Source organism: Erinaceus europaeus, chromosome 9 (assembly GCF_950295315.1).
Source record: "Erinaceus europaeus chromosome 9, mEriEur2.1, whole genome shotgun sequence".
Lineage (NCBI taxonomy): Eukaryota > Metazoa > Chordata > Mammalia > Eulipotyphla > Erinaceidae > Erinaceus > Erinaceus europaeus.
The window spans coordinates 76303640-76425535 of NC_080170.1; the positions used below are offsets into that span (position 1 = coordinate 76303640).

The 121896-nt window shown below is 41.2% G+C and overlaps 1 protein-coding gene and 1 pseudogene across 6 annotated transcripts; one reads left to right on the forward strand and one right to left on the reverse strand.

Moving 5' to 3' along the window:
* Positions 1-35877: 35877 nt before the first annotated feature.
* On the reverse strand, positions 35878-36646 carry LOC103127887 (dnaJ homolog subfamily C member 15-like; annotated as a pseudogene).
* Positions 36647-45786: 9140 nt separating this feature from the next.
* Positions 45787-115106, forward strand: TMCO1 (transmembrane and coiled-coil domains 1). 6 transcript variants are annotated; one of them, XM_060198215.1, is made up of 8 exons: positions 45787-46000; positions 46286-46363; positions 56581-56640; positions 62758-62804; positions 63309-63376; positions 80046-80077; positions 84412-84556; positions 114601-115106. In XM_060198215.1, exons 1-8 carry the CDS (start codon positions 45931-45933, stop codon positions 114764-114766), a joined length of 666 nt encoding a protein of 221 aa, XP_060054198.1. In that variant the 5' UTR covers positions 45787-45930; the 3' UTR covers positions 114767-115106. The 6 variants fall into 6 exon arrangements, with proteins under 6 accessions (XP_060054198.1, XP_007538838.1, XP_016050580.1 ...); XM_007538776.3 differs by lacking the exon at positions 80046-80077; XM_016195094.2 differs by lacking the exon at positions 56581-56640.
* Positions 115107-121896: the final 6790 nt, after the last annotated feature.

Genomic DNA, 121896 nt, shown 5'->3' on the forward strand with positions numbered 1-121896 from the left:
CTGTCTGTCTTTCTCTCCCTCTCTTTGTTTCCCCCTCCTCTCTCGATTTCTCTCTGTCCTATCCAACAACAATGACATCAATAACAATAATAATCACCACAACAGTGATAAAACAAGGGCAACAAAAAGCGGGGGGAGAAAGAGAATGATAAGGCACCTGTAGACCTGCTTCACCACTTGTGAAGCATCCCCTCTGCAGCTGGGGAGCGGGAGCTCGAATCTGGGTCTTTGCTCATAGTAATATGTGAACTTAACTAGGTACACCACTGTTTCGTACTGCCTTCTCTTCCTTTCCAAGTCACAGCACACATACATTACTTCTGAATGTCCCTTTTTTCCCCCTCTTGTCTCTCCAGGTTTTGATGGAATTGGGGTTCAGAACTCTATGGTCATATTCCCCTAACATTTCTCCCACTCTGGGGATATGGACCAAAATTCTTTTTTGGGATACGAAGGAAGGAGTTCTGTCTTCTATAATTGCTCCTCTGCTGGACATGGACATTAGCAGGTTGATCCATACCTCCAGCTTGTTTCTCTCTTTCCCTAGTGGGATAGGGCTCTGGAGAGATGAGGTTCCTGAACACATTGGTGAGGTCATCTGCCTAGGGAAGTCAGGATGGACACATAGTAGCATCTGGAACTTGGTAGCTGTAACAGTAATATGGAAAGCGAGACAAAATATTTAATAAACAGGAGCAAAAAACTAGAAATAGAGTGGATGAGAATAGGAATCTCAGGGTGAAAAGGAGCTAGGAAGTGTATTTTAGGTAGGGGCGTAGACTTTAATAATTTTTTTTCATTTTATTCGATAGGCAGAGAAAAATTGATAGAGGAAAGAGAGAGAGAGAGAAAGGGAAACAGACACTTGCAGCCCTGCTTTACTGCTAGTGAATTGTCTCCACTGCAGGTGGGGTGCAGGGGCTCAAACCCAGATCCTTTGCATAATACTATGTGCATCTAACTGGGTATAACACTCCTGGCCCCACTTTAGTAATTATTTTTTAAGCATGATAGCTAACATGCAGGTGTACTAAAAATATTGTCTGGGAAGATGGTGTCAGAGTTAAGAGTAGAACTAGGAATGGGAGTCCAGCGGTAGCCCAGCGGGTTAAGTGCAGGTGGCGTAAAGTACAAGGACCGGTGTAAGGATCCCAGTTTGAGCCCCAGCTCCCCACCTGCAGGGGAGTCACTTCACAAGCAGGTCTGCAGGTGTCTATCTTTCTCTCCCCATCTCTGTCTTTCCCTTCTCTCTCCATTTCTCCCTGTCCTATCCAACAATGATGACATCATCAACAACAACAATAACTACAACAATAATTAAGAAAAAAAACAAGGGCAACAATAGGGAATAAATAAATAAATATAAAAAAAGAACTAGGAAGTAGGATTAGGCAGAGTTGCTCACAAACTTGAAGGAAGTATATAAATGCAATTAACTGTTTAACCACAATGATCTGACCCAGAGCCCATATATATTCACATTTAGCACAGAAGCATGTGTAACTTCTGAGTCCCTGTCAGTCTGAGCTCACAGCTCATGGTCACAGCTGGGAACATTTTAGGCTGCACTCATTTCAGTATCAGTCTTCCTTGAGTGGTAGAGTGGTATGACCCAGCATCCCTTCAGAGAGTTGAGCAGTCCCCACCATTGATACTTTATAGTGAGGGCAAGGTCTTGAAGAGAACCTCAGGTGGTGGCGCACCTGAGGTTAAACGTGCAAACATTACAGTGCACAAGGACCCAGGTTCAAGCCCCTGGTACTCACCTGCAGGGCAAAAACTTCATGAGTGGTGAAGCAGGGCTGCAGGTCTCTCTCTGTCTCTCTATCTCCCTTTCCTTCTCAATTTCTCTATCTAATAAAGAAAAAAATAATATGAAAAAAATTAGAGGCCCTCAAAAGGGCTTATGATAACATTCCCAATGGGTGTGTCCAGTGATGGTGGAGAGAGAGATATATTAGAAGCCTAGAACCACATTATTATTATTATATTTATTTTACCACAGCACTGCTCAGCTCTGATTTATGGTGGTGTGGACAATTGAACCTGGGACTTCAGAGCTTCAGTCTTGATAATCTCTTTGCATAACCATTATGCTATCTACCCCCACCCTAGGCCCATATTATCTATGGGGGAATCCAAGGATTTCCTGACTAGAGTCCCAGGTGATGGGGTGGCCTACTAGTGACCAAAAAAGCCACTATCGAGTCAGCCAGTCTCTTGTTCTTATCCAGCATTTGTAGTCCCTTCTTTATCTCATCAGTTTACACTTTCTCCCAGTAGTTAAAGTGTTGAATGTCATTCAATATAAACCTTTAAATCACTAATATAAATAAACAAAAACAAAATATTTACTTACTTAATGAGGGAGATACCAGAGCACTACTCAGATCTGGCTTATGGTGGTGCTAGGACTTGAACTTGGGACATTTGGTGCCTCTGGAATGAAAGACTCTTTCCATGACAATTGTGCTATTTCCCTAGCCCACCCTATTTTTTTTTGTTAAAGATTTATTTATTTTTATCTTTATTTACTTATTGGATAGTAGAGATGGCCAAAAATTGAGAGGGAAGGGGGAGGTAGAAAGAGAGAGAGAGAGACACCTACAGCCCTTCTTTACCACTTTCAAAGCTTTCCCCCTGCAGGTAGGGACCAAGGGCTTGAACCTGGGTCCTTGCACACTGTAACATGTGTACTCAACCAGGTGCACCACCATCTGGCCCCCTAAAGATTTATTTATTATTGCATGAAAGTAAAGGCTCTGGAATGGGGAAGATTGTTCAGGTCCTGGAACATGATGGCGGAGAAGGATCTAGGTGGGGGGTTAGAGTGTTATGTAGAAAACTGAGAAATGAGGAGTTGGGCGGTATTGCAGCAGTGTGAGGATCCTGGTTCCAGCCCCCGGCTCCCTACCTGCAGGGGAGTTGTTTCACAGGCGTTGACGCAGGTCTGCATGTGTCTTTCCTCCACTCTGTCTTCCCCTCTTCTCTCCATTTCTCTCTTTCTTATCTAACAACAACGACATCAATAACAACTATAATAACTGCAACAGCAATAAAAAACAACAACAAGGGCAACAAAAGGAAAGTAAATAAATACATATAAAAATTTTAAAAAGGGCAACAAAAGGGAAAATAAATATCAAAAAAATTAATAAATAAAAATAAATAAATCTGGAGAAGCTAGGCGGTGGCGCAGCGGGTTAAGCACACATGGTATGAAGTGCAAAGACCCAGTGTTAAGGATCCGGGTTCAAGCTCCGGCTCCCCACCAGCAGGGGAGTTGTTTCACAGGCAGTGAAGCAGGTCTGCAGGTGTCTGTCTTTCTCTCCCCCTCTCTGTCTTCCCCTCCTCTCTTCATTTCTCTCTGTCCTATCCAACAACGATGACATTGATAACAACAACGACGATGATAAATAACAAGTACAACAAAGGGGGAAAATTTTTTAAAAATTAAAAATAAAACAGGGCGTTGGGCGGTAGCGCAGTGGGTTAAGCGTACCTGGTGCTAAACACAAGGACAGGCAAAAGGATCCTGGTTCAAGTGCAGGCCTCCCCACCTGCAGGGGAGTCGCTTCACAAGTGGTGAAGCAGGTCTCCATGTGTCTATCTTTTTCTCCCCCTCTGTCTTCCCCTCTTCTCTCCATTTCTCTCTGTCCTATCTAACAATGATGACATCAACAACAACAACAATAATAATAAAAATATAAGGGGGCCAGGTGGTGGCGCACCTGGTTGAGCGCATGTATTACAATGCTCAAGGACCCAGGTTTGAGTCCCCAGTCCCCACCTGAAGGGGGAAAGCTTTACAAGTAGTGAAAGAAGGGCTGCAGGTGTCTGTCTCTATCACCTCCTTCCCTCTTGATTTCTGGCTGTCACTATCCATTAAATAAAGATAAAAAATAATAAAAAAACAAGGGCAACAAAAGGGAAAGTAAATAAATATAAAAAATAAAAAATAATAAATAAATAAATAAATAAATTTGGGAGGCTGGCAGTAGACCAGCAGGTTAAGTGCACATGGCGCTAAGCACAAGACTGGCATAAGGATCCTGGTTCCAGGCCCCAGTTCTCCACCTGCAGGGGGGATCATTTCACAAGTGGTGAAGCAGGTCTTCAGGTGTCTATCTTTCTCTTGCCCTCTCTGTCTTTCCCTCCTCTCTCCATTTCTCTCTGTCTTATCCAACAACAGCAGTAACAACAATAATGATAACAACAACAGTGATAAACAAGGGCAACAGAAGGGGGAAAAAATAGCCTCCAGGAGCAGTGGATTCCTAATGCAGTCACCGAGCCCCAGAGATAAGTTTAAAGGCAAATTAAATAAATAAATAAATAAATAAATAAATTTAAAAGTTTCTATATGTGAGGTGACACATGGGGTCCCAGGAGCTCTAAAAGTTAAATAAGGAGCCACCTTCAGCAGTGGCAGGCTGTTTATTGGGAAATAGAGTCACATAAACAATTAAGCAATTGTCAAGCCGCTTGTGGTGATTTTATGATATTCAGCCCTACACAAAGGATGAAGTAATAAGCTCTGCTGGCACTAGGAACAAAGACTATTGCCTTCTGCAAGACCAGCAGCTGCCCTGTTCAAAGCCTGCAGGGGTTTTATTTCAGCTGAGGGACTGTACTAAGAAACAAAATTTAGGGACCAGGAAATTCGAACCTGGTTGACAGCATACATCATCATGTGCAAGGGTTTTTTTTTTTTTTTTTTTTTTGGTGCCAGCACTAGAAATCTACCACTACTGGTAGCCATCTTTTCGTTTTTTTTCCTAGTTGACAGGACAGAGAGAAATTGAGAGGGAGAGAGAGAGAGAGAGACACCTGCAGACCTGCTTCATGGATTGTGAAGCATCCTCTCTACAAGTGGGGAGCACAGGCTTGAACCCAGGTCCTTTAACTTGTGCACTTAATCCGGTGTGCCAATGTCCAAATCCCTAAGGGGAAAAAGTTTCATGAGTAGTGGAGCAGTGCTACAGGTTTCTCTCCTTTTTTCTCTTTCTCTACCTCTTCTCTTCCTCTCAATTTCTCTGTCATATCAAATAAAATAAACCAATAAAGAAACAAATAAGGGAGTCTGGTGCTAGCGCAGCAGGTTAAGCGCACGTGGCGGGAAGCTCAAGGACCAACATAAGGATCCTGGTTGAGCCCTGGGCTCCCCACCTGCAGGGGAGTCACTGCACAGGCAGTGAAACAGGTCTGCAGGTGTCTATCTTTCTCTCCCCTTTTCTGTCTTCCCCTTCTCCATTTCTCTCTGTCCTGTCTAACAACGACATCAATAACAACAGTAACTACAACAATAAAACAAAGGCAACAAAAGGGGAAATAAATAAATAAACATTAAAAAAAGAAACAAATAAGAAGCAAAACTTTCCCTCCCTTAGACTCAACCAGGAATCTAATCCCTTAAAAAAAAAGTATCTAGGTGTGGGAGAGACAGCATAATGATCATGCAAAAAGACTTGCAGGGTGGTTTGGGAGGTTGTGCAGTAGATAAAGCACTGGACTCTCAAGCATGAGGTCCCAAGCCGCACACACACCAGAATAATGTCTGGGTTTCTCTCTCTCTCTTTCCCATTAATAAATAAATAAAATCTTAAAAAAAAAAAAAAAAAAAGAAAGAAAAAAGACTTCCAGAGCCAAGCAGTGATTTACTCAGTTGAGTGCACGAGCCCCTAGTCTCCACCTGCAGAACGTAAGCCTCATGAGCCATGAAATAGTGCACCAAGTGCCTCTTCTTCTTCTTCTAGCCTTTGCCCTTCTTCCGTAGCCAGTTAACAGCGTCAGGTTGAGCCTGATGTAAAGTTTCGAGACCTCCTTTGAATCTGGAGAGGTGGCAGTCGTTGACTATGTGGGTCATAGTCTGTCTGTAGCCGCAGGGGCAGTTCGGGTCGTCTCTGGCTCCCCAGTGCCTCTTTCTCTCTTTATCTCTCTCTCTCTCTTTTTTTCCTCCAGTGTTATCACTGGGACTTGGTGCTAGAACTATGAATCCACTGCTTCTGACAGCCATTTTCTCCATTTTATTGGATAGGACAGAGAGAAATTGAGAGAGGAGGAAAAGATAGAGGAGAGAGAAAGAGAGACACCTGCAGACCTGCTTTGCCTCTTGCGAAGCATTCCCTCTGCAAGTGAGGAGTTGGGGGGTGGTTCAAACCCAGTTCCTTGTGTGGGCCCTTGTATACTATGTGCGCTTAACCTCCCAGTCCCCCCTCTTCATCTCTATCTCTACTTTCTATCTCAATTTCTCTGTCTCTATCCAATAAAATTAGTAATAATAATAAAAATTCAGTCTCAGTTTCAATTGCTCACATCACCAAAAATCAAAGTTAAGCAGCACTTTTCTGATCTTGTTTTTTCAAATTCTGTCTATGAATGAGATCATCCCATATTCATCCTTCTGTTTATTTTTTCTTTTTTTTAAATATTTATTTATTCCCTTTTGTTGCCTTTGTTTTATTGTTGTAGTTATTATTGTTGTTGTTATTGATGTCATTGTTGTTGGATAGGACAGAGAGAAATGGAGAGAGGAGGGGAAGACAGAGAGGGGGAGAGAAAGATAGACACCTACAGACCTGCTTTGCTGCTTGTGAAGCGACTCCTCTACAGGTGGGGAGCCCAGGGCTTGAACCAGGATGCTTACGCCAGTCCTTGTGCTTTGCAGCTCCTGTGCCTAACCTGCTGTGCTTCCTCCCAACTCTCCATCCTTCTGTTTCTGACTTATTTCACTTAACATGATTTCTTCAAGCTCAATCCAAAATGGGCTGAAAATGGTGAAATCACCATTTTTACTCTGAAAATGTCCAGTAGTTCACTAAGCAGAACTTCAACTGGAGTTGGTATATTGCACCAAAGTAAAAGACTCTGGGGTGGGTGAGTGGGTGGTGGGGGAAGTTCAGGTCCTGGAACAGGATGGTAGAGAACCTAGTGGGGGTTGTATTGTTGTGTGGAAAAATGAGAAATGCTATGCATGTACAAACTATTGTATTTACTGTCGACTGGAAAACATTAATCACCCAATAAAGAAATTAAAAAAAAATTGAGCAGTGCTCTGGTAAGAGAAAGAGAGACTAGGAAATTCCCTCAAAAAGGAGAGAACTTTCACAAAGAAAGTAATAGTGGAGGACTGCTCCAGTGATAAGCACAGCTACTGATAAAGCTGAGGATGGTGTGGAAGGAGCTTAGTTAATAATTAAAGGAGAGAAGCTAAAAGGGTAGTGATAAAGAAACTGGCAGACACCTCATAAGAAAACTATTTTTTAATATTTTTTTCCTTTTTGTTGCCCTTGTTTTATTGTTGTAGTTATTATTGGTGTTGTTACTAATGTCGTTCTTGTTGTATAGGACAGAGAGAAATGGAGAGAGAAGGGGAAGACAGAGAGGGGAAGAGAAAGACACATGCAGACCTACTTCACTGCTTGTGAAGCCACTCCCCTGCAGGTAGGGAGCCGGGAACAAGAACCGGGTCCACGAAGTGGATCCTTGTGCTTTGCACCACCTGCGCTTAACCCGCTGTGTTGCCAAGAAAATAATTTGAGGGTAAGTGACGATAGTGCACTGCTTTGCTGTAGGCACAAGCCAGGTTTGAGCACAGCCTTCACCACATTGAAGGAAGTTTCAGTACTGTGTTGTCTCTTTCTCTCTCTCTCTCTCTCTCTCTCTGCCTTTTTTTCTTTTTTTTAATTTTTTTAAAAAATATGTATTTATTTATTCCCTTTTGTTGCCCTTGTTTTATTGTTGTAGTTATTGATGTTGTCATTGTTCGATAGGACAGAGAGAAATGGAGAGAGGAGGGGGAGGCAGAGAGGGGGAGAGAAAGACAGACACCTGCAGACCTGCTTTACCACCTGTGAAGTGACTCCCCTGCAGGTGGGGAGCCACGGGCTTGAACCAGGATCCTTACACTGGTCCTTGTGCTTTGCACCACAAACGCTTAACCTGCTGAGCTACAGCCTGACTCCCCACTGCCTCTCTTTTATGAGCAGCAGAGCCCTGGGGGTTGCAGGGAGAGAAAGAGGAGGAGAAGAAGAGAAAAAAAATAGAATGGAAAGGGATTTTAGGGACTGGGTGGTGGTGTACCTGGTTGAGTCCATATGCTACAATGTGCAAGGACCCAGATTCAAGCCCCTAGTCCCATCTGCAGGGGGAAAGTTTCACAAGTGGTGAAGCAGTACTGGCTGCAGGTGTCTGTCTCTATTCTCTCTATAACCCCTTTTGCTCAATTTTTGGCTGTCTCTATCCAATAAAGATGATAAAAAAAAATAGAAAAGAAAGAATTATATAGTAAAACATCTTTCTTGACAAAAGCACAAAAATAATAGCAAAGACTTTTTTTTTTAGCAAAGACTTTTTTAAAGATTTTTTTTTTAATTTTATTTTTGAGAGAGATGCAGACACACACACACACACACACACACACACACAAAGAGAGAAACACCAGAGCACTGCTCAGCTTTGGCTTATGGTGGTGCGGGGGATTGAACCTGGGACTTAGGAGCCTCAGGCATGAGGTCTGTTTGCATAACCATTATGCTGTCTCCCCGCCCCAGCAAAGGCTTTTTTTTTCTTTCAGCAGAGCACTGCTTTTGGTTTCTGCTTCTGGCTTCTGGTGGTGTTGGGGACTGAACTTGAGATCTTTAGGGCCTCAGGCATGAAAGTCTTTTTTGTGTAAGCATTATGCTATCTCCCCAGCCCATAACAAAAGTATCTAAACATATCACACAGATCATAAAATTACAAATGTAGGGTCAGTTGGTGGTGTATCTGGTAGAATGCACACATTACCAAGGATTTGAGCAAGGATTTCGGTTCTAAGCCTTGGTTCCCACCTTTAGGGGGAAGCTTCATGAGCAGTGGAATAGTGCTGTAGCTGTATCACTTTCTTCTCCTCTATCTACTGTTCTATTTATTTATATATTTGTCCTATTTAGATTTAATTTTTTAAATTTATTTACTGGGGGATTAATGGTTTGCAGTCAACAGTAAAATACGATAGTTTGTACATGTATAACATTTCTCAGTTTTCCACATTTCCATTCAACCTTCACTAGGTCCTTCTCTGCCATTGTGTTCCAGGACTGAACCCTCCCCCTTACTCCAGGGTCTTTTAGTTTGGTACAGTATTCCAACTCCAGTCCTGTTTCTATCTATTCTATCAAAAGCAAAATATATATATATATATATATTTGCCTCCAGGATTATCACTGGGACTTGGTGCCAGCACTATGATTTCACTTCTGTTGGTGGACACTTTTTTCATTTTACTAATAGAACACAGAAAAATTGAAAGAGGAGGGGGAGCTAGAAAGGGAGAATGCTTCAAGGATCATAAAACATTCCCCCCCTGCAGGTGAGGAGCAGGGCCTCAAACCTGGATCTTTATGCTTCACACTATGTACTTTTTTTTTTTTTTATTTTCCCTTTTGTTGCCCTTGTTGTTTAACATTGCTGTTGGATAGGACAGAGAGAAATGGAGAAAGGAGGGGAAGACAGAGAGGGGGAGAGAAAGACAGACACCTGCAGACCTGCTTCACTGCTTGTGAAGCGACTCCCCTGCAGGTGGGGAGCCAGGGCTTGAACCGGGATCCTTACACTGGTCCTTTCGCTTTGCGCCACATGCACTTAACCCACGGTGTCTTTCTCTTGCCTTCTCTGTCTTCTCTGCCTCTTTCCATTTCTCTCTGTCCTAACAATGATGACATCAATAACAACAACAATAACAATAAAAAACCAACAAGGGCAACAAAAGGGAAAATAAGTAAATCCAAAAAAAATTATTATTATAATTCTAAATGCAAATGAGCTAAATTCTCCAACCAAATGACATAAAGCAGCTGAATGGATTAAAAAAAACTCAACAAACAACAACAAACACCAAATCTATTTATGTTCCTTGCTTTTGACCCATTTCAAGAATACTCTTTAGGATATACACAGACCAAAAGTAAAAGGATGAAAAAATAAATAAATAAAAATACTTCATGCCAATGGAAATCAAAAGAAAGGAAGGATAAATACAAAAATAATTAGCTAATCAGGGATCAGGTGGGGATACACCTGGTTAAGTGCACTATTACCGTGCACAAGGACCCAGGTTTAAGCCCCTGATCCCCACCTGCAGAGAGGAAGCTTCCCAAGTGGTGAAGTATAGCTGCAGGTGCCTTTCTGTCTCTTTCTTTCTCTAGCTCTCCTCCCATCTCAGTTTCTCTCTGTCTCTATCCAATAATAAATAAATAAATAAAAAAGAGAAGTCCTGTAGCTTACAACGGAGAGAATGAGGATACAGAACTCTGGTGGTTAGAATGGTATGAAATTATACCCCTGTTATAATTTTGTAAATCAATATTAAGTCACTAATAAAATGGAAATTTGAAAAATAAAAATAAAAAAATAAATAAATAAAAATATTTTCAAAATATTAGCTAGTCAAATTGATGGGGTTTACAGTTAACAAAGTTTATATACTTTTCCCATACATGGGAGCTACTCTCTTCCAAGTTACAGCTTTCTAGTCCTTTTTACAACTATGACACTATCTCCCCAGACAGTAACTTGGGTCCACTTTCATATTACCTGTCAGGCTCAGGCAAAAACTAGTATTAAAGTCATGGGCCCCTTGGAATATACCTAAAATAGGGAGTTGGGCGATAGCGCAGTGGGTTAAGCACATGTGGCGCAAACACAAGGACCAGCCTAAGGAATATACCTAAAATAGACCTACTAGCTTTTTCTAGAGGCCCCAAATCTTCATCTGCAATATTCTTTTTTTAAATTTTCTTATTATCTGTAATTATTTATTGGGTAGAGACAGCCAGAAATTCAGAGGGTAAGGGTAACAGAGAAGGAGAGGGGTAGACACATGCAACACTGCTTCACCACTTGCAAAGCTTTCCCCCTGTAGGTAGGGACTGGGGGCTTGAACCCAGGTCTTTGTGCATTGTAACATGTGTTCTCAACCAGGTGCACCAACACCCAGCCCCATCTGCAATATTCTTGCCTTTAGGTTCATGATTAGTCAACAATTTGTTTGGCTTTATATGTTAATTCTTTTCCAGCCACCAGGTTCCAGATGATACCATGATGCCAACCGGACTTCCCTTGGCAGATGACCCCAACCATGTGTCCTGGAGCCCTGCCTCCCCAGACCACTGCCCCACTAGGGAAATAGAGAGACAGGCTGGGTGTATGGATCCACCTGCCAATGCCCATGTTCAGCAGGGAAGCAATTACAGAAGCCAGACCTTCCACCTTCTGCATCCCATAATGACCCTGGGTCCATACTCTCAGAGGGATAAAGAATAAGGAAGCTATCAAGGGAGGGAATTGGATATAGAGTTCTGGTGGTGGGAATTGTGTGGAATTGTACCTCTTCTATTCTATAGTCTTGTCAATATTTCCATTTTATAAATAAAAAATTTAAAAAGTTAGCTAAAATGGTCTGGGAGGTGGCATAGTGGATAAAGCACTAGACTCTCAAGCATGAGGTACTGGGTTCAATCCTCAACAGCACATATACCAGAGTGAGGTCTAGTTCTTTCTCTCTCCTCATGTCTTTCTCATTAGCAAATAAATAAAATCTTTAAAAATGGGAGTCTGGCGGTAGCACAGCGGGTTAAGCGCAGGTGGTGCAAAGCACAAGGACTGGTTAGGATCCTGCTTGGAGCCCCCGGCTCCCCACCTGCAGGGAAGTCACTTCACAGGCAGTGAAGCAGGTCTGCAGGCGTCTCTCTGTCTCTCTTCCTCTCTATGCCCCCTTTCTCTCTCAATTTCTCTCTGTCTCTATCCAATAACAAAAAAAATTTTTTTTAAATAAAAAAATCTTTAAAAAATATATTAATTAAGGAGGTTGGGCGATAGCACAGCAGGTTAAGTGCATGTGGCGAAGCACGAGGACAGGCATAAGGATCCCGGTTTGAGGCCCTGGCTCCCCACCTGCATGGGAGTCACTTCACAAGCGGTAAAGTAGGTCTGCAGGTGTCTATCTTTCTCTCCCCCTCTCCGTCTTCCCCTCCTCTCTCCATTTCTCTCTGACCTAATCCAACAACGATGACATCAATAACAACAATAATAACTGCAACAATAAAACAACAAGGGCAACAAAAGGGAATAAATAAATAATTTTTTAAAAAAGAAATAGAGATAATCATCATATAATGATAAAGATTCAATCTAAGAAGAGGAAATAACATTTGTATTTGTGGACCTAAGATAGGAATATATGTATATACATGTAAAAATTATTTTGTTATTGTTGCTACTAGGGTTATTACTGGGGTTCTTTGCCTGCACATGGAATCCACCACTCCCAGTGGCTTATGGCAGCATGGAGGATTGAACCTGAGACTTTGGAGCTTCAGACATTAGAGTCTGTTTGCATACTCGTTGTGCTATCTCCTCCATTTTTCTTTCTGTTTGATAGAGGAATCAAAAGGGAAGAGGGCATAGAGAGAAAAGGACAGAGGACAGGGGTAGATAGCATAATGGTTACACTCTCAAGTCCCAGGTTCAATTCCCCATACCACCAAACCAGAGCTGATCAGTACTCTGGTTAAAAAATAAATAAAATAGGAGAGGGGGATGGCCTCCAGGAGCAGTGGATTTATGGTGCAGGCAGCGAGCTGCAGCAATAACCCTGGAAGCAAAAAAAAAAAAAAAAAAGAATAGGAAAGCTATCAGGGGAGGGGATGGGATACGGAGTTCTGGTGGTGGGGATTATGTGGAGTTGTAGCCCTCTTATCCTATGGTTTTGTCAATGTTTCCTTTTTATAAATAAATAAATAAATAAATAAGAACCCAGGTTCAAGCCCCCTGGACCCATCTGCAGGGGAGAAGCTTCATGAATAATGAAGCAGGGCTGCAAGTGTCTCTCTTTTTCTCTCTCACTCTCTATCCCCTCCCCACTTCCTCTCACTATCTGGCTGTCTCTATCCAATAAATAAATGAAGATAATAAAAAAATTTAAAAAGAAAATAAAAAAATAAAATAATCAAAAAATAAAATAAAGAGAGAGAGAATGAGAGACACCTGCAGCACTGTTCTATGGCTCATGAAGCTTCCTCTCAGCAGGTGGGGACTAGAGTCTTAAACCTGGGTCCTCACACATGTAACATGTGCTCTGTACCAGATTGTGTGTGTGTTTGTGTAACCAGAGTCTCATGTATAATGTGATTTAATTGTTTCAAACTAAAGTTTGTCATTGGGCGAAGGGTAGATAGCATAATGGTTATGCAGACATACTCTCATGCCTGAGGCTCCAAAGTCCCAGCTTCAATCCCCTGCACCACCATCAGCCAGAGCTGAGCAGTGCTCTGGTTAAAAGAAAGATCTTTAAAAAGTGGAGGGTAGATAGCATAATGGTTATGTAAACAGATTCTCATGCCTGAGGCTCCAAAGTCCCAGGTTCAATCCCCCACACCACCATAAGCCAGAGCTGAATAGTGCTCTGGTAACAAAACAAAACAAAACAAAAAACTCCTTTAAAATGGGAGTCGCGTGGTAGTTTAGCGGGTTAAGCACACGTGGACGGGCTAACGATCCCGGTTCAAGCCCCCGGCTCCCCATCTGCAGGGGAGTCACTGCACAGGCAGTGAAGCAGGTCTACAGGTGTCTGTCTTTCTCTCCTCCTCTTTGTCTTCCCCTCCTCTCTCCATTTCTCTCTGTACTATCAAAATAATAATAATAATAATAAAATTTGTCATTCAGATAGAGAGCAGAAGATACATCACAATATAGGAGCTACCATATTGTTGGTCATCATTTCTCCTTTGGCTAGTTCTGCTTCTGTTCCCCTGCACTGCTTAACACTGTGGTCTATTTACATAATCATTGTTTTGTTTGAAACCCACCCTGGTTTAATCCCCTTTGGTTTAATCCCCACTGGTTCACACTCTTTTTCCACTCTGCCCCCTTATCCTACGTACTTCCTTTTTCCACCCAACCACTTCCTTCCTGGAAAGTATAAATGCAGATGAATAAATCCAGCAGGATATATTGCGTTCCTGCTCAGCCACGAGAGTTCCTGGTTCCTCTCCCACATTGCTGAGTAGGCAGCAGCCTAGGCTGGCTCCAGCAGAGTTCTCTCCAACCCAGAGAGCACGTGCCCGGGAAGAAACACCCTCAGGCTAGCCCGACACCATATCACCTCCTGTGTTGGAGTCACTCTGGCATATGTGGTACCAGGGATTGAACTCAGGACCTCATCCTTGAGAATGCAACATTTTATTCACTGTATCTCTTGCTAGGCTATGGATTGATCACATGTTAAACTACAATACAATTCTTAATAAATTTAGGAGGATTAAAATGACATCAATTATCTTTCCTGACCAGCAGGGTATGAAATTAGAAGTCAATTAAAAGAAAAATAGAGGAATCTGGGGGTAGTTTTTCCAGTATAGTGCATGGTTTGCCATGCACTCGAACCCAGGTTTGAGCCCCTGACAATACATGGGAACACTATGCATGGCTCCAGGGAGAGCTTCCTGAGAAGGAGAGTGATGCTGTGAGAGTTTCCTTTCCCTGGCTTTGCATATGGAGCATGACATGGAATCAGGTCAGGGAGAAGAAAGAGCAAGGAATCTTGGAGCTGCAAAGAGTGAAGAAAAAAGGCTATTGGTGCAATCCCTGGCATTGAATTACCTAAGTGATTCTCTGCTTCTCTCTCCTGTAATATATAAATATATATGCCAGAGTGATTTCAACACAGCATAGGAGGTGATATGGTAACAGAGGAAGCTCCTATGCTGTGAATTCTCCCTTGCTTTCTATCTGAACGACAAACTTTTGTTTGGAACAATTAAATCACCAAATATATATATATATATATGTCCAGTGGGTGACACAGTGGATAAAACACTGGATTCTCAACCATGAGGTCCCGAGTTCAATCCCTGGCAGCACATGTACCAGAGTGATGTCTGGTTCTTTCTCTCTCTCCTATGTTTATCATGAATAAAACAAATAAATTCTTTAAAAAATAAATTGGGAGGATTCGACTTCCGGAGGCGGAGCTACGAGCAGCAGATAGCTTTCTCTCCTCTCCTCTCCTCTCCCGGATCAACTAGGAATACCAAAGGAGACCACCCGGACCGAAACAAGACAGGACTAGAATGACCACAGAAACCCAGTAAATCACCCGTGAGTACAAACACGCGTGGCTGGTGACAGAGAGGAGAGAGGGGCCTAAGGAGAGATTAAGTGAGTGCTAACAGTTCAACAGTTTTTCAGTGGAGACACCACCTCCAGTCTGCTCCACCAACAAGGGGACAGCTAAAGGGAGGAAAGGACTCCCCAGAGACTCACCAAGTGCAACTCTGAGTCTCCATTGCTACTACCCTCAGAATCTGGAGCAGCAACAGGGAGGGACACCAGGGTACATCTAACCGGGAAACTCAGGAGAAGACCTATACCTCGGTGGCATAGCTGAGGGGCTGTGAAAGTCTCTTTGCATAACCACTGGATTATCTCTGCCACACCCTGCTTTATCTCTTGATCAGGAGTCAGTGATTAAGCTAAGAAGCCTATTGATAGTTTAAAAGCCCTCAGGCTCCCATAGCCTACAGGGGAAAAAAAAAAAGTCTTTTACACCACTGAACTCCAACTCAGGGATTGAAAAAACTGTTAACTTATATAAAATGGTTAAAACAACAAGAAGAAATATTGGAGACTCGAACCAGGACAAGAGTCCAGCTAAAAGTCCTCCAGAGGGTGAAGCACAAAACAACGAGTTCAACATCCAAACATTAGCTAAGGAAATAATAACAGGAGTGAGTAAAGAATTTGAAAAAATTGTAATCAGAACTGCAGGAACAACAAATGAGAATATGGAAGAAAATTCTAATTATCTCATGGTTATTAGAGAGCTGAAAGCTGAAATTGCTGAGCTAAGAAGGCAACTAGCTGAACAAGCTAAAACAGTATCAGAGCAAGGCAACAAAATAGATGAACTCCAGAAAGCAGTAGAGGGCAGAGAGAATAGAATCTATGAGGCTGAAAACAGAAATAGCAAGATTGAGGATGACTTAGAGACAACTAAAAAAGAAGTAAGAGATCTCAAAAAGAGATTAAGAGATGCTGAAAACAACAACAGAGTCCTATGGGATGACTTCAAAAGAAACAATATACGCATTATTGGCTTACCAGAGGAAGAAAGAGAAGGGGAGGAAGAAAGCATTCTCCAGGCCATAATAGCTGAAAATTTCTCTAGTCTAGACAACACCAAAAACATAAAGATTCAAGAAGCCCAGAGGGTCCCAAACAGAATTAACCCAGACCTAAAGACACCAAGACATGTCATACTTAGATTGGAAAGGAATAAGGATAAAGAAAGGATCCTGAAGGCTGCAAGAGAAAAACAAAGAGTCACCTATAAAGGAAAACCCATAAGATTAGCAGCAGACTTCTCTATACAAACACTACAGGCCAGAAGAGAATGGCAAGATACCTATCAATGAGAAAGGCTTTCAGCCAAGAATACTATATCCTGCTAGACTGTCATTCAGACTAGATGGAAGCATGAAAACCTTCTCAGACAAGCAACAGTTGAAGGAAGCAACCATCACCAAGCCTGCCCTGAAAGAAGTTCTGAAAGGTCTCCTATAAACAACCAGACCACCACAAATAGGACATATATCAAAACACTCTAAAACTCTACAAGAATGGTGTTAAAATATCTTTAATCTTTGATATCAATAAATGTGAATGGCCTGAATTCACCTATTAAAAGACACAGAGTAGGAAGATGGATCAGAAAACACAACCCAACAATATGTTGTCTACAGGAAGCTCACCTAACGCAACAAGACAAACACAGACTTAAGTGAAAGGATGAAAAACTATCATTCAAGCCAATGGCCCACAAAAAAGGGCAGGAACAGCTATTCTCATATCTGACATGATAGACTTTAAAATAGATAAGATTAAAAAAGATAGGAATGGACACTACTTAATGCTCAGAGGATCAGTCAATCAAGAGGACTTAACAATTATTAATATCTATGCACCCAATGAGAAGCCATCTAAATACATCAAACTTCTACTGAAAGAACTACAGCAATATATTAACAGTAACACAATCATAGTAGGGGACTTCAACACCCCACTATCTCAACTTGACAGATCATCCAGGCAGAATCAGTAAAGACATAAGGGAGCTAAATGAAGAGATAGATAAACTAGAACTACTGGACATTTTCAGAGTCATTCATCCCAAGAAACTGGAATACACATTTTACTCAAATCCACATGGATCATTCTCAAGGATAGACCATATGTTAGGCCACAAAGACAGCATCAGCCTATTCAAGAGCACTGAAATCATCCCAAGCATCTTCTCAGACCACAGTGGAATTAAACTAACACTTAACAATCAACAAAAGATTAGTAACCGTGCCAAAATGTGGAAGCTCAACAGTACACTTCTTAACAACTTCTGGGTCAAAGAGGAAATCAAGGAAGAAATCAAAATGTTTCGAGAGTTCAATGAAAATGAAGACACAAGCTATCAAAATATTTGGGACACAGCTAAAGCAGTCCTAAGAGGGAAGTTCATAGCTATACAAGCACACATTAGGAAACAAGAAAAGGCACAAATAAACAGCCTGATTGCACATCTTAAAGACCTAGAAGAAGAACAACAAAGGAACCCTAAAGCAACCAGAAGGACAGAAATTACTAAAGTTAGGGCAGAAATAAATAACATTGAGAATAGGAAAACCATACAAAAGATCAATGAAAGTAAATGTTGGTTCTTTGAAAGAGTAAACAAAATCGACAAACCTTTAGCCAGACTCACAAAACAAAAAAGGGAGAAGACCCAAATAAATCGGATAGTAAATGAAAGATGAGAAATCACAACAGACACTGCAGAAATTCAACATATCATGCAAGGCTTCTATGAACAACTATATGCCACCAAGCTAGAGAACCTGGAAGAAATGAATGATTTCCTAGATACCTACCAACTTCCAAAACTAAGTAAAGAGGAAGTGGATAACATGAACAGGCCCATCACAGCTAATGAAATTCAAACAGTTATCAAAAATCTTCCCAAAAATAAAAGTCCTGGACCAGATGGTTTTACAAATGAATTCTACAAAACTTTCAAAGAAGAACTAATACCTCTACTTTTAAAAGTCTTCCAGAAGATTGAACACACTGGAATACTCCTTGCCAGCTTCTATGAAGCCAACATCACCCTGATACCAAAAGCAGACAGGGACACAACCAAAAAAGAAAACTACAGACCAATATCTCTGATGAACATAGATGCGAAAATATTGAACAAAATACTAGCCAACCGGATACAGCAGTATATCAAAAAAACTGTTCATCATTACCAAGTGGGGTTCATCCCAGGCATGCAAGGTTGGTTTAATATACGTAAATCAATCAATGTGATACACCACATCAACAAAAGCAAGACCAAAAACCACATGGTCATATCAATAGATGCAGAGAAAGCCTTTGACAAAATACAACATCCCTTTATGATCAAAATACAACAAAAAATAGGAATAGATGGAAAATTCCTGAAGATAGTGGTGTCTATATATAGCAAACCTACAGCCAACATCATACTCAATGGTGAAAAAATAAATTGGGGGAGTTGGGCGGTAGCACAGTGGATTAAGCACAGGTGGCACAAAGCGCAAGGACTGGCATAAGGATCCCGGTTTGAGCTCCCGGCTCCCCACCTGCAGGGGAGTCACTTCACAGGTGGTGAAGCAGGTCTGCAGGTGTCTGTCTTTCTCTCCTCTGTCTTCCCCTCCTCTCTCCATTTCTTTCTGTCCTATCTAACAATAACAACATCATTAACAATAATAACTACATCAACAATGAAAAACAACAAGGACAACAGAAGTGAAAATAAATAAATAAATAAATAAATATATTTAAAAAAAGGATCCCAGTTCAAACCCCTGGCTTCCCACCTGTGGGGAAATCGCTTCACAGGTGGTGAAGCAGGTCTGCAGGTGTCTATCTTTCTCTCCCCCTCTCTATATTTCCTCCTCTCTCCATTTCTCTCTGTCCTATCCAACAATGACAACATCAATAACTACAACAGCAATAAAAAAAAAACAAGGGCAAGAAAAGGGAAAATAAATAAATATTTTAAAAAAAGAAAGAAATTGTATAGCGGTCTAGGAGGTGGCACAGTGGTAAAGCTTTGGACTCTCAAGCATGAGATCCTAAGTTCGATCCCCTGCAGCACATGTGCCAGAATGATGTCTGGTTCTTTCTCCTCCTATCTCTCTCATAAATAAATGAAAATCTTAAAAAAGAAAGAAAGAAAGAAAGAAAGAAAGAAAGAAAGAAAGAAAGAAAGAAATTGGATAGAGACAGAAATTGAGAAGGGGGAATACAGCGAGGTAAAGAGACAGAGACACCTGTAGCTCTCTTTCACCACTTGTAAAGCCCAAACTGTTCCTGCAGGTGGAGAACAGGGGTTAAAATGTGGGTTCTTGTGCACTATAATGTGTGTGCTTAACCAGGTGTGGCACTGCCTGGCTCCACTAAATAAATGCATCTTTATCTTTAAAATAAAGAAGGGGGAAGACAGGGATAGATAGCATAATGGTTATGCAAAGAGATTCTCATACCTGAGGCTCCAAAGTCTCAGGTTCTTCAGCCACCAGGTTCCAGATGATACCAGGATGCCTGCCAGACTTCCCTGGGCAGATGATCCCACCAATGTGTCCTGGAGCCCTGCTTCCCCAGAGTTCTGCCCCACTAGGGAAAGAGAGAGACATGCTGGGAGTATGGATCAACCTGTCAATGCCCATGTTCAGCAAGGAAGCAATTACAGAAGCCAGACCTTCCATCTTCTACATCCCATAATGACCCTGGGTCCTACTCCCAGAGAGATAAAGCATAGGAAAGCTATCAGAGGAGGGGATGGGATACAGAGTTCTGGTGGTGGGAATTATGTGGAATTGTGCTCCTCTTATCATATGGTCTTGTCACTGTTTCCATTTTATAAATAAATTAAAAAAAAAGTCTCAGGTTCAGTCCCCTGTACCACCATAAACCAGAGATAAGCAGTACTCTGGTGTGTGTGTATAAGTAAATAAATAAATAAAATATTTAAAATAAGTAATTAGAGAAGGAGGCCAACCAGTGAAACCCTCTGTTGAGCATACATGTTACTATACAGAAGGACACAGGTTCAAGTCCCAGACTCCTCCCTGTAGGGAGGGATGCTTCATGAGTCATTAAACTGTGGTGCAGGTGTTTATCTCTCTCTGTCTTTTAAAAAATAGTTTATTTACCTTATTTTAATGAGATAGAGAGATACAATGAGAGAGAAAACTCAAGAGGAAGAGAGTAGAGCACTGCTCAGGTCTGGCTTATGTTGGTACTTCAGAGTATCAGGCATGAAAGTCTCTTATATAACCATTAAGTTACCTCCCCCATTCTCTCTCCCTCATTATCTTTCTCTTCCCTCTGAATTTTTCTATGTTCTATAATAAATAAATAAATATTACATATATATTTTTAAAAATGAAGATGAGGGGCTGGGTGGTAGTGTAACGGGTTTAGGGAACATGGCTTAAAGCTCAAGGACCGGAGCAAGGATCCCAGTTGGAGCCCCCCCACACTGTTCACTTCACAAGTGGTGAAGCAGGTCTGCAGGTATCTATCTTTCTCTCTAGCTCTCTGTCTTCCCCAACTCCCTTGATTTATCTCTGTCCTGTCCAACAACAACAACAGCAATAACAACAACAATAAACAATAGGAAAAAACTGTTAACTTCCACCATGGTAAAACCTTTAATTAAATTACTTAGACACAAGTCAATCCAGGCAATAGTGATCAATAATTTGAAAAGCACTGATAAAGGGAACTCATAACATAATATATAAAATGGTTAAAACAACAAGAAAAAATATTGGAGACTCGAACCAGGACAAGAGTCCAGCTAAAAGTCCTCCAGAGGGTGAAGCACAAAACAACGAGTTCAACATCCAAACATTAGCTAAGGAAATAATAACAAGAGTGAGTAAAGAATTTGAAAAAATTGTAATCAGAAATGCAGGAACAACAAATGAGAAAATGGAAGAAAATTCTAATTATCTCATGGTTATTAGAGAGCTGAAAGCTGAAATTGCTGAGCTAAGAAGGCAACTAGCTGAACAAGCTAAAACAGTATCAGAGCAAGGCAACAAAATAGATGAACTCCAGAAAGCAGTAGAGGGCAGAGAGAATAGAATCTATGAGGCTGAAAACAGAAATAGCAAGATTGAGGATGACTTAGAGACAACTAAAAAAGAAGTAAGAGATCTCAAAAAGAGATTAAGAGATGCTGAAAACAACAACAGAGTCCTATGGGATGACTTCAAAAGAAACAATATACGCATTATTGGCTTACCAGAGGAAGAAAGAGAAGGAGAGGAAGAAAGCATTCTCCAGGCCATAATAGCTGAAAATTTCTCTAGTCTAGACAACACTAAAGACATAAAGATTCAAGAAGCCCAGAGGGTCCCAAACAGAATTAACCCAGACCTAAAGACACCAAGAAATGTCATACTTAGATTGGAAAGGAATAAGGATAAAGAAAGGATCCTGAAGGCTGCAAGAGAAAAACAAAGAGTCACCTATAAAGGAAAACCCATAAGATTAGCAGCAGACTTCTCCATACAAACACTACAGGCCAGAAGAGAATGGCAAGATACCTATCAATGAGAAAGGCTTTCAGCCAAGAATACTATATCCTGCTAGACTGTCATTCAGACTAGATGGAAGCATGAAAACCTTCTCAGACAAGCAACAGTTGAAGGAAGCAACCATCACCAAGCCTGCCCTGAAAGAAGTTCTGAAAGGTCTCCTATAAACAACCAGACCACCACAAATAGGACATATATCAAAACACTCTAAAACTCTACAAGAATGGTGTTAAAATATCTTCAATCTTTGATATCAATAAATGTGAATGGCCTGAATTCACCTATTAAAAGACACAGAGTAGGAAGATGGATCAGAAAACACAACCCAACAATATGTTGTCTACAGGAAGCTCACCTAACGCAACAAGACAAACACAGACTTAAGTGAAAGGATGAAAAACTATCATTCAAGCCAATGGCCCACAAAAAAGGGCAGGAACAGCTATTCTCATATCTGACATGATAGACTTTAAAATAGATAAGATTAAAAAAGATAGGAATGGACACTACTTAATGCTCAGAGGATCAGTCAATCAAGAGGACTTAACAATTATTAATATCTATGCACCCAATGAGAAGCCATCTAAATACATCAAACTTCTACTGAAAGAGCTACAGCAATATATCAACAGTAACACAATCATAGTAGGGGACTTCAACACCCCACTATCTCAACTTGACAGATCATCCAGGCAGAATCAGTAAAGACATAAGGGAGCTAAATGAAGAGATAGATAAACTAGAACTATTGGACATTTTCAGAGTCATTCATCCCAAGAAACTGGAATACACATTTTACTCAAATCCACATGGATCATTCTCAAGGATAGACCATATGTTAGGCCACAAAGACAGCATCAGCCTATTCAAAAGCACTGAAATCATCCCAAGCATCTTCTCAGACCACAGTGGAATTAAACTAACACTTAACAATCAACAAAAGATTAGTAACCGTGCCAAAATGTGGAAGCTCAACAGTACACTTCTTAACAACTTCTGGGTCAAAGAGGAAATCAAGGAAGAAATCAAAATGTTTCGAGAGTTCAATGAAAATGAAGACACAAGCTATCAAAATATTTGGGACACAGCTAAAGCAGTCCTAAGAGGGAAGTTCATAGCTATACAAGCACACATTAGGAAACAAGAAAAGGCACAAATAAACAGCCTGATTGCACATCTTAAAGACCTAGAAGAAGAACAACAAAGGAACCCTAAAGCAACCAGAAGGACAGAAATTACTAAAGTTAGGGCAGAAATAAATAACATTGAGAATAGGAAAACCATACAAAAGATCAATGAAAGTAAATGTTGGTTCTTCGAAAGAGTAAACAAAATCGACAAACCTTTAGCCAGACTCACAAAACAAAAAAGGGAGAAGACCCAAATAAATCGGATAGTAAATGAAAGAGGAGATATCACAACAGACACTGCAGAAATTCAACATATCATGCGAGGCTTCTATGAACAACTATATGCCACCAAGTTAGAGAACCTGGAAGAAATGAATGATTTCCTAGATACCTACCAACTTCCAAAACTAAGTAAAGAGGAAGTGGATAACATGAACAGGCCCATCACAGCTAATGAAATTCAAACAGTTATCAAAAATCTTCCCAAAAATAAAAGTCCTGGACCAGATGGTTTTACAAATGAATTCTACAAAACTTTCAAAGAAGAACTAATACCTCTACTTTTAAAAGTCTTCCAGAAGATTGAAGACACTGGAATACTCCCTGCCAGCTTCTATGAAGCCAACATCACCCTGATACCAAAAGCAGACAGGGACACAACCAAAAAAGAAAACTACAGACCAATATCTCTGATGAACATAGATGCGAAAATATTGAACAAAATTCTAGCCAACCGGATACAGCAGTATATCAAAAAGATTGTTCATCATGACCAAGTGGGGTTTATCCCAGGCATGCAAGGTTGGTTTAATATACGTAAATCAATCAATGTGATCCACCACATCAACAAAAGCAAGACCAAAAACCACATGGTCATATCAATAGATGCAGAGAAAGCCTTTGACAAAATACAACATCCCTTTATGATCAAAACACTACAAAAAATAGGAATAGATGGAAAATTCCTGAAGATAGTGGAGTCTATATATAGCAAACCTACAGCCAACATCATACTCAATGGTGAAAAACTGGAAGCATTTCCCCTCAGATCAGGTACTAGACAGGGCTGCCCACTATCACCATTACTATTCAACATAGTGTTGGAAGTTCTTGCCATAGCAATCAGGCAGGAGCAAGGAATTAAAGGAATACAGATTGGAAGAGAAGAAGTCAAACTCTCCTTATTTGCAGATGACATGATAGTATACATGGAAAAACCTAAGGAATCTAGCAAGAAGCTTTTGGAAATCATCAGGCAATACAGTAATGTGTCAGGCTATAAAATTAACATTCAAAAGTCAGTGGCATTCCTCTATGCAAACACTAAGTTAGAAGAAATTGAAATCCAGAAATCAGTTCCTTTTTCTATAGCAACAAAAACTATAAAATATCTAGGAATAAACCTAACCAAAGAAGTGAAAGACTTGTATACTGAAAATTATGAGTCACTACTCAAAGAAATTGAAAAAGACACAAAGAAGTGGAAAGATATTCCATGCTCATGGGTTGGAAGAATTAACATCATCAAAATGAATATATTACCCAGAGCCATCTACAAATTTAATGTTATCCCCATCAAGATCCCAAGCACATTTTTTAGGAGAATAGAACAAATGCTACAAATGTTTATCTGGAACCAGAAAAGACCTAGAATTGCCAAAACAATCTTGAGAAAAAAGAACAGAACCGGAGGCATCACACTGCCAGATCTCAAACTATATTATAGGGCCATTGTCATCAAAACTGCTTGGTACTGGAACATGAACAGACACACTGACCAGTGGAATAGAATTGAGAGCCCAGAAATGAGGCCCCACACCTATGGACATCTAATCTTTGACAAAGGGGCCCAGACTATTACATGGGGAAAGCAGAGTCTCTTCAACAAATGGTGTTGGAAACAATGGGTTGAAACATGCAGAAGAATGAAGCTGAATCACTGTATTTCACCAAATACAAAAGTAAATTCCAAGTGGATCAAGGACTTGGATGTTAGACCAGAAACTATCAGATACTTAGAGGAAAATATTGGAAGAACTTTTTTCCGCATAAATTTTAAAGACATTTTCAATGAAACGAATCCAATTACAAGGAAGACTAAGGCAAGTATAAACCTATGGGACTACATCAAATTAAAAGGCTTCTTCACAGCAAAAGAAACCACTACCCAAATCAAGAGACCCCTCACATAATGGGAGAAGATCTTTACATGCCATACATCAGATAAGAGTTTAATAACCAACATATATAAAGAGCTTACCAGACTCAACAACAAGACAACAAATAACCCCATCCAAGAATGGGGGGAGGAATTGGACAGAATATTCACCACAGAAGAGATCCAAAAGGCCGAGAAACACATGAAAAAATGCTCCAAGTCTCTGATTGTCAGAGAAATGCAAATCAAGACAACAATGAGATATCACTTCACTCCTGTGAGAATGTCACACATCAGAAAAGGTAACAGCAGCAAATGCTGGAGAGGGTGTGGGGTCAAAGGAACCCTCCTGCACTGCTGGTGGGAATGTCAATTGGTCCAACCTCTGTGGAGAACAGTCTGGAGAACTCTCAGAAGGCTAGAAATGGACCTACCCTATGACCCTGCAATTCCTCTCCTGGGGATATATCCTAAGGAACCCGACACATCCATCCAAAAAGATCTGTGTACACATATGTTCTTGGCAGCACAATTTGTAATAGCCAAAACCTGGAAGCAACCCAGGTGTCCAACAACAGATGAGTGGCTGAGCAAGTTGTGGTATATATACACAATGGAATACTACTCAGCTGTAAAAAATGGTGACTTCACCGTTTTCATCCGATCTTGGATGGACCTTGAAAAAATCATGTTGAGTGAAATAAGTCAGAAACAGAAGGATGAATATGGGATGATCTCACTCTCAGGCCGAAGTTGAAAAACAAGATTAGAAAAAAAAGACACAGAGTAGGAAGATGGATCAGAAAACACAATCCAACAATATGTTGTCTACAGGAAACTCACCTAACTCAACAAGACAAACACAGACTTAAAGTGAAAGGATGGAAAACTATCATACAAGCCAATGGCCCACAAAAAAGGGCAGGAACAGCTTTTCTCATATCTGACATGATAGACTTTAAAATAGATAAGATTAAAAAAGATAGGAATGGACACTACTTAATGCTCAGAGGATCAGTCAATCAAGAGGACTTAACAATTATTAATATCTATGCACCCAATGAGAAGCCATCTAAATACATCAAACTGTTACTGAAAGAGCTACAGCAATATATTAAATGGACCTACCCTATAACCCTGCAATTCCCCTCCTGGGGATATATCCTAAGGAACCCAACACATCCATCCAAAAAGATCTGTATACACATATGTTCTTGGCAGCACAATTTGTAATAGCCAAAACTTGGAAGCAACCCAGGTGTCCAACAACAGATGAGTGGCTGAGCAAGTTGTGGTATATATACACAATGGAATACTACTCAGCTGTAAAAAATGGTGACTTCACCGTTTTCATCCGATCTTGGATGGACCTTGAAAAAATCATGTTGAGTGAAATAAGTCAGAAAGTGAAGGATGAATATGGGATGATCTCACTCTCAGGCCGAAGTTGAAAAACAAGATTAGAAAAGAAAACACAAGTCGAACCTGAAATGGAATTGGAGTATTACACCAAAGTAAAAGACTCTGGGGTGGGTGGGTGGGTGGGTGGGGAGAATACAGGTCCATGAAAAATGATGTATGAAATAGTGGGGGTTGTATTGTTAAATGGGAATCTGGGGAATGTTATGCATATACAAACTATTGTATTTACTGTTGAATGTAAAGCATTAATTCCCCAATAAAGAAATAAATTATTTAAAAAAAAAGGAAAAAAAAACAATAAACAACAATGGCAACAAAAGGGAAAAATTGGGTGTTGGGCGGTAGTGCAGTGGGTTAAGAGCACATGGCACAAGGGCTAGGACGGGCACAAGGATCCCAGTTCGAGCCCCCAGCTCCCCACCTGCAGGGGGTTGCTTTGCAAGTAGTGAAGCAGGTCTTCAGGTTTCTATCTTTCTCTCCCCCTGTCTTTCCCTCCTCTCTCCATTTCTCTCTGTCCTATCCAGCAGCAACAACAGCTATAACAACAATAACTAGGGCAACAAAATGGGAAAAATGTTCTCCAGGAGCAGTGGATTCATAGTGCAGCCACTGAGCCCCAGAGATAACCCTGGAGGAAAAAAAAAAAGAAGAAGAAGAGAGAGTGGGAGGAGGAGGTGGTAGCTCATGGCAAAGCAAAAACAAAAGCTTCCAAGTGTGGGACTATGTGAAAGCTTGGTAGAGCTTAGGGGAGCTCTCCCATCCTTGGATTGAGGTCTGGAAAGACACCTGCTTGTTAGCCTCTCTCATCATAGAGATGAGCCAAGAGGGAAAAAGTCCCAGACTAAGCTTACCTTGTTAGCCTCCCAGGCTCACAGAAAACCTGCAGACCTCTTGCACTTAGTTTCTCCATGCTGGCAAGCCACATGGCTGCCTGTTTTAAGGTTCATTCACAAAGGAGAAACACACTCCATCTTACACCCCAACACCAGACAGTGAAGCCTCAAAACTTCTATTTCCTTATGTGCTTTGATATCTATGATTTACATCAAGCCTTGTTTATCTTCTCGCTATCTCACCCTACTGGTTTAACCCCTATGCTTCTCTCAAATGCCTTTAGATAATTAACCTGTTTGCATCATGGAGAATAATTGTCTTGACCTTTATGTATCGCAGCAATTCTTGTCATACCAGCCCCCTACCATAGGGGCAAGCTGACCTTTAAGAAACTTGTAATTTCTGACATATTTGAAAAATGTTCTTTGTTTAAATCTCTATATATACCCAAGGCCACTGAATAAATTGAGTGTTCGTATCAGAATCCTCCCCAAGTCTTTTTCTTTATCATGTAGTCTCTTGAGCTAGTGATGGAGTCTCAGTAAGCTTACCTTCCTGGCTGGAGTCACCCCACGTAAGCCCCAACATCCAAGGATGGAAATAAAACCACTAGATGGCTATTTTTATTTTTATTTTATTTTATTAATAATTATTATTTTTGAACCAGAGCACTAATCATGTCTGGCTTATGGTGGTGTGGGGGATTGAACCTGGTACCTCAGGACCTCAAGCATGAAAGTCATGTGCATAGTTATTATGCTATATATCTAGCCTCGTTTGTTTATACAAGAGAGGAGTGGAGAGAGAAAACCAGACCTGTTGTTAAAGTTCGGGGCTCTAGTAGGCAGGGCTAGCCTCACTGCAGTAGACAGAGACTCGAGGACACACGGCTGGGCAGAAAAGCTGTATTTCTTTATTCACGAACAATGATTCAAAAACTAACCCAAACCAATCACCATAGAGATCTGTCCTGCATCCTTCTCCTCCGGTGGCTGCGGCAGGGACTCTGGAAGTCCGTAGGGGGCAGGGGGTGGGGAGAAGGGGGCGCAAAACTAGCAGGGGCCAAACCACAATCTCCGGGGTTGAGACCAAAACCAATGTGAAGCATACAACACAGACCAACACTCTGGCACATGTGATGCCAGGAATTAAAATGGTACCTCGGGAGTCAGGTAGTAGCGCAGTGGGCTAAGCTCATGTGGCACAAAGTGCAAAGGCCGGATCCAGGTTCGAGCCCCCGGCTCCCCACCTGCAGGGGTGTCGCTTCTCAGGTGGTGAAGCAGGTCTGCAGGTCTCTCCCCTTCTCTGTCTTCTCCTCCTCTCCCCATTTCTCTCTGTCCTATAAAACAATGATGACATCAATAACGACAATAATAACTACAACAATAATAAAAAAGGGCAGCAAAAGGGAAAATAAATTTTTAAAAAATTAGGGAGTCAAGCGGTAGCACAGCGGGTTAAGCACAGGTGGCACAAAGCTCAAGTACTGGCATAAATTCGAGCCCGGGTTCCCCACCTTCAGGGGAGTTGCTTCACAATCTTTCTCTCCCCACCTCTGTCTCCCCTCCTTTCTCCATTTCTCTCTGTTCTATGCAACAACAATGACATCAAGAACAATAATAATAACTACAACAATAAAACAACAAGGGCAACAAAAGGGAAAATAAATAAATATTTTTAAAAAAGAGTTACCACTGTTTTTGTTATTGTTGTCATTGTTGCTGGATAGGACAGAGAAAAGTCGAGAGAGGAGGGAAAGATAGAGAGGAGGAGAGTAAGATAGACACCTGCAGACCTGCTTCACCGCTTGTGAATGACCCCTCTGCAGGTGGGGAGCAGGGGGCTTGAACTGGGAGCCTTGTACTGGTGCTTGCATTTTGCGCCATGGTCGATCAACCCACTGCATCATTGCCCAGCCCCCTGATTCTTTCTTTTAATTTGAATCATATGAGCAGCATCCTGGGTGATGGTGCAGTGGTTAAACTGCTGAACTCTCAAGCATAAGGTGCAACTTCAATTTCCTGAATCAAATGTGCCAGATTGGTACGTTGGTTTGTTTCTTCTCTCCTATAATTAATAAATAATTTTTAAAAACCATTTTGTTTATTTTAATGAGAGAGCTACAGAAAAAGTATTCAGAGTGATATAGAGAGAAACCAGAGCACTGTTCAGCTCTGGCATATGGTGGTACAGGGGATTCAACCTAGGACTTTGGAGTCTCACACATGAGAGTCTCTTTGAATAACAATTATGCTATTTATTCTTACCCTAATAAAAATATTTTATAAAAAAATTCTGAGGGGGGCAGGTGGTGGTGCACCTGGTTGAGCACACATGTTACAATGGGCAAGGACCCAGGTTCAAGGCCCTGGTCACACCTACAGGGGAAAGCTTCATGAGTGGTGAAGCAGGACTGCAGGTGTCTCTCTCTTTCTCTCTCTCTTTCTCTTTCTTTACCTCTTCATTCCTATCAATTCTTGGATAACTCCACCAATAAATAAATAAAGATAAGGGGGTCGGGTTGTAGTGTAGCAGATTAAGCGCACATGGCATGAAGTGCAAGGACCAGAGTAAGGATTCCAGTTCGAGCCCCTGGCTCCCCACCTGCAGAGGGGTCGACTCACAATCAGTAAAGCAGTTCTGCAATTGTCTGTCTTTCTCTTCCCCTCTCTGTCTTCCCCTCCTCTCTCCATTTCTTTCTGTCCTATTCAACAACAATGACATAAGTAACAACAACAATAATAATAATATAAATAATAATAGAATAATAATAATAGAAAATTCCCGGGCAGGGGTAGATAGCACAATAGTTATTCAAGGAGACTCCTAAACCTATGGCTTCAAAAGTCCCAGCTTTAATCCTCCACCCCACAATAAGCCAGAGTTAGGCAGTGCTCTGGTAAAAATAATAATAATGATAAATTAAATTAAATAAAGAAACATTCCTGGGTCACATATGGAAGAAAACTCATAATACTATCTGCAAACTCCTCAACAAAAACTATAAAGGCCGTAAGTAAATGGCAAGACATTTATAGAGTTCCAAATAAGAAAGGCTTTCAACCTATAATTCTCCTTCCCTCCATCTCTCTCTCTCTCTCTCTCTCTTTTACCAGAGTTGAACAGGGGCTCAGTGGTGGCACTACAGATCCACTGCTCCCTGTGGCCATTTTTTTTTCTTTCTATTTTATTGGGCATGACTGAAAGAAATTGAGAAGTGAGGGGGAGTTAGAGGGAGAGAGACAGACACTTGCATACATGCTTCACTGCTCATGAAGAATCCCTCCTGCAGGTGGGGAGCAGGGCGTCAAGCCTAGGTCCTTGCACATGTTATGTGCACTTATCTGGGTGTGCCACTGCCTGGCCCCCTCAACCTATAATTCTCTATCTTGACAGACTCCTATTCAGAATGGATGAAGCCATAAAAGACCTTTTTATTTTATTTTATTTTATTTTATTTTATTTTATTTTATTTTATTTTATTATTTCTATTTCTTTGCTAGAGACAGCCAGAAATCAAGAGGAAGAGGATATAGAGAGGGAGAGAGAGATCTGCAGCACTTCTTCACCACTCATAAAGCTTTCCTCCTACAGGTGGGGACTGGGGGCCTGAACCAGGGTCTTTGTGCATTACAACATGTGTATTCAACCAGGTGTGCCACCACTCATCCCCTAAAGACCTTTTCAAACAAGGAACAGCTGGAAGAAACTATCATTACCAAGCCTGCCTGTAAGAAAGTTCTAAAGAGACTCTTACAACTAGGAAAAAAACAAAAAAAAAACCCCAATAATTAGACTTGTAAAAACATGCACATGTGAACACACAAACACACAACAAACAAGATCAGCATAAAATAACTCTGAAATATCTTAAATTGGTAATTTCACTTAATGTCAATGATCTAAATTCACACATTAAAAGACAGAGTAGGTGCATAGGTCAGGAAACAAAACACAACCATATGAAGTCTGCAAGAAACCCATCTGAGGAGGGGTCGGGCAGTAGTGCAGTGGGTTGGGCGCAGGTAGCACGAAGTGTAGGGACTGGCATAAGGATCCCGGTTCAAGTCCCCAGCTTCCCACCTGCAGGGGGATTGCTTCACAGGCAGTGAAGCAGGTCTGCAGATATCTGTCTTTCTCTCCCCCTCTCTGTCTTCCCCTCCTCTCTCCATTTCTCTCTGTCCTATCCAACAACAACAATAGTAACTACAATAACAATAAAAAACAATAAGGGCAACAAAAGGGAAAATAAAGAATAATAAAGAAAAAAGAAAAAAAACCCCATCTGACTAGTCAGGAAAGTAATAGGCTCAAAGTGAAAGGATGGAAAACCATTATACATTCCAGTGGGTCATTAGAAAGGTAAGGAATAGCTATATTCACTGCAGATATGATAGATTTCAAAACAACCAAGGTAAAAAATAAAGGAGTGGACATGTTGGGATATGAGCATAATTAGCATACAGCTGACATCAGCCTAATGTGCATACTACAAATTTACACAAACCCACAAGGGATTGTGGGTGGATAGGAAGTTTTTTAAGTGTGTGTCTACCAGAAATAGATCTCTGTTCTGGTTCGTCTGTTCCTGTGAACTAAGTTCCAGTTTGATTCCTATGCACACTCAGTTCCTGAGCTTGGTTCCTATGTGCTCTCTTTCTCTCCTAACCTGCCATACTGCTCCCCCTAGGATCTGAATAGTGTAGCTAAGTGATGGTAAATAGCTTGGAAGAATCAGACTCTCTGGCCATCATGACTAGCTGATCTTTGCCCCATTGCCTATTTTTGCTGTACCTAAACAATGCATAATGTAATAAACTTACCATTTGTTGTAAACCACAGTCAAAGCCACATGAAAGTTTTTATTTAAAAAATTAAAATGTATGGCACCGAAACATGTCACATTTTTACCCCATCCTTTTTGCCTGATGTGGTTCAACTGTAAATCATCCACATGTGTCACATCTTCCTGACCCATAGTTTTTGCCCACTGTGATCTTGGTTCAAGTTTACATGTAGCAAATGTGTAGAATTTATTTTTACCTCCAAACTTTTTGCTGCTTTTTTCTGCTTGACATTAAACCTACACTTCTAAACTCAATAAAGCTGATCAGGGACCCAACCAGCCTATGCTAATTCCTAGTAAGTGACCTATGTTTAATTTTAAGCTTTCTTTTCTTTTTTTTTAATATTTATTTTCCCGTTTGTTGCTCTTATTGTTTTAACATTGTTGTGGTTATTATTATTGTTGTTATTGTTATCATCATTGTTGGATAGGACAGAGAGAAATGGAGAGAGGAGGGGAAGACAGAGAGGGGGAGAAAAAGACAGACACCTGCATACCTGCTTCACCACCTGTGAAGCAACTCCCCTGTAGATGGGGAGTCAGGGGCTCAAACTGGGATCCTTATGCTGGTCCTTGTGCTTTGTGCCACCTGTACTTAACCTGCTGCACTACCACCCGACTCTTAACCTGCTGCACTACCACCCGAGCTTTCTTCTACTTTCCCCTTTTCTGAAATTCTCACTATGGGAATATTATATTCTAAGGAAGAGAATTTTCACCTTGAACAATTTAAAGAGACTTTAAAGATATATAAAATTCAGTGTTCCAGCCAAGAATTACATAAGTTGTTACATGTAATTAAAGTTGTCTCTATGGTGTATGCACCAAAGTAAAAAACTCTGGGGTGGGGTGGGGGAAGAGTACAAATTCTTGAAAAGGGTGACAGAGGACCTAGTGGGGTTGTATTTTTACGTGGAAAACTGAGAAATGTTATGCATGTACAAACTATTGTATTTACTGTCGACTGTAAAACATTAATCCTTCAATAAAGAAATAAAAAATAAAAATAAAATAAAAAGAAAGAAAGAAAATAGTCTCTGCAAGTCTTCCCAAACATGGAACTATATTGGTTGAGATATGGAAAGAAATTGGCAATGATTTATATAAAAATATCAGTTTGGTCACAGCAAAATAGCTTCAGACCTATAATCTGCCTATTTGTTCTGAAACAACTGCAGACTTCTTTACAACAAAACTCTCTTTCTCTTCCATATTTGAATCCACATCTTCCTTCTCACAGGCACAGTTTCAGGCATGGTTAAAATCCAAATGTTCTTGCATTTTTCTGCTGAGCCAAAGCAACCCACTTTGCCTGTATTTCTCTTGCAAACTTGTCTTTGCCTAGCCACAAATTTAGCAGAGAATGGGGCCAACATGGCCTGTAATTATATTATTTAACTGTCCCATATGTCATGCCATTTTCTCCTGCTGCCCCAAGTCAGAAACTTCTAGTCTATGGACATCCTTTCTCTAGCCCTTCCTCCTCTCCTTCCTCTCTGACCCCTACTGTTCTGCCTTTTCCTGTGACATCATCAGACTCCTCCTTTCCAGGACAACTTCAACTTACTATACTGTGAGACTCAGATCTGTCTTCTGCTAGTGATAAAGACGTTAAAATTCCTTTCAAAAATAATTTTGAGCAATGCTTTGAGGAAGGAGTTAAGCAAATTGGTTTGTCTGAACTACATACTTTTCTTGTGCTCTGTATAGGGCAAGGGACTGAGGTGAAATATGAAGCTCTATCAGGTTATTAGAGATATTTCACCCAGTCAATTAGTGGGAGAGGGGTGCTTTTGCCTCTCCCAGTGGACAAATGAACATTGGAAAAAAGAAATTCATCTCACTGTACAAGCTGCAGTCAGGGCATGGAATAAGATACCAGATTCTAGAATACCTGCTGGGTCTTTTTGCTCTATCTTTTAAGAAAGCCACATGAATTTTGCCTTCAGCAATAGATAGACATAGATAATAAAGAGGCAGCCAAAATTCTGATTAAGTGTTTAGCCTATGATAGTGCAAACCAAGATTATAAAGGAATTCTTGGGCCACTTGAAGATCTAGATTTAAATTCTGTTCAGATGATCAAAGTATGAACTAAGGTAGAGACTCAAACCCATAAAGCACAAGTTATGACTGCTGAAAGCTTGTGAGGCAGGCTCAGTATAGCCCAAACAAAACAAGGTTTGTTTTAAATGCAACAAAAAAGGTCATATGTGATGAATTGTTAATGAGAATAAAGTACCTAGAGGTAAGAGATATTCAAAACCTCCCTTTACCAAATGCCCACTCTGTAAAAGAGGTTCTCACTGGGCAATCCATTGTCCATCCAGAACTTAAGAAGGAGATAATTCTCTTCCAGGAAAAAAAAAACTGGGCCCTGGCCCTCCATCCAGCAAAGCAATAAGGGTTATTGAATGTCTCACAACAGCCAGCCATACAAACATGAACTATAACAGACCTGCCTCCTGTGTTCTAGCCTAGCTCCCAAATATGGGGAAAATATATAGATACCATTAACTGATAACCCCATCAATCTGGCCTAGGACCCATGTCTATCCTTACTTAGCACAAGAGCCTGTGCAACTTCTGCACCCCCGCTGATCTGAATTTGCATTCCATGGTCATAGCTAGGAACATGCTAGGTTACTCTCATATTAGGACCAGTCTTTCTTGAGTGACAGAGTATGTTGACCCAGCCTCCCTGTTGTTCTACATTGAGGGCAGTGACCTGTAGAGGGTTTATGATGTTCCCGATGGAGATGACCAGTGATGGTGTAGAGAGGGATCTGCTGGAGGTATAGTCCCATCTTGTTTGTGTGGGAATCCCAGAATTCCCTGACTAGGGTCCTGGATGGTGGGGTGGCCTGGTAGTGACCGAAAGGGCTATCATTAAAGTGATCCAGTTTCTTGACCTTATGCAGTTTTTGTAGTCCTTATTTTATCTGACAGGGTTAGGTTTAGAGTGATTGAGGGAAGTGAAATAGGAAGTAGGTGAGGAGGATATCTAGGTATAAGTAGAAAATATTTGATTAAGTACTTTATGGTGTCTTTTTTAGGTCTACTTTTTTGCTGCATTTATTGAGTCACTGTAGATACTTAGTCACTGCACACTTTTACTTTAAGGTTTACTCATCATTGCTAAGGTACTCTAGTTTAACCTCTTAAAGTGTTCAAGTGCATCCTGTAGTTATTGATACTGACAATGTAGGACAAATTAAATTTTGTCATTTGCCCGAAGGCATCTAAGCTGCACAGTTAATACTTATTTACAAAGATCATCAAATAATCCCCCTATGGCTGTCAGTGCATATAAACTAGCCGTGTGTGCTATTTTGAATTTGGCTACTAATTCCCTCTCCTTTTTTCACCATGGTGCTAAGCCCTAGTTAAATGATTTGATATTTCTTTGGTATAGGCACAAGCCATTGTTCTTTGATGCCTAGACTGGCAAGCTATCATTTCCCCTCTATGGATGTTTATATATATCAGAGGATTTTCTTTCTTTCTTTATAAGATTTTAATTTATTTATACATGCTGCCAGGGATTGAACTCGGGACCTCATGCTTGAGAGTCCACTGCGCCGCCTCCTGGACCACTCAGAGGACTTTCTAGCAATGAATTGTGTTAAATGGATGTCTCACACATCCCTCAGTTTGGTAAACTGAAATCTATTCCTGTCTCTGTGGATACTGTTACAGGTTTTTAAAAAAAAATACAATAAAAAGACAGATCATTAATCTTTTATTATTATATAGCTTTTGATTGTGATCAGTGCATGTATGGCAATTGTGAATGCTGTAGTTTAGATTCATTTGCAGGACTTTGATTTTTCAAGTTATCATTTTCCTTTTTCCCTTCAGAGTGATAGTTAAATATCAATCAGTGCTTAGTGGTTGCTTCTAGCAAGTCTTTTGCTTCATTTATTTTGCTAAGTAAGGAGACCCACCTTTATCTGGGTGGTTCAAAATCATAATTCTCCTGTGAGCTGTTCTAATCTTGGCTTTACCAGCAGATGGGCTTATACTTAAAATAACACTAGCTTCTCACCTACTCATTTTCTGTTCAAATCATCCTTTGTAGTAGGACAAAAGGCTAGGAGTTGAAATCTTCTTTGCAGTTTCTGTGATTACTTGTTCTAGAGGGTTCCAAATATGAAATGCATAGGGACCTGCAAATGCAAGTGTTGCAACACCCAGTCCAACAGCTATCAGACTTTGTGCCAGGTGCCGGTAGTTGTCCAAGTTCACCCTTCCGTTAGCCAGCGGTGACTACTCAGCATAACGAAGCCCCTCCCCCAAGGGAGCAGCCATGACAGGGCAGCTGGCGAGATATGGTGCGTGTAGGCACTGCCTATGAAGCAGCAGCTGTTACAGGTTTTATACATTCTATTTGTCACAGAGAGAAGGCAACCCATGTTCATGAACATTTCTCTGCCTTTGCTGCTAAAGGCATTCCTCATAATATTAGACTGACTATGACCCTATGTTTGTTTCTAGATTATGGCTTATTTTTTCTTAGTGGAATATTAAGCATGTAACTGGCATACCTTACTACCCCACTGATGAGTAGTTGTGGAATCCTGTAATTCATCCCTTGAGGGTAAATTCTCAAATAGTAACAGGAGAATACAGAGAGTTTTATATATTTTCTCCACAGAGCTTCTGTTCTTTCTCTATTTGGTGCACTATTAGCCGTGAGATGACCAAAGAAAAACTCTAAAAATGCGTTATCTGGATTTAACTCTATATGTTTTTCTCTTAAAGGTTCTCCTTGGGGAGTCGGGCTGTAGCACAGCGGGTTAAGCGCAGGTGGCGCAAAGCACAAGGACCGGCATAAGGATCCCGGTTCGAGCCCTGGCTCCCCACCTGCAGGGGAGTCGCTTCACAGGCGGTGAAGCAGGTCTGCAGGTGTCTATCTTTCTCTCCTCCTCTCTGTCTTCCCCTCCTCTCTCCATTTCTCTCTGTCCTATCCAACAATGACAACTTACAACAATAAAACAACAAGGGCAACAAAGGGAATAAATAAACAAAATAAATATTTAAAAAAAAGTTTTAAAAAAAAAGGTTCTCCTTGATTTGCCTATCTAATTTTGTGACTGAAGTCAATAAAATTACTAACTTAGGTCTAGAGTATGTTTGTTTAGTTTATCATTCATAGGCCTTATTTGGACGCATGCCAGAGTAGTTAAACCTTTTATTTGCAAACTCCTCACAAGAACATGATGAACTGAAGCCATTACAGTACTCCAACATCCTGGATATGCCATGATAGCTACCCAGGAACCATCTGAACTTGGGGATACCTCTGCTAGTCTCTGTTATGAGCTTCCATAGGTGGTGGACCATCTCTGGTTTAGACACAGATAAACAGACTACAGGTCTCTAAGCTAACAAAGCCTTTATCTGATACCCAGTTATTGTGACTGTGCTTGTAGAGGCAAAGTCAGGGCTTGCAGAGGTAACACTAGCAACACAAAATGTCGTTAAAATTTCGGAGGCTCTTGCCGGCTGGGTTAGCTTCACGGGTGGGTAACAGAGACGACCAGACACACGGCTGGGCAGGGAAGCTGTATTTCTTTATTCAGGAACAACGATTCATAAACTAAGACAAACTAATCACCAAACAAAACTCTGCTGTCTCTTTGCGGTGGCACAAGCACTCTCTCTTACTCTGGAACTCAGGAACCCAGGAACTCTGAAACTCTGGCACTCAGGAACCCTGGAACTCTGGCGGGGTTCCTAGGGGTGGGGCCAAGCAGGCCTGTGAAAATTAACTGGACTGATCCAATTCTCTTGGTGGGGGAGGGCTAGAACAAACCAATGTAAAGCATACGACAACAAAAGATTTGCTTATTCTCCTATATTAATGTAGACTCCAAGCATTTTGTCTATGTTTATACTGAAAGTGGGGAATTATTGGGTCATGAGCATAATTAGCAGACAGCTGATATCATCCTGAAGAACGTACTTATGCAAACACACAAAGGATTGTGGGTGAATAGGGAGTTTATTTTTATTTTTTTATTTTACTATATTTATTTATTTTCCCTTTTTATTGCCTTTGTTGTTTTTTATTGTTATTGTAGTTATTGTTATTGATGTCGTCGTTGGATAGGACAGAGAGAAATGGAGAGAGGAGGGGAAGACAGAGAGGGGGAGAGAAAGACACCTGCAGAACTGCTTCACCGCCTGTGAAGCGACCCCCCCCCCACAGGTGGGAAGCCAGGGGCTCGAATAGGGATCCTTACACCAGTCCTTGGGCTTTGCACCGCCTGCGCTTAACCGGCTGCGCTACCGCCCCCGACTCCCTATGCATAACATTTTCACATAACAATACAACTTCCACACAATATAATTTTTAAATTTTTAAAATTTTTCCCTTTTGTTGCCCTTGTTTATTGTCATTGTTGTGTTATTATTATTGTTGTTATTGCTGTCGTTGTTGGATAGGACAGAGAAATCGAGAGAGGAGGGGAAGATAGAGAGGGGGAGAGAAAATAGACACCTGCAAACCTGCTTTCACCTCTTGTGAAGCGAACCCCCTGCAGGTAGGGAGCCAGGGACTTGAACCGGGATTCTAATGCTGATCCGTGGGCTTTCTGCCATGTGCACTTAATCTGCTGCCAAACTGCCTGGCTCCCGGAAGTTTTTTTTAAGCGAGTGTCTGCTGGAAAGAGCTCTCTGTTCCTGCTCTCAGTTCCTGTACCCGGTTCCTGTGCACACAGTTCCTGCACACTCTCCTTCTCCCTAGACTTGCCATGCTGCTCAACTTCCCCCCAACCCAAATATGTGTAGCCAAGTGATGGCAACTACCTTTAAAGAGTCATGACCGTCCAGCCATCATGACTTGCCGATCTTTGCTCCACTGTCTTTTTTTTTTTTTTTTTTTTTTTTTTTTACCTCCAGGGTTATCACTGGGGCTCCTTGCCTGCACTACAAGTCTACTGCTCCTGGAGACCATTTTTTCCCCTATTATTGTCAGTCTACTGCTCCTGGAGACCATTTTTTCTTGTCCCTATTATTGTCATTGTTGTTGGACAAGACAGAGAGAAATGGAGAGAGGAGGGAAAGACAGAGAGGGGAGAGAAAGACAGACATCTGCTTTACCGCTTCCAAAGCAACCTAATGCAGGTGGGGAGCTGAGGGCTTGAACTGGGATCCTTACACCAGTCTTTGCACTTTGCCATGTGCACTTATCCCACTGTGCTACTGCCCAGCCACCCCCCCCCCACTGTCTATTGTCTTTGGCTGCTGCTTCTTCTCCAAGGTCAGAAGCATCTCAGCAGAGGTGCTCCAGGTATCTTTCATGGCTACTTCTCCTGGGAACTGAACACGTGTGACTCTGTTAGCTAGTAAACTTTTAGATGCCTCTACAGCCATGAGCAAACTTTACCAGAGCTGGTAATTGTTTATCTTATGGGACTAAACTTTTGATAACTATACTCAGACTTTATGGACCTAGCATACTCTTTTATTTATTTTTTAAATTATTTATTTTCCCTTTTGTTGCCCTTGTTGTTGTAGTTATTATTGTTGTTGTTGTTGATAGAGAGAGGAGGGGAAGACAGAGAGGGGGAGAGAAAGACACCTGCAGACCTGCCTCACCGCCTGTGAAGTGACTCCCCTGCAGGGAGCCAGGGGCTCGAACCGGGATCCTTACACCAGTCCTTGCACTTTGTGCCACCTGCGCTTAACCCACTGCACTACTGCCCGACTCCCTAATATTGTATTGTTTAAACCCATTCCCAGCTCCCTGCAGTGAATCCTTTTACAGCCCCAAAACCCCTTGTTAAGTTAAAGAACAACAGAGATAGATAGGCTAGACCTACAGAACATCTTTAGAATTCTTCAACCCAAGGAAGTAGAATACATATTTTTCTCAAATCCACATAGAACATTCTCATACATTGACCATACAAGGATAGTATCAATAAATTTGAAAATGCTGGGGCTGGGTGGTGGAACACCTGGTTAAGTGTACATGTCACATCGCACAAGGATCCAGGTTCAAGTCCCTGGTCCCTACCTAGAGGAGGGGAAGCTTCCCTCTTACTTTCTCCCTCTCCTATCAAATTAAGAATAAATATTAAAAAAATAATTTAAATATGTTGAAATCATTCCACAGAAAAGCTAAACTAACATTCAACACTAAACTGAAAACTAGAGAAAATCCCAAGATATGGAGATTTAATACCACTCTAGCTAAGAACTACTGAGTAAAAGAGGAAATCAAAGAGGAAATGAAAATGCTCCTAGAAATATTTGAAAATGAAGATATGAACAGCCAGAATACTGGAGACAATGCTAAAGCAGTACTAAGAGGGAAACTTACAGCTATATAGGCACACATTAAGAAACAAGAAAAACCTCAAATAATTTAACTGAAAGTTTTATGGAATTATAAAAAGAAGAGGAAAGAAAATCCAAAGCCAATAGAATGAGTGAAAGAATAAAAAAATCAGAGCAGAAATAAATGATATTGAAGACAAAAATAATACACAAGATTAATGAATCTAGGAGTTTGTCCTCTGAAAGGTTAAACAAAATTGAAAACCTTTGGCCAGACTGAGGTTTAAAAAAAAAAAAAAAGGAAGAGGACTCTTATTAATCAAGTAACACATAAAAGGGAAGAGATCACAGTAGACATTACAGAAACCCAGAACATCATTTTTTTTCTTTTATATGCCACCTGAGAGAAATGGGTAAGTTCCTTGCAGCATATAACTTCCCAATATTGAGCCAGGGAAACCTAGAAAACATGAAATAGACCAATCACAACCAAAGAAATTAAAGCAGTCATCAAGTCTCACCAGCAATAAGAATTCAGGCCCAAAAGTTCATAAATGAATTCTACAAAACCTTCATGGTAGATTTAATACTTCTACATTACAAGCTCTTCCAAAATATTAAAGACACAGCAACATCATTCTGTTTTCTGTCTTTCTATCTCTCTCACTGTCTATTGTCTTTCACTCTAAATTTCTCTTTGTATATCAAATAAAATAAAATACCCTATTTTAAAAAAATACCCTATTTTAGTCAGTGGGTAATTTCTCACTGAAAAAAAGAATAAACAACAGTGAGGGAAAAATAAAAGGTGAAACTTGGACTGTGTTTGGTGTATTGTATACCAAAACAAAGGACTCTGGGGAAGGCGAGAAAGAGGTAGAATGAAGAAATACTGGGGTCCTGTTGTGTATCTCAGACACCAACCAAGGGGAGATGAGAGGTGTTAAAGATTATACTATAAATCACCAACCCCAAAATAAAATAAAATAACATTTCTGAGTGTTTAAAATAAAAATAATTAGTCATATGCCGTGAGAGATAAACTAGAGCAGCACTCTGGTATAGGGGACACTCTGGTGACAGTGGGATCCAACTAGGAACCTCAGGCACGCAAATCTTGTGCTTTACCAACTGAGGTATCTTCCACATACTGAAGTTTCTGAACTTTCAAAGTTTCAGACTTCAGGCAGAAGTAAAAAAAAAAAAAAAAAAAGAAAGAAAAAATCAGGCAGAGGGTAGATAGCACAATGGTTGTGCAAACAGGCTCTCATGCCTGAGGCTCCAAAGTCCCAGGTTCAATCCCCTGTACCATCATAAACCAGAGCTGAACAATGCTCCGGTAAAAAAAATCACAATTACAGTCTGGGGATGGCATAGTAGCTAGAGTTTTGGACTAGCAAGCATACACTCTTGGGTTTGACCATCAGTATCATTATTTGCCTGAGTTACACACACACACACACACACAAACACACACACACACACACACACACACACACACACACACACACACACACACATTTTATGCCAGATTATAACTCATCTGTGGCTTCTGGTGATGCTAGGGATTGAACCTGGAATCTCAGAGCCACCAACAGGAGTCTTTTTGCATAACCATTACGCTGTTTTGCTGGCCACATAAATAAATATATTCTTAGAAAGTACTACAGTATAGTCACTTACAAAATTATTTATTCCGAAGTGAAGCATGCCGAGGTGGTACTCATTGCATTGAATAGGTTGGGATCAGCAGATGCAGTATCAGTTGGTATGAGTTGAGAGAAACATGCAGGAAAGCGAGCCCCACCCTAGAGGTTCCTGGACTGGGGGAAATTTGGGCTTTATAGAGGAAGCGGGAGGTTCCTGCTGTCTTAGGTTTTTGTTTTTTAAATATTTATTTATTCCCTTTTGTAGTCCTTGTTGTTTTTTATTGTTGCAGTTACTATTGTTGTTGTTATTGATGTCATAATTGGATAGGACAGAGAGAAATGGAAAGAGGAGGAGAAGACAGAGAGGGGGAGAGAAAGATAGACACCTGCAGACGGGCTTCACTACCTGTGAAGCAACTCCCCTTCAGGTGGGGAGCCGGGGGCTGGTCCTTGCGCTTCAATCCTTACGCTGGTCCTTGTGCTGGTCCTTGTACTTTGAGCCACGTGCACTTAAACCACTGCGCTACCACCCGACTCCTGCTGTCTTCGGTTTTAAGAAGGCAATAGATAGTTATTGCTATAATCAAATCATTTGGCAATTGGGTTGACTTTGAAAATCCTATTGTTAGGATTTGCTACCTCACCATAATTTGTCCTTTGATCCTTTGATGTCATATATACATACATATGTGTGTGTGTGTGTGTGTGTGTATTTGTATTCTGTAAACTAACACTACTGGTTGCTTCTACTTTCCTGGTCTAAGCAGTTGCTTCTACTTTCCTGGTCTAAGCTTTTAGGAGAGTCAACATTTCAAAGACTCAGCCTATGGTCTGTGCATTCAAACCTTTGAGACAATGGAATAAGTAACATCTTGGCATGCTTTACTTCGGAATGTGTCCAGAGACGTCATGCATAGAATGTCAATCCTTCAGCATCATTACTCGGGTAAGACCATTCCTTTCTCATAGGACTCCTTAATTCCATTTCAGGTGGTGCACTTCCTAACAAAGCCTCAATACCTAGATAAAGACTAGGTCCCATGAGATAGGGCATATGTACACATGTACCCATAAATTAGGACAAAATATATACCTTAAAGCAAAAGTGTACAATAGTTTGCAATGAGTCAATAAATGTAGCAATCAAGTAGAAAGACCTAAAAAGACACCTTAAAGTACCTAATGAAATCGTTTCTACTTAGACCTAGATACCCTCCTCACTTACTTCCTGTTACACTTCCTTCCCTCAGCTACTCCAAAGGTAACCTTATCAAAGTAAGGACTACAAAAGCTGAATAGGGGCAAGAGACTGGCATACTTTAATGATGACTCTTTGGCCACTATCAGGCCACCCCATTAGCTGGGGCCTTAGTCAGGTAGTCCTGGGATTCCCACACAAACACAATGAGCCTGGACCTCGAATAGATCCCTCTCTCCATTATAATTAGTCATGGACCTCCTTAGGGGGCTCCCATAGGACCTTGCCCTCAGTGTGGATTAACAATTATAGAGAGTGTTCCATTCTCCAAAGGGGGGTTGGATAACATACTCTTTCTACCACCTGAAGAAGATAGGTCCTGAAATTGGTGCAACTTGGAATGTTCCTACTCATGACCACAGAATGCAGGTTTGGACCTACAGGGATGTAGAGGTTACATGGGCTCCTATAAAGAATATGGGCCCCAGATCAAGTCAATGGGGTTTACGGTCAACAATATTTATACACCTTTCCCATATCTGGGAGCTACTCTTTTCCCTGACCCAGCTTTTTAGTCTTTTTTCCAGCCATAACATCATCTCCCCAGACAATAACCTGGGCCCACCTGCATATCAGACATCAGGCTCAGGCAAAAACTAATAGTCATGGGCCCTTTGGAATATACCTAAATAGATTTACTAGCTATTTCCAAAACGAAAACCCCAAATCTTCATCTTCAATATTTCAGCCTTTAGGTTCATGATTAATCAACAATTTGTATGGCTCTACATGTTAACTCTTTTTCAGCCACCAGGAATCAGATGCTACCATAATGCTAAATGGGCAAACTTTCCTGGACAGATGACCCCACCAATGTGTCCTGGAGCTCCACTCCCTCAGGAGCCCTGCCCCACTGGGGAAAGAGACAGGCTGGATCCACCTGCCAACATCCATGTTCAGCGGGGAAGCAATTACAGAAGCCAGACCTTCCTCCTTCTGCACCCCATAATGATCCTGGGTCCATACTCCCATGAGGTTGAAAGGTAGGAAAGCTATCAGGGGAGGGGATGGGACATGGGGGCTTTCGTAGCGGGAACTGTACCCCTCTTATCCTGTGGCCTTGTCAGTGCTTCCATTCTGTAAATAAATAAATTAAAAAAATAAATAGCCAAAAATTATTTATGAGTGGGAATGATAGCATAATGGTTATGCAAACCAACTCTCATACCTGAGGCTCCCAAGTTCAATCCCCCATTCAAACCAGGATCCTTATGCCAGTCCTTGTGCTTTGTGCCACCTGCGTTTTACCACTTATTAAGTTTCCCCATGTGCAGGTGGGAACTGGGGGCTTGAATCCCATCCCTGAACATTGTAACATGCATTCAGCCAGGTGAGCCACAGCCACAACCACCCCCCCCCTTTTTTTTTTTTTACCAGAGTACTGTTCAGCTCTGGCTTATGGTGGTGCAGGAGGATTGAACCTAGGACTTTGGAGTCTCAGGCATGGGAATCTGTTTGCATAACCATTATCTATCTACCCTCTACCCCCCCCCCAGCAATTAAAAAAAAAAAAAGGGAATCAAGTAACTTTCCAAAATAATACAACTCACATATATTGGGGCTAGGATTCAAACTCAAAGCCTCACAACTCTGTTAAATTCTCTCATAATCTTTTACAATGTTTAGTCAACCCTAGATACTTGTAAGGAATAATGCTATTACTAATACTACTAACAATGTAAGAACAGTGAAGACTCAACTCCTATCAACTTCAGAGGAAGTCACTCAAAGTGTGTAAAAATAAAGAAAATATCAACTGAGAGTTGGGCAAGATAGCTGAGGGGCAGGGGGAGGGTAACTTTCTTGCCACATGTGGAGCCCAGGTTCAAGCCTCTTGGTGCTATAGTGTCTCTCTAAAGCTTTATTTAGTGTGTGTGTGTGTGTGGGGGGGGTTCTTGCTTAAACCTGAGTCACACATGTGCCAAAGCAGTGGTTATGTGCGCGCGTGTGTGTGGTTCTCCCAGGGAAGGCTGGCCGCCCGGCCTCAACTCTCAAGCCACAGGACAGAGGTGAGTGGACCAGGGGCGCTGCTGACATCCTGCTCCGCCCCGCCTGCAGCCTGGCTCCCCGCACGCTCATTCTCTGCACTGCGGGCTCCCCATAAACACCACACCCTGCACCCCAATCCTCTTACACCCGCACGCCACTCCCTTCACCCTCTCTGCTCACATCCCCAACAAGCCAAAAGCTACCCAATCCCCTGCATCCCTTTCTCTGCGAACCCCACCCTTGCGTCCTCTGCCACCCCGTAGGCACCTCCACCCACTCTGGCCACGCCTCCTCGCTCGGACGAACACCCAGGCGCGCAGCGCCCAACCCGACCACTGCAGACCGCGCGAGACCGCAAAGCCCTGATCCGGGCCGCGCGCACCCGGCGTCGCCACGAGCCGGACTCCGCAGCGTTCGGCACCTCGCCTGGCCCGGTGGCGGTGGTCACGCGGTGCTGCCAATCACTGTCCTTTGCAAACCCCGCGAGACTAGGGACTCGTGCCAGCCTAAGAAGAGCGCGGGCACTATAGTCTACGGGAAGAGGACTTCTGGAGCTGCGCCCCGGAAGCGGAAGTGCGGTTGCTGTCGGCGTCCGGAGGGCAGGCTCTGTAGGGGGTTTGGAGGTGTCTCTTCCACTGGCCTTCGCTGCTCTCGACTGCGTCCTCTCTCGCAGGGTGGAGTTGGGGCGCCATGAGCACCATGTTCGCCGACACCCTACTCATCGTTTTCATTTCTGTGTGCACGGCGCTGCTTGCCGAGGGTGAGCGGATCCCTGGGGTGGGCCGGGCCGGGGATACTCGGCCCCTAGGCGAAGGGGTCCTGGGCCTCTTGAGTCAGCAGGGGCCAGGCTGGGCTGGGAGTGGGGTCTTGGTTCTGCAGGGGAAGGGGCTTTGGACTGTCGTCTCCCACAGGCTTTGGCCCGGGGCAGATGACTGCACCTGTTGTGCAGCAGTGGCTTTCTGTCTTAACAGAATGAAGCTGAATTGAAATCCTCTGTTGCCCAATGGAAGTGGCTGTGACGAGTCCTTATCTTGCTCTGTTTCAGGCATCACTTGGGTATTGGTGTACAGGACAGACAAATACAAGAGACTGAAGGCGGAGGTGGAAAAGCAGAGCAAAAAGCGTGAGTCTGCAAAGGCCTGAAAAAAATTTCAGCATCTCAGACTGACCGATTGAATGTCCACAGTGTATATCTTAGAAGCACCATCAAAAGCAGTTAATTTTTTCCTCATGGGGACTTACACCATTCCACTATTCCTGGTGGGCCACCTTGCCTGCCTACTTTTCTTTCTTTCGTCACTGCTCCTAGTGAGTGGCTTGCTCTTCCTGTCTTTCTTTTAATAGAGGATGCAAGGCAGAAGGAAAGACACCTGGAGCATTGCTTTACCCCTGCAGGTGGGGTGAGGGGGCTTGAACCTAGGTGTTCCCACATGGCACCATGTACACTCACCCAGATGTGCCAGCTAATGAGAACTTTTTTTTTCCCCTTTTATCAGAACACCAATCAGCTAGCTCTGGCATATGGTGGTGTATCGGATGAGACTCATGCATGAAAGTCTCGTTGCTTCACCATTATGCTATCTACCCTTGCCCAATGCAGAAGTTTTTAAGAGTACAAAGGTGAGGGGGCATGTGGTGGCACACCTGGTTGAGTGCACATATTACAATGCACAAAGACTGAGCTTCAAGCCACTGGTCCCCACCTGATAGGAGGAAAGATTTGTGAGTGATGAAGCAATGCTGCAGGTGTTTCTCTTCCTCTCTATTTCCCCCTTCCATCTCAATTTCTGACTGTATCTATCCAACAAATAAAGGCAATGAAAAAAAAGTACAAAGGTGAATCTTGGGGTTGGGGAACATGGGCAGAGCTGATAAGTGCTTTGGTAAAAGGAAACAAAAACAAAAGTGAATCCTATTTGAAGTCTATTGAGAAATACAGACTTTCTGCAAATTGTATGACCCTATAGCCTGAGAAACACAGATGTGGTGGATTTAAAGAATGGATCCCTGGGAGTCGGCGGTAGCACAGGTTAAGCGCACGTGGTGCAAAGCGCAAAGACCAGCCTAAGGATCCTGGTTTGAGGCCCCCCCCACCTGCAGGGGGGGGTCGCTTCACAGGCGGTGAAGCAGGTCTGCAGGTGTCTACACCCCCCCCCCCCCCCCCCCCCCCCGTCTTCCCCTCCTCTCTCCATTTCTCTCTGTCTTATCTAACAAGGACAATAGTAACTACAACAATAAAACAACAAGGGCAACAAAAGGGAAAATAAATAAATAAACAAAATCTTTAGGAAAAAAAAAAAGAATGGATCCCAATCTGGTGAGGCAGCAGTCTTCTGCAAAAAGGACTTACATCCCTGATGCTCCAGGGTTCTAGGTTCAATCCCTAGCACCATCATAAGACAGAGCTGAGCAGTGCTTTGTAAGTAAAATAAATTTAAAAAGAAAGAAGGGTGCCGAGTGGTGGCACACCTGGTTGAGCGCACATATTACAGTGCACAAGGACCTGAGTTCAAGCCCCTGGTCCCCACCTACAGGGGGAAGGCTTTGCGAGTGGTGAAGCAGGTTTGCAGGTATCTCTCTGTCTCTCTCCTCTTTATTTCCCCTCCTCCTCTCAATTTCTGGCTGTCTCTATCCAATAAATAAATAAAGATTAAAAAAACAAAAAGAAGGGATGTGATAGACTATGAAGTCTTTGAGATGCAGATGGCCTTATAGTCTTTCTTGTATAGTTAAAATTTTGATAGAGAATAAGAGAGTGGTAGGTTCCAGGGAAAAGAAATAGCATATGTGGGGAGTCGGGCTGTAGCGCAGCGGGTTAAGCGCAGGTGGCGCAAAGCACAAGGATCGGCATAAGGATCCCGGTTCGAACCCCGGCTCCCCACCTGCAGGGGAGTCGCTTCACAGGCAGTGAAGCAGGTCTGCAGGTGTCTATCTTTCTCTCCTCCTCTTTGTCTTCCACTCCTCTCTCCATTTCTCTCTGTCCTATTCAACAACGACAACAACAATAATAACTACAACAATAAAACAACAAGGGCAACAAAAGGGAATAAATAAATAAAATAAATATTAAAAAAAAAAGAAATAGCATATGTGTAAAAGTTTCCATGGTTATGACTTTTAAATTCTTTTTTAAAAAATACATTTTGTTTTAATATCTTTATTAATTGAATAGAGACAGAAATTGAGAGGACAAGGGGAAGCTAGGGAAAGAGAGAGACATCTACAGCCCTGCTTCACTACTTAAAAACTTTCTCTCCAGTAGGTGGGGACCAGGGACTTGAACCTGAGTCCTTGTGCACTGTAATGTATGAGTTTAACCAGGTGTACTACCACCTTGGCCTGATTTTTAATTTTTTGTTTTCTTATACCAGAACAGTGCTCAGCTCTGGCAGATTGAACCTTGGACTTTGGAGCACCAGGCATGAGAGTCTGTTTGCATAAGCATTATGCTATTTACCCCTGCCCGATTTTTTAATTTTTTAAACATTTATTAACATCAGAAAGAGATAACCAGACCATCACTCTTCCATATTCAATACCAAGAATCAAACTCAGGGTCTCATGCTTGTAAGTCCAATTTTCTACTTGTTGGACAACCTTTTGCATTGCCATCCATAGTTGTAATTTCCTTTTTTTTTTTTTTTTTGCCTCCAGGGTTATTGCTGGGGTTTTGGTGCCTGCACTACGAATTCATTGCTCTTGGAGACCATTTTTCCCCCTTTTGTTGCCCTTGTTTTATTATTGTTGTGGCTATTGTAGTTATTGATGTTGTTGTTGGATAGGACAGAGAAAAATCAAAGAGAGGAGGGAAGGACAGAAGGGGAGAGAAAGACTTCTGCAGACCTGCTTCACTGTTGTGAAGCGACGCCCCTACAGGTGGGGAGCTGGGGACTTGAACAGTGATCCTTAATGCAGGTCCTTGTGCTTCGCGCCATGTGTGCTTAACTCTGACTTCCTTCTTTTTCTTTTTTTTCTTTAAAAAGCACTGCTTGGGAGTTGGGTGGTGGTGCAGTGGGTTAAGCGCATGTGGCGCCAAGCACGAGGACCAGCATAAGGATCCAGTTCGAGCCCCCGGCTCCCCACCTGCACGGGAGTCGCTTCACAAGTGGTGAAGCAGGTCTGCAGATGTCTGTCTTTCTCTCCCCCTCTCTTTCTTCCCCTCCTCTCTCCATTTCTCTTTGTCCTATCTAAAAAAACAACATCAATAACCACAACAATGTTAAACAACAAGGGCAACAAAAGGGAAAATAAATAAATATTTAAAAAACATTTTTTTTAAAAAAGCACTGCTCAGCTCTGGCTTATGGTGGTGCTAGGGATTGAACCTGGGACCTTGGAACCTCAAGCATGAAAGTCTGTTGCATAACCTATACCATGATCTGTTGCATATAATATGCTACTGTTCAACCCAGTTGTAATTTTTAAAAATTTGTTGTTATTTATTTTGCCACTTGTGTATAACCCGCTGCACTACTGCCCAACTCCATGCTATTTATTTTGCTAGCCTCCAGGACTTCACTGCTCCAGGCCCATTTTTTGTTTTTTCATGTTGAAAGAATGAGACAGAGATGAGTATGGGAGAGAGAATATCTATCATAGGACCAAAGCCTTCTTCAACATGGTAGGGGCCAGGCTCAAACACACAACAAAGCAGTGCACTATCCAGGTGAGCTATTCTACTTCCCCCCAGTTATTTTATTTATTTATTTTTTACCAGAGCACTGCTCAGCTCTGGCTTATGGTGGTGTGGGGGATTGAACCTGGGACTTGATGGAGCCTCAGGCTTGAAAGTCTGTTTGCATAACCATTATGCTGTCTACCCCCCAATTATTTTTAATATAAACTTTTGCTATAAAGTATGAGGTGTGTTTATGGTTGATGATGATTGAAATTACTTTTTTTTTTTCTTTTTTAAGGAAATAGTAAAAGACATGGATTATTTTCACTATATGGTCAGTTGATTTAGTTGCCCACTATATATAGTGTTTGCTATGATAAGTAAGATAGAAGTGAATAGTCATAGAGCCTGTTAATTGATATTTATAGTCAAATGACAAGAATTGTATTTGATGTAGGGACTATTTCAAAGGAAGAAACATGTTATATTCTTTGAAAAAAAAGTCTTTTTTTTTTTTTTTAATTGCCACTAGGGATACTGCTGAGGCTTTGTGCTACTGCTCCCAGTGGCTTTTTTTCTTTGTCTCCTCCTCCTCCCCTACTTTATTTGATAGGACAGAGATAAATTGAGACAGTGGGAAGAGATAGGGAGAGAGAAAGATAGATGCCTTTAGGTTTGCTTCACTGGTCATGAAGTTTCCCCCCTGCACATAGGGAGCAGGGGCTCAAACACAGGTCCTTGAGCATGATATCTTGTCTGCTCCATAGGGTGCAACTGCCTGACCTCAGGAAAAAAAATGTCTTAAGTGCATGGAACTGGTGGTAATTATGCCAAATGAAATAAAGGATAAAAGACAACTACTGGGTGGTTTTGCTATATGTGAGCTATAGATAGAACAAACACACTTGCAAAGCAGATAGTAACCAAACTGTCTCTTAGACTTTGTGAAAAACTATGGTAGTTACCAGAGATGTAGAGATGGGCACAGAGCTTTGGAGGCTCTGTGCAGTGACTTCTACAAATATGGGTGTGAAACTATAACATCTGTGATCTGGTAATTTTATAGACCAATGTTCCAGATTGCAAATATATAAAAACCTTCTGGTAATCCATATTAGCAGTTTCAAGAGTTTCAGGGTTAGTGAGGAATACAGAAAAATAAAATTGGTGGCACTGGGGCAGGCAGTGGCACACTGGGTTAAGTGCAGATAGTATGAAGCACAAGGACCTGTGCAAAGATTCCATTTCAATCTCCGGGCTCCCCACCTGCAAGGCTGGGGTTGGGTTGGGGGGGGTCCACTTCACAAAAGGTGAAGCAGGTCAGCAGGTGTCTGTCTATCTCCCTATCTTCTCATCCCCTCTGAATACCAAGATTGGTAACCAAGGAGATGGCAGATTCCTAGAGTACAAGGCTGGCAGGCAAGCAGAGGGCCCTGAGCTCAGACCTGGTACAGCATTCACTGCATTTGTTGGTGATACTTTGGCTCCTTTCCTCTTCCTTTTCTCTCCCCCTCCTTTCCCCTCTCCTCTGGTTCTTCCACTGACAAAATCTTTTTTAAAAGTCTGAATAAAAAAGTTAGATGTATATTTCTTTTATTTAAAATATTTATTTCCTTTTGTTTTCCTTTTTTATTGTTGTAGTCATTATTGTTGTTATTGATGTCGACATTGTTGGATAGGACAGAGAGAAATGGAGGAGGGAAAGACAGGGGGGGGGGAGAGAAAGAGAGATACCTGCAGACCTGCTTCACCACTTGTGATGTGACTCTCCTGCAGGTGGACAGCCGAGGGCTCGAACCGGGATCCTTACGCTAGTCCTTGTAAGGTGTTTTCTGCCTAGTGAACTACCTCCCTGTCTCCTCTTTTTTCTTTTTGTACACAGTGTATATTTTGCTAGTTTTCTCTTGGGGTAACATTGCTGTACAACATGATGTTTTAGGGGTGTTGGCTCACAACTCTTCAACTGTATATTGTCTCTGCATCTTCACCAAAGTATATAACTTTCTACTCTGTTCCCACTCTGCTTACTCTCTAGTAACCTCAGTTCTCCTGTGAGAATTCAAGGTGTTGGTTTCTTTAAAAGATGTATTTATAAGGCAGTGATGCAGCTGGTAGAGCACACACATTACTGTGTGCACAGACCCAGGTTCAAACTCCCAGTCCCCACCTGCAGGGGGAATCTTTTAAGCAGTGAAGTAGTGGTGCAGGTGTGTTTGTCCCTTTCTGTCTCCCCTGCCTCTTTCAACTTCTCTTTGTCCTATTAAAAAAAAGGGGGGGGGGAGTAGGGCAGTAGTGCAGCAAGTTAAGCACAGGGGTGCAAAGCGCAAGGACCAGCTTAGGGATCCGGTTCCAGCCCCCGGCTCCCCACCTGCAGGGGAGTCGCTTCACAAGCAGTGAAGCAGGTTTGCAGATGTCTTTCTCTACCTCTCTCTGTCTTCGCCTCCTCTCTCCATTTCTCTCTGTCCTAGCCAACAACGATGACATCAACAATAATAACTACAATGATAAAACAACAAGAGCAACAAAAGGGAATAAATAAATATTTAAAAAAAAGATGTATAAATGAGAGCAAGAGAGAACCAAGCATCATTCTAGCACAGGCAGTGCTGAGGATCACACTATGGGCTGTATGCTTGTGATTCCTGCTTGCTACCTCCATGTCACTTCCCAGGCCACTGAAGAGTATGAGTATGTTTCTTTCTCTTCTTTTTCCTTTCCTTTCTCTTTCCCCTTTTCTTTTCTGAGATGGAGAAGGCAGAGACGACACCCCCACAGCATTGAAGTTCCGTTCAATGTAGTAGGCCCTGGGCTCAAACCTGAGTCACACATAAGGCAAAGCAATGTATTATCCAAGTGAGTTATTTAACTGGTCCTCTCCTAACTAATTTTGCATAGTATAATCCTCTCTGTATTATCTGTGTTGTTGCAAGTGGCAAGATTTACCTTTCTTCTCTCTCTTCCTTGCCTCTTCTCCCCCTCCCTTTTTTTTTTTTTTTTTTTTTGCCTCCATGGTTATCACTGGGGATTGGTGCCTGCACTATTAATTCACTGCTCCTGGAGGCCATCTTATCAATTAAAAAAAATTAAGATTTAAAAAAAATATTTGCTTCCTTTTTGTTGCCCTTGTTTTTATTGTTGTTATTGTTGTTGTTATTGATGTCGTCGTTGTTGGATAGGAGAGAGAGAAATGGAGAGAGGAGGGGAAGACAGAGGGGGAGAGAAAGATAGACACCTGCAGACCTGCTTCACCGTCTGTGAAGTGACTCTTCTGCAGGTGGGGAGCCGGGGGCTTGAACCGGAATCCTCACGCCTGTCCTTGTGCTTTGTGTCACATACATTTAACCCGCTGTGCTACTGCCCAACTCCCTTAAAATTTTTTTATCTTTATTTATTTATTGGATAGAGACAGCCAGAAATTGAGAGGGAAGGGGGTGATAGGGAGAGAGAGAGACACCTGCAGCCCTGCTTCACCACTCACAAAGCTTTCTCCTTACAGTTGGAGACCGGGGCTTGAACCTGCGTCCTTGAGCACTGTGATATGTACGCTCAACCAGGTGAGCCACCACCTGGCTCCCAATTTTTTTTTTTTGATAGGACAGAGAAATTGAGAGAGATGGAGAAGTTAGAGAGATAGAGGGGGAGATAGACACCTGCAGACTTGCTTCACCGCTTATGAAGTGACCCCCTTACAGGTGGGGAGCTGGTGGTTTGAACTGGAATCCTTGCACTGGTCCTTGTGCTTCATACTGCGTGTGCTTAACCCAGTGAGTGACTGCCTCCCCCGCCCCCCTTTCTTTCTATAGCTGAGTAATATTCTGTGGAGTATATTTACCACAACTATAACCAAATGTTGGGCACTTAAGTTATTTTCATATCTTGACAATTATGAGTGACAACATAGGAGCCCCTAAATTTATTTCTTATTTTTTAAAAATGTTTATTTATTTCCTTTTGTTGCTTTATTGTTGTAGTTATTATTGTTGTTATTACTGATGTAGTTATTGTTGGATAGGACAGAGAGAAATGGAGAGAGGAGGGTAAGACAGAGAATTGGAAAGAAAGACACCTGCAGACGTGCTTCACCGCTTGTGAAACAACTCCCCTCAGGTGGGGAGCCGGGGGCTGGAACCAGGATCCTTACGCTGGTCCTTGCACTTTGCTTAACCCGCTGTGCTACTGCGGTACTACCCTATTTATTTATTTTTATCCGGACCACTGTTCAGCTCTGGTTTATGGTGGTACAGGGGATTGAACCTGGGATTTTGGAGCCTCAGGCATGAGAGTCTATTTGCATAACCATTATGCTATCTACTCTGCGCCCTATTAAGTAGAGTTTTTATTTAATTTGGAGTCCATACATTTTTTTCAATTTTTACTTATAAAATGGAAATAATTGACAAGACCGTAGGATAAGAGGGGCAAAATTCCACACAGTTCCCACCAGAACTCTGTATCCCATTCCTTCCCTTGATAGCTTCCCTATTCTTTATCCCTCTGGGAGTATGGACCCAGGATCATTATGGGGTGTAGAAGGTGGAAGGTCTGACTTCTGTAATTGCTTCCTTGCTGAACATGGCCATGGGCAGATCCATCCATACTCGCAGCCTGTTTCTCTCTTCCCTGGTGGGGCAGGGCTCTGGGGAAGTGGGAGTCCAAGACACATTGGTGGGGTTGTCTGCCTAGCGAAGTCCGGTTGGCATCATGGTATCATCTGGAACCTGGTGACTGAAAAAGAATTAAGATATAAAGCTGAACAGATTGTTGGCTGGTTACGAACCTAAAGGCAAGAATATTGCAGATGAAGATTTGGGGTCTCTGTTTAGGAAAAAGCTAGTAGGTCTTCACAAACAGTAAAGCAGTGCTACAAGTGTTTCTCTTCCTTTCTCCCCTCCTCCATCTCAGTTTCTGACTCTACCCAAAGAAGTTAATTAATAAAATATAAAAAAAATTAAAAGGCCCATTTCTTATATTAAAAAAAGTTTTAGTAGCACCGTTAATTAAATACCCAAAGAAGACTGCATGAAGACATAACCATAATCAAAGCTGAAGTGATGTTCAGACTGACATGAGTGGAGTCTAAACACAGTGTTCAAATTCTGCTCTCAGATGCCAATAGTAGACTGCAATGCCACCCTCAGATCCACTCTGGAAGACAGGCATTCACTCATTCAGTTACTGGATGCATAAGTAACAGGCACTGCTCTCGGTAGATAAACATGATCCTTGCCCTCAAAAGGCAATCTACTGGGCACATATAATCGAATAGCAAAGCACAAAAGACAGCAAGTCAGACACATGTGCAGAGTAGGAAGGTCAGGAGAGGCAACTTAGCCAAAACCAGGTGACCAAATTTTCTTTTTTAAATTTATTTTCTAAATTTTACAGAAGAGGGGTGGTAATAGTTTACAGTATAGTTTTTAATACATACACAAAACCTCTCATTTGCCCTTGATTGATGTCTAGAAGATACACCATGACCACAATGTCCCTACATCCTGTCATCCTTTCTCTCCTCTAGAGTTCTTTGCTTTGATATAATATACTACACACAGTTCAAGTTTCACCTTACGACCTTATGTCCTCCCTTAGTCTTCTTTATTTTTAAGTTCCATCCATAGTGAAATCATTAACAAATGATTGGTCTCTTTCTGGCTACAGATGACTTCATTTTTAACAACAGCACAGTATTCCATTATGTATTCCACAGTATTCCATATGTACCACAATTTTCTTAGCCATTCATCTATCATTGGTCATCTGGGTTGCTTCCAAGTATGGGCTATTACAAACTGTACTGCTATGAACATTGGTGTGCATAGGTCTTTTTGGGAAGAGAAACACTTGTAGCACTGCTTTACTGTTTGTGAAGTTTCCCACAGCAGATGGGGATCAAGGGCTTGAACCCAGGTCTTTGCACATTGTAATAGGTGTATTCTACTAGGAGTGCCACCCAAGCACTTTTTTTTTGTTTGCTTATTTTGTTTTTTGTTGCCATGGTTATCACTGGAGCTCAGTGCCTACATGACAAATCCACCACTACTGGAGGCCTTTTCTTTTCCTTCCTTGACAGAACAGAGAGAAATTGAGATCAAAAGGGGAGATAGAGAGGGAGAGAGAAAGACACCTGCAGACCTGCTTTACTGCTCATGAAGTTTCCACCCTACAGGTGAGGAGAGGGGGCTTGAACTTGAGTTCTTCTGCATGGTGATGTGTGCACTTAACCCGGTGTGCCACTGACCAGCCCTTCCCTTCCCCCTCAACACTTTCTTAGAAAGCCTTTTACTGTCAGCAAGTTTGTGAGCAGACTGGTTAGTTCGTCATGAGCATAATCAAAGTCAGTTGGTAACTGTTTTGGCAATCTATTGGTTCAGTTGCCATAGAAAAATCCTTTGCAGGGAGTTGGGCGGTAGCACAGGGATTAAGCGCAGGTGGCGCAAAGCACAAGGACCGGCTTAAGGATTCCGGTTCAAGCCCCCAGCTCCCCACCTGCAGGGGTGAAGCAGGTCTGCAGGTGTCTGTCTTTCTCTCCCCTCTCTGTCTTCTCCGTCCTAGCCAACAATGAAGACATCAATAACAACAACAATAAAACAAAAAGGGCAACAAAAAGGGAAAATTAATAAATAAATATTAAACAAAAGAAAAAGAAATTCCTTTTAAAAAAATTCTTTGCTTTTTCTAGCCATGGTGCAAATTAATTTTTGCCATGTTTTTCTTTCTTACAGTGGAAAAGAAAAAGGAAACAATAACAGAGTCAGCTGGGCGACAACAAAAAAAGAAAATAGGTAAGATAAGTCATATGAGTCTTGGAAAGATTAATTTTAAGGTGATGAAAATATAAAATTGACAATACTGCTTTTATATTTAAGCTTAATACTTTAAAAGCATGTGCTCTACCATGGAGCTATATCCCCAGAACTGTTTTGTGGTTTACAAAACTCTGGATATATTATCATACTTGATTCTCGCAACCCTTTTCTCTTTCTTCCTCCCTTCCTTTCTTCCTTCCTCTCTCTCTCTCTCTCTTTCATTTTTTTCTTTTGCTAGTAGGGTTATCACTGGAGCTCAGCACCTGCTCAAGTCCACTGCTTCTAGTAGTTATTTTTTCTTAACCTTTTCCCCCTTTCTATTTTGTTTGATAAGACAGAGAAATTGAAAGAAGAGGGAGACAGAGAGAGAGATAAGAGATACTCTGGGGGGCTGGGCGGTAGCGCAGCGGGTTAAGCGCAGGTGGCGCAAAGCACAAGGACTGGCATCAGGATCCCGGTTCAAGCCCCCGGCTCCCCACCTGCAGGGAAGTTGCTTCATAGGCGGTGAAGCAGGTCTGTCTGCAGGTGTCTATCTTTCTCTCCCCCTCTGTGTCTTCCCCTCCTCTCTCCATTTCTCTCTGTCCTATCCAACAACGACGACATCAATAATAACTACAGCAACAATAAAAAACAACAAAGGCAACAAAAGGGAATAAATAAATATTAAAAAAATAATTAAAAAAATTTTAAAAAAGAGATACTCTGGGGGGAGTCGGGCGGTAGTGCAGCGGGTTAAGTGCACTTGGCGCAAAGCACAAGGACCAGTGTGAGGATCCCGGTTTGAGCCCCAGCTCCCCACCTGCAGGGGAGTCGCTTCACAGGCGGTGAAGCAGGTCTGCAGGTGTCTGTCTTTCTCTCCCCTCTCTGTCTTCCCTCCTCTCTCCATTTCTCTCTGTTCTATCTAACAACAACATCAACAACATCAATAATAACTACAACAGCAATGAAAAACAACAAGGGCAACAAAAAAGGGGAAATAAGTAAATAAATAAATAAATAAATAAATAAATAAATAAATAAAAAGAGATACACTGGGGCCAGGTGGTGGCGCACCTGGTTAAGCACACACATTACTGTGCAAAAGGACCTAGGTTCAAGTCCATGGTCCCCACCAGAGGGAAAGCTTCACAAGTGGTAAATCAGGGCTGCAGGTGTCTTACTGTCTTTCCTCTCTACTCCTCCCCTCTCAGTTTCTTTCTGTCTCTATCCAATAATAAAAATGAAAGAAAAAAAATTAAGAAAAAAAAGAGACACACTGGTGTACCTGTTCACTGCTCATGAAGTGTCTCCCCTGCAGGTGGGGAACAGGGGCTTAAACCGGAGTCCTTGTGCATGGCAGTGTGTGTGCTCAATTGAGTGTGCTATCACTTGGCCTCCTGAACCATTTTCTTTTTTAATATTTATTTATTTATTTATTTATTTATTTATTTCTGGGTAGAGACAAAGAAATTGAGAGGGAAAGAGGAGGTAAAGAGGGGAAGAGACAGAGAGAGACCTATAGCCCTGCTTCACCACTCATGAAGCTTCCCCCCTGTAAGTAGGGACCAGGGGCTTGAACCTAGGTCCTTGTGCACTGTAATGTGAGCACCTAACCAGGTGCACCACCACCTGGCCCCTTGAACCATTTTCTCAGTCAAGTTTAAACAGATAGTCTTTTTTATCCTTAGCTTAGGATTTCTTTTTAAGATTTATTTAGCTAATTTAGTTTATTTACTAGTAATCTCCCTAATAAAAATGACTACAATCTCACAGCTACACCCCTTGTGGAAGATTTCTGGAAATCTGAGGCTGCCTGGGGTTTGGCACCCCTAAGACTGAAAAATGGCTAATGAAAATGAATAAGAGGGGAGGTGGAGGGTAGATAACATAATGTTTATGCAAACAGACTCACAATGCCTGAGTCTCTAAAATCCCAGGTTCAGTTCCCCCCGTACTGCCATAAGCCAGAGCTAAACAGTGCTCTGGTTAATAATAAAATATAATAAAATAGAGGGATAACCTGAGCCTTATGGGTTTTTTGTTGTCCCTCCCCCCTTTTTTTTTTTGGGTAATAGTTCCTCCTCTGGAGGAAAAAAGGGATTATTGGTGGGGATTATTTTAAGTTAAAAAAAAAAAGTCCAGTGGTCCGGGAGGTAGTGCAGTGGATAAAGCATCAGACTCTCAAGCATGAGGTCCTGAATTCAATTCCTGTCAGTCTATGTACCAGAGTAATGTCTGGCTCTTTCTCTCTCCTCCTATGTTTCTCATTAATAAATAAATAATATATATATTTTTAAAAAGTCCATTCAGTCCTGGTTTTTTTAATAAGTCCATTCAGTCCATTCACTCTAACAGGTTTTACTGAACCTGTTAGACTCATGAGTTTCTTTAAGAAGCGGGGGAGGGACTGGGTTGCGAGCCAGGGTACAGGCTGGACCTGAGTTAAAAATCCCAGCTGTGTCAAGTCTAGTCCACAGCTGCTGCCCCCATCCTAGGACCCAGACTGCCACGAGCTGTATTTGCTCTCATCCCTCCTTATCCCTGAAGTCCAGGGACAGTCCCCCCACACTACATATGGAGGGGAACCCGTGCCCACAGAGAAGGCAGCCAGGGGCCAGGACAGGGATGGTGTTGCCAAGTACACACAGTCCAGTGTCTTTAAGTGGAAACCAATTTTGCAGTCCTCTGGCATGTCCCCTGCCAGGAAGTGACCTAGTTCCCCAGAACCCCTTCAGAAAGGCATGGCCACTCTTATCTTTTTTTTTTACACCAGAGCAGCACTGCTCAGCTCTGGCTTATGGTGGTGGTGTGGGGTATTGAACCTGGGACTTTGAGCCTCAGCCATAAGAGTCTCTTTGCATAACCATTATGCTATCTACCTCCACCTCTGAGTCATTTTTTTAAAGCAATTTTTTTCCTTTATTTCTATTTTTGTTTTTTTAAACCTACTTTTTTTTTTTTTTTTTTTAATTGCCACCAGGGTTATCTCTGGAGCTCAGTGCCAACACTATGAATCCACTGCTCTGGGAGCCAAGCCATTTTTTTCCTCTCTCTTTTTTTTCCCCCCCTTCTTCCTATTTTATTTAATAGGACAGAGAAGGGAGAAATAAAGGAGAAAAACAGACACTTGCAAGTGGGGATAGATAGCATAATGGTTATGCATAGAGACTGTCATGCCTGAGGCTCCAGAGTCCAAGATTCAGTCCTCACCAGAGTTGAGCAGTGCTCTGGTAAAAAAAAGGGGGGGGAGGTAGGCAGTCGTGCACCTGGTTAAGTGCACACATTACAGAGCACAAGGACCTGGGTTCAAGCCCCTGGTCTCTACCTGTTGGGGGAAAGCTTCATGAATGATGAAGTAGAGCTGCTGGTATCTCTCTGTGTCTCTTCCACCCTATTTCCCCCTCCCCTCTCAATTTCTTTGTTTCTATCCAGTAATAAATAAATAAAAAGCAAAATAAATAAATAAATAATCACCTGCAGACCTGCTTGACCAGTTGTGAGGCTTCCTCCTATTGTAGATGGGGTATGAAGGGTTCCAATCTGGGTTCTTCAGCACGGTAATGTGAATGCTTAACTCAGTGCCCCACCACCCAACCCCAAGTCATTTTTTTAAATTAATTTTTTAATATTTATTTATTTTCCCTTTTGTTGCCCTTGTTGTTTTTCATTGTTGTTAATAGTTATTATTATAGTTGTTATTGATGTCGTTGGATAGGACAGAGAAAAATGGAAAGAGAAGAGGAGAGAAAGACAGATACCTGCAGACCTGCTTCACCGCCTGTGAAGCAACTCCTGTGCAGGTGGGGAGCCGGGGGCTTGAGCCAGGATCCTTACTCCAGTCCTTGCGCTTTGCACCACATGCGCTTAACCCCCCCCCCAGTCATTTTTAACCTAGTGTGTACCATGATACATATATATATACATATATATATATATTTGAATCTTTTTTACTTGTACCACTAGGCTTCACTGCACCAAACCAGCTGTTTTTCAGATAGACGGGTAGAGAGAAAGACCCCACAGCACTGAAACTTCCTCTAGTGCTAAGGGGCAGGACCCCAACCTAGGTCATCTACATGGTAATGCAGTGTGCTATCCAGGTGAACTGTTTGCCAACCCAACATATTTTTGAATTTTTGATAGAATTGTGGCTTTGTAGAATATAATTTTGTTCCAAGAAAACATGACTAGATATGATTATGTGTGCTTATTCTGAAATGAAGAATCATTAGAAGGAGAGAGAAGCTAGAGCTTCTCTAGTACATGGCGCAGGATTGAACAAGGAGCCTGAGGCTTGTCCTTGTGCTGTATCCTCAGATGCTGAAGATCTTTGATACTAGCCTTGTGGCAGTGAATTCCATCGCTCAGATTTAAGCCAGAAAATCTTGGGAATATCTATCTATACCTGTGAGAACAGATAAACTGTAAGAGCTCTGGTTATCTTCTGGCCCTGTCTTTTGCACTGAAGCTGAAAACTTGTTTCTCTCTCTCTCTCTTTTTTTTTTTTTTTTTTTTTACTGTCGACAGTAAATACAGTAGTTTGTACATGCACAACATTTCCTAGTTTTCCAACATAACAGTACAACCCCCAGTAGGTTCTTTGCCATCCTGTTCTAGGACCTGAACTCCCCCGCCCAGAGTCTTTTACTTTGGTGCAATACACCATTGTTTCTCAGTCTTAATTTCCAGTGCTGGAGTTTTGTTTCTTTGACATTTTCCTTTCATTCCAAGATTTTATTTATTTATTAATGAGAAAGATAGGAGAGAGAGAGAGAGAGAGAGAGAAAGAGCCAGACATCACTCCAGTACATGTGCTGCTGGAGATCGAACTAAGGACTTCATGCTTGAGAGTCCAGTGCCCTAGCCACCATGCCACCTCCTGAACCACACATTTTCCTTTCATAAAAGAATCATCTAATCTGCATATAGATAACATTGACAAAGAATCCTAGAATGCAGATCAAAGTTAGTTAGAGGTAAAAATAGATGCTAGGTGCTGGGGAAGTAGCTCACCCAGATTGTGTACTGCTTTACTATGTGCGTCTGACCCAGGTTCAGCCTCGGTCCCCACCATATTAAAGAAAGCTTTGCTTCTGTGGTGTTTTTGTTTGTTTGTTTGCTTGTTTGTTCATTTCTCTCTCTGCCTCATTACTTTATCTCTCTTTTCCCCCAAAGATTTTATTTATTAATGAGAAATATAGGAGAGAGAGAAAGAACCAGACATTACTCTAGTACATGTGCTGCTGGGGATCGAACTCAGAACCTCATGCTTGAGAGTCTAGTGCCTTAGCCACTGCACCACCTCCCGGACCACACTTTCTCTATCTCTTAAAAGCAAAAGCAACTTATTTATTAATGAGAGGGGAGGAGGAGGGAGAGAGAACCACAGCATCACCTTATCTAATGGGATGTCAGGGATCAAACTTGGTACCTCTTGAATCCAATGCTTGTATAACTTCCCAGGCTGCAATCCTTTTAAATTTAGACTGTATATACTATTAAAGGAACTGATGGTGGGGAAATAATAGACAGTGTCTGAAATTTAAGTATAATCATCATGTTTACACTGACAGGCTGACAGTGTTCATTGATGTGATATGAGCATATCTCTTGAGTCAAGTTAAAACACTGAATACCAGAGGAAATTAAAAAAACTTAAGCTTTAAACATTTTTATATTGAGGTGGAAATATTTTAATTCTCTACTTCATATGAATTTTCTTCTGGTACAAAACATGCTGTATTCATCTCATCCTATGTGAGACAGAGATTATTATATTTTAAACTTTTATTTATAAAGTGGGAATATTGACAAGACCATAGGATAAGAGGGGTACAATTCCACAGAGTTCCCACCACCAGAATTCCATATTCCGTCCCCTTCCTTGAAAGCTTTCGTATTCTTTGTCCCTTTGGGAGTATGGACCCAGGATCATTCTGGGGTACAGAAGGCGGAAGGTCTGGTTTATGTAATTGCTTCTCTGCTGAACATGGGCATTGGCAGGTCAATCCATACTCCCAACAAATAGAGATATTTTATAGACCCCAGTGACAGTTTAATATCTTCTTTGCACTCAGCCTTGTGTATATTAACCATATTGTTAATTGTTTGCAGAGAGGCAAGAAGAGAAACTGAAGAATAATAACAGAGATCTTTCAATGGTAAGAGTTCTAAGTATACCATCATGTTAAATCACTCCTACTATGCTGTTTTGCACTTAACCTTACCAGAAAGTCCAATTGTGTGGAAGCTGTAGATGAAATCATGGGTGTTCCTGGGCCAAATGGAAATGAAAATATGCTGCTGGGCTCAAACTATTTTAGTAACATGAGTATCTTTTTTTAAAATTAATTAATTATTTTATTCCTTTTTGTTGCCCTTGTAGTTATTATTGTTGTTGTTGCTGGATAGGACAAAGAAGTGGAGAGAGGAGGGGAAGACAGAGAGGGGGAGAGAAAGATAGATACCTGCAGATCTGCTTTATCTCTTGTGAAGTGACTCCCTTGCAGGTCGGGAACCGGGGTCTCGAACCGGGATCTTTACGCTGGTCCTTGCTCTTTGTGCCACCTGCTCTTAACCCACTGCGCTACCGCCATATAGCATGACAGGGAGTTGTTGGTGATTTTTCTTTAGTATAAAATGTCGATTTATTGGTCTCTTCACAGGTTCGAATGAAGTCTATGTTTGCAATTGGCTTTTGTTTTACTGCTTTAATGGGAATGTTCAATTCTATGTAAGTATATTTTTACGTAGTATCATCCCATTATAGCTTTTTGTGTGTTTATGTGAGCAGGAGACTTTTGTCAGTTTTATTTCAGTGTTTTGAAAAGTTGCCAGTGTGTCTGGTTTAGTTATCTCTTGCCCCCCTGTGTATAATTCTTTTTTTCTTTATTTCTTTATTGGGGGATTAATGGTTTATAGTCAACAGTAAAATATAATTTATACATGTATAACATTTCCCTGTTTTCCACATAGCAATACAACCCCCACTAGGTCCTCTTCTGTCATCATGTTCTAGGACCTGAACCCTGCCCCTCACCCCAGTGTTTTACTCTGGTGCAGTATACCAACTCCTGTCCAAGTTGACCTTAGTGTTTTCCCTTCTGATCTTGTTTTTCAACTTCTGTCTGAGTGAGATCCTCCCATATTCATCTTTTTGTTTCTGACTTATCTCACTTAACACATTATCTTCGAGCTCCACCCAAGATGGCGTAAAGAAGGTGAATTCACCATTTTTAGTAGCTGAATAGTATATCACAGTTTACTCAGCCAGTCAGCTGTCGTTGGACACCTGGGTTTCTTCCAGATTTTGGCTATTTTGTGCTGCTATTGGGAGTTGGGTGGTAGCGAAGTGGGTTAAGCGCACGTTGTGCAAAGCGCAATTACGGGCATAAGGATCATGGTTTGAGCCCCCGGTGGTGAAGCAGGTCTGCAAGTATCTATCTTTCCTCCTCTCTGTCTTCCCCTCGTCACTCCATTTCTCTCTGTCCTGTCCAACAATGACAACATCAATTACAACAGCAATAAAAACAAGGGCAACAAAGGGAATAAATAAATATTTTAAAAAATAAAATGTGCTGCTATGAACATAAGTATACACAGATCTTTTTGGATAAGTGTGGTTGGTTCCTTAGGATATATCCTCAGGAGAGGAATTGCAGGGTTATAGGGTAGGTCCACTTCTAGCTTTCTGGGAGTTTTTCAGACTGCTCTCCACAGAGGCTGGACCAATTTATATTCCCACCAGCAGTGCAGGAGGGTTCCTTTGTCCCCACAACCTCTCTTTAGCATTTTATTATTTTTTTAAAAAAGAAGACATTAGGGGAGTTGGGCAGTAGCACAGCGGGTTAAGTGCATGTGGCGTGAAGTATAGGGACCGGCATTAGGATCCCGGTTCGAGCCCCCAGCTCCCCACCTGCAGGGGCGTTGCTTCAAGGCGGTGAAGCAGGTCTGGAGGTGTCTATCCTTCTCTCCCCCCTCAGTCTTCCCCTCCTATCTCCATTTCTCTGTCCTATCTAACAACAATGACAACAATTAATAACTAAAACAACAAGGGTAACAAAAGGGAAAATAAATTAAATTTTTAAAAAAAGGAGACATTACCAGAACCTTAGGATAGAAGGGGTACAACTCCACACAGTTCCCACCACCAGATCTCCATATCCCATCCCCTCCCCTGATAGCTTTCCCATTTTTTTATCCCTCTGGGAATATGGACCCAAGGTCATTGTGGGATGCAGAAGGTGGTGGAAGGTCTGGCTTCTGTAATTGCTTTCCCACCGAACATGGGCGTTGACTGGTCGGTCCATACTCCCAGTCTGCCACTCTCTTTCCCTTGTAGGGTGGGTCTCTGGGGAAGCAGAGCTCCAGGACACATTGGTGGGGAAGTCTGGTCGGCATCATGCTGGCATCTGGAACCTGGTGGCTGAAAAGAGAGTTAACATACAAAGCCAAACAAATTGTTGAACAATCATGGACTTAAAGGCTGGAATAGTGCAGATGAAATGTTGGGGGGTACTCACTGCAGACTATTGTTTGCTTTTGCTTTCAGGTATATATTTTGCCCTAGTTTCTGGATACGTGTGAACATATGCTCTATCTCAGGGGACCTAGTCTATATCTAGGTTTTGGGGCTTTGTTAGAAAGTGAACCACCTGGAATGGAATTAGAGAATACAATGAAAGGAAAGGTCTCACCCGAGTAATGAAGCTGAAGGGTTGTCATTCCACACCTGAAGTCTCTGGACACAGTCTGAAGTGAGGCATGCTGAGGTGGCACTCATTGCATTGATTAGGTTGTGTTTGGCGGATGCAGTATTATTTGATATGAATTGAGAGAAGCATGCAGGGAAGTGTGCCCCACCCTAAGGTTCCAGGACTGGGGGAAATATAGGCTCTGTAGTGGAAATATGAGGTTCCTGCTGTCTTTGGGTTCAAGAAGACAATGGATAGTTATTGTTATCAACACATTATTTGGTAATTGGGTTAACTTTGAAAAGTCTCTTTGTTAGGATTTGCTGTATAATACCCAGCATCTTGTATATAGCTGTGCCACCGGTTGCTTTTGTTCTCCCTCATCTAGGCCTTTGAGAGAGTCAACATATCAAAGACTCAGCCTATGTATTAAAAAGATTCAGTCTGTGCTTTAAAAAGTTTGAGACATACAATCAATTTTTCCCCTCTCATATTAATTAATTTATATGACTACAATTTAATAGGAGTGTACATAAACACCATTCCCACCACCAAAAGACTGTGTTCCCATCCCCCCCTTCACCCCCCACCCCACCCTCACCCCCGCCACCCTGGGAAGCTGAATATCCACCCTTACCCTCACCCTCACCACAGGGTTTTTACTTTGGTGCCCTACTCTAGATTTAGTCAAATCCTGCTTTTAGTTTCCCTTTCTCTTCTTCTTTCTCAAGTTCTGTTGATGAGTGGGATCATCCCATACTCATCTTTATCTTTCTGACTTAGCTCATGTAACATAATTCCTTCTAGCTCCATCCAAGATGGGTCAGAGAAGGTAGGTTCATTGTTCTTAATAGCTGCGTAGTATTCCATTGTGTATATATATACCACAGCTTTCTCAGCCACTCATCTGTTGTTGGACACCTGAGTTGCTTCCAGGTTTTAGCTATTATGAATTGTGCTGCTATGAACATAGGTGTACATGTATCTTTTTGGTTGGGTGTTATGGAGTCCTTGGGGTATGTCCCCAGGAGAGGAATTGCTGGGTCATATGGAAGGTTCATGTCTAGCGTTTTGTCTCTCCGGCATTTGTTTTAGCTCCGTTTTCTGATGTATGATATACTCACGTATGATATAGGAGTGAAGTGGTATCATTGTTGTCTTTATTTGTGTATGTTTCTCAGCCTTTCGGATCTCTGATTTGGCGAATATTCTTTCCATATTGTCTCTCTCCATCTTTGGATAGGGTCATTTGTTTTTTGTTGCTAAGTTTGTTGTGCTCTTTATATGTTTTGGTTATTGTCTCTGATATATGGCATATAAAGATCTTCCATTCTGTAAGGGGTCTCTTTGGATCATGGTATCTTTTGCTGTTCAGAAGCTTTTTAATTTGATGTATTTCAAATTAAAATTTGATTTATTTTTGCTTTAGTCTTTTTAATTGGATTTGCTTCATTGAAGATGTCTTTAAAATTGGATGTGAGGGTGATCTGGCTAGGCAGGTGTCCCCATACTCCCTCACCGCTCCATATGTGTCCCTCCCAAAGCCACATGCTCAGTCAAAGAGGACAGCCTTCTCAGAATAGAGGTGGACCGGTCTTTGGTCGATGGTATATGAGTAGCTGTACTCCCCTGCTAGAACCTCCAAACAAGCTCTCAAGATGTCTTTAAAATTTTGATGGAAAGGAGTTCTACCGATATTTTCCTGTAAGTATTTGAGTTTCTGGTCTAACATCCAAGTCCTTGATCCGTCTGGAATTTACTCTTGTGTTTGGTGAAATATAGTGTTCAGTTTCATTCTTCTGAGTGTTCCAACCCAATTTTTCCAACACCATTTGCAGAAGAGACTCTCCTTTCCCCATTTTATAGTCTGGGCACCTTTGTCAAAGATTAAATGTCCATAGATGTGAGGGTTTACTTCTGGGATCTCAATTCTTTTTTTAATTTTTATTTTTTTACTTTTAATTTATTTATAAAATGGAAATATCCAGAAGACCATAGGATAAGAGGAATACAATTTACAGTTTCCACCACCAGAGATCTGTACCCCATCCCTTCCCTTGAAAGCTTTCATATTCTTTATTCTTCTGGGAGCATGGACCCAGGGTCATTATGGGGTGCAGAAGATGGAAGGTCTGGCTTCTATTATTGCTTCTTTGTTGAACATAGGCGTTGGCAGGTTGATCCATACTCCCAGCCTTTCCTAACTTTCCCTAGTGGGACAGTGCTCTAGAGAGGTGGGGGTCCAGGGTACATTGGTGAGGTCCTCTGCCCGGGGAAGTCAGGTTGGCATCATGGTAGCATCTGCAACTTGGTGGCTGAAAAAGCATTAAGATAGAAAGCAGAACAAATTGTTTAATAGTCAGGACTGTAAAGGCAAGAATGTAACAGATGAGTTTTGGGATCTCTATTTTGGAAAAAGTTTATTGGATAGAGACTGCCAGAAATCAAGAGGGAGTGGGGTGATAGAGAGGGAGAGAGACACCTGCAGTCCTGCTTCACCACTCGTAAAACTTTCCCCCTGCAGGTGGGGACCGGGGGTCAAACCCAGGTCCTTGCACATTGTAATACATGCGCTCAACTACCACCACTAGGCCCCTATTTTAGGTATATTCTTTTTTTTAAAAAAATATTTATTTATTCCCTTTTATTGTTGTAGTTATTATTATTGATGTCATCGCTGTTGGATAGGACAGAGAAAAATGGAGAGAGGAGGGGAAACAGAGAGGAGAGAAAGACAGACACCTGCAGACCTGCTTCACCACCTGTGAAGCGACTCCCCCTGCAGGTGGGGAGCTGGGGGCTCACACTGGGATCCTTCCTCCGGTCCTTGTGCTTTGTGCCACGTTCGCTTAACCCGCTGCGCTACTGCCCGACTCCCTTTAGGTATATTCTAAGGGTGGGCTCTCAGTTCTATTTCACTGGTCAGTGTGTCTACTTATTTTCCAGTACCAAGCAGCTTTGATCACTATGGCCCTATAATACAATTTAAGATCTGGGAATGTGATGCCTTCAGTTCTGTTATTTTTTTCTCAAGATTGTTTTGGCAATTCTAGGTCATTTCTAGTTCCAGATAAACATTTGTAGCTTTTGTTCTATTCTCCTAAAAAATGTATTTGGGATCTTGATGGGAATTACATTAAATTTGTTTATGGCCCTGGGACATATATTCATTTTGCACTTGATCTTAACCAAAAGGCCGAGAAGCGATCATTTTGATGTTAATTCTTCCAACCCATGAACATGGAATATCTTTCCACCTCTTTGTGTCTTTTTCTATTTCCTTGAATAGTGACTCATAATTTTCAGTATACAAGTCTTTCACTTTTGTTAGGTTTACTCCTAGATATTTTAGTGAAAGGAATTGATTTCTGGATTTCTTCTGCTACCTTAGTGTTTGCATAGAGGAATGCCACTGACTTTTGTATGTTAATTTTATAGCCTGACACCTTACTTTATTGCCTGATAATTTCCAAAACCTTCCTGCTGGATTCTTTAGGTTTTCTTTTTCTTCTTCTTCTCCTTCTCCTTCTCCTTCTCCTTCTCCTTCTCCTTCTTCTTCTTCTTTTTTGCCTCTTGGTTATCTCTGGGACTTGTTGCCTGAACCATGAGTCCACTGCTCCTGGAGACTATTTTTTCCCCTATTGTTGCCTTTGTTGTTTATTGTTGTTGTTAGTATTATTGTTGTTATTGTTGTCATTGTTGTTGGATAAGACATAGAGAAATTGAGAGAGGAAGGGAGGACAGAGAAGGGGGAGAGATAGACAACTGCAGACCTGCTTCAACGCTTATGAAGTCACCCCTTGCATATATAGAACCGGGGTCTCGAACTGGGATCTTTACGCTGGTCCTCACACTTTGTGCCATGTGCACGTAACCAGCTGCGCTACCTTCCGACCCCCTAGGTCTTTCTATGTATAATATCATATCATCTGCAAATAGTGAGAGTTTGACTTCTTTTTCAGTCTCTAGCCCTTTAATTCCTTTGCTCCAGCCTGATCACTATGGCAAGAACTTCTAACACCATGTTGAATAGTAATGGTGATAGTGACTAGTTCTGTCTAGTACCTGGTCTGAGGGGGAATGCTTCCGGTTATTCACCATTGAGTATGATGTTGGCTGTAGGTTTGCTGTATATGGACTCCACTATCTTGAGGAATTTTCTGTCTATTCCTTTTTTTTTTTTTTTCTTTTGGGTAGTATTTTGATCATAAAGGGATGTTGGATTTTTATTTTTTATTTTTTATTTTTTTTATCTTTTATTTTAGGGATGTTGGATTTTTATCAAAGGCTTTCTCGGCACCTATTGATATAACCGTGTGATTTTTAGACTTGCTTTTATTGATGTGGTGGATAATGTTGATTGATTTATGTATATTAAACCAACCTTGCATCCCTGGGATAAACCCTACTTGGTCATGATGAACAATCTTTTTAATATACTGCTATATCTGGCTAGCTAGAATTTTGTTCAGTATTTTAGCATCTGTGTTTATCAGAGATAGTGGTCTGTAGTTTTCTTTTTTGGTTGTATCCCTGTCAGCTTTTGGTATCAGAGTGATGTTGGATAGAAGCTTGAAGGGAGTATACCTGTGTCTCCAGTCTTTTAGAAAAGTTTTAAAAGTAGATGTATCAACTCTTCCTTGAAGGTTTTGTAGAATTCATTTGTAAAATTCTTGGGAAGGTTTTTGATAACTGTTTCAATATCTTTGGCTGTGATTGGCCTGTTCATTTTTTCTAATTTCTCTGTTTAATTTTGGAATTTTGTACGTTATCTAGGAACTCGTCCATTTCTTCCAGGTTCTCTAGCTTGGTGGCATAAAGTTGTTCATTGAAGCCTCGCATGATACACTAGATTTCTGTAGTGTCTGTTGTGTTATCTACTCTTTTCATTTGCAATCCTATTTATTTGAGTCTTCTTCCTTTTTTGTTTTGTGGTTCTGGCTAAGGGTTTGTCAATTTTGTTTACTCTCTTAAAGAACCAACATTTAGCTTCTTTGATCTTCTGTATGGTTTTCTTCTGTTCAATGCTACTTATTTCTGCCTTAATTTTAGTTATTTCAGTTCTTCTGGTTGCTTTAGGTTTCCTTTGTTGTTCTTCTCCTAAGTATTTAAGGTATGCAATCAGGTCGTTTTATTTGAGCTTTTTCTTGTATCCTAATGTGTGCTTGTATGTCTGAACTTCCCTCTCAGTACTGCCTTAGTTGTGTCCCAAATAATTTTATAGCTCGTATCTTCATTTTCATTGATTTATCAAAACATTTTGATTTCTTCCTTAACTTCCTCTATGGCCCAGTAGTTGTTAAGTAGTGTACTGTCGAGTTTCCATATTTTGGGACTTTGACTAATTTTGTCTTTGTTGTTAAGTGTTAATTTAATTCTGTTGTGGTATGAGAAGACGGTTGGGATGATTTCAGTGCTCTTGAATTTGTTGACACTGTCTTTGTGGCTGAACTTATGGTCTATCCTTGAAAATGTTCCATGTAGGGAGTCTGGTGGTAGCACAGTCGGTTAAGTGTATGTGGCGCAAAGTGCAAGGACCGGCTACGGATCCTGGTTCAAGCCCCTGGCTCCCCACCTGCAGGGGCGTCGCTTCATAGGCTATGAAGCAGGTCTGCAGGTGTCTAACTTTCTCACCCCCTCTCTGTCTTCATTTCTCTCTTTCTCTCTTCATTTCTCTCTGTCCTATCCAACAACGATGACATCAATAACAACAACAAGGCAACAAAAGGGAAAATAAATAAATAAATAAATAAAAAACAACAACAAATAAAGAAAATGTTCCATGTGGACTTGAATAGAGTATGTATTCCAGTTTCTTGGAGTGAATGACTCTGAAAATGTCCAATAGTTCTTGTTTATTTATCATTTCATTTAGCTCCCTCGTTTCTTTATGGTTTTCTGCCTAGATGATCTGTCAAGTTGAGAGGGAGAGAAAGATAAGACTCCTGCAGACCTGCTTCACTGCTTGTGAAGCAACTCCCCTGCAGGTGGGGATCCAGGGGCTCGAACTGGGATCCTTATTCCGGTCCTGGCGCTTTGCACCACCTGCCCATATCCCACTGCGCCCAACTCCCTTCTGAGAAGGTTTTTATGCCTCCATCTAGTCTGAATGACAGTCTAGCAGAATACAGTATTCTTGGTTGAAAGCCTTTCTCATTGAGAGCTTGATATATATCTTGCCATTCTCTTCTGGCCTTTAGTGTTTGTGTGGACAGATCTGCTGCTAATCTTAAGGGTTTTCCTCTGTAGGTGACTCTTTGTTTTTCTCTTGCAGCCTTCAGGATCCTTTCTTTATCCTTATTCCTTTTCATTCTAAATATGATGTGTCTTGGTGTCTTTTTTTTTTTTTTCAAGTTATCGAGATCATTTATTTATTTATTTATTTATTTATATTTTTTTATTTAAGAAAGGATTAATTAACAAAACCATAGGGTAGGAGGGGTACAACTCCACACAGTTCCCACCGCCCAATCTCCATATCCCACCCCCTCCCCAGTAGCTTTCCCATTCTCTATCCCTCTGGGAGCATGGACCCAGGGTCATTGAGGGTTGCAGAAGGTAAAAGGTCTGGCTTCTGTAATTGCTTCCCCGCTGAACATGGACGTTGACTGGTCGGTCCATACTCCCAGTCTGCCTCTCTCTTTCCCTAGTAGGGTGGGGCTTTGGGGAAGCTGAGCTCCAGGACACATTGGTGGAGTCTTCAGTCCAGGGAAGCCTGGCCGGCATCCTGGTGGCATCTAGAACCTGATGACTGAAAAGAGAGTTAACATACAAAGCCAAACAAATTGTTGAGCAATCATGGACCCAAAGCTTGGAATAGTGGAGAGGAAGTGTTAGGGAGGGTACTCACTGCAAACTCTAGTGTACTTCTGCTTTCTTACTTTGGTGCCATACTCCAAACTCAGTCAATTTCTGCTTTGCGTTTCTACTTCTTTTTTTTTTTTTTACATGCACAACATTCCCCAGATTCCCATTTAACAATACAACCCCCACTATTTCATTCATCATTTTTCATGGACCTGTATTCTCCCCACCTACCCACCCACCCCAGAGTCTTTTACTTTGGTGTAATACTCCAATTCCATTTCAGGTTCGACTTGTGTTTTCTTTTCTAATCTTGTTTTTCAACTTTGGCCTGAGAGTGAGATCATCCCGTATTCATCCTTCTGTTTCTGACTTATTTCACTCAACATGATTTTTTCAAGGTCCATCCAAGATCGGCTGAAAACAGTGAAGTCACCATTTTTAACAGCTGAGTAGTATTCCATTGTGTATATATACCACAACTTGTTCAGCCACTCTTCTGTTGTTGGACACCTGTTGCTTCCAGGTTTTGGCTATTACAAATTGTGCTGCCAAGAACATATGTGTACACAGATCTTTTTGGATGAAACATTTTGATTTCTTCCTTGATTTCCTCTTTGACCCAGAAGTTGTTAAGAAGTGTACTGTGGAGCTTCCACATTTTGGGACTGTTACTAATCTTTTGTTGATTGTTAAGTGTTAGTTTAATTGCACTGTGGTCTGAGAAGATGCTTGGGATGATTTCAGTGCTCTTGAATAGGCTGATGCTGTCTTTGTGGCCTAACATATGGTCTATCCTTGAGAATGATCCATGTGGATTTGAGTAAAATGTGTATTCCAGTTTCTTGGGATGAATGACTCTGAAAATGTCCAATAGTTCTAGTTTATCTATCTCTTCATTTAGCTCCCTTATGTCTTTACTGATTTTCTTCCTGGATGATCTGTCAAGTTGAGATAGTGGAGTGTTGAAGTCCCCTACTATGATTGTGTTACTGTTAATATATTGCTGTAGCTCTTTCAGTAGAAGTTTGATGTATTTAGATGGCTTCTCATTGGGTGCATAGATATTAATAATTGTTAAGTCCTCTTGATTGACTGATCCTCTGAGCATTAAGTAGTGTCCATTCCTATCTTTTTTAATCTTATCTATTTTAAAGTCTATCATGTCAGATATGAGAATAGCTGTTCCTGCCCTTTTTTGTGGGCCATTGGCTTGAATGATAGTTTTCCATCCTTTCACTTAAGTCTGTGTTTGTCTTGTTGCGTTAGGTGAGTTTCCTGTAGACAACATATTGTTGGGTTGTGTTTTCTGATCCATCTTCCTACTCTGTGTCTTTTAATAGATGAATTCAGGCCATTGACATTTATTGATATCAAAAATTGAAGATATTTTAACGTCATTCTTGTAGAGTTTTAGAGTGTTTTGATATATGTCCTATTTGTGGTGGTCTGGTTGTTTATAGGAGACCTTTCAGAACTTCTTTCAGGGCAGGCTTGGTGATGGTTGCTTCCTTCAACTGTTGCTTGTCTGAGAAGGTTTTGATGCTTCCATCTAGTCTGAATGACAATCTAGCAGGATATAGTATTCTTGGCTGAAAGCCTTTCTCATTGAGCACTCGATAGATATCTTGCCATTCTCTTCTGGCCTGTAGTGTTTGTATGGAGAAGTCTGCTGCTAATCTTATGGGTTTTCCTTTGTAGGTGACTCTTTGTTTTTCTCTTGCAGCCTTGAGGATCCTTTCTGTATCCTTATTCCTTTCCAATCTAAGTATGACATGTCTTGGTGTCTTTAGGTCTGGGTTAATTCTGTTTGGGACCCTCTGGGCTTCTTGAATCTTTATGTCTTTGGTGTTGTCTAGACTAGAGAAATTTTCAGCTATTATGGCCTGGAGAATGCTTTCTTCCTCTCCTTCTCTTTCTTCCTCTGGTAAGCCAATAATGCGTATATTGTTTCTTTTGAAGTCATCCCATAGGACTCTGTTGTTGTTTTCAGCATCTCTTAATCTCTTTTTGAGATCTCTTACTTCTTTTTTAGTTGTCTCTAATTCATCCTCAATCTTGCTAATTCTGTCTTCAGCTTCATAGATTCTATTCTCTCTGCCCTCTACTGCTTTCTGGAGTTCATCTATTTTGTTGCCCTGCTCTGATACTGTTTTAGCTTGTTCAGCTAGTTGCCTTCTTAGCTCAGAGATTTCAGCTTTCAGCTCTCTAATAACCATGAGATTATTAGAATTTTCTTCCATATTCTCATTTGTTGTTCCTGCATTTCTGATTACAATTTTTTCAATTTCTTTACTCACTCCTGTTATTATTTCCTTAGTTAATGTTTGGATATTGAACTCGTTGTTTTGTGCTTCACCCTCTGGAGGACTTTTAGCTGGACTCTTGTCCTGGTTCAAGTCTCCAATATTTTTTCTTGTTGTTTTAACCATTTTATATATTTTGTTATGAGTTCCCTTTATCAGTACTTTTCAAATTATTGATTACTATTGCCTGGATTGACTTGTGTCTAAGTAATTTAATTAAAGGGTTTACCGTGGTGGAAGTTAACAGTTTTTTTTCAATCCCTGAGTTGGAGCTCAGTGGTGTAAAAGCCTCTTTTTTTTCTTCCCTGTAGGCTATGGGTGCCTGAGGGCTTTTAAACTATCAATAGGCTTCTTAACTTAATCACTGACTCCTGACCAAGAGATAAAGCAGGGTGTGGCAGAGATAATCCAGTGGTTATGCAAAGAGACTTTCACAGCCCCTCAGCTATGCCAAGGAGGTATAGGTCTTCTCCTGAGTTTCCCGGTTAGATCTCTGTACCCTGGTGTCCCTCCCTGTTGCTGCTCCAGATTCTGAGGGTAGTAGCAATGGAGACTCAGAGTTGCACTTGGTGAGTCTCTGGGGAGTCCTTTCCTCCCTTCAGCTGTCCCCTTGTTGTGGAGCAGACTGGAGGTGGTGTCTCCACTGATAAACTGCTGAATGTTAGCAGTCACTTAATCTCTCCTTAGGCCCCTCTCTCCTCTCTGTCACCAGCCACGCGTGTTTGTACTCACGGGTGATTTACTGGGTTCCTGTGGTCATTGTAGTCCTGTCTTGTTTCAGTCCGGGTGGTCTCCTTTGGTATTCCTAGTTGATCCGGGAGAGTAGAGGAGAGCGTCTTGGTGTCTTTAAGATAATTGGTGTTTTAGGTTAATTCTATTTGGGACCCTCTGAGCCTCTTGAACCTTTATGTCTTTTATCTAGAATAGACAAGTTCTCAGCTCTTATGTCCTATAGAATCCTTTCTTCCCCTCCCTCTCTTCTTCCTCTAGTAAGCCAATTATGCGTACATCTTTTGAAGTCATCCCATACGTCTGTTGTTTTCAGTACCTCTCACAGTATCTTTTTGACATATCTTCTTTCTTAGTTTTCTCTAATTCATCCTCTATCTTGCTAATCCTGTTTTCTGCCTCACTTATTCTGTTCTCTCTATGCTTTTTTGTTTTCTGAAGCTGGACTATTTTGTTACCCTGTTCTGATACAGCATTAGCTTATTCAGCTAGTTGTGCTGTTAGCTATTTCACCTTCAGCTCTCTAATTACCTCGAGATAATTAGTGTCAGCTTTTAGAGTCTCATTTGTTGTTTCTTCACTTTTTTTTCCCCCTTCAGGGTTATTGCTGGGGTTTGGTGCGTTTACCACAAATCCACTATCCCTGGAGGCCATTTTCCCCATTTTTTTCCTTGTTATTATTATTGCACTGCTGTTACTGTTATTGGATAAGATGGAGAGAAATCAAGAGAGGAGGAAGACAGAGAGGTGGAAAGAAAGAAGACCTGCTTCACCGATTGCATGTGGGGAGCTGGGGGCTCGAACCTGGATGTTTGAGCCGGTCCTTGTGCTTCGTGCCTTGTGTGCTTAACCTGTGCTACCAACCAGCCTAAGTTTCCCCATTTATGACCGAAAGCTTTCTCACTCCTGTGACTAATGCCTCAGTTAGTGTTTGAATGTTGTCCTCATTCTTAGGTGCTTCTACCTTTGGGGGGCTTTTATCTGGGAGAAACTTGGGTGTTATTCACTGGTCAGCAGTTACTGCTGCCTCCTTGTTGACAGGATTGAGGAAATACAGAAGAACCAGGTAGCAGGAAGAAAAACTCTGGTTTCTAGTTCCCAACTCATCAGCCTGTGAAACAAATAAATCATGCCAAAGGCTATATGAATGTATCAGGTTGCTGTAGGATCTTCTCAGGATCAGCCTTTTTCTAGGCAACAGGTGGGGAGAATTAACAAAAGTTGTCACTTCTTTTAGCCTGCTGTGCTACTGCCCAACTCCCAAAAGTTACTTTTGTCAACTTCATCATTTTATTCCCAGTAATAGTCCTCAAAACTGAGCATTACTTGACAATATGTAAAGATTGGCTTTCTACTAGGATTCACCTGTAAATAAGCCTATGCTTTACCTAATTTTTAACCTAGTTCAAAGTTTTTTTTTTTTTTTTTAGGTCAGACTGTCCTATTCTAGTTTCCCGACTCATGAGATAAACTTGCATACATGTTCATACGTCTGAAAAAGTTATAAAAGTACACCTGGAATACAGGAAATGAACACTCACCACTGAAACATTTCCACAGTCAGAAGCTTGAGTGTCTTATCCCTGGCCAATTTTAATTGCCTTGTTATTTTGAGATTTAAGGAAGTGGCTTTAGAAATCATCACAGTGGAAGTTGGGCAGTAGCACAGCAGGTTAAGCGCAGGTGGCACAAGGCGCAAGGACCAGCGTAAGGATACCGGTTTGAGCCCCTGGTTCCCCACCTGCAGGGGAGTCGCTTCACAAGCAGTGAAGTGGGTTTGCAGGTATCTTTCTTTCTTCCTCTATCTTTCCCTCCTGTCTTCATTTCTCTCTGTCCTATCCAACAACAACAATGACATCAATAACAACAACAATAATAACTACAGCAATAAAAATGGGCAACAGAAGGGAATAAATAAATAATAAATAAATCTTTAAAAAATCATCACATTAATAGTGTGCCTATGATAATTTTAAAAGTAGCATGTATTCATATATGTATATATTGAAGTCATTAATACCTCATTGGAGCCAAATACAGAAAGTTTTACTTTAAATATTCTAAAGTAATATCTTTCTTACCTTGTGTTATATAATTTTTTTTCTGATATAAATCTTGTTTTTCTGTGATTTATTTTGGTGAGTTGTTTCCAACTTTACTAAGTTCTTAGCTATGATCAGCATGAGGAAATAGTACTTTTTTTTTTTTATTTTCTTTATTGGGGGATTAATGGCTTACAGTTGACAGTAAGATACAGTAGTTTGTATATGTGTAACTTTTCCCAGTTTTCCAGATAACAAACAGTTCAGTAACCACTAGGTCCTCCTCTATCATCATGTTCCAGGACTTGAACCCTCCCCCCACCCCAGAGTCTTTTACTTTGGTGTAATACACAAACGCAAATAAATAATACTTTTCATGATCCTTTGATTTATTTATGAAGTACCAGTTATTCAAAGTGTTTCAAAATTTCTCTTGTGGTCCGGGAGGTGGCGCAGTGGCTAAGGAAATAGACTCTCAAGCATGAAGTCCTGAGTTCAATCCCGGGTAGCACATGTACCAGAGTGATGTCTGGCTCTTTCTCTCTCTCCTCCTATGTTTCTCACTAATAAATAAATACAATCTTTAAAAAATTTTTTCTCTTATACTGGTAATACACAAAAGCTTCTAAAAATCTCAGCAATACAGAATAGTTACAATGGGGAGAGGAAAAAATAGAATAAATCATGAAACTGAACCTACATAAGTTGTAAGTCCACACAGAAATGTGCAACTTTATTTATAACAACTTTATCATAATTAACAAAATTTGGAAGTAATCAAGATGTCCATTAGGAACTGGGCAATTATTCACTTGGTAGAGCACTCATGTTACCATAAGCAGGTTACCTGGGTTCTAGCCTCTGGTGACCGTAAGAGCCCCTGCACATGAACAGTGGAGCAGGGGCCAGGTGGTGGCGCACCTGGTTCAACATACATGCTACAATGCACAAGGACCCAGATTTGAGCTTCTGGTTCCCACTTTAAGGGGGAAAGCTGTGCAAGTGGTGAAGCAGTGTTGCAGGTGTCTGGTTCTCCGTTTCTATCATCCCCTCTGCTCTCAATTTTTGGCTCTCTCTGTCCAATAAATAAATAAAGATAATAAAACAGCATTTTATTCAGTGTGCATGTTAGCATTAAGAATGGGTAGATGTGTCGTGGCTGGGAAGATAGCTTAATGGTTATGCAAACAACTTCCATGCCTGAGGCTCCTGTGGTCCCAGGTTCAATCCCCAGCACCACCTTAAGTCAGAGTTAAGCAGTGCTCTGGCCTGTCTTATCTCTGTATCTCTCTCATTAAAAATAAATAAAAAATATTTTTAAAAATATGGGTGGATGTTTTCACTGTATCTGCTCCATCCGTTCAGCTTGAGTTGTATACCTACCACAGCAGATGGTCTACAGCAGAGAACCAATGTATATTGGGCCAACTGCATTTAATATTTTTGAGTGAATTGGCATGTCTCCTCCTAGAAGAAATTAGGACTTCTGTGAGATTTTCAGAAAAGGATGAAATATTTTGTCATATGTAGGATGGCACTTGGAAGTATGTGAGCAGTCATATATATAGAACATGTCAACACCTATCCTATAGTCATTTTTAAAATGGTTGTATAAGAAGCCCTTTATTTTATTGATTTTTTTATAGCAGGTTCTAGATTTATTAAAGTTACATAAAAAGAATATTTAAGAAACATAATTTGACCCCCCAAATATTAAAATCAAGGGACAAAATAACACATCTAAGAAGCTCTTTAAAACAATAGTAGTTGGTGTTGGTAGTTAGAGGGTTCTTTTGTTTTTCTTGATTATTTATTTAGAAGGATTTTATTTTCTTTTAATATCAGAGCATTGTTCAACTCATGCTTATGGTGGTACTGGGACTTAACCTGCAACCTTGTAGCCTAAAGTTAAAGTCTCATTGAATAATGCTTATGCTATCTCTCCAGCCCTTAAGATTTATTTAGATTTATGTATTTGAGAGGAAGAAAAGGAGCGAGAGCCAGAGCATCACTCTGGGATATGCAATTTCAGGTTGAATTCTTAAGTCTTAATGCTTGAAAGTTCAATCTTTAAACCACTGTGCCACCTCTCAAGCCATAAGGTTTTGTGTCATGTGCCCCCTCCCCACCTCTGCAAAAGATAATATAGTCATATACCCTTCATTTCTCTCCTCTTCTTCTAAAGAAACATTCTAAATGCCAAATCTTTTCTTTTTAAGATTTACTTATTCATCTCATGAGAGAGCAGGAGGTCAGAGCACCATTTGACACAGGCATGTGCAGTGCTAGAGATCCAGCACGAGTCTCTACAAATCATGCACTTTACCTGCTGAGCCTCTTCTTCTGTTACTGAATATCAAGTTTTTTGTTTGTTTAATTAAAAGTGTGTGTGTGTGTGTGTGTGTGTGTGTGTGTGTGTGTGTGTATGTAAGTTGATAATGGTTTACAAGATTATAAGATAATGGGAGCATAGTTCATACCACTCCCACTACCAAAGTTCTGTGATCCCCAACCCCCACTGATAACCACCATGAATGTCAAGTATTTTCTTTTCTTTTGTTTCTTTTTTTCCCCCAGAGTACTGCTCAGCTGTGTCTTATGGTAATGTGGGGGATTGAACCTAGGACTTTGTAGTCTCAAGCATGAGAGTTTCTTTACATAACCATAATGCTATTTACCCCACTTCAAGTATTTTCTAGTAATAAATGCTATTATTGTTTTAACTGAATTAAAATGCTATATAAGTAATTTAGCTGATTCTGTCAGTGTATTTTTCTAGTCCTGTTGTTAACATCACTATCTTTTTATTTATATTTGCTTCTGGGCAGGAACATCATAACTTTCATCATCACTTTACTGGGTAGGTTTTGATTCTTTTATTGTTATTAACTGATTTATTTGTTGTATAGAGACAGCCAGAAATCTAGAGGGAAGGGAGCAAATAGGAAGAGAGAAAGAGAGATACCTGCATCCCTGCTTCCATCACATGCAAAGCTTTCCCCCTACAGGTGGGGACCAGAGGCTTGAACCTGAGTCCTTGTGCAGTATAACATGTGCACTCAACCAGGTGCAACACCATCTGGCCCTAGGGTTTTCATTCTTTTCTGTTATTTCAGAGGAAAACATTCAGGAAGTGAGTGACTGACAAAGAGGAAACTCCATAGTGGAACTTTCCTTGGTGTTACAGTATTCCTACATGGTACTTGGACTTGGACCCAGGGCTTTGAGTATTGTAAGGTGTGAACTATCTTATGTTCTCAAAATATCACTGACTTTAATTACATAGTTTATAAATTTCATTGTCTAATTTTATTACTTATTCATGGAAAAGTATAAAAGAAATTTTTATGAGCTTTTTCCTACACATTTCTCTTTTAGAAGCAGTTGTATTTTCTATTTTAGAAGAAGTAAGGATTGTTACTTTTAAACACTAGAAGCTAAAATAGTTACCTCAGAGGAGCTGGGTAGTAGTAGCTCAGTGGGTTAAGTGCACATGGCTCGAAGCGCAAGGAACAGGGTAAGGAACCCACTTTGAGCCCCCAGCTCCCACCTGCGGGTGGAGGGGGTCACTTCACAGGCAGTTAAGTGGGTCTGTAAGTGTCTTATCTTTCTCTCCCCCTCTCTGTCATCCCCATCTCTCTCAATTTCTTTCTGTCCTATCCAACAACAATGACAGCAGTAGCAACAATAATAATAACTACAACGATGATAAACAACAAGGGCAACAAAAGGGGAAAAATAGCCTCCAGGGGCAGTGGATTTGTAGTACAGGCACTGAGCTCCAGCAATAACCCTGGAGGGGGAAAAAAAAAGTTATCAGAATATTGTGTACATAATTTAGTAAACTAATTTTTATTTTGTCACTAATGTTATTACTGGGGTTCCTTGTCTACTTGATACTTCTGCTCCCAATAGACTGTTATTTATTTACTCCCTTCTTTCTCTCTTTCTTTCTTTCTTTCTTTCTTTCTTTCTTTCTTTCTCTCTCCTTTCTTTGTTTCTTTCTCTCTCTTTCTTTCTTTGATAGAGGGGAACAGACAGGAAGACAGAGAGGGAAGACACTACAGTACTATTCTATCACTTCTAAAGCATCCCTATGTAGCTGCTTCTGTGTGTTGGCCTGGGACTTGAACCAAGGTCCTTTTCCATGATATGTGCTCTACAAGGCAAGACAACCCCTAGGGCTCTTTAAGTCTTTGAAAAGAGGGCTCTTAAAATCTTAACTTGTCGGGTAGTAATGCAGCGGGTTAAGCACACATGGCGTGAAGCGCAAGGACCTTGTAAGGATCCCGGTTTGAATCCCTGGCTCCCCACCTGCAGGGGAGTTGCTTCACAAGCGGTGAAGCAGATCTGCAGGTCTCTATCTTTCTCTCCCCCTCTCTGTCTTCCCCTCTTCTCTCCAGTTCTCTCTGTCCTATCTAACAACGATGACATTAATAACAACAATAATAACTGCAACAGCAATAAAAAAAAAACAAGGGCAACGAAAGGGAAAATAAATAAATTAAAAAAAAAATCTTGTCAGACTAGAGAGCGGGCACCCAGGTTATATCCCACAGGCCATTGGTTGTCAGTGTTGTCTGAGAATACCTGGATATCTCTTAGGGAGGTCCTTGAAGTCAAAATTATTATCATACATGAAAACACTACTTTGAAAGGATATATGGCAGCCTAAGTGGTAGTCCAGCAAGTAAAGTGTTAGAATCTTAAATTTGGTATTCCAATTCAATCCCTAGCACTCTCTGTGGCAGGATAATGTACTGACTTTCTTTTTCTTCTTCCTCTCTCTCATTAATTTATCTTAGGTAAGAAAGATATATGTACTTCTATGTTTATAGCTGCACTACTCAAAATGGCCAAAATATGGAAGCAACCTACATTTTCCTTGACAAATAGCTATATGAAGAAGTTATGGGCTATATGTTCAATAGAATATTACTAAGTCATTAGAAAGATATTTTATTATTTCCACTAAAATGGTAGAACTGAATATGATGAAATAAGAAGTGAAAGACAACTACTAGATGGCTTCCTTTATATGGGTATAGGTAACTAAAGCAAATAAAGTTGAAAAATAATAGTGACGGGGCTGGGCAGTGACACTCCCAGTTAAGCGCACATAGTACAAAGCATAAGGACCCACACGAACATCCAGATTTGAGCCCCTGGCTCCCCACTTACATGGAAGGGACGCTTCACAATCGGCAAAGCAGATTTGCAGGTGTCTATCACCCCCTTCTCTCTTTGTTTCTGTTCTGTCCAATAAAATGGGAAAAATGGCCTCCAGGAGCAGTGGATATGTAGTGCTGGCACTGAGCCCCAGCGATAACCCTGGAGGCAAAAAAGAAAAGAAAAAATAACTGGTTATCTGACTGGTTAGATTTTGTGAGAACTGTGGCAGTTTTGGAGGTGGGGTGCACAGGAACTTTGGTGGTGTATTCAATGACTTACACACATATATGTGGATGTGAAGATATATACTTGAAATCTTATTTTGTAAACCACTGTTAAACACAATGAAAATAGTTATAATCTAACATGTTACTTGACTGTCCCTCCTTCACTCTCTTAATGAATGTTCAGTGGAATTTTCCTGAAAACTTCCTAACATAAAGCAGTCACAAGCTAAATGTTGAAGCAGCCATGAGAATCTAACAGTTTTCTCCTAAACAAGACACTAAAGAGATTTGCAAGGGCCTTGGACGGTGACACATCTGGTTAAGTGCACATGCTACCAAGAACAAAGACTCAGGAGCCCAGGTTCAAGCCCCCATCCCACCTGCAGGTAGAAGGCTTTTGTCTGTTTATTGGATAGTGAGAGAGCCAGAAATTGAGGGGGTAGGGATAGGAATAGAGGGGGGTGGCACACTGGGTTAAGTGCACGTAGTATGAAGCACAAAAACCCATGCAAAGAACCTGGTCTGAGCCCCCGATTCCCCACCTGCAAGGGGTTGCTTCACAAGTGGTGAAGCAAGTATCTGTCTTTCTCTCCCCCATCTCTATCTTCCCCTCCCCTTTCAATTTCTCTCTGTCCTATCCAATAAAATGAGGGGGGAGGAGTGGCCTCCAGGAGCAGTGGATTGATTCGTAGTACAGGGCACCCAGCTCCAGCAATAACCTGGAGACAAAAAAAGTAGAGACAGGGACACCTGTAGCACTGCTTCACCACTTCTGAAGCTTTCCCCCTATAGGTGGGACCAGATACTCAAACCCAGGTTCTTAAACATTGTGATGTGTGTGCTCAACTAGGTGTGTTACCACTTGGCCCTGAAAAGTTTTATTTTCAATCAAAATATTTTTCTATTCTGACCTGGGAGGTGGCTCAGTGGGTAATGTATTGGACTTAAAAACATGAGGTACTGAGTTCAGCCCCCAGCATGGCTTATGCCTGAGTGCTGCTCTGGCATTTCTCTTTCCTCTCTCTGTTCTCTCTTAATCTACCTATAATTTATGAAATAAACCTTTTTAAAATATTATTTCTGGGGTGGGAGAGATAGCATAATGGTTATGCAAACCAACTCTCATGCCTGAGGCTCTGAAGTCCCAGGTTCAGTCTCCCACACCACTATAAGCCAGAGCTGAGTAGTGCTCTGTTTAAAAATAAGAAAAAAGAGGGGTCCAGGTGGTGGCACACCTGGTTGAGCGCACATGTTACAGTGCTCAAGGACCCAGGTTCGAGTCCCTGGCCCCCACTTGCAGGGGGAAAGCTTCACAAGTGGTGAAGCAGTGCTGTAGGTGTCTCTCTGTCTCTCTCCCTCTCTATCACCCCCTTCCCTCTCAATTTCTGACTGTCTTTATCCAGAAAATAAATAAAGATAAAAAAATTAAAAAAAGAAAAGAAAAAGCTATTTCTATTGACATATAATGGGCTTTTTGCTACCTTTTAAATAACTTGGCAAGTATTTTAAAACTTTCCAAATTTAATTTCTGAACTAATATAATTTCAAAACTTTTTGTGATCCTCAATTTTTTTTCAGTGTTAAGGACTTCTGACTTTCTAGGAAAGGATTCATGGGAAAAAATATCTTAGGTTTTTCCTTGCATCCTTGAACGCCAAAGTCTCATTTTAGACTGACATCCTTTGTTTTTCAGAGATCAAGGAATTTAAAATTCTATTTCTGTTCCTGATGTATCTCTGATTAAACTGCTTGTCAGTCTTCCAAAAATAACAATACTTTGTTTTTTCCTTTTTAGATTTGATGGTAGAGTGGTGGCAAAGCTCCCTTTTACTCCCCTTTCCTACATCCAAGGATTGTCTCATAGAAATCTGCTGGGGGATGACACCACAGACTGCTCCTTTATATTCCTGTATATTCTCTGTACCATGTCCATTCGGCAGGTAAGTGACCACACCCACTCCTTCATATGTCAGTATACCCATCCTCATTCTACTGCTGTAACTTTACAACCCTGGAAGTGTTTGCCTATAGCTACTAAGGTCTTCATTTGCTTCTTTAAAAATTCTAGTGTATAACTTAGAGTTGTTTCAGCATGTCCAGATTATTGATCCTTAGTGGTAAAAACTAGCTGTGCAACCAAAAATATGTGTACCTCTAGTTTTTAGAGCTCTCATGTCCCTTCTTCATCACAGCAATCTAAAGCTGTGTGAGTAAAAAATGTTCTGGTTTTCCCAGTGTCATTTTTTCTTTTATATACTACTGTGCCTTTAGGTTCTTTAGGAACACTAATAACTACAATCATAGGTGATACTTTGCCTTCTTTCTGAAGGCTCCCCTCTTCATCACCCTACATATTAAGTGCAAGCAGTTGCCTTCTGAAAGATGAAATAAGAAGTCCTGACGAGATGCATAAATATCAGGACTCTTGTATGCCAAAATGAAAAGAATTTATTGGTGATCTGGGAGGGGGTGCAGTGGATAAAGCATTGAACTCTCAAGTGTGAGGTCTTGAGTTCAATCCCTGGCAGTATATGTACCAGAGTGTTGTCTGGTTCTCTCTCTCTCTTCATGAATAAATAATTTTTTAAATTTATTTTTTATTTAAGAAAGGATAAATTAACAAAACCATAGGGTAGGAGGGGTACAACTCCACACAATTCCCACCACCCAATCTCCATATCCCATCCCCTCCCCTGATAGCTTTCCCATTCTCTATCCCTCTGGGAACATGGACCCAGGGTCATTGTGCGTTGCAGGAGGTGGAAGGTCTGGCTTCTGTAATTGCTTCCCCGCTGAACATGGACGTTGACTGGTCGGTCCATACTCCCAGTCTGCCTCTCTCTTTCCCTAGTAGGGTGGGTCTCTGGGGAAGCAGAGCTCCAGGACACATTGGTGGGGTCTTCAGTCCAGGGAAGCCTGGCTGACATCCTGATGGCATCTGGTGGCTGAAAAGAGAGTTAACATACAAAGCCAAACAAATTGTTGAGCAATCATGGACCCAAAGGTTGGAATAGTGGAGAGGAAGTGTTGGGAGGGGGTATTCACTGCAAACCCTAGTGTATTTCTGCTTTCAGGTATATATTTTGCACTAGTTTATGGATACGTGTGAACATATGCTCTGTCTCACAGAACCTGGTCTATATCTAGGTTTTGGGACTTTGTTAGAAAGTGATCCACCTGGGATGGAATTAGAGAATACTATGAAAGGAAAGGTCTCACCTGAGTAATGAAGCTGAAGGGTTGTCATTCTACACCTGAAGTCTCTCGACACAGTCTGAGCTGAAGTATGTTGAGGTGGCAGTCGTTGCGTTGATTAGGTTGCGATTGGCAGATGCAATATTATTTGATATGGATTGGGAGAGGCATGTGGGAAAGTGGGCCCTATCCTAAGGTTCCAGGACTGGGGGAATTATAGCCTCTATAATGGAGATATGAGGTTCCTGCTGTCTTAGAGTTCAAAGAGACAATGGGTAGTTAATGTTATCATCACATTATTTGGTAATTGGGTTAACTTTGAAAAGTCCTTTTGTTAGGGTTTGCTGTATAGTACCCAGTATCTTGTATATAGCTCTGCCACTGGTTGCTTCTGATCTACTTGGTGTAGGCTTTTGAGAGAGTCCGCATATCAAATATACAGCCTATATATTAAAAAGACTCATTCTGTGTTTTAAAAACATCGAGACATACAATTAATTTTCCCCCTCTCATATTAATTAACTAGTGATTTATATGACTACACTTTACAGGAGTATACCTAAACACCATTCCCATCACCAAAAGACTGTGTCCCATCCCACGCACCCACCCCCACGCCCACCCCCCACCGGCCCAGGAAGCTGCATGTCCACCCTCCCCCTCACCACAGGGTTTTTACTTTGGTGTCCTACTTTCAATTTAGTCAGATCCTGATTTTAGTTTCCCTTTCAGGTCTTCTTTCTCAACTTCTGTTGATGAGTGGGATCATCCCATACTCCTCTTTATCTTTCTGACTTAGCTCACGTAACATAATTCCTTCTAGCTCTGTCCAAGATGGGTCAGAGAAGGTGGGTTCATTGTTCTTGATAGCTGTATAGTATTCCATTGTATATATATACCACAGCTTTCTCAGCTACTCATCTGTTGTTGGGCACCTGGGTTGCTTCCAGGTTTTAGCTATTATGAATTGTGCTGCTATGTATGAAAATATTTTTTAAAAAGTTTGTTGTAAACTGTCATGCATCTTGAGTGGTGGTACAGTAGATAATGTGTTGGACTCACTCACAAGCACATGGTCACTCTTTCATTAGTGAATAAATAAGTAAATTTTTAACTTTTTTCTAAAGATATTATTTATTTATCAGTGAGAAAGATAGGAGGAAAGAGAGAAAGAACCAGATATCACTCTGGTACATATATTGCCAAGGATTGAATGCAGAACCTCATGCTTGAGGATCTAATGGTTTATCCACTGCACCACCTTCTGAACCACAATAAGTAAATATTTTTGTCACTAGATGTCCAATGTGCTATCCATTGTGCCACAGAGCCACCTAAGTGAATATTTTTAAATAAAAGCAAACTAGTATTACAGAGATGAGAAGGGTAAAGGGTAAATTGGAGAACTTAGTGATGGTGTGTATGTGGAAGGGAAAGTAGTTCAGGTGACTCCCAAGTTCCTGACTTTGGTGACCACAGACAGCTTTACCAAAGGGATAGGACTAGAGAAAAAGAGTAAACTGAATAAGAAAATATACAGTTATTTTTCATGCATTTGAGGAGCATCTGGGTAGGAAGTGGTATGGGGAATTGTTTTCTTTCATAGCTGAGGTGTGTAGTGCACCTCTTGAAAGTGTCTTTAATGAAGGATTTCAGCTTATCCAAAAGTAAAAGCCAAGACAATGTCAGCAAGAGTCTTTTTTTAATTATGTTTATTTACTTACTTTTTTCCCCTCTTTATTGGAGGGACATGTGTAACATTTTTCATGGACATTATTTTCCACATAACAATTCAACATCCTCTAGGACCTTACCTGCCATCAAGTTTTTTTTTTTTTCCTTCTATTTATTTTTTAAAATATATATTTTATCGAGAGTCGGGCTGTAGCGCAGCGGGTTAAGCGCAGGTGGCACAAAGCTCAAGGACTGGCATAAGGATCCCGGTTCGAACCCCGGCTCCCCACCTGCAGGGGAGTTGCTTCACAGGCGGTGAAGCAGGTCTGCAGGTGTCTATCTTTCTCTCCTCCTCTCTGTCTTCCCCTCCTCTCTCCATTTTTCTCTGTCCTATCCAACAATGACAACAACAATAATAACTACAACAATAAAACAACAAGGGCAACAAAAGGGAATGAATAAATAAAATTAAAAGTATATATATATATATATTTTATCTACTTTATTTTAATGAGAGACAAGAAAGAGAAATACAGAGAGAAAGACACAGAGAGACCAGAGCACTGCTCAGGTCTTGTTTATGGTGGTACTGGGTATTGAACTTGGGACCTTAGAGCCTCAAGCATGAAAGTCTTTTGCATAACCATTATGCTGTCTCCCTGGCCCTAATTATTTTTATTTTTTGTCAGTGATTTACAAGATTATAAAATATAAGGTGTATAATTCAACACCACTCCTATCACCAAAGTCCTGTGTCCCTTTCTCCCTCACAGTAACCACCACAGTTCTTTCAGTAGTTATGGGTTGATTGTTTTTCAAGTTCTGTGTTTTAGTTCTCTGTTTTCTACTTAGGAGTAAAATGATTCTATAGTTGTCCTTACTTATTCCTCTTTCCTCTCAGCTAAAAGAAATAGCACCTCACTTCCTGGGTGTTCTCCAAAATGTCTTCCCTCTCAGTGATGGTACAAAACAAAGGTTGGGGGGGTGGGTAGTAATGGTTATGCAAAGAGACTCTTATGCCTGAGGCTCTAAAGTCCCAAGTTAAATTCCCCACACCACCAGAGCTGCCAGTGCTCTGATAAAAAAGAAAGAAAGAAGAAAAAAAAGTCTGGGTCTTTTTTTTTTTTTAATTTAAAAAGGGAGACATTAACAGAACCGTAGGATAGGAGGGGTACAACTCCACACAGTTCCCACCACCAGATCTCTATATCCCATCCCTTCCCCTGATAGCTTTCCCATTTTTTATCCCTCTGGGAATATGGACCCAAGGTCATTGTGGGATGCAGAAGGTGGTGGCAGGTCTGGCTTCTGTAATTGCTTCCCCGCCGAACATGGGCGTTGACTGGTCCACTCTCTTTCCCTAGTAGGGTGGATCTCTGGGGAAGCAGAGCTCCAAGACACATTGGTGGGGAAGTCTGGTCGGCATCATGCTGGCATCTGGAACCTGGTGGCTGAAAAGAAAGTTAACATACAAAGCCAAACAAATTGTTGAACAATCATGGGCTTAAAGGCTGGAATAGTGCAAATGAAGTATTGGGGGGTACTCACTGCAGACTATTGTTTACTTTTGCTTTCAGGTATATATTTTGCCCTAGTTTATGGTTACGCGTGAACATATGCTCTATCTCAGGGGACCTAGTCTATATCTAGGTTTTGGGGTTTGTTAGAAAGTGAACCACCTGGAATGGAATTAGAGAATACAGTGAAAGGAAAGGTCTCACCCGAGTAATGAAGCTGAAAGGTTGTCATTCCACACCTGAAGTCTCTGGACACAGTCTGAAGTGAGGCATGCTGAGGTGGCACTCATTGCATTGATTAGGTTGTGTTTGGCGGATGCAGTATTATTTGATATGAATTGAGAGAAGCATGCAGGGAAGTGCGCCCCACCCTAAGGTTCCAGGACTGGGGGAAATATAGGCTCTGTAGTGGAAATGTGAGGTTCCTGCTGTCTTCAGGTTCAAGAAGACAATGGGTAGTTATTGTTATCAACACATTATTTGGTAATTGGGTTAACTTTGAAAAGTCTCTTTGTTAGGATTTGCTGTATAATACCCAGCATCTTGTATATAGCTGTGCCACCGGTTGCTTTTGTTCTCCCTCATCTAGGCCTTTGAGAGAGTCAACATATCAAAGACTCAGCCTATGTATTAAAAAGATTCAGTCTGTGCTTTAAAAAGTTTGAGACATACAATCAATTTCCCCCTCTCATATTAATTAATTTATATGACTACAATTTATTAGGAGTGTACATAAACACCATTCCCACCACCAAAAGACTGTGTCCCATCCCCCCTTCACTCCCCACCCCACCCCCACCCCCACCCCCGCCACCCTGGGAAGCTGAATGTCCACCCTTACCCTCACCCTCACCACAGGGTTTTTACTTTGGTGCCCTACTCTAGATTTAGTCAAATCCTGCTTTTAGTTTCCCTTTCTCTTCTTCTTTCTCAAGTTCTGTTGATGAGTGGGATCATCCCATACTCATCTTTATCTTTCTGACTTGGCTCATGTAACATAATTCCTTCTAGCGCCATCCAAGATGGGTCAGAGAAGGTAGGTTCATTGTTCTTAATAGTTGCGTAGTATTCCATTGTGTATATATACCACAGCTTTCTCAGCCACTCATCTGTTGTTGGGCACCAGGTTGCTTCCAGGTTTTAGCTATTATGAATTGTGCTGCTATGAGCATAGGTGTACACATATCTTTTTGGTTGGGTATTATGGAGTCCTTGGGGTATATCCCCAGGAGAGGAATTGCTGGGTCATATGGAAGGTCCATGTCTAACCTTGTGAGAGTTCTCTAGACTGCTCTCCACAGAGGCTGGACCAATTTACTTTCCCACCAGCAGTGCAGAAGGGTTCCTCTGTCCCCACAGCCTCTCCAGCATTTGTTGCTGCTGTCCCTTTTTATATATGCCATTCTCACAGGAGTGAGGTGGTATCTCAATGTTGTCTTTATTTGCATTTCTCTGACAATCAGAGACCTGGAGCAATTTTTCATATGTTTGTTAGCCTTTTGGATCTCCTCTGAAGTGAATGTTTTGTTCCTATGCTCTGCCCATTTTTGGATGGGGTCATTTGCTTTTTTGTTAGTTTGCTGAGCTCTTTGTATATTTTGATGATTAGTCTCTTGTCTGATGTATGGCATTTGAAGATCTTCTCTCATTCTGTGAGGGGTCTCTTTCTGTGATAGTTTCTTTGGCTGTTCAGAAGCTTTTCAATTTGATGTAGTCGTATTGGTTTGTTTCTGCTTTAGTCTTCCTTGCAATTGGGTTTGTTTCATCAAAGATGTCCTTGAGGTTTAGGTGGGAAAGTGTTCCACCAATGTTTTCCTCTGAGTATTTGATAGTTTCTTGTCTAACATCCAGGTCCTTGATCCATTTGGAGTTGATTTTTGTTTCTGGTGAGATAAGATGGTTCAGTTTCATTCTTCCGCATGTTTCAACCCAGTTTTCCCAGCACCATTTATTGAAGAGAGCTTCCTTCCTCCATTTAATACTTTGGGCCCCCTTATCAAAGATTAGATGTCCATAGGTGTGGGGGGTTAGTTCTGGGCTTTCAGTTCTGTTCCACTGGTCTTTGTGTCTATTTTTGTTCTAGTACCAGGCTGTTTTGATGATGATTGCCTCATAACATAGTTTGAGATCTGGGATTGTGATGCATCCATTTCTCTTTCTTTTCCTCAAGATGGTTTTGGCAATTCTAGGTTTTTTCTGGTTCCAGATAAATGATTGTAGTTTTAACCCCACTCATTTTCTGTATACACACAAATCTGGGTCCTGTTGGAACTGGGGTTCAGAGCCCTCTGATTATCTTCCCCTGACACTTCCGCCTCTGGGAATATGAACAAAAATAATTTTTGAAGTGCAGAAGGAAGGAGTTCTGGAAGGAATTCCAGCTTCTTTAATTGCTTTATGATAGACATGGATTGGCTAGTTAATCGATGCTAGTTAATCTCATCTTTCTTTAGTGGGTTAGGGCTTTGTAGAGGTGAGGTTATATGCCTAGTGTAATCAGGATGGGTTGTAGTTAGCTGAAAAGCAATGAGATGTTAAGCAGGACTAACTGTCTAATAAACAGGAGCCAAAGAGTAGGAACAGAACAGATGAGAATGGGGATTCTAGGGTAGAAAGAGGTTAGGATGTTTTGGGTATGTTCCTCAGAGTCCAGTACTTTAGTAATCTTTGCTTAAGCTTGATAGCTAACATGAAGGTAGACTAAAAATACGGTCTGGGAGGATGATGTCAGAGTGGAGAATAGAACTTGAAGGCTGGATTAGGGGAGAGAGTGGCTCTCAAACTTAAAAAAAATATATAAATGTAAGAATACACAAATATAGTCAACTGTTTACTACATCAATCTGGGGCCCATGTATATTCATACTTAGCACAGGAACATGTTTGGCCTCTGGGTCCCTATCAGTCAGGGTTCACAGACCATAACTACAGCTGGGAACATTCTAGGCTGCACTCATTTTAGAAACAGTCCTCTTTAAGTGGTATTGTAGGCTGACTCAGCTTCTCTTTGGAAAGTGGGGCATCCCCTGCTTTTACTAGTTTGTAATGAGTGTAAGGTCGTGGAGAGGCCACAGAAGTGCTAATGACATTCCTTTTTTTTTTTTTTTAATTATTTAATAATGATCAACAAGATTGTGGTGTAAGAGAGGTACAGTTACATACAGTTTTCACCACCAAAGTTCCATATCCCACCCCCTTCATTGGAAGTTTTCCTCTCCTTTATCCCTCTGCGAGTATAGAGCAAAGATCTTTATGGGGTGCAGAAGTTGGGAAGTCTGGCTTCTGTAGTTGCTTCTCTGCTGGACATGTGCAGTGATAGGTCAATCCATACCACCAGCCTGTTCCTATCTTTCCCTAGTAGGATAGATAGGGCCCTGGGGAGGTAGGGTTCCATGACACCTTGATGAGGTCATCTGCCCAGGGAAAATCAGGTTGGTGTTATGGTAGCATCTGGAACTTGGTAGCTAAAAAGCATTAAAATGTAAACAGAAAAAAATGTTTAGTAATCAGGAACCTAGAGGTAAGAATATAGCAGATGAGATTTGGGGTGTTCACGTTGGAAGAAGCTAAGAAGTCTATTTTAGGTATATTCCAAGGTGCCCATGATTTTACTAATTTTTGCCTGAGCCAATAGCTAATATTCAGGTGAGTTAAAAGTATTGTCTGGGAAAATGTCAGAGTTGGGAATAAGACTAGAAAGCTGGATTAGAGCAGAAAGTAGCTCCCAAATATGGGAAAAGTATATAAACAATGTTCATTAACTGTAAACCTCATCAATCTGAGCTAGGATCATGTCTATCTATATTTAGCATAGGAGTCTATATAACTTTAAAAAATTATTTATAGGGGGCCAGGTGGTGGCGCACCTGGTTGAGCGCACATGTTACAATGCACAAAGACCAGGGTTCGAGCCCCCAGTCCCCACCTGCAGGGGGAAAGCTTCACAGATGGTGAAGCAGTGCTGCAGGTGTCTCTCTATCACCCTCTCTACCTCTCCCTTCCCTCTTGATTTCTGACTGTCACTATCCAATCAATAAATAAAGTTAATTAAAAAAAAATTTTTTTTAATTATTTATTCCTCTTTTGTTGCCTTGTTTTGTTGTTGTAATTATTATTGTTGTTATTGATGTCGTTGTTGGATAGGACAGAGAGAAATGGAGAGATGGGGAAGACAGAGAGAGGGAGATAAAGAGAGACACCTGCTGACCTGCTTCACTGCCTGTGAAGGGACTCCCCTGCAGGTGGGGAGCCAGGATCCTTACTCCAGTCCTTGCACTTTGTGCCACCTGCGCTTAACCCGCTGTGCTACCGCCCAACTCCCTGTATAACTTTTTTGTGTCTCTGTCAGTCTGAAATTGTATTCCATGGTCATAGCTAGGATCATTCTATGCTGCACTCGTTTTAGGACCAGTCTTCTTCGAGTTTTTGAGTATGTTGACCCAACCTCCTTTTGGAAAGTGGGGCACCTTCTACCATTGTTATTCTACTTGAGGGCAAAGTCCTGTAGAGACTCACAAGAGGGTTTATAATGTTGTTCTTGATGGAGATGACCAGTGATGGTGGAGAGAAGGATCTGTTAACGGTCTAGTCCCATCATATCTGTGTGGGAATCTTCCCTGACTAGGACTCCGGATGTTGGGGTGACCTGGTAGTGACCAAAGGGCCATTATTAAAGTGTGCCAGCCAGTCTCTTACCCTTATCCAGCTTTTGTAGTCCTTACTTTATCTGGCAGGGATAGGCTTAGAGTGATTGAGGGAAGAGAACTAGGAAGTAGGTGAGGCTAGTGACATTCCTAATGGAAGTGACCAGTAAAGAGGGATCTGCTAGAGGTCTAGACCTATAGTAAATATGGGGGAATCCAGAGATTGCCTGCCTACGACCCTAGATGATGAGGTGGCCTAGTATTGGCCAAAATGGCCATCACTAAGTGAGACTCTCTCTTGTTTTTTTCCAGTTTTTGTAGGTTCTCCTTTGTCTGAAAAGCTTAAACTTTCTCCGGGCCTTGAATATCATTTCTTATATCCAAGCCATTATTGGGTTTACAGAGGGTAGTCTTGAATTAAAAAGGTAATGACCTAGATTTTTAGTGTGGTCTAAGTTAACCTCAAGTTTTTGGCACTTACTTGTTTGATAATTATGTTAAAAGTTGGGGAGCTGGGCGGTGGTGGTTAAGCACATAAGGTGCGAAGCACAAGGACCACCATAAGGATCCCGGTTTGAGCCCTCGGCTCCCCACCTGCAGGTGAATTGCTTCACAGGTGGTGAAGCAGGTCTCTTTCTCTCCCCCTCTCTATCTCCCCCCCTTCTCGATCTCTCTCTGACCTGTCCAGCAACAACAACAGCAATAACATCAACAATACTAACAACGATAATTAACAACAAGGGCAACAAAAGGGGAAAAAATTTTAAAAATAAAATAAAATTATATTAAAAGTTGTCTTAGGGACAGCAGTTGTCCTTTACTTGATATATATATTTTGCCAGAATATCTCTTGGCCAGCTACATAAGTATTTCATTTAAAGCTTGGCAAGTGGTAACAATAATGTCGATGCCCTGTCAGAAGAGACTAAGAAAAGAGTAAGCCTTATCTCTTATATAGTTTGTTGAATAGAGTGAATCAGAGAATTAAAACAGGATGGGAGAAGATGTCTATGGGTAAGTAATACATACTTGATTGAAGAATTTATGGTGCCTTCTTTAGAATATTTTTGTTTTAGGTTTTTATATTTTATGGTTTTTAAAATGTTGTTTATTTCCTTTTTGTTGCCCTTGTTTTTATTGTTGTTGTAGTAGTTGTTGTTGATGTTGTCATTGTTGGATAGGACAGAGAGAAATGGAGAGTGGAGGGGAAGACAGAGAGGGGGAGAGAGAGATAGACACCTACAGACCTGCTTCACCACCTGTGAAGCAGCTCCCCTTCAGGTGGGGAGTCAGGAATTCAAACCGGGATCCTCATCTTGGTTCTTGCGCTTTGCGTGCTACATGCACTTAACCCACTGCGCTACCGCCCGACTCCCAGATTTTTGTATTTATTTTAATACTTGATGACTAGTTTAACCAAAGAAGAGGTGAAAAGGGGTGGGAGTTTGAAAGTGTGCAAGTTAAGAGATGGTATTTGCTTTATTTAGAGTCTCCCCATTGTAGAAAACATAACTTAAAACATAGTAGGCTTTCAAAAAATACCTGTTAAATTAATGAATGAATTACACTCACTGTTTAGGCTAGTCTTTTAAGTTGCCAAGCTTATTAAGTCTAATTACAGTGTAATTAAGCATTTTTACTCAAAAGTATAGAATAGCCCTTAGCCTACAGAGACATGAACACATATATACAGTACCATAGGCCCTAGCCTATATCTGGGATCTGTAATTTTGCTGGAAAATGCTCAAGCCCAAATGGAATTGGGAGTTTCTTATGTTAGGAAAGATCTCAACCAGGCAAAAGAAGTTGAGAGGTTGGCACCTCTAAATTGACATCTCTGGATACAGTCTTGAGCAGAAAAGCAGTAGCAGCATGACTTGGCACAGTGACACAGGTAGTATCGATTTAATTGAGAGGCAGGCAGTACAACCGGGTAAAGGGCCAGAAGAGACATCAAGAAATACAAGCAAAAGCCCTGAAGTTCCAGGATAAGGAGATAGAGATTTTTTTTTCTTAAAGAAACTTTTTTATTTTTTTCCCTTTTGTTGCCTTTGTTGTTTATCGTTGTTGTTGTTATTGCTGTTGGTGGTGGTGGATAGGAAAGAGAGAAATCGAGAGAGGAGGGGAAGACAGGGAAGAGAAAGCCCTGCAGGTCTGCTTCACCGCCTGTGAAGCGAACCCCCTGCAGAGGGGTAGTCGGGTGCTCGAACCAGGATACTTAAGACGGTCCTTGTGCTTTGTGCCATGTGCGTTTAACCCTCTGTGCCACTACCCAGCCCCCAAGAAATAGAAATTTTTAAAGAAAATGGGAAAGGTTTCTAGATGTCTTAAAAGGAGCTTAAGGAGAGTCCAGCGGTAACGCAGCGGGTTAAGCGCACCTCATCACAGACCCCTGCAAGCGTCAACCCGGCTTTGACCTAGCACATTATGATTGGGCCCTCCTCAATCGCTATCGAACAGGCCATGGCCGGTGCGCCGCTATGTTCCATCGCTGGGGAGCCAGAGACGACCCGAACTGCTCCTGCGGCTCCAGACAGACTATGACCCACATAGTCAACGACTGCCACCTCTCCAGATTCAAAGGAGGTCTCGAAACTTTACATCAGGCTCAACCTGATGCTGTTGACTGGCTACGGAAGAAGGGCAAACGCTAGAAGAAGAAGCGCACGTGGCGTGAAGAACAAAAACCGGCATAAGGGTCCGGGTTGGAGCCCCCGGCTCCCCACCTGCAGGGGAGTCGCTTCACAGGTGGTGAAGCAGGTCTGCAGGTGCCTATCTTTCTCTCCGCCACTCTGTCTTCCCCTCCTCTCTCCATTTCTCTCTGTCCTATGTAACAACAACATCAATAACAACAACAATAAAACAAGGGCAACAAAAGGTTATAAGTATTTTTTTTATTTTTATAAAAGAGCTTAAATGGCAATAGTTAATTATATTTATAACCAAGTTAGAAGTTTTTTTGTTTGTTGACCCAATGATCATCGATTTAGTTGAGGCAAGCACAGGCAGTCTAACAGGGTAAGGGATCAGAAGAAGAGATGTTAAGCCATACAAGCAGAGTCTCAGAGGTTCCAGGACAAGGAGAAATACAGATTTTAAAGAGAAAGGGAATGCTTCTTTGAAGTTTTATAAAGATCTTAAAAGCAAACATCTCTTTGTTGAGCTAGTAAAGGTATCCTTGATAGCTATAGAATATTGCTCTTTAGTTTGATAATTCACATTTGAAGTTGCTTCATTATTGCTTGGGTCAAAACACATAATATATACATTCTGCTTTAAGCAACAGGGAGCAATTTTCTTTTAATTAACTATGTACAATTATTGCTACTGTAGTTTTGAAATCACTATCTGAAACTGTACAGGATTTTGGAAATGAAGGAAATGTTAAACATGTTCACTGAGGGAAGGGGAGACTGTATAATGGTTATGCAGAAGACTTTTTATTTAATATTTGTTTATTCCCTTTTGCTGCCCTTGTTGTTGTTTTCTATTGTTGTAGTTGTTGATGTCGTCATTGTTGGATAGGACAGAGAGAAATGGAGAGAGAGGGGGGAGAGAAAGATAGACAACCTGCAGACCTGCTTCACCACCTGTGAAGTGACTCCCTTGCAGGTGGGGAGCTGGGGGCTCGAACCAGGATCCTTACGCCGGTTCTTGTGCTTTGCACCACCTGCGCTTAACCTGCTACACTACCGCCTGACTCCTGCAGAAGACTCTTTTTTTTTTCTTTTTTAGATTTATTTATTTATTCCCTTTTGCTGCCCTTGTTGTTTTATTGTTGTAGTTATTATTGTTGTTATTGATGTCATCGTTGTTGCATAGGATAGAGAGAAATAGAGAGAGGAGGGGAAGACAGAGAGGGGGAGAGAAAGATAAGACACCTGCAGACCTGTTTCACCACTTGTGAAGCGACTCCCCTGCAGGTGGGGAGCTGGGGCTCAAACCGGGATCCTTACACGGGTCCTTGTGCTTTGCGCCACATGCACATAACCTGCTGCGCTACCGCCCGACTCCCATGCAGAAGACTCTTCTTAATGCCTGAGCCTCTGAGGACCCAAGTTCAAGTCCCAGCACTACTAAAGCTGAGCAGTGTTTTGGGGTGTCTCTTCTCACCCATCCCCCCTTATAGAATAAATAATACAAAAAAAGTCACTGACTGAACACCATACACCAAAATTAACTCAAAATGGAAAAAACTGAAAACTGAAATACATTGAAGAGTGGCTTGGGAGGTATGCAGTAATCTAAGAGGATTGAGCTCTCAAGCATGAGAGCCTAAGTTCTATCTCCAACAATCACATGTGTGATGCTTTTGTTGTTGTCTTTCTTCTCTTTCCTTTCTTGATAACAGATAAATCTTTAAAAAAAAAAATTCATAGAAGAAATAACATCAGACTCTCATCATGAGGTACTGAGTTCAGTCCCTGGCAGCACATGTACCAGAGTGATTTCTGGCTCTTTCTCTGTCCTATGTTTCTCATAAATAAATAAATAAAATCTTAAAAAATTTAAAAAAAAAGCAGAGATGCAGTTGGAGATTCAACCCTGTGGGCAAGGGAAACTTTAAAAAAAAGTGTGGGGGGACTACATCCTATTAAAAAGTTTGTACACACCAAAATAAACTTCCACAAGGACAAAAAGGCAACCTAACAATTTGGAGATGATACTTACACATCACATATCTCACTGGGGTGTGATAATAAAAATATATACAGAGGTCATGCAACCCAATAAAAACAAAAGACAAAAATGTGAATATACAGCTCTCTAAAGACATGCAGAGAGCTCACCTGCAGAGGTAAACTTCACAAGTGGTAGAGCAGGGCTGCAGGTCTCTCCCTTAAAATTATCTATTTATTTACTTATTTATTTATTTATTTTTGGATAGAGATAGAAATTGAGAGAGGAGGAAGAGGAGGAGGAGGAGATAGACATCTGCAGCCCTGCTTCACTACTTGTGAAACTTTCCCCCCTGCAGGTGGGGGCCAGGGGCTTGAGCCTGGATCCCTATACACTATAGTGTGTGTGCTTAACCAGGTATGCCACTGCTTTGCCCCTTGCGGATATCTCTTTGTCTCTTTCCATTCTTTATTTCTGTTTGTTTCTATCCAATAAATAAATAAAGATGATAAAAAATAAAAAATGCAGATTAAAATCACAATCTGGTATCACTTCAAACTTGTGAGAATGGGATGTGGTACTGTGGACTGTTGGGAAATTGTGAGGATGTGGTTGAGCTTGGCAGCGCTTGACCTGAGGAGTGCGTCTATCCTGTCAGTCTCTCTACTGAGAGGTTGAGCAAGGAGAGGCGGGAGTAACCCTAAAGGTTTGCCTCGTCTTATCAGACTCCCTGCCTCACAAAGCACCCCACATTCCTGATACTATGGCCATTAGATAAAAAGAAAGGGGGAGATGTTGGGAAATTGTGAGGGCTCACAAAGCACCCTGCATTCCTGATAATATGGCCTATCTACATAATTGTTTTGCCTGAAAGATCCCCACTCATTCCATTCCTTTGATCTATCTTCTTTCTACTTTCGAGACCCTCCCTGCCTGCAGGATAATATTAATCCTACCAGTTAAAACCCTTGAACAGTTCCTAAGGAAGTTTCTACCGTCCCAGCCCCCTTTTGCCTTTCTCCTCCCCTTTCTTAGCCATTTCTGTTACTGACTTGCCACTTCTGGGTCTGCCTTTTAAAAGCCTTGGCTCTCTGATCAATAAAGATATTGCATTGCCTCGAACCACATATTTGGTTCCTGAGTCATCTCCCTCGCATCGCCCAGGCTGACTCCCGTCGCATTCTCTTCAACCCATAGAGTATGTGCCCAGGAAGAGGCACCACCACGCTAGCCTGGCAATGGATAAAGTGTTGATCCCCTCAAGCATGAGGTGCTGCATTTGATTTTGGCAAAGCATATCCCAGAGTAATTGTTATGGTTCTCATACCCATTCCCACTATCTCTTTCTCATTAATAAACAAATGTTTAAAATTTAAAAATGAGCATAGCTTATGATGCAGCTAAACACTCCCAGTCATATGACCTAAAGACACAGTAATTCAAAAGTTCATGGCTTCGGAGAGAGCTCAGTTTATAGAACATTGGACTGCCATGCCTGAAGTTCCCAGTTTGGTCCTAGCACCATGTATACCAGAGTACCTCTTTCTGTAATCTTGTTTGTTGTGCTAAGATAGACATAACATTTTACTTTTCTTTCTCAAATCATTTTATTGGAGAAAATAATGGTTTGCAGGATAGTTATTGATACATGGATACTTTTTTTTTTTTACATTATTGGGGGGTTAATAGTTTACAGTAAAGTTGCCTTCCCAGAATTCTTGGCTTTATATAACAAACCCAATATATAACAATATTGCAATATATAACACCCAGTTCAAATTTTACTTTGTGTTTTCCATTTCTATTCTTGTTTTTTAAGTTCTGCTTCTGAGTGAGATCATCCACTATTCATTCTTCTCTTTTTGGCTTTGGAGACAGTTTCTCATCTCTCTGTGATTGAAGTCTGCACACCACCCACCACAAACTTAAGTCCTCCACCATCTTGTTCTGAATCCTGTCCTCCCTGCCCTCCCCACCCTCCTTTCACCCCAAGCCCCTGCCCTTTGGTATAGTACACAACCAAGTTCAAGTTTCACCCTTTCACATACATTTTTACTATTTTTTAATATTTATTTATTCATTTTCCTTTTTTTGTTGCCCTTGTTTTATTGTTGTAGTTATTATTATTGTTATTGATGTCTTTGTTTTTGGGTAGGACAGAGAGAAATGGAGAGAGGGATGGGAGGCAGAGGGGGGAGAGAAAGATAGACACCTGCAGACCTGCTTCACCACCTGTGAAGCAACTCCCCTGCAGATGGGGAGCCAGGGGCTCGAACCAGGATCCTCACTCTGGTCCTTGTGCTTTGTGCCACTTGCGCTTAACTGCTGTGCTACTGTCCGACTCCCACATTTTACTATTTTTAACTGAACAGTTTTATATCCTTAGACACATTCACATTCTTCCACATTTATTACCACTATCTCTTCAGAGTTTTTTCATCTACCCATTAGGCATTAAACTCTGTATTCCCTCTCACCTTGTTCTTGGCAGCACTTACTCTTTGAATTTGATCTCACATATTTGTGAATTTAGTTTCATAAGTGGAATCATGTAAATGAATCCTTGAATCCTGAATGCCTGGCGCATTTCAGCCTGTCTTAAGGTCAGCATGTGTCAGATTTAATTTTTTAATTTTTATTTATTTTATTAGTGGTTTAAAAAATAACATGAGAAAAATTCCATACCATTACCACCACCAGAGTTCTATGTCTCCATCTTTTAAAATTATCTTTATTTAGTTATTGGATAGAGACAGCTAGGAATCCAGAGGGAATGGAGAGAAAATGCGAGACATCTGCAGCCATGCTTCACCACTCCTGAAGCTTTCCCCATGCAGGTGGGGACTGGGGGCTCGAACCTGGGTCCTTGTGCACTGTAACCTGTGCGCTTAACCAGGTACACCACTGCCCGGCCCCTCCCCATCCTTTGCTGTGGTTCTCCCCAGGTCACAGATATGGGATGGCTATTATTATTTTTTTTTAATGTTTATTTATTTATTTCCTTTTGTTGTCCTTGTTTCATTGTTGTAGCTATTATTGTTGTCATTGTTGTTGGATAGGACAGAGAAATGGAGAGAGGAGGGGAGAACAGTGAGGGGTAGAGAAAGAGACACCTGCAGACCTGCTTCACTGCTTGTGAAGCAACTCCCCTGCAGGTGGGGAGCCAGGGACTCGAACCGGGATCCTTATGCCAGTCCTTGCACTTCGTGTCACCTGCACTTAACCCGCTATGCTACTGCCCAACTTCTGACTATTATTTCTATAACTCTGTGTGTGTGTGTCTGTGTGTGTGTGTGTGTGTGTGTGTGTGTGTCTGTGTGTGTGTGTGTGTGTGTGTGTCTGTGTGTATACACACATTTTCCCCCCATTTTTTCCTATTGTACTGCCTTCTCTCCCTTTTTAAGTTGTACCTATACCCATTAGTACTTCCAGATATCTTTCCTTTTTTCCTCTTCTCTCTTAAGGTCCTGATGGAATTGGAATTTAGAGCCCTCTAATAATCTTCTCCTAACATTTCTCCCCCTCTGTGGAGAAATATGGATCAAAATTCTTTTTGGGGTGGAGAAGATAGGAGTTCTTGCTCTGTATGTACCAACTGGACATGGGGGTTCCGTAGCCCCCATGTCCACTTGGTCGATTCCAAATTATATTCCTCCATGAGGATAATTTCTGGAACCATCCGTTCCACCCCGGTTCCATGGCTGCCAGTTCTTAGCAACATCGCCCCGCCAGATATTCGTCGGCATGTGGCATCATCTAAGTTCATTTCCCACGTCTACGCTCCACCGGACCTGCCAATATACGCGGATATCTTTGCCCACCCTGTCCAACGCTTGACGTCTCGTCACCCAATCTGGTCCCCTACGCCTACACTGAACCCTAACCCTAACCCTAAGTTAATCTTAAGGATTCAGTTGACCACTATTTTTTTTTTAATTCGATAGAAAAGTTGGGAGGGATGGGGGAGATAGAGAGCAAGAATGGTAGAGATATGCTTGATGGTCCAGGAGGTGGTGCCATGGATAAAGCACTGGACTCTGAAGCATGAGGTCCCAAGCTCAGTCCCCTGCAGTACATGTATCAGAATTATCACACTGGTTCTTTCTCTTTTTTCTATCTTTCTCATTAATTAATATATATGTATATTATTTTTAGAAATAAAGGGAGAGAGAGATGTCTGTAACGCTAAAAATAAAGGGAGAGAGAGATGTCTGTAGCACTGTTTCACCACTGGTGAAGCTTTCTCCCTGTAAGTAATGTGTGCCTATACCACCCAGCTGGCACCATGTCTTGTATATTTTTTCAGTGATTGAAAAGCATAGTTTCAGGAGTTGGGCGGTAACGCAGTGAGGTAAGCGCAAAGCGCAAGGACCGCTGTAAGGATCCTGGTTCGAGCTCCCGGCTCCCCACCTGCAGCGGCGTCGCTTCACAGGCAGTGAAGCAGGTCTGCAAGTGTCTGTATTTCTCTCCCCGTCTGTCTTCCCCATCTCTCTCCATTTCTCTCTGTCCTATCCAACAACAATGACATCAATAACAATAACAACAACAATAATAACTACAACAATAAAATAAGGGCAACATGAGGAAATAAATATAAAAAAAAGAAAAGCATAGTTTCATTCACTTAGGGCTAATGTTTACATTTAACATGTGAATGCTATACATTTTATGCAAACTTCATCTAGCATTGAGGTTGGCTTTATTTGTCTTAACAGATAGATCTTCTTATAGTAAACTAGACTGTAGTGACCAAGAAGGTTACTCAGTTTCTAGACTACAGAATTCACAGGCATGAGATTCTTCGTTCAGTCCCCGACAGCATGTGTGCCAGGGTGATGTTCTGGTTCTCTCTCCTTATTACTATTATTTTAAAATAGAATGTAAATGTAGCACTTCAGAGAATGAGATACATTTCTGTTACCTGTAAATATGTAAAGTGTCTTTAATTTGTAAATCTGTAAAGTTTCAGCTGTTTAATTGTCTTGGTGGATAGAAATTTTTATCACTGGGTTTAAAATATTTGTTGTGAACAGTTATGACTACATTTATATATGCTGGTTGATAGCTCTAGCGTTTTGCTTCTTACTGCTTTATTGCCAGCAGGGTTATTGTTTGGGCTTGGAATTTGGATATATTTTTCTTTTTTTAAATATTTATTCCCTTTTGTTGCCCTTGTTTTATTGTTGTAGTTATTACTGATCTCGTTGTTGTTGGATAGAACAGAGAGAAATGGAGAGTGGAAGGGAAGCCAGAGAGGGGGAGAGAAAGATTGACACCTGCAGACCTGCTTCACTGCCTGTGAAGTGACTCCCCTGCAGGTGGGGAGCTGGGTGCTCAAACTGGGATCCTTCTGCTGGACCTTGCACTTTGCGCCATGTGTGCTTAACCCACTGCACTACCGCCCAACTCCGAGAATCCACCAATTTTAACAGTCATTTCTTCCCCTTTTTTGTTTGTTTGTTTTGTTGCTATTTGTTTTTCCTATTTCATAAGGTGGAGAGAAATAGAGAGGTGAGGGTAGCTGGGTGGTAGCATAGCAGGTTAAGTGCACATGGCGCAAAGCTCACAGACTAGAGTAAGGACCCACCTGCAGGAGGTTCTCTTCACAAGCGGTGAAGTAGGTCTGCAGGTGTCTTTCTCTCCCCTTCTCTCTGTCTTAATCCAACAACAATGACAGCAGTAACAACAGTGATAAACAACAAGGGCAACAGAAGGGGAAAAATAGCTTCCAGGAGCAGTGGATTCGTAGTGCAGGCACTGAGCCCCAGCGATAACCCTGGAGGCAAAAAAATAAAATAAAAATTAGAGAGAGGTGGAGAGAAAGACAGCTGTAGCACTGCTTAACCACTGGTGAAGCTTCCCTCCTGCAGGTGGGGATGAGGGCTTAAACCTAGGTCCTTGTGCATGATAATGTGTACTCAACCACCTGTGCCACCACCCAGCCCTTATTTCCAGTGCCCTTTTCAAGTCTACTTTGCTAAAAGTGAATGATGGTATGATTGAGCCATCTAGCGTTGTCCTTTCATAATAAAGATGTCTCCTTCTATTTGGTTGAATAAAGGATATCTGTCTGCTCCAGTTAGTTTCCCATCTTTATGGCTTTTTCCCAAAATTTATTTTTTATTTTATGTATTTATTTTTAATTTTTATTATTATTTTTATTTTATTTATTTTTTAAAAATATTTTCCCTTTTGTTGCCCTTGTTTTTTATTGTTGTTGTAGTTATTATTATTGTTACTGATGTATTTGTTATTAGATAGGACAGAGAGAAATGGAGAGAGGAGGGCAAGACAGAGAGAGGGAGAGAAAGACACCTGCAAACCTGCTTCACCGCCTGTGAAGCGACTCCCCTGCAGGTGGGGAGCCGGGGGCTCAAACTGGGATCCTTATGCTGGTCCTTGTGCTTTGTGCCACCTGCGCTTAACCTGCTGTACTACCGCCTGACTCCCTATTTTTTAATTTTAATTTATTATTTATTACATAGAGACAGAAAAGGAGAGAGGAGGGGAAATCTGGGAGAAAACACATTGGTTTTCAAAAGGCTCTCCTGCCTGTAGCTCTAAGGTCCCAGGTTCATTCCCAATACCACCATAGGCCAGAGCTGAGCAGTGATCTGCTCTTTTTTTCTGTGTGTGTGTCCCTCTTGTCCTTAAAGTAACTAAGACATAAAGAGAGTGAGTGAGTGACCTGCAGTGCTCCTTCACCCCTTTGAAGCTTTCATCCTATAGGTAGGGACTGGGGGCTTGAACCTGAGTCCTCGCATATTGGCACATTATAGCATGTGCACTCAACTAGGTGTATCACCAACCTGCTCTCCATTTTCCCATCTTTAACAGAACCTGTTAACATTAGTAATGATCCTTCATAGATTTGTCTGTTGATTTGTACATTCAGCAGAGTTAAGCATGAATATGTCAGGCTCTATACTGAGTGCTTAGTATACAGTTCTTTTTTAAAAAAATCTGATATCGTTAAGGTCCTTGACCTCATGAAACTTGTGTTTCTTTTATTTTTTTTATTTTTTTTTATTTTTTCCAAACTCAGTCAATTTCTGCTTTGCGTTTCTACTTTTTTTTTTTTTTACATGCATAACATTCCCCAGATTCCCATTTAGCAATACAACCCCCACTATTTCATTCATCATTTTTCATGGACCTGTATTCTCCCCACCCACCCACCCACCCCAGTCTTTTACTTTGGTGTAATACTCCAATTCCATTTCAGGTTCGACTTGTGTTTTCTTTTCTAATCTTGTTTTTCAACTTCGGCCTGAGAGTGAGATCATCCCATATTCATCCTTCTGTTTCTGACTTATTTCACTCAACATGATTTTTTCAAGGTCCATCCAAGATCGGCTGAAAACGGTGAAGTCACCATTTTTTACAGCTGAGTAGTATTCCATTGTATACCACAGCTTGCTCAGCCACTCATCTGTTGTTGGACACCTGGGTTGCTTCCAGGTTTTGGCTATTACAAATTGTGCTGCCAAGAACATATGTGTACACAGATCTTTTTGGATGGATGTGTTGGGTTCCTTAGGATATATCCCCAGGAGGGGAATTGCAGGGTCATAGGGTAGGTCCATTTCTAGCCTTCTGAGAGTTCTCCAGACTGTTCTCCACAGAGGTTGGACCAATTGACATTCCCACCAGCAGTGCAGGAGGGTTCCTTTGACCCCACACCCTCTCCAGCATTTGCTGCTGTTACCTTTTCTGATGTGTGACATTCTCACAGGAGTGAAGTGATATCTCATTGTTGTCTTGATTTGCATTTCTCTGACAATCAGAGACTTGGAGCATTTTTTCATGTGTTTCTCGGCCTTTTGGATCTCTTCTGTGGTGAGTGTTTCTTTTAAAATAAGGTCAGTTTCCCATTTATAGTCCCCCTGGAAAATTGATTTTGAAAGTATTTGTTGTCCAGGAGATAACTTCCGGTAGTGTTCATGCACCATACACAAGAACCTGACTTCAGCCCAACAGCATATGGGAACACTGGAGAGCACCAGTGGGAAGCTCCACAGTTGTTGGAGCTGTGGTCTTTCCTCTGTCTCTGTCTATCTGAAATGAGGTTTGTTTTTTTTTTAAGTCATTTATTGGAGGGTTACTGGATTGCAGTATAGTTGTTGACACATAGATAGAATTTCTCATCTCCCCATAATAGATATGTGCAAGACATTCTTACCCCCAACTTGGTCCTTTTCCACCATCATGCACCAAGACCCCAAATCCCTCACAGCTCCCTCCCTACTCTTCTTCCTCAGTCCTTTGCTTTGACACAATACACTAGACCAAACTCAAGTGTACCTTTTTATCCTTAACTTTCTAAGGTATAGTGGAAGCTTCACGTGTGCTGGAGCTGTTACCTTTCTCCTTTTCTACTTCTCACCGTTCAATAAGAATACTCCATGAGCAGTGGAATCAGGTATGAAGGGAAACCCTGGTTGTAAAATAGTGATTGTTTTCCAGCCCAAGATAATATTTCTTTCCACAAACTTGAAGCATGGTGATAAGTCATATCAGCTGAAAATAACTCATTACTATGTCTCATTTTATCTCCTTTTGTTTACTTCCTTAATGCTTAATGATTAATGTTTATCTGCCCTGACCTTCGTATCACAACTCTTTCCTTTGTGTAAATTTATAGCAGAGGAAGTGGTAGGCCTGCCAGCATCATCAGAGGTGTTAAGTTAGACTGGGGCTAGTGACGGAATTCAAGAATAAAAGGAAATTCTCTTACCTCCTAAAATTAAGTTACTTTATCATCGAGGATGATGGTAATGAGTCAGGGGTGGACTCAGGAAAACTCCTATAAAAACTCCTGGCAAGAGTGAATCCTTTCTATTAATGAGTGAGTTTAAGACTTTATTTAGAACATTTCCTGTCGTTGCTGATTCAAATCTTAATGCCAGTTTTTTGTTGTTGTTTTTTTTTTCCATGATTCTGAGGGCACAGAGGTGAAAAGCAATGATCTCAATCCTTTGGAACTGAGTCTAAGTGGGAAGTAAACCCTTAAGTAATAGGAAAGTTGATTGACAGACTTGGTATGTGTGTGGTGGGAAATTGTACAGAAGGGGAAAACATGCTAGTAGCAGTCTACCACTTGTATCATATTATGAAGTATAAGATTGGAGGTTTTCCAATTTTATCAGAGTTTGCTTGGCCTAGGAAACAGTGAAATTATGAACACTTGAAAATGTTTAGGGAACATAGGCCTCCAAATCCAGAGTTGGGGATTAAGTGTGTCACTGCAGGTATCAGGCGTTAGTGCAGCTGGTTAAGTACAGGACTGGTGTAAGGATCCCAGTTTGAGCCCCCGGCTCCCCACCTGCAGGGGAGTCCCTTCACAGGCGGTGAAGCAGGTCTGAAGGTGTCTCTCTTTCTCTACCCCTCTCTGTCTTCCCCTTCTCTGTTACCTGTCTCTGTTTTCAGAATTTCTGTTTGTTTGGCTTTCAACAAATTGAATATGATCTGCCTACAATATTTAAAATTGTTTTTCCTTCTGGAATATGATTATTTATTGATCTGAGAAATTTTCAGCCATTATTTTTCTAATACTTTTTTTTTTGGAAATTCTGTTTTTTCTTATACTATGAGCCAAGTTATTTACATAGTAAGCCTTTTGCTATTGTGCAATTGGACCCCAAGGCAGTGTTCAGACTTTTAAGACTTTTAGTTTCTGTTCTTTTTTATTAATTAATTTATTTTTCATTTTTATTATTGTATAGAGACAGAGAGAAATTGAGAGAGGAGGGGTAGAGGGGAAAGAGACAGTAACACACCTGAAGCCCTGCTTCAACACTTGTGAAGCTTTCCCTCTGCAGGTGGAGACAAGGGGCTTGAACCTGGGTCCTTTCGCACAGTAATGTATGTGCTTAACCAGGTGTGCCACCACCTGGCCCATTTTGTTTCTGTTCTACAGTTAGAACATTTCCAATTTTTTTTGTCTCTGTGTTTGCCTGGAAGGGAACCCCACATGTACATATCACTGAGCTGCTCTCTGACCTAATATTTATTTATTTAGAGAGACAAGGTATTTCCCATGACAAGAGATAGAAGGGGAGAAAGAGAGAAAAAGACATCTAGAGCAGAGCTATGGCAACCTAATCTCAAGAAGTTTGCTCTTCCCCAGAAAACAAATATTACAACACAGTAACCCAACAGCTAGAATGTCTGGTAAAGAAAGAAACATCACTATCTGAAGGTTTGTGATCTGTGAACAGTGTGAGCAGGAGGGGAAGGTGAGAAGGCTTCAAGCATAAATGAGACAGAGGTTTGGGATCACTGCTTAGAGTTGTAGAAGCAATAGGTCCCATAGGAAAACCTAGGGAACCTTTTGATAGATGCAGAGAACTGAACATTATATCCTTGTTGAAAAAGGAAAGCTAACCAAACTCTCGATCTCTCTGTCATATCTAACAACAAAAGGGCAACAAAAATGGGGAAAAATGGCCTCCAGGAGCAATGGGTTCATATTGCAGACCCCAGCGATAACCCTAGAGGCAAAAAAAGGAAAAAAAGAAAAGCTAATATCAGAATTACTGGGGTCTCAGAGGAGAGGAGGGAGGTAAAGGAGAGAGCAGAAATAATATTAAAAAAAAATAGTGTTGGGGGGAGTGATAGCACCACATGTTAAGAACACATGGTGTGAAGCTCAAGGACTGGCATAAGGGCATAAGGATTCCGGTTGAGCCCCAGGCTCCCCACCTGCAGGGGGTCACTTCACAGGTGGTGAAGCAGGTCTGCAAGTGTCTACCCCCCTCCCCCGTCTTCCCTCCTCTTTCAGTTTCTCTCTTTCCCATCCAACAACAGCAGCAATAGCAACATTAACAACAAGAGTAACAAAAATAGGAAAAATGTCCTTTCTGCAGTAACCATGGAACCAGGAAAGATTGGGAATGGCATATTCAAGGTTTTAAAAGATAACAGCCAGCCACGTACACTTTACTCTGAATGACTAACAAAACAGTACCAGACCAAAAATAAAAAATAAAGGAGTTTGCCATTATCAGGCCTGCTTTGCAAGCGTTACTGAAAGGTGTGTTATAGAAAAAGAAACAAGGGACATTTAACTCTCAGCAAGGCAATATACACTTTAACGGAGACCCAGAAACACATAGAAACACATGGAAACGATGACATCAATAACTACAACAAGAAAACAACAAGGGCAACAAAAGGGAATAAATAAATAAATAAATAAATAAATAAATAAATAAATAAATAAAACTATGAAGGTAGTAGGGAAGGTCAAAGCTGCATCCTTTGTCCATATGTGAGGATGAGTCCCAAGTCTACAGCCTACCACAATCTTTGTCCAGACAGACCCAGAGTGCACAGAACTGTCACAGCCTAGCCTAGGGTTCCAGTTTCATGTAACAGACCTGAACTGATGCCTATAACAATATAGTAACTGTTTCTCACAACTCCAGGCTAGTGGTCACTACTCAGATTCAAGCATACCCCTGAATCCAGGTCCTCATGGAGCAGTAGGCATAAGGAGAAAACAGAGTAAATCACCTCTATTATCGAATCAAAATAGTAGCTGGAGGGAAAGTTCCATATTCAGCAGAGCTGTGTAAATCTCCTAAAGAGGATACTCACCAAAATGAGTTTAGTTGCAGAAAACTTAATTTGAGAAAGTGCTAGAGAAGTCATAACTGAAATCAGATTGAGAAAATATATATATATATACTAATTGAACTTTAAAAATGCAGTGGAGAGGTCTACTAGCAGAATGACAAAAACCAAGGATATAGGGCAAAGGAATCCATCAAGAAAAGCTTGGGGACAGGGGTGACTAAAGTAAATGAAGAGATTTATGAGCCAACATTGAGGAACCACATTCACACTAAAGGGATGCTAAAAGAAAGAGAAAGAAATAGCAATCCATTCCACCCCCCTTTTTTTTTGCCTCCAGGGTTATTGCTGGGGCTCAGTGCCTGCACTATGAATCCACTGCTCCTGGAGGCCATTTTATTTCCCTTTTTGTTTCCCTTGTTGTTTATCATTGTTGTTACTATTATTGTCATCATTGCTACTGTTGTTGGGTAGGACAGAGAGAAATTGAGAGAGGATGGGAAGATAGAGAAGGGGAGAGAAAGACATCTGCAGACCTGCTTCACCGCTTATGAAGTGACCCCCTGTAGGTGGGAAGCCTGAAGCTCGAACTGGGATCCCTATGCCTGTCCATGTGCTTTGTGCCATATGCACTTAGCCCACTGTGTTACTGCCCGGCCCCCTCTTAAATTATTTTATTAAGGAAATGTTTATTTATAAGACTGTTGTTACCAGAGGAGTACAGTTTCACATCTTCCCAAGATAGGTGTCAGCACACCTGACCCATTACCTAATTGTCACTCCACCACAGGGCACTGGTTCCCCAAGACCTTCCCACCCCCCTTTCACCTCCCCCACCTTTTAAGTTTTAAAAAAATATTTTCACCGTTCCCTTTTGAATCTTTAGATCTGCCACAATAGACCAAAGTTTATTAGGGTTTCACAACAAATTTTCCTTTTTAAAAACTGTAACAATAGATTTTGGTTTTGACATCACCTTGGTTTGAATGCTTTAAGTGTTTTAGAAATATAATTCTCACCCTTTTGAACAAATTAGCCACAGTGCCACCTGCATCAAAGCACTCATTTCCTTACCAGAGTCCACTGGACCACCCCTTCTCTTGCAGCTCTTCCTTCCCTTATCTCCATTTGGTAGCCTCAGCCCAGCAATCTGAGTTCATATCTTTTTCTTCATGGAACTTTGCTTGTTTGCATGCCATAAAAGTTATTCAGGTAGCTTTGCCTTGAACATCCTAAGTAATCACCTTGAATTTTTTAATTTAATATTTATATTATCACCAGGGTTATCACTGGTGCTCAGTGACTACATGACAAGTTCATCACTCCCCACAACCGTTTTTCTTTTTCTTGATAGAAACCAAAAGAAATTGAGAGAGGAGACAGAGAGGAGGAGAGAAAGATAGATACCTGCAGACCTGCTTCATCGCCTGTGAAGCGATCCCCCTGCAAGTGGGGAGCCAGGAGCTTGAACCGGGATCCTTACTCTAGTCCTTGTGCTTGACACCATGTGCACTTAACCCACTGCACCACTGCCTGGCTCCCATGGTATGAAATTCTTAGTCACAGCAAGATAACTCCGATTGTGTGCTGCTTTGCTACAGGTATGATCCAGGTTCAAGATCGGCCCCCACCACATTGAAGGAACTTTTGGTTCTATGATCTCTCCCTATAAATGAATGAATGAATGAATGAATGAATGAATTAATTAATTAATTAATTCTTTGTGTTCTCACCCTTTGTATCTTGGGTTTTTCTGTTTGTTGTTACTTTGAGTTCCAAATTAATCCCTATGTTAGTTTTTCCATGTTTGTTGTGTGTTTTATTGTGATATTGAAAGAAAGCAGGATCTTTTAGTCCTCTGCCAACATGACTCCTGAGATTCTTACTTGAAGATATTATAGCCAAGAAATTCCCAGACTGAAGAAGGAGCTATACTTTCAGATAGAAGTTCTAAAAGTACCAAACAAACCCAAGTCTAAAGTAAATTGAGTAAAATAGAGATGATAAAGAGAATTTTAAAAGCAGACCTTGTCAAGGTTTTTAGATATTTGTTTTACAGATTCACTTATTTATGAGAGAACAGATTTGGGGACAGAGAGAGAACCAAGTACTCTGGTATATTCAGTTTAGCAGATTAAACTCAGGAACCCATGCTTGAGAGTTCACTGCTTTAAAAAAAATTTTTTTTAATTGGGAGTTGGGCAGTAGCATAGCAGGTAAAGTGCAGGTGGCACAAAGTGCAGAGACGAGCATAAGGATCCTGGTTCAAGCCCCTGGCTCCCCACCTGCAGGAGCATCGCTTCATAAGCTTTGAAGTGGGTCTGCAGATGTCTGTCTTTCTCTCCCTCTGTCTTCCTCTCCTCTCTCCATTTCTCTCTATCCTAGCCAACAGTGACAATATCAATAACAATAATAACTACAACAATAAAACAAGGGCAACAGAAAAAGAATAAATAAATATTAGAATTTTTTAAATTATCTTTATTTATTTGATAGAGATAGCCAGAAATCGAGAGGGAAGAGGGAGGTAGAGAAGGAGAGAAACAGACACCTACAGCCCTGCTTCACCACTCACAAAACTTTCCCCCTGCAGGTGGGCTCTGGGGACCTTACCTGGGTCCTTGTGCATTGTAACATGTGTGCTCAACCAGGTGCAGTACCACCTGGCCCCCAAGAGTTTACTGCTTTTACCCACCACACCACCTCCATAAAGTTTTGCATGGAAAAATCCTGTACCCAAGAATACACTATTCAGCTGTGTTATCAGTTAGATTACCACTAAGCTAGTCCTGTAAGAAGTACTAATGAGTGGTCTGGGAGGTGGTGCAGTGGATAAAGCATTGTATTCTCAAACATGAGGTCCCGAGTTCAATCCCCGGCAGCACATGTACCAGAGTAATACCAGGTTCTTTCTCTCTCCTCCTATCTTTCTCACTAATAAATAAATAAAATGTTTTAAAAAATAAAGGATTTCTTTCTTTAAAAAAAATAAGTACTAATGAGTGGTCTGGGAGGTGGCAGAGAGGATAAAGCATTGGACTCTCAAGCATGAGGTCCTGAGTTCAATACCCAGCAGCACATGTACCAGAGTGATGTCTGGTTCTCTCTCTTCTCCTTTTGCATTAATAAATAAAATATTTTTTTTAAAAAAAAAAGACTAAGTAGATATTAAAAAATAGAAGCACTAATGAAACATAAAATGGAAGTATAGCATCATCTCATACCTATATTAGATAAACAAAGCAAGGAGAACAAGCAAAGTCAAATAAACCTTTGTTGAGCTATAGAACTATGGTTATAAAAGGGCATTATAGGGTAAAGTAGTTTGCAAAGGTGGACAGGGTCCATTGGACTTAATTGGTAGGTGTGCTATCACATATTTTGAAGAAGTATAGAATCATCCTAAAACATTTATAGTTTTGGGGGTCGGGTGGTGGCGCAGTGGGTTAAGCGCATGTGGCGCAAAGCACAAGGACCGGCGTAAGGATCCCGGTTCGAGCCCCCGGCTCCCCACCTGCAGGGGAGTCGCTTCACAGGCGGTGAAGCAGGTCTGCAGGTGTCTGTCTCTCCCCCTCTGTCTTCCCCTCCTCTCTCCATTTCTCTCTGTCCTATCCAACAACAAACGACATCAACAATGGCAGTGATAGCCACAGCGAGGCTACAACAACAAGGGCAACAAAAAGGGGGAAAAAAAAAACATTTATAGTTTTGTAAACCAATGCTGTTGTAAAATAACAAAAGCAACCTTGTCTACTAACCCTTGCACTTCATCTTATGGTCTGTTGACTATTTTCTTAATATAGATATGGGTTGACTTTTCCTGTTCATGTCTAGTGATTTTTATTTTACCATGGGCATTGTGAATGGTAGGTTGTTGAGCTTCTGGGTTCTATTATTCTTTGTAAGAGTTGGGAAATTTTTGGTTTTTTGCCTGAACTTGGTGCTTAATCCAAATTTTGTTTCATTTTTAGTAGGCAGTACTTGGCATCTTGGTTATTGTAGTCTTAGGCTTTCATATATGTATAGTTTAAGTCAGCTGGAGATGTGAGTAGATTTTAGATGAAGACTTTTCTAAAGATTTGTTGGGAGTCAGGAGGTAGCGTAGCAGATTAAGCGTAGGTGGCGCAAATTGCAAGGCTCCCCACCTATAGAGGAGTAACTTCACAAGCAGTGAAGCACATTTGCAGGTGTCTATCTTTTCCCCTCTCTGTCTTCCCCTCCTCTCTTGATTTCTCTGTGTCCTATTCAGCAACAACGACAGCAGTAACAACAATAGTAACTACAATATTAAACAACAAGGGCAAAAAAAGGAAAAAAAAAATGGCCTCCAGGAGCAGTGGATTTGTAGTACAGGCACTGAGCCCTGGAGGCAAAAAAAAAAAGGAAAAAATATTTAAGCTCAGTGTCACCTTACACATTTGAAACATTGAATATTTAGGCTACAGAAACATATATACTCGTGGTCCGGGAGGTGACGCAGTGGATAAAGCATTGGATTCTCAAGCATGAGGTCCTGAGTTCAGTCCCCAGCAGCACATGTACCAGAGTGATATCTGGTTCTTTCTCTCCTCCGACCTGTCTCATGAATGAATAAATAAAATCTTTATATATATAATTATACACTGAACTAAGACATCAGCAGTTTAAGAACTTGAACCATTGTTTTTTAAAAAAGGTAAAAAATAATAATAAATCTGTTAAAATATTTTTCTCTGCATCTCACATTGAGACCTAACTTTTATGTTCTTTTCTTCACAGAACATCCAGAAGATTCTTGGACTTGCCCCTTCACGAGCTGCTACCAAACAGGCGGGTGGATTTCTTGGCCCACCACCTCCTTCTGGGAAGTTCTCTTGACATGGAAAATCTATGCTCTCAGTCATGCTTTTCAGTCATTCAGATGAGACTGGCACCTGTTTCCTAGCAGCAAGCGGTAGCCTTATCTCTCAAGCCACTTTCTAATTTATTCTCAGATTCAATAATGCTTTTGGTCATTGGCTAGTTTTTTTTAAATTGGTGTGTGGATTTACTCAATCCAGGTGATGTTTGTATCATGAGAAACACACAGCATCTTCTTGTTTTGCTCATGTGTGGGTTTGCTATGGCACTGCCTCTGCAGGCTGTGCAGACAGGAAACATTTAGAGCTCAGGAAGGAAAATGTGATCTGTGTGGAATCTTCATGGAAACTGCTGTTTGCATGTGTTTTTATAAGCCAAATATATGATCTGAGATGAATAAAGTGGCCAAAATTTTTCTTCCACAAGACTATATCTGTTTTTGTTACACACACACACACACGCACACACACACACACACACACATTTTATGTTGTTTTGTTTTTACCTTTTACCAGAGCACTGCTCATCTCTGGTTTATGGTGGTACGGGAAATTTAAACTGAAACCTTGGCTCCTCAGGCATGAAAATCTTTTGCAAAGCCACTGTGCTATCTCTCCACCATTATATTTTTAAATACATGATTTTAGTAATCTGAACATAAAAGTAAGCATTGACGAGGAACAGCTAAAATAAGTATTTAATGTACCATTTTTGTCATGTTTGCCTCATATGTTAATGATGCAGAGTTCTGGTATAAAAAAATGGAATGCATGAGCACAAAGGAAAGCCTTGGGTCCTGTGAGTATAAAAATGAAGTTCTTGAGCAGCAGATCACTTCCTCTCCTCTCCTCTCCTCTCCTCTCCTCTCCTCTCCTCTCCTCTCCTCTCCTCTCCTCTCCTCTCCCGGATCAACTAGGAATACCAAAGTAGACCACCCGGACCGAAACAAGACAGGACTAGAATGACCACAGGAACCCAGTAAATCACACGTGAGTACAAACACGCGTGGCTGGTGACACAGAGGAGAGAGGGGCCTAAGGAGAGATTAAGTGACTGCTAACAGTTCAACAGTTTATCAGTGGAGACACCACCTCCAGTCTGCTCCACAACAAGGGGACAGCTGAAGGGAGAAAAGGACTCCCCAGAGACTCACCAAGTGCAACTCTGAGTCCCCATTGCTACTAGCCTCAGAATCTGGAGCAGCAACAGGGAGGGACACCAGGGGACAGAGATCTAACCAGGAAACTCAGGAGAAGACCTATAACTCGGTGGCATAGCTGAGGGGCTGTGAAAGTCTCTTTGCATAACCACTGGATTATCTCTGCCACACGCTGCTTTATCTCTTGGTCAGGAGTCAGTGATTAAGCTAAGAAGCCTATTAATAGTTTAAAAGCCCTCAGGCTCCCATAGCCTACAGGGAAGAAAAAAACAAGAGGTTTTTACACCACTGAGCTCCAACTCAGGGATTGAAAACACTATTAACTTCCACCACTGTGAACCATTTAATTAAATTACTTAGACACAAGTCAATACAGGCAATAGTAATCAATAATTTAAAAAGTACTGATAAAGGGAACTCATAACATAATATATAAAATGGTTAAAACAACAAGAAGAAATATTGGAGACTCGAACCAGGACAAGAGTCCAGCTAAAAGTCCTCCAGAGGGTGAAGCACAAAACAACGAGTTCAACATCCAAACATTAGCTAAGGAAATAATAACAGGAGTGAGTAAAGAATTTGAAAAAATTATAATCAGAAATGCAGGAACAACAAATGAGAATATGGAAGAAAATTCTAATTATCTCATGGTTATTAGAGAGCTGAAAGCTGAAATCGCTCAGCTAAGAAGGCAACTAGCTGAACAAGCTAAAACAGTATCAGAGCAGGGCAACAAAATAGATGAACTCCAGAAAGCAGTAGAGGGCAGAGAGAATAGAATCTATGAGGCTGAAGACAGAATTAGCAAGATTGAGGATGAATTAGAGACAACTAAAAAAGAAGTAAGAGATCTCAAAGAGATTAAGAGATGCTGAAAACAACAACAGAGTCCTATGGGATGACTTCAAAAGAAAGAATATACGCATTATTGGCTTACCAGTGGAAGAAAGAGAAGGAAAGGAAGAAAGCATTTTCCAGGCCATAATAGCTGAAAATTTCTCTAGTCTAGACAACACCAAAGACATAAAGATTCAAGAAGCCCAGAGGGTCCCAAACAGAATTAACCCAGACCTAAAGACACCAAGACATGTCATACTTAGAATGGAAAGGAATAAGGATAAAGAAAGGATCCTGAAGGCTGCAAGAGAAAAACAAAGAGTCACCTACAAAGGAAAACCCATAAGATTAGCAGCAGACTTCTCCATACAAACACTACAGGCCAGAAGAGAATGGCAAGATACCTATCGAGTGCTCAATGAGAAAGGCTTTCAGCCAAGAATACTATATCCTGCTAGACTGTCATTCAGACTAGATGGAAGCATCAAAACCTTCTCAGAAAAGCAACAGTTGAAGGAAGCAACCATCACCAAGCCTGCCCTGAAAAAAGTTCTGAAAGGTCTCCTATAAACAACCAGACCACCACAAATAGGACATATATCAGAACACTCTAAAACTCTACAAGAATGGCATTAAAATATCTTCAATCTTTGATATCAATAAATGTCAATGGCCTGAATTCACCTATTAAAAGACACAGAGTAGGAAGATGGATCAGAAAACACAACCCAACAATATGTTGTCTACAGGAAACTCACCTAACTCAACAAGACAAACACAGACTTAGAGTGAAAGGATGGAAAACTATCATACAAGCCAATGGCCCACAAAAAAGGGCAGGAACAGCTATTCTCATATCTAACACGATAGACTTTAAAATAGATAAGATTAAAAAAGTTAGGAATGGACACTACTTAATGCTCAGAGGATCAGTCAATCAAGAGGACTTAACAATTATTAATATCTATGCACCCAATGAGAAGCCATCTAAATACATCAAACTTCTACTGAAAGAGCTACAACAATATATTAACAGTAACACAATCATAGTAGGGGACTTCAATACCCCACTATCTCAACTTGACAGATCATCCAGGAAGAAAATCAGTAAAGACATAAGGGAACTAAATGAAGAGATAGATAAACTAGAACTATTGGACATTTTCAGAGTCATTCATCCCAAGAAACTGGAATACACATTTTACTGAAATCCACATGGATCATTCTCAAGGATAGACCATATGTTAGGCCACAAAGACAGCATCAGCCAATTCAAGAGCACTGAAATCATCCCAAGCATCTTCTCAGACCACAGTGGAATTAAACTAACACTTAACAATCAACAAAAGATTAGTAACAGTCCCAAAATGTGGAAGCTCCACAGTACACTTCTTTTTTCTTTTCTTTTTTTTTTTCCTCCTCCAGGGTTATTGCTGGGCTCGGTGCCTGCACCATGAATCCACTACTCCTGGAGGCCACTTTTTTCCCCGTTTTGTTGCCCTTGTTGTAGCTTCGTTGTGGCTGTTATTATTGCCCTTGTTGACGCAATTTGTTGTTGGATAGGACAGAGAGAAATGGAGAGAGGAGGGGAAGAGAGAGATGGGGAGAGAAAGATAGACACCTGCAGACCTGCTTCACCGCCTGTGAAGCAACTCCCCTGTAGGTGGGTAGCCGGGGGCTCGAACCGGGATCCTTACGCCGGTCCCTGCGCTTTGCGCCACATGCGCTTAACCCACTGCGCCACCGCCCAACCCCCTACAGTACACTTCTTAACAACTTCTGGGTCAAAGAGGAAATCAAGGAAGAAATCAAAATGTTTCGAGGGTTCAATGAAAATGACGACACAAGCTATCAAAATATTTGGGACACAGCTAAAGCAGTCCTAAGAGGGAAGTTCATAGCTATACAAGCACACATTAGGAAACAAGAAAAGGCACAAATAAACAGCCTGATTGCACATCTTAAAGACCTAGAAGAAGAACAACAAAGGAATCCTAAAGCAACCAGAAGGACAGAAATCACTAAAGTTAGGGCAGAAATAAATAACATTGAGAATAGGAAAACCATACAAAAGATCAACGAAAGTAAATGTTGGTTCTTCGGAAGAGTAAACAAAATCGACAAACCTTTAGCCAGACTCACAAAACAGAAAAGGGAGAAGACCCAAATAAATCGGATAGTAAATGAAAGAGGAGATATCACAACAGACACTGCAGAAATTCAACATATCACGCGAGGCTTCTATGAACAACTATATGCCACCAAGCTAGAGAACCTGGAAGAAATGAATGATTTCCTAGATACCTACCAATTTCCAAAACTAAGGAAAGAGGAAGTGGATAACATAAACAGGCCCATCACAGCTAATGAAATTGAAACAGTTATCAAAAATCTTCCCAAAAATAAAAGTCCTGGACCAGATGGTTTTACAAATGAATTCTACAAAACCTTCAAAGAAGAACTAATACCTCTACTTTTAAAAGTCTTCCAGAAGATAGAAGACACTGGAATACTCCCTGCCAGCTTCTATGAAGCCAACATCACCCTGATACCAAAAGCAGACAGGGACACAACCAAAAAAGAAAACTACAGACCAATATCTGATGAACATAGATGCGAAAATATTGAACAAAATTCTAGCCAACCGGACACAGCAGTATATCAAAAAGATTGTTCATCATGACCAAGTGGGGTTTATCCCAGGCATGCAAGGTTGGTTTAATATACATAAATCAATCAATGTGATCCACCACATCAACAAAAGCAAGACCAAAAACCACATGGTCATATCAATAGATGCAGAGAAAGCCTTTGACAAAATACGACATCCCTTTATGGTCAAAACACTACAAAAAATGGGAATAGATGGAAAATTCCTGAAGATAGTGGAGTCTATATATAGCAAACCTACAGCCAACATCATACTCAATGGTGAAAAACTGAAAGCATTTCCCCTCAGATCAGGTACTAGACAGGGATGCCCACTATCACCATTACTATTCAACATAGTGTTGGAAGTTCTTGCCATAGGAATCAGGCAGGAGCAAGGAATTAAAGGCATACAGATTGGAAGAGAAGAAGTCAAACTCTCCTTATTTGCAGATGACATGATAGTATACATGGAAAAATCTAAGGAATCCAGCAAGAAGCTTTTGGAAATCAGGCAATACAGTAAGGTGTCAGGCTATAAAATTAACATTCAAAAGTCAGTGGCATTCCTCTATGCAAACACTAAGTTAGAAGAAATTGAAATCCAGAAATCAGTTCCTTTTTCTATAGCAACAAAAACAATAAAATATCTAGGAGTAAACCTAACCAAAGAAGTGAAAGACTTGTATACTGAAAATTATGAGTCACTACTCAAAGAAATTGAAAAAGACACAAAGAAGTGGAAAGATATTCCATGTTCATGGGTTGGAAGAATTAACATCATCAAAATGAATATACTACCCAGAGCCATCTACAAATTTAATGCTATCCCCATCAACATACCAAGCACATTTTTTAGGAGAATAGAAAAATTGCTACAAATGTTTATCTGGAATCAGAAAAGACCTAGAATTGCCAAAACAATCTTGAGAAGAAAGAACAGAACCGGAGGCATCACACTCCCAGATCTCAAACTGTATTATAGGGCCATTGTCATCAAAACTGCTTGGTACTGGAACATGAACAGACAAACTGACCAGTGGAATAGAATTGAGAGCCCAGAAATGAGGCCCCACACGTATGGACATCTAATCTTTGACAAAGGGGCCCAGACTATTACATGGGGATAGCAAAGTCTTTTCAACAAATGGTGTTGGAAACAATGGGTTGAAACATGCAGAAGGATGAAACTGAATCACTGTATTTCACCAAATACAAAAGTAAATTTCAAGTGGATCAAGGTCTTGGATGTTAGACCACAAACTATCAGATACTTAGAGGAAAATATTGGCAGAACTTTTTTCCGCATAAATTTTAAAGACATCTTCAATGAAACAAATCCAATTACAAGGAAGACTAAGGCAAGTATAAACCTATGGGACTACATCAAATTAAAAAGCTTCTTCACAGCAAAAGAAACCACTACCTAAACCAAGAGACCCCTCACAGAATGGGAGAAGATCTTTACATGCCATACATCAGATAAGAGTTTAATAACCAACATATATAAAGAGCTTGCCAGACTCAACAACAAGACAACAAATAACCCCATCCAAAAGTGGGGGGAGGACTTGGACAGAATATTCACCACAGAAGAGATCCAAAAGGCTGAGAAACACATGAAAAAATGCTCCAAGTTTCTGATTGTCAGAGAAATGCAAATCAAGACAACAATGAGATATCACTTCACTCCTGTGAGAATGTCATACATCAGAAAAGGTAACAGCCGCAAATGCTGCAGAGGGTGTGGGGTCAAAGGAACCCTCTTGCACTGCTGGTGGGAATGTAAATTGGTCCAACCTCTGTGGAGAACAGTCTCGAGAACTCTCAGAAGGCTAGAAATGGACCTACCCTATGACCCTGCAATTCCCCTCCTGGGGATATATCCTAAGGAACCCAACACATCCATCCAAAAAGATCTGTGTACACATATGTTCTTGGCAGCACAATTTGTCGTAGCCAAAACCTGGAAGCAATAGGTGTCTAACAACAGAAGAGTGGCTGAGCAAGCTGTGGTATACAATGGAATACTACTCAGCTGTAAAAAATGGTGACTTCACTGTTTTCAGCCGATCTTGGATGGACCTTGAAAAAATCATGTTGAGTGAAATAAGTCAGAAACAGAAGGATGAATATGAGATGATCTCACTCTCAGGCCTAAGTTGAAAAACAAGATTAGAAAAGAAAACACAAGTCGAACCTGAAATGAAACTGGAGTATTACACCAAAGTAAAAGACTCTGCGGTGGGTGGGTGGGGAGAATTCAGGTCCATGAAAGATGATGAATGACTTAGTGGGGGTTGTATTTTTTAATGGGAATCTGGGGAATGTTATGCATGTACAAACTATTGTATTTACTGTTGAATGTAAAGCATTATTCCCCAATAAAGAAGTAAATTATTTTTTTAAAAAATGAAGTTCTTGTAGCCAGATACGTGATATACCAAAGTCATGCTCTGGTTATCTCTCTCTTTAAATAATTACATCTTATTCCTATACTCTGCCCCTCTTAGAGGATGAGAGGATATTTGCTTATATGGTGATCTTGCATTGCAGTTGGGGCAGTC

Coding starts and splice junctions, on each gene's coding strand:
- TMCO1 (XM_060198215.1), top strand. CDS start 45,931: ATGAGCACCATGTTCGCCGACACCCTACTCATCGTTTTCATTTCTGTG. Junction 63,377..80,045: donor ATGGGAATGTTCAATTCTAT/GTAAGTATATTT, acceptor GCTTCTGGGCAG/GAACATCATAACTTTCATCA. Junction 80,078..84,411: donor TTTCATCATCACTTTACTGG/GTAGGTTTTGAT, acceptor TTTCCTTTTTAG/ATTTGATGGTAGAGTGGTGG.